Source organism: Amborella trichopoda, chromosome 11 (genome assembly GCF_054954075.1).
Source record: "Amborella trichopoda isolate Santa Cruz 75 chromosome 11, AtrichopodaSantaCruz75HAP2 v2.0, whole genome shotgun sequence".
Lineage (NCBI taxonomy): Eukaryota > Viridiplantae > Streptophyta > Magnoliopsida > Amborellales > Amborellaceae > Amborella > Amborella trichopoda.
The window spans coordinates 10,991,044-11,135,222 of NC_142346.1; the positions used below are offsets into that span (position 1 = coordinate 10,991,044).

A 144,179-nucleotide genomic window follows, 5' to 3' on the forward strand; every position below is an offset into this window, starting at 1 on the left:
TATAAAGGAAAAATATATGGTGCACAGCCTAGTGTAGATAAGCTAAATGCGCCAACGACCCAGATTGAATCTGGGTTGATCTGACAATCATAGATGCCCGAAAGTATTTGAATTTTATTTAATTTTTTAAAAATTAGAATTACCCAAAATTTGGAGAGTGTGTTCATAAAAAAATAGCGAATCTACAAAAAATATTTCAAAAATATTTTACATGAAAAATATTGACCAAAATACCCCTAGAACTTTCTGGGGGTATGTTTTTCATGTAAAGTATTTTTTAAATATTTTTCTTAGATTTACCTATTTTTTATGAACATACGCTCCAGATTTCTTGAGGTAGGTTCAAATTTGATGGTTTAGAGCCTTGGCTCTATACTAAATTTTACCAATATATATATATATATATATATATGAAAAGTCTTTCCAAATGAACAGTGATTTTGCCTACCCTCATCACCGTCCAAAGTTCATCGTACGGTCACGATTGTTTTTGTAGTATTTCATTTTTTTTATACAAATCGAGCTGACTTGAAATTTGAAGCATACATATATTTTAGTGAGGTGCACCTAATAAAAATATCAAAAAAAAATAATTTGAAAAAAAAAATTGACCAAAATACCCCCAAAATGTTTGGGGGGTATTTTGGTGAAATTTTTTCATGTAAAATAGTTTTTTGATATTTTTCGTAGATTCACCTATATTTTATAAACACACGCTCTAAATTTCAGGTCATTCCGATTTGTAGAAAAAAAATGAAAAATAAAATACTACCAGAAAATTGTGACTTTGTAATAAACTTTGGATGGTGATGAGTGTAGGCGAAATATATATATATATATATATATATATCCCTTGGCAAAATCACATTAATCTTTCTTTCATTGGTATTAGAGCTTATTGATACTTGATGCCATTAGTTGTCTTTTCTTTTTTATTGAGTCTAGATCAAGCTCCGGAATGAGATATAAGATAACTAATTACGTTTGTAGTAAAGTAATACTCCCACGGTTAAGAATTATTGGAATATTCAAACACCGAAAAAGATACTCTGTATAATGGGTATTCTGTGCGATTTTGAAGCAGCTATATGAAAAAGATAATGAGTTATTTTTCTATTGCATACTTCAGTAATATTATGAGTTTTTGAGAGTAGGATCTATTTGCAAAATTTCAGGGGGAGATACTAAAGGAATTGAAAGTTATGAACTCATCAATGAAGGGCGTCAGTTCTGACTAGTATTCGCAAAACCGGCCGATTTAATCGGTAACTGCCCGGTTAGATCAGAACTGGCCTCTAGTCAAATAATACACCCACGGTTAAGAATTATCGGAATATTCAAACATCGAAAAAGGTACTTTGCATAATGGGTATTCAATGTTATTTTGAAACAGTGATATGAAGAAGATAATGAGTTATTTATCTATTGCATACTTTAGTAATATCATGAGTTTTTTAGAGTAGGATTTATCTACCATATTTCAGTAGAATTGAGAGTTATGGACTCATTAATGAAGGGTGTTAGTTCTAATCAGTGTTCGTAAAACCAACCGATCTAACCGGTAACTGCCCGGTTAGATCGGAACCGGCCACACGAATCAAACTTGAAATAAGTCCTTTATTATTAGACCCACTAACCAATACAACTACTTAGCTGATAAAAAGAAGGGCCTATATTATATATAACTTAAGTTTTTCCTCGTTTTCTTTAAAAAAAAAGAGTTGGTCAAGTCGATTTTTTTAACATTATTTTAATATTATTTACATTATGGTAAAGAATAACATATTTTTTGGTCAATGATACTGTTATATTTTCCTATCTTTTTCAAAAAAATTTAAAAATACTCCTAGGCACAAATCGATTCGTTAAGATCCATTTTTTTTTTATTAATTTTCAACTTCATTTAAGTGTGTTTTGTTTTAATCACATTTGTTATATGTTTTTCATATTATAATATATTTGTTTTTGTATTTTTTTATTTTTTTAACACTTTTTTAATCATACGGGACTTGCCCTGATAGAGCGGTTGAATCCATTGGGATTACCGGTTAGGCCAGTTACATCGCTTCCGGGCCCATGTCCGGTTAACCATTCCTGTTCGATTTTGCGAACACGCTCCCTGGCCTTGTTGTAAACGTAGAGTTTGTTACATGTAGTATAGTGAAAAATCTAGTCCCCAGGAACTTTCAGTGAGGTAATTCCTTTCATATTTTTCCTGAGGCCCTTAGGAATCTTGCTCGTGACAAGAACACCAAGAAACGAAACTGAAATATGAGGCAAAACTGGATCTTTCTCTTATGTTTGATAATTATAGAAAGAAGTTCCCAGAATATATATTTGTTGAAAACTCTCTGTTTATGTTTAAAATGAATATTTAGTTTTCAATAAATTGCATAATAAAATAATAGAAAGGGAATCTGTAGGTATTAAAGGAAAATGGTCCTTTAGGACCTGGTGCTAGAGTAGTGCCCTAACCTGTATCAATGGATCCTTGCAAGCACGGTGGAGATGTCTGTATGTTTCTACATATGTTCTCAATTGTCTGTCATGAAGAGCTATGCATCATCTCTGGCCGTCAATTGTAGGGATCCAATGGTGTCGTATATGAAACATGTACTGTTGATGTTTTTGCAATGGGAAAATACTATAGTCTATTTGAAAATAGCTTTCAAAATCAAATCTTTATGGAAAGTTGTTTGTGTTTTATTCTAGAAAGAGACGAGCGAACTAGCATCCCACATGATGAATTGGAATAATAGGGTCAAGTACAACTAGAGGAGCATCCTACCATTTTATTTATGAATCTAAGGGGAGAGAAGATGCATTCCGAGCATGCGACGTGCACACGCACGTACATGCATGTTTATAGGGACAAGGGTGGGTTTGTTATCATTTTAAGTCTGATGACAAAATTTATATATAGAACCTATATACATGTTGATTTCATCAGTAGGGGAATCTTTGCCTTGAGAACGCATCATGGTCATCCCGGGAAACATGATGATCCTTTATTTGTATTTTAAACCAATTTTGTCACTTCAAATTGATTTTATCACCAAAATTCACCCATAAATTTTCAATATGTAACTCTTATTCCTGCAAACATGATCATTTGTTTTGATTGCAAAACAATTCGTCACTACAAATTGATTTTCGCTCACAATTTTTCATCATGTAGCAACCACTCCTACCGGGATCAGGATTCTTGCCTTGGTGGTTAGGGTGTTTAAGTTCCACTCTTCAAATCCCACTCCTAATCTAACCCACAAAAAAATAAATAAAAGAGAGGGTATTATACGACCATTTCTCTGAACTACATAAATTTGTATCTATGTACACATTTTTGTACGAATGTATGTGTATATATTAAAGATATGGTGATACTTTTTGCATGATATTTTCAAGGAAACATAATGTTTTCATAATGGTTAATTCACTTTTGGGTAGTATCTGACCTTGCTTTGAAAGAGATTACTTAGGGAACTATTTATAATTGTTCTTCGTGGTGTAAATTTGTTTGGAAGTGTTTGTTTGATGATGTGTATGAGCAATCTACAACTCGTAATCGTCTAAGCGTAATGATAGTAGTTCTCAATTCGAGTGACATCATGGAAGTTATGGGGCTTGTCCATCAACTAAAACGTCCCACTAATTTGGATGCTCTCTGTGTTAAGGTATGCTCAAGTGGGATGTGATTGTTATTTGGTGCTTCCTTGCTTCTTGCCTTCCAATTTCTTTAACATGAGCTTAATGCTTTCTGTATCTTGCTTCGCTTTCTGTTGTTTTTTATTTATTTTCTTCCTTTTCCTTTTCTTTATTAAAGCTTCGTCACACGCCTTTAATGGCACAGCAAAAAGTAAAACTGCTCCACATGGCTGGATGAAGTTAAATAACAGTTGTGATAATCGGTTGCATTGCCTAAAAAGAGGGGAGATCGGGGTATGAGAATGATGGGGCTCCTGCTCTCTGATGCCAAAGTGTTGGATGAGTTGAATGTGGAAACAGCGAATCGCGACAAGGGAATGTTGAAGCAGTTGGCCTTCTTACCATGTTAAATTCATATTCAGTCAAACTTGTGAGGAAGTTCAGCTTGGTTCTAACAAGATTCAGAATTTGGACGAAATGTTCTTTTATAAACAAGAGAGTATAGAAGGCAAAATTCCTTTATTTTCCCTTTTTGTTTTTGTTTTAAGTGGAGATTCTTGAACCTGCAAATCCCTTGTTTGAAGAGGAATAAATATGACAGTTACTGAGTTGTGTGTTCGAATGGCTTTAGTTTTAGGGACTATGTTGTATGGCATGGATTAGGAAATAAGTTGCATGTGAAGTCTGATGCTCAAGGCCCATTGACATTGATTATCCTTGATAGCGTTTATTAACTCACAACCACGATTGGCTCAGCCCTGGTTAAACTTAACTCATGTTTTCTTTGGCCAAACGATTCAACTCCAACAATGTTTAAATTGGAGCATTTGAGTGACTTGCTAGCCTTTCCCTTAACATGGCTTGCCCCTTTTACATGCAGCATGATATGGATTTCTACCTGGGGATCGTTTCATCTCAAAGAGAATATTGAAAAAAAGAACGGCCAAGTTTTAATCAGGCCCGAGAGAGAGAGATATAGATAGAGAAAGATAGAGACCTATTTCAAAAATAACATTAAGCGGGCCAAGTTTTAAATCAGGCCCGAGAGATAGAGAGAGAGAAAGATAGAGACGCATTTCCTCCTAGTTCATAGGTGAGAAGCACTTAGGACTAAAGGGTTTGGGTAAATGTGGAGAAGTGGTGCTCAGCCCATAAGGGTTCAAAAATCTAATACCTATACTTGGCCCGTGTCTTTTGATTGATTTTCAAAATCTCCATTCACATTTTTGATTTGGAATAGTTGCAAATAGTTAAAATTGGTGAGTAATTTCGTTTTTATAATATTTTTTTGATGAACACCCCTTCTTTTAACCTAGATTGGCTTGAGATGGACTTGGGCCTCTATTTTAGAGCGGCCAATTGGACTTTGATTTTATGCTAGAAACGGCCTCGTTGGCAGCCCTAGAGGTTAAATATTAACTTTTTCCAAATAAGAGCGAATCTCTCTTCTTGTGTATATCATGAATCCAAAATATCCATTAATATTGGTACATAAATAAATTGGATTGTATTTTTTTTTTTTTTTTTTGATGCAGCTTCTATAAAGTCTAGGCATAATAAAAGTAAAGTAAAGCCTCACCTGGAACTTCACCAAAGCAATCTGAGCTTTGCAAATCTCCATAATGGCTTTAAAATCAAAATCGAACATTGACTATGACATTGAAGCTCAAAAAACAGGAAATCTCCATAATAGCTCTAAAATCAAATTCTAATAGTAACTATGAAATTTGAAGCTCAAGAAATAGTATAGATTTTGAGATGTTTTGAGGTCAAAATGGACGGTCTAGATAATGTATTACAATGTACACTACTTTTAAGGCTTGAAATTCTAATTTTTCTTTCACAATCATAATGGTCGAGGCTAAATTCCAAAATTGACTATGAAATTTGAAGCTCAAAAAAGGGAATACGCTCTAAAATCATTATGAAATTTGAAGCTCAAGAAATGGCAAAGATATATAGAAATGGCAAAGATATATATGCTACTGTAACTACTTTATATGAATAATTTATATAGTCTACATGTATATGATTTTTTTTACACAATAATGTACTTTACAAATGATTTGCTATAAATAGTATTTCATTTACACAATGATTTTTCATAATAGGACTAAAATGTACATCTATTGTTTAAGTTTAAAAAAAAGGGAAAAAAAATTCATACCTTTCAATCTGCCACCACTGTGGCTTTGAAGAACATGGTGGGGATAAAAATTTATATTTTAGGTATTTTTTTGAAATAATTTTTTTTTTTCAAAAGCATGAAAGTAGCAATGGCTGCAATACACAAAGCCGGAAAAAAATATATCTTTAAAAAAAATTATAGGTAACAAAAGAAGCGATTTTTTGGCCGGATTTAAATCGTATTATGAAAAAAGCGCATTTTAAACGGTGTTATGAAAACTACGATACTTGTTGCTGACCTTTTAAAAAAATTGTCGTTTAAAACTGTTTTAATAAAAATGCCGAATGCTTGAAAAAATCACCGATTTGCTAACTATGTGTGAGAGAGAAAGATTTTTTACCTATGTATATTTATAGGAAGATACTATTGTTAGCCCAAAGGTTAACAGGCAGATATGAGCCCAACGGTCCATATTGAATCTAGGTCGATTTGACGGTCATGACCTCATTTCGTGTTTGAATTTTAATTTTTCTTTTTACAAATCCAAATCACTTGAAATTTTATGCGCGTGTTCTTCTCATCAATCCGCACCTAACAAAAATATAAACAAAATAATCTACAAAAAAATATTGACCAAAAGACCCCTAAAATTTTACAGGAATATTTTGATAATTTTTTTCATATAAAATATTTTTTTGATATTTTTCGAAGATTTACCTATTTTGATGAACACACATGTAAAATTTCAAATGATTTGGATATGTAAAACAAATATCAAAATTCAAACACTATATCAAGCATCTGTGATCGTCAAATCGATCAAGATTCAACCTGAACTATTGGGCGAATATCTCCCTTTTAGCCCTTAGGCTAACATGAAGATTTTCCATATTTATAATTCCCTATGTTTTTTTTAGAGAAGTTGAACCCCTTGCCACGCACAACCCTATCATCAATAATTAAAGGTATTTTTCCCTCGAATTTCTATTCGGACTTCTATGAAGTTTTATTATCTTTTATTTTTTACTATCATATTGAAATTTCTAATTTTAACATGTTTAGCCTTTGGATTTATTTACTTTTTTTTAGTTGACTGTTGATGTTTCACCTGTCGATGCTCTCAAAAGGCAAGCTAAAATTAAGCAAAAAGAAGAGGAAAGGAATTTTACACATTTTTTTTGCGACTTCTCGACCACACTAATATCTAAGCATGGTTAGAGAATAGATACGCAAAAAAATCAAATGGTGGCTATTGCCATCACATACAAAATGAGCTTCTTTGTTTCTCCTTCTGTAATTCTTTAGGTATTCTTCTGATTTCGTGAAGATGACCAAATACATTCATCGTTAAATATAAGGTGTTGTATGTTTCTATTATCTATTTTTAAAATTTTATTTCTTCCTATATATTGTAGACCAACATTTAGTAGTATTATAATAGAAAAGCCTTGCCATTCCAAAGGTACAAAGTTATTTTACTTAAGGAAAAAGTTTATACAATGATGCAACTTTATAATGTGCAACTACGGATGCACCTCAAAAATCCATCGAAAATGTTAGTTTTAATGTTGAAAAACTCTTTGATTGATCATCTCGACATCGAGATGCATGACCATGAAAAATAAAAAAAAATTTAAGTCTAAAAAATAGTGCATTTTACAACATATTATCTACACTGTCCATTTTTAAGATTTTCATATGTTTATAGATCTACTTGATTTTAACTATTTTTGAAATTTAAAATTTTATAATTAGATATAAAAAGAGATTTTGAGATAATCTTAAGAACATTTTCCATCAAAATTATATACCATGATAAAATTTGAAGGTGCACCTTACCTCTACAGCTACGAATGCATCTGTATGCCAATTGCACCCTTTACTTAAATTTCGTAAGGATCTGCTCAGAGTTATTGATCTATCTCATCATTACTAATGATTTTCATGATCTACACATTTATTTCTTAATTTTTTTTTTCAATTGAGAAAATTTTCATGGCTTTCAGTTGATGCTTAATAATGTTAAACACCTGTGTGAATCCTATATATTAAAAGGAATTATTAGGAACAGTATAAACAATATTATTTTGTGAATAATGGCTTTGATTTGGTTACTTATTTTATTTTACAGGTGTTTTTATTTTTATAACAATTTTTTTATTTTTAAACAACTTAGTGTTTTTATTTTTATAACAATTTTTTATTTTTAAATAACTTTCTTTATGTGTATATGCTCTCTTACATTTATAACTTTTATATTTTAATTAGGAAAAATTAAAATATTTCAATGCAGAAAATTTTTTTCCAATATTTTCAATTTTAAATTTATGGATTTTTTCTCTCTAGCACATTTTTGACTAATTTTTATTACAATTTCATAAGTACTTGAAACTTCTTAACTTTAAAAAATAGAAATATATATATATATATATATATATATATATATATATATATATATATATATATATATATATATATATATCTTCTTTTTTTTTATTTGCAAGAACTTTATAAATTAAAGGATAAAGTTTGATGCTTCAAAAAATAATGTCTTTGACGGTGTCAACTGAGTTGAGTTGGGGTGGGTTCGGTGGCGGTAGGGCGTATTGGTTTTGGAGAGAGAGACAGAGGGGGAGTGGTGTTTTTGTTTTATAGGTTTGTGAGAGAGAAAGATTTGGTTTTGTTTAGTAAGTGTTACATGTGGTTCGCGGTGCTTCTATGATAGAGATTACGATAGAGATGAGGAGAGAGAGAGATGAGCTTATATTTGCAGGGTTTGTGAAAGAGCGGCAGTTTCGTTGAATGCATGTAACAACTAGAATGTAATGCTTACATTTAATAGTATTTACATATATGTTTATAGTATTTCTATGTACTCGTTGTTGTATATTTATATAATTATTTATAGAGTTTGTCTAGAGTTAACAACCTCTCAAAATACAAAGGTTAAAGTTAGAAGGGGTTGTGCGGGTGTATTTATAAAAAAGATCGTTACTTTTTGTTTAAAAAATTATTTTAATATGTAACTTAACCATTAAACGAAGATAAATTTGAAATTTTTACAAAATTACAATGACATTTGGAAGTGAGTGTCATGAAATTTTATTTGTAAAGTGCCCTTGTCTTTTACTAGAAATTTCAATTTTACCTTTTACTTTTTATGGGGATGACAAAAGTATCCCTTGTCTTATAGTAATATTTACAAAATTACTCTTAACTTTTTCAAAAAAAACAAACTACAAAATTAGTAAATCCACCGTCTCAACTCTCCCTATTTATAACTTTTATAATTTCGACTTTCCATATCTATAACCTATTTATAACCTTTATAATTTGAAGGAGTGTGAAGTTTAGATTATCCTGTATTTATACTATTATTTATTTCATTCCTACGTGAGCCAATCAGTAATTTATTAATTCATAGGAGATATTTTCTAGAAATCCATAAACAACGCAATTATTTTAAAATGACTCTATCTTAAAAAGGCTCTATCGTGAGAACATCTTCCTCAATTAATAAGCTTCCTTACGAAAAATTAATGGAAACAAAAAGGATTTTCTATAGTAAAAAAGTAAAACATCAAGATCTTTATCTTAGGTTCCCCAAAAGATAATGCAAAAATGAACTAGATCCCAACAGATTCCTTAGCCTTACTGGCCAAAGCGGTGAACTGCAATGAAAGATTTTAGGCCCTAAAAGTACTCTTAGATAAAGTCCTTATGGACTTTTTTTATCCACATTGAAGTAGATGAGGGAAATAGAAAGATTTTAGTTTCCAATTTGTACTAAAATTCTAAAATTAAAGGCAAGACCAATATCATTTGAATTAGTTCATCCCTTCTCAAGGGTCTCATAGGGAAGGGCTCACCCTTAGAAAGAGAGGTTCTCTTTTAGTTTTTCTTGGAGGGAGGTTTCTTTTATAGAGTGGTCCTAAGTATCTAAAGAGAGTACTTATTCAAAATAAAAATTCAATGAATGTTGAATCTTTGGCTTTTTCAATGGCCAGGACTAGAATGCCATCCTTTATCTCTCTAATGACCTCCTTTATCAAATATTATCTCACTTGCCCATAAGAGAATTAGGTAGAATCTTAATTTTATGGAAGAGATTTAAAGATGTTTGGTCATCTGTTTCAATCTTGAATATGAACATAGATAAAGGCCCTGTCTCTATAAGATTCAGTTGGCCTGTCACAGTCGACCGAGCTCTTTTGTTCCATCATGGAGCCATTCAAGCTTTTCATATATCCAAACGTGCTAGTTATAGTGATCTTGATCGTTGGATACGTTTCCTTGTAAGTAGAGGGGGCCTTCAAGAATTTAGCATCAATTTCGATTAGCTTCATCGTTACAAACTTTCCCCTTGCTGGTTTTCATGCAACTCTTTAGTGTCGCTCGACTTGCAAACTTGTATCCTTGAACCCCCAAATGATTTCATCGGGTTTCAATCTCTCAAGTTCCTCTCTCTGCAAAATGTGTCACTTGATGATAACGCACTCGAGATCGTAGTTTCCCGTAGCCTGCAATTGGAGTACCTCAAATTAGAAGATTGTGATAGCCTCTACCATATCAAAATTCATTCCCCAAGTCTTTTAGTTTTGCATATTTGTTGTGGATTTAGTGACATTAATTTGGATGAAAGTTCCAACTTGAAGAAAGAAAAGATATTGTGGGCCACGAGCACGACATGCAATTGATTGGGTTCTTGCTATCCAACATCAAAGTGTCGGATGCATTCATGGTTGGATTTGAAGAATATTCTTCATGGAAGATCCTAAACCAGTTGACTTCGATCCCTAGAGGGTCTCCCCGGGCGAAGGTGGTCTTCAAGCATCAATATCCATCTCCGAGTTTGAATAGATGATTGAACTGATCCAGCAGGACTTCTAAAAACTTCTTTTTTTTTGGATGATGTTAACATCTAATGTCAATTAATCACCATAATAATTAAACTCAAAGTGTCCACTCTTCATCCCATGGCCACGGCTTGTGAATTGATGGAGTGAATCATTGTTGATATTTATCTTGAATTTTTGAATCCCTAATCTTAAGAGAGTTATTTCCTCTAATTTAGGTTTTTTATTTATTTGGATAGAGCCTATTATTTGGGATCTAATTTTATGGATAAGTCTTACTTGGATTAGGAGAGAGTCTTAGGTCCACATGGATAGGGATAAAATTATCTGTTGATAAAAATGAAAGTTGAGATTAATTTGACGTACTTGTTTTTAGGGCTTTATTCTCTATAGAAAGATGATTTTCTAGATAGAGAAAACAAGTGTCGAAAAGTAGGCCATACATAGGTGCATTGTTGGGTTGCTCCTCTCTTGTAGAGAGAGAAAGAGCATAGAGAAAAATAGAGGGAAACTTTGGAGGTTTTTGCAGAGAGAGAAAATTATAGAGAAAAAGGCTTTGGGGGAAATTGAGTCTCTGTTCTCTCAAGTAAATTACCTTGTAATTTTTTTTTATTTGATTTAATAAAAAAACATCGATCATCTTCGATTGTGGATGTAGTCACAATTGTGACGAACCACATAAATCCTGATGTTCTTTTTCTGTTATTTATTTTATGCTTTATTTTTGTTGTTTGTTACTTGTTTTTGTCAATTCTTTTTTTCGTACTTTATTTGTCAAAAATCAACCCATTGGGTTTAGAGCTTCCGCGCACAACAAGTGGTATTAGAGCAATGTTTGGGGTTGTCGATATAGCTGACAAAGTTTCTAATGCAAATCTCGAGGTAGAGAAATTTGATGGCAAAAATAATTTTGGAATTTGGCAAATCAATGTTGGGAATTTGCTAGAGCAACAAGGTCTACATAAAGCTCTGAAAGGAAAGTCGACGAAACCAGAATCTATGTCTGATGAGGACTGAGAAGACTTATATATGAGGGTTATGAGCACTATTCGATTATGCTTATCGAGTGAAGTGTTATTTAATATCGTCAATGAGAATTCAGCATCAAATCTTTGGTCGAAGCTTGAGAGTTTATATATGATGAAGTACTTCACAAATCGACTGTTTTTTAAGCAAAAATTGTACACCTTGCGGATGAATGAAGGTACAGATATCCACGAACACCTGAATTATTTTAATAAAATTATTTGTAAATTATTGAATATTGGTGTTAGTATGGACGATGAGAATAAGGCCATAATTTTGTTATCCTCACTCCCTCATTTGTATGAGCATCTAGTCACAACATTACTCTATGGAAAAGATACCATAGAGATGGAGAATGTGACTTTAAGTCTTCTCTCTAACGATTTGAGAAAGATACAGGATAATGCTCAGCTACATGCCGACGGTTTAATAGCTAGAAGGAGATCTGTTGAGAGAAGTGGAAAGAGACATAACAAACATGGTTGGTCTAGATCCAAATCCAGATCAAGAAAAAGTATTATTTATTGCTATTACTGCAAGAAAAAATGGCACGTTAAGAATGATTATTGGAAACTCAAAGAGAAAGAAAGACGAGCTTCTGAAGCAGCCAATATAGTTGATAGAAGCTCGGTAAGTGGAACAGATAATGTGTTGTCGGTCTCGACAAATTGTGACAATTTTAAAGACTCGTGGGTTCTTAATTCAGGATGTTCCTATCATATATACTTTCATCGGGATTGGTTCACCACATATAAGAGTATTGATGGTGGATAAGTTTTGATGGGGAATGATGCAGCTTGCAAGACCATTGGTGTTGGGATAATTGCTATCAAGATGTATGATGGAGTTGTTAGAACCATGACTGATGTTAGACACGTTCCTGATTTGAAAAAAAATCTTATTTCTCTAGGTACCGTAGACTCCAATGGCTGCAAATTTGTTGGAGAAGGTGGAGTTCTAAAGATTATTAAAGGTGCTCTGGTTGTGATGAAAGGCAAGAAGATAAGACCGAATTTATATGTGCTGCTTAGGAATACTATCACAGATAGAGCAGCAGTTTCCGTATCTGATGATGGTGATTTTGACTTGACTCAATTGTGGCATATGTGATTGGGCCACATGGGTGAGAGAGCTTTGACGGAAGTTCGCAAATGCCAATTGATCAATGGCGTGAAGAAGTGCAAGTTAGATTTTTGTGAGCACTGTGTTTATGGTAAGCAGTGTAGGGTGCAGTTTCGCACGTCAGAACGTACCACAAAAGGTATTCTTGACTATATTCATTCAGATGTTTGGGGCCCTGCATCAGTTGTCTCAAAAGGTGGATCTCTATACTTTGTTTCCTACATAGATGATTTCTCTACGAAGGTGTGGATTAACACAAAGAAAAAGCAGGCAGATGTATTTAACATATTCAAGCAGTGGAAAGTAATGGTCGAAAGGCAGATAGGAAAGAAGGTCACGTGCTTGAAGACTGATAATGGTGGATAGTACCCTTCAGCGGAGTTTGTGAATTTTTGCAAGAGTGAAGAAATTGTTCATCACTTCACCACTCTGAAGACGCCGCAACAGAATGGAGTTGCTGAGCGCATGAACATGACACTTTTAGAAAAGGCCCATAGTATGTTTTGTAATGCGGGTTTGTCAAATGACTTTTGGGCTGAGGCGGTCAATACGGTGTATTACCTCAACAATAGGTCACCATCTACAACAATAGATTACAAAACACCAGAAGAGGTATGGTCCGGTAAACATGCTGCTTATTCTTATTTAAGAATTTTTTGTTGTCTTGCTTATGTTCATATGAAGGATGATAAGTTAAGTACAAGGTCAAATAAGTGTATTTTCCTTGGTTATGCGAATGAGGTTAAGGGTTATAGAATGTGGTGCCCAGATCCTAAGTCGCCTAAGTTTATTGTCAATTGTAATATTAAATTCGATGAGTCTGTCATGTTTAAGCACATTCAGAAGGGTGCAGAAAAGGAAAATTGCAGCAATAGTGATGTAGTTGAGTTGGGGTTAACAAATCCAGAAAATACTCCAAGTTATGTGCCAGAAATTCCCTGTAAAAGAGTTGAGGAATATGTTGAACATGAAGAGGTCTTTGAATCTACTCCACTTGAGGAAGAGCCTCAGTTTGGAAAGGGAAAGAGAATAAAAAAGCCAATTGTGCAGTACGGTTTTGAGGACATGGTGGCATATGCATTGGCTGCCACAAGCCAAGAGTCATCCACTTTTAAAGAAGCTACACATGATAGCGACAGTAGCAGGCGGAGTGAAGTCATGGATGGAGAAATGGAATCTCTTTAGAAGAATCGTACTTGAGATCTCGTGAAATTGCCTAAAGATAAGAGAGTCATTGATTGTAAATTAGTTTATAAGAAGACAGAAGGGCCACTTGAGACTGGTGATGATCGATTTAAGGCACGTTTGATTGCAAAAGGCTATGCGCAGAAAGAAGGTGTTGACTATAATGAGATTTTCTCTCCTGTTGTGAAGCGCACTTCTGTTCGGGTTTTACTGGTCATGGTTGCATTGTTTGATTTGGAGTTAGAGCAGCTTGATTTCAAGACTTCATTCCTTCATGGAGAGTTAAAATAATATATTTATAGTTAAAGGAAATGAGGACCATGTCTGTAAGTTGAAATGAAAGATTTATATGACTCAACTTGCTAGAGAATTTGAAATGAAAGATTTAGGTTCAGCAAAGAAAATTATGGCTATCTCAGAAGGAGTAGATTGAGAAGATCCTCACTAGATTCGGGATGAAAAATTCAAAAAAATTCAAAGCCCATGGGTACTCCTTTTGCTGCATATTTTAGATTGTCGACAGCATTATCTTCAAGTTCAGATGCTGAAAAGGAATACATGTCCTGCGTTCCCTATGCGAGTGCAGTTGGAAGTCCTATGGATGCAACGGTTTTTCACTCGTCCAGATATTTCTCATGCCATTAGTATTGTTAGCAAGTATATGGCTAATTCAGGAAAGGAGCATTGGTATCCGATAAAATGGATTCTACGTTATCTAAACGATACATCAGATGGGGGTCTGATGTTTGATAGAGATGGCAAGTTTGGTGACAAGGTTGTTGGTTATATTGATGCTGACTTTGCAGGTAATTTAGACTGTAGGAGATCTACTACAGGTTATGTGTTTACACTTGCAGGAGCTCCAATTAGTTGGAGGTCGATGCTACAAATCGTTGTTGCCTTGTCTACGACTGAAGCAGAATACATGGCTGTTACTATGGCAGTAAAATATGTCATTTAGCTTAAAGGGCTTGTAAGCGATTTGGGCTTACGATAGGATGGGACTGTCATCTATTGTGACAGTCAGAGTGCAATACATTTGGTGAAGAACTAGGTATATCATGCAAAGACGAAGCATATTGATGTCAGATACCATTCTATTCGTGAGATCATTTTTGTTGCTTGTTGCTTGTTTTTGAAAATTCGTTTTTCTCGTATTTTATTTGCCAAAAATCAACCCATTGAGTTTAGAGCTTTCGCTCACAATAATCATCACCTACTCTACTGCAACTGAGTTATTACAAGCGTTGGCTTGATTTGGCATTGAATGGTTTTTAAGCCTTGGCTTGATTTGCTCTTGAATGGTTTTACAAATTCTTGTTGTATATTTGAATATTTAGATAAGATTATCTAATTTTTCTAACTTCCTGATTCATTTATCTACACTGTGTCTCAGCTCTGTGTGAGAGTGTTATGGAGTCAAACGAGTTTTTTTTGCGAAAGGTCATAGAGCTTGGTGATTAGAGCTTGGTCACAAGGAATAATTGCTACGACAAACTCAGTGTATTTAGGCTGAATTCACCCTCTAGCATTAGTGTGGTTCTAAAAATGCTAGAATATTCCTACATTCCTAACAATGTTAACAAAATTTGTCTCTCAAATGTAGCAGAAATAGTTACTGGACTATAATTAGTTAATCAACCTTTTAAAGCTTCTTGTAACAAGAGAGAGAGAGAAGAGAGAGAGATTTCAGATAAAAGATCGATGGCAAATTTACCTTTTGAATTTTGCTATTGTTTGTACTTTGTGGATTTGCATCGTGTTTAATGGTCGGCTCACTCATTGCTTCTTAGAAATAAGATATTTCATTAAATCACCAAGATTTGATGTTGGAAAATTGGTTGGGTGAAAAGGGGCAATAAACCTTACTATTTTCAAACACACATTGCGTTTTCTCGAGACAATATTTGCTCTCTTTTGATAATATGAAATGTGTAAACAAGAAAGAGCAATCGACCTCGAGATACAAAAAAAACAAAAGGTTATGTTGCGTACTTCTAAGTTCTACGCATCGGGATATAGAAAAACAAAAGGTTCTCTTGTGCACTTCTAAGTTCTATGCATTCCAACCAGAAGGCTATTTTGTACATCATGAGAGCCTTGAATTTTAGAGAGAGAAAGAGAGAAAAATGTGTAGAGATAGAGAGGGATGAGTTACATTTTCTACCAACAGTCACATACACCGCCCTTAAATTTGATGGTTGAAATCTCACCAACAAACACCTGTTTGTTAAAATACACTGCCCTTAAATTCAATTGTTACATACATCACCCTTAAATTCAATGTCTGTGATCTTTTACAAGCTGTTAAAAATCCTCAATGGCTAGTGACCATTGAAAGTATACTATCAAGCGCCCTTGTACCCTCTCACATGAGCACGTTCATATCGCATGCTTCTTATGCTCTGCACATGCACCATGACTCTCAACTTTATTCTAAGAACATAAAGCATGAGAATGCTGCACTCAAATACCACTCAGTCCATACTCTCATCTTACTCTCAACTTTGTTCTAAGAACATAAAGCATGGGAATGCCACACTTAAATACCACTCAGTCCACACTCTCATCTTCAATGCGTGACTAAGTGGTTTGCATAAAGTTGCAGCCAATTAAGGTGCACATCTAAATTTTATTATAAATGCAATTTTGATATAAAGAATTATTAGGATGGCTTGAGAATCTAGTGTCATTATTAATTATAAAATTTTGTACACTAAAAATGGTTCAAATCAAGTAGATCTACAAATACATGAAAATCTTGAAAATGCACGGCCTAGATTATGTGTTGCAAGATTATTTCACATACTCAATATCTTTATTTCTTTTCATATTCATACTGTTGGATTTGATGCTATCCAAAATCACCTACAGAAAGATATTCTCATATTTTATGAAATTGAGATATTCCCATATTTTGTGGGATTAAGATTGATATTGATAAGTTTCCTAAAAGAAGTAGAAATCCAAAAATATTAGGACTCTTGGATTTATCTCTTAGTCTTTTGAGATATATGCTATATCAATAGGAAGTTTCTTATTTTGTGTGGATTCCTAATTTTTGTGTGCCCTATTTGGGTCACCATATGGGAATGGAGGTTCCTCTAGAGAGAGATGGAGGAAGAGCCTCATGTGCATAAGATGCAATTTCTTCTTAGACAAGAGAGCTTCATTTGGACAGAAACATTGTGATGGTGCCTTTTTTGGACTCCCGAAAATTGAGAGGTTTATTTTTTTGTAAAGAAGCAGTTCTCATAGAGATTTTGGGATGTTCCCTTTTTTAGTAAGAGAGAAAGTCAGTTTCTTGTCGCTCTCGCGTCTCTATCTGATGTTATCGATATTGCCAGAAGTAAAGAGAAGGAATATAGAATTGTTTAAAAGGGTTTGCTCGACTTGCGGTTTTTGTCGAGGTTTGTTCCAAAATCTTTGATTTAACTTTCATTGGTATAGTGGATTTCTGTTTGTCGTGCCCGTAGATGTAGCCCTTTCTGGGTGAACCACGTATGTCTTTGTGTTCTTGTTGTATGTGTTTCATATTTTATTTCTCATACTTTATTTGCCAAAATATTAACCCATCGGGTTTAGAGCTTTCGTGCACTACAAGTGGTATCCGAGCACAACACTTATATTGACATCCAAATGATAAATTAAAGGGCTTTCCAACATCCAAACAACCTTTTATGATTGAATTTTGAGGTGCTCCTTTAATTCTACATTTTAAAGGTTCAACCTTATATAGTGTCCCTATTTTGAAATACATAACTATTTTACAAAACAAAAATATAACATTTGACCCATCCGTTTCATCTAGTTTCCGCCGTAAGCAGTTATTGCTATAGTTTTGAAGCGATTTCTTAATTATAAAGATGCAGTGGCTTCAAAAGAGTTGCATAATTGTGCAAAAGTTGTATGATCCTTCTCAATGAGTGCAATCCTAAACTTGCAGGTTATTTTTTGTTTCTGGACAAAAGATAATAATCAAAATACAGTAATAATGTTTAAAAGATAGCTTGTTATAACATGTTTTAAAACAGAAGAGCATATCTCAAATTGCTGGGGATATAAAAGCAACATTATAAAATGTTTTGAACCCTTATGACTAACTAATGCTGTCCCCCAATAATTCCTTCAGCTTCAAAATATAGCCGATGCACACAAATTTCAATTTGCTGAAAACATTATCAGTCAATATGATAATCATTCTTTCAAAATGTATTGATGATAGACAATAAGCATTCTTCCTCAAAACACTAACCAAATACGAGATTTTGTTTCGAAAACACTAATTGTAAGTGGTAGAGAGTCTCTCAGGAACATCTCCTCTGAACAAATGTTGTGACAAGATCAGGAAACGCAGGTACAATTATCTCTATAGAACTGATAGTGTTAAAAAAAATCTTACCAAATAAATCCATCAATATACATTAGAACAATACTGGGTGCAACTCTTACCTGCATAAAAGAATCCTGAAAGAAAAAGCATCTCTAATCCAAGGAGACCCTCAAGAAATGGAAGCAAAGGCATTATCCCTTTCGGGATGAGCTACGCTACGACAAACACCTTCAAGTTCGAACTTTTACTCAAATTTGTGGCATTAAATTTGCCTTGTACATATAAAAATGAAAGGCTGGAGACATGAATTTTGAGATGAGAAAGGCCATCACATTCAAATAGTAATTTCTCCAACCACCCACTCCCTGAAACTAGAGACTCCCGTATGGAGTCATTAAGCCTCACCCTTCATTAGAGTCAGAATCTTGAGAGATGGTAAGCCCTTGTAACCGCAGGAGGGACTGAGTAAGCAACAACTCAATTCCAAAGACACCAAAGAGCTACAAGAAAATAGAGAAGAGTGCATTCTATAACACATCAAAATAATGTCATTCACTCCTACTTTCACCTCACGAAGGAAGTTCAGTTTGAGCTTTTGCAGGCCTTTTCTTGTTAAGAAAGGTATCCATCCATCCAAATCACGTTGTGGAGAAAAAGGGCTTGCTCAGCGATAAAAGGCCAGTTGAAATCTTTGGAAAAGTTATGTTGCCGCTATCATCCGTGATGTTCAATGAGGGAGCAGAAGCCCATACATACCTCCATCTCTTAGACAAAATACAAGTCCTGCCTGCTTCTCTTATGGGCAAGAGAGAGACAATGGATTCTAGGAGGCAGTTTGGTAGAGAACTGATTCTATCAGCTTCTGGAAGACTACCCATCAGCATCAGCATCAGCATCAGCATCAGCATCAGCATGAGTAATAGAGGGGAACAGAGATCAAAATATTTTATGTTGTAAAAAACTGGAGCTCCTTCTGATGTCCCCATTTTTCTTTGACATAGGGGAAGACTACGCCTCCTGTTTTTTTCTTTTACATAGGGGAAGACTATGCCTTTTCTTCAAATCAAAGTAAAGGACACCTTCAAATAGTACTGGTTTCACTACTAAAAATCTTTGTGGTAGCCTTAAAATATATTTTCATCATTAATTATAAAATTTAAAGCTTCAAAGATGGTGTAGATTGAGGATATCTATGAAAACTTTAAAAACTTGAAAATTGACTCACCAAAAATGCATTACATGATCCACTATTTCCAAAATTTCAAATCCATTTTTTTTTTATGTATATCTTGAGGTCGAGATTAACAATTTGATGATATTTGGGTATCAAAACAACCTCTTCTAGTGAGATTTTTGAGATGCGCCCTAATTTGATTGTTTAGAACCTTACACTCATATAAATTTTTTCCTTTGTTAAATTCTTATATTTTAAAAAAAAAATCATTTTTAAATTCTTGTATTGTAAAAAGTAGGAGTGGATTCTGTCAGCCCACGGGCTGACTACTACAATGTCGCCCAGATTCATGTGTACGATCTCATTTCGTATTTGAATTTTTATTTTATTTCTACACATCGAAATCACTTGAAATTTTAGGCGTTTATTCTTCCCACTAAAGTGCATCTAATAAAAATAGAAAAAAAATAATTCACAAAATATAAATTGATCAAAATACTCCTGAATTTTTTTGGGGCTATTTTGGTCAAATTATATTTTACAAATTATATTTTTATATTTTTATTAGATCCCCTTATTTTTTTAAGAATAGACGCTCCAAATTTCAAGTGATTTGGATTTGTAAAAAAAAAAAAATTCAAAATACGAAATGAGGTCGTGACCTTTAGATTAGCCTAGCTATCAGCCCATGGGATAACAGGATCATTTCCATGTATATATATATATATATATATTGCAGATCGGAACGATCTCAAGATGAGATTCAACCAAATCCGAGCTACGAACTTATTTTTTTTAAAAAAAAGTGATAGAGAGAATCAAATTTTTATCTGATGTTAGATCTCTTCAGAAGTGAGCAGATCTACTTTTAGATCAATGGTAGAGCTAGCATTGATCCGAAATATGAAATGCTATATAAAAAGCAATGAAGCAGATTTAATTCTAATAAAACTAAATAAATACATAAAAGAAATGTAGAAAGAGTAAAAAAAATATAAGATCGAGCCAGTTGGCCAGGGACTCCCAAGGCTTTGAGGCCTCACTCGTATCAGGACCGGCTGAGTTTGCGCTATGGTTTTTCTTTGTCTCTCTTCAGGTTTTGATCAGGCTTTGGCTTGGTTGGATGGATTTCTTAACCTAAGAGCTGCATGTGGCCTAAAGCTAAGGTTTTTTTAGATCTAGATTTTTATCAGGTCTCACAATCTCTTTAGGCTATCTCTATCTCTCAAATTTCCTAGCCTACAAGTTAACAAAGTCCAACCCTAAATAGTCACAAAATGTGCTTATATAAATGATCAAATCGTACCATAATGAATATATACCAATTTCAAGCAAATTTGCTAGCCAAATTTCTATTTTGGGGGTGAAATGGAGCCCAAATCAAAAGTTGCAGATTCTAAGGTGATTTACGCGTTTTTGTGATATTGCTTACCAAAAATCAAGTGAAAATAAGTTGTTTTACTATTTTTACTTAATTTACTATAAAAACAGTGGTCCTGTAGGATTCTGGATCATATGATAGGATCATGAACTATGATGGTCTATAGTTCGGGGGTTTTCTGGAATATTATAGTCCTAAGGGTTCAAGAATATCACAGAATTTGTCAGTTTTAAAAATAGAGCGTCTACAATATATTATGTTAGGGTGCTCACACTATGGATTAATTTATAATTGTACTCAACAAATAAATAGGTCATAACAATTCTTTATTTCCATTAGATGTCAAATTGGATGGCTTGGGGTGTGTCACAAACTTTGAGAATTTTTTTTTTAAAAAAAAAATTTAAATCATTGACACACTCACAATTATCAATTTGAAACCTTGGACATCAATGATTGTGACCACCTTAGATAAAAAGTAAATAGACTCTTTGTATATTGTTCATCTAAATTGGATTTATTAGGTGAGCAATCGGGGCTTTCCCAGAATCACACATTGTCATAACTCGTCTTTTTTCCTACTTTTTATCGATTCAACCAAATTGCCGATCCGGATTGGTAAATTATTTTAGTGATCCAAACCCTGATTCTATGGTCAAAACCCCTACTTAAACTACGTGGGATTCTTTGACCATTTACCTTTAGTATAAGGTCACAAACACCTCTAGCCATCCCATATAAAATTGGAATTTTTATTATTTTTGGAATTTTGGACCTAATCAATGAATACACTTAAAACCGCTCGATTCAAAATCCGATGGATAAAAAGTGATTGTAACATGCTTTAATTGGTCTCCTTATATGAGATTTTGTGCGTTTGTGCGAAATCATTGTTATCTGAATGACTCATTGTCGTGGCTGAAAAAAGGGCATAGTTAACACGTAAAAAAAGAAAAAGAAGGAAATACTTGGCTCTTCAATAGATTACGGTAAATCTTTGGGCATACCTTTTAGGAAAATGATCATGTCAGCCCACAAGCTGACATCTATAGTGTCAGCCAATGGCCCAAATTGAATTTAGGCCCATTTGACAGTTACGACCTCATTTCGTGTTTGAATTTTCATTTTTTTATACAAATCTAAATTACTTAAAATTTAGAGCGTCCCTTTGTCAAAAATAGGATAATTTCATAAAAATATAAAAATATTAATTTGTAAAATATTAATTTATCAAAATACCTCTGAAATATTTTGGGGTATTTTGGTCAATTTATATTTTACGATTTTTTTTTTTATATTTTTATTAGGTACACCTTGATGAGAAGAATGAATGCTTAAAATTTTAAGTGATTTGGATTTATAGAAATAAAATAAATATTCAAATACGAAATGAGGTCGTAACCGTAAGATCCACTTATATATATATATATATATATGACTTTTAGACACTCAAATTTAAAGACAAAACTATAAAACCGATGGTTGAGATTAATTCTAATATCTGAATCAAATGGCCATCTAGAGCATTCAAAGCGTAACCAACAAAAGGACCCTATCAGTGGTCAATCAATTTTATTTCAGGATATATTTGTAGGAATACCTCAAATATCGTATCAGAGTACTAAAACTTCCAGGGCCTCATATGCCTTGGAAAGTTCCAAACAATCGGTCACTATGCGCCTTAACAGCTGGACCCATTCATAGGTTGTCAAAGACATCCCAAATTTGGACCAAACTATGGGCTGATACTCCCATAGCCATAATACACTTCTTCATATCATGCTGCGTAAGTTTGGATATAATTGACAAGTTTTGAGAGATTCTAACAGTTAAAAATTCCTTTAAGGGCCGAACTGATCGAAACCTCATAAATCATATCATATTGAGGTGATATTTTGCAAATAATTGGCGATTATATGCCTCCTATCCAAAAAAAACAAGTTTAGACACCATTTGATAAGCTGTCCTGATCCACCAACGGTCAAGATGGGACAGACCATTCTCGGCATTTAAAAATTGACTTGAAACTGCTGGAAAGATCCAATAACCCCTCTCCCAAGGTTTTATTCATATAGGTTCAGTCCCTATAATAGTAAGCACTCATCTGCATTGCTCCTTAAGGCACCACAGAGCAGCCAGGATGAGCTCCGACTTGATGTCTCTCAATCTTGGAGGAGGAGTTTTCTCATGAGACCATAGCTTTAGAATCCTCGACTCAAAGCTCTAATCATCCATGAGAAAACCATATCTAAAGAAGCTATCATGTGAAAGCGGTTAGCAATGTAACATGAGGTATTTACTGTGCGAGGTTAGTGCCATCAAATGCCAAAGTTCTCATCTTTCAGCGATGTATAACCTTAAAATAGTGGAGCTCAAGGATCTGAGAGAGATAAGGATCTTATAGGGATATTGCATGAGATGGAATTGATTAGGTTCTTGGTGTCAAGTGCCAAAGTTCTCAATACATTTCATTTTCATTAAAGACTCACAACTGTGGCTAGAGCTGGTGTTGCTCCTTCCTCTGAACCTCAACATAGTCATTAATCCTCACCCTTAGTTTCCATACAAAGCGTTTTGAGGTATGGTTCAATGAGTTAGCACTTCTTCCATAGAGTTTATACCTGAAAAAGAGCATAAAAATGTGCAAGTTCTTGATCCCGACATAGGATCATGGCTTCCTGTTGGTTGTTCAATATATCTCCCTATGTTTGTGTATGTAGCCCGAGAGTTATGGGCTTGAATTCTTTGTGCATTTTTTGCTTCTTTCCATGTATGTTATGTTTAAATTTTCTTTCAAGCCCTGTCCTTCATTCCATAACTTTTGGGACAAACCCTTCTCATGCAGTTCGAGTATTGCTCTCGAGTATCTGGATAAGGGAGTATCTAGATAATAGAGACAAGCTTAAAGTTTACGAGAGGAGCTGCAAAAGACAAATTAGCCGGTCTATCATTTTTATGTCTTTTTTTTGTTTTTTAAAGTTATACCTTTATTTATTTCTTGAGTCCTTTTATTCATTTAGGGGCATAAGTAGTAAGTTCTATAGTATTTTATATCTTGTTATTCACTTATATTCTTTTATAGTAAATGACCATGATTTGAGTAGAAAGATGGCCAGGATTAAGTCTAGTTTAGGGTTTTCTTATATAAAGTATGTACTAAAGCATAATGATAGATCATGTTATGGGCTTTTATATAAAATTCTAGAGCCGCAAGTGCTCCTTTTTTTATATCTAGTTTTTTAATTTTGGATCTTCGCTATCTTCTTCTTTGCTAAACCTTAGCTTCAAGCTACCAGGTCTGTGCCACCTTCAGAGAGTTATTGAGTAATTTTCTAGTATAATTTGGCATTTTTGTTTGTGAACATGTGCAATATCTTTGTTGTTTTAAGTTCTGCTTTTTCGTAGCTACTTATTGTCTCATTGTAAATTAGATTGAATGTGCTGCTTCGATTTCATTTTTCAAGAATGACTTTCGATGTGAATGGTCTAACCGGCTGATTCGGACCTGTCTGCCTATTATTTTGATGAGTCATCTGTTCCTTAACACAATAGTAATGAAACAACACAACTTAGCCCCAACTTGGTTGAACTGAGTGGTTTAGCCTTGACTTGAATTATTGCAGATCAGATTGAATATGCTGGTTTTGATTTCATTTGTAAGGAATGGCTTGGATTTGAGTTGTCTAACTGGCTGATTTGATGAACCAGTCTGGCTATCAATTTGATGAGTGATATGTTCCTTTAACACAATATTGATGAAGCACGCAAATTAATCCCAACTTAGTTGAACTGAGCTGTTTAGCTTTGAGTTGAATAGTTTTCTTTTCGATAAAATAACTCCTTGTATTATAATGCAAGCTTATTATTTTGACATGATACATCATCATTATCACCGTCAAAGCTTTTTTCTATCTAGTTAGGGTTGGATATGATATATAATAGACAAAAAGTGCAAGATGTTAGGTTCCAAAATTTATTGCAAAATTGTGTATGAATGAGGTTGTACAAAAATTGGCAACATTGGGGGGGTGATGGCTTTAGCATAACTAGGAGTGAAGTTCAACATTGGGGGTTTGGGGTGATGGCTTTAGCATAACTAAGAGTGAAGGTTAGATCACATATCTTGCCAGGTGATTGGCTGTTGAATTTGCTTCTCTTTATTTGTGCCAAAAAGATGATGGCCCTAGTGGAAAAATTGATCGAAGAGGTTTCCAAACCTTCATGGCCAAGGGGTGGATTTGTTTGTCCATGAAATGGCATTGAGTCGCCTTGATTAGGATGGAGGAGCCCCAAATTCTGTTGAAACATTGAATACCAGCGAGTGTGGCTGTTCATTTAGCAAACAAGGTGTCAGTTATATCAGTAGTGCTGGAGATCTTGCCAAGTGTGTTTTAGAAAGACCCCCTAGTCTGGCAGGCACCACATTGCCCATGGAGGAGCCATAAAAGTTTAAGTTGCCAATTTCTAGATCGGGTGGCTGTTGGGTTCATATCAAACTTTGGGGACACAGTGGGTTTGGTTGTTGATGATTGAGATGCAAAGGGATATGTTGGTGAGGATGGGTGTGGGGGCAATAAACCCAGAGGGAGTAAGTTGAAAGGGAGGATTGCGCAAGACTATAGGGATTTTAGAAAGGAGTGGAGTATTTGTTATGGATATGGAGGGAGGGGATGAGGCATTGTGTGACGAGATTTCCATGGTATATACACCTGGAACAGTTCCTGTTCCCATTTCGCTCTCCCTTCATTTTATAGCAATCCCCAAGTTATATTTGAAATGATTTAAAAACCTAAAAACAATGAAAACGTCCACAAACTTCTTGCTCTTCTTTATCCACTTTTGTACTTCATTCGTATACATTATATCTCATATGCTACATTTGTGTGACATGAAGTAGAATAAGTGTTGTGAAAATCAAAATAAGTTTGGGCTGACTAACTGAATTTGGGTAGACATGGTTTTTCTCTTGGTCCAGACTCTAGTTCTTTACTGAGTCAAAGTCTGGCTTATTGATATTGAATTTAGCAAAACGTCGTTATAGCTCATTTTCACCCTCTAGTGTGGATGTAACCCTGGGACTTTCTTGACATGTCCTGAAACATTCCTGGTTGACCTATCAGCAAAATTGCAAATATATTCTCATGAATCTTTTTGCGATATGCATTGGGTTTGGAATTTTCACATTAAATTCCATGCTTGTATTTAAAAATGCTATTCGTTTTGTCAATGCAAAGAAAACAGATGCTTTATTTCTACCAAATTAGTTTTAATTAATATAATTGGACCTCTTTTCACTGATTTGACAACCAATCCTTTTTCCTTCTTTTCTTGTAAATCAGGCTGCTATCTGTTCAGGCCTTTCCAGGCCAATTAGAGTGTTTTGAAGCCAAAGGTTGCACTTAAATCTGAACAGAATTTCAGAAGTTCTGATGCAGCTGATATGGTGAGGCCTTCTGTCAATGTAAAATGAATCTTCTAAATAGTTCAGGTTTGATACTTATAATTAAAAAAAATGCATAATCTGAAGGGATTGTACAGCATACATGCAGTATGAAATAGTAGATGACTCACGTGTTTCCTCCCATTTCCTGTGACATTTCTCCAGAAGGTGGGTGCAGACCATACACAGCCGTGCTGTATAACATGGGGATATCTACCCTCACTTGGTAGATATGAGTTGTACCCTATGAAGTCAATCTTCACCATACACCATCCGAAATGATGGTGGGTGTCCATATGGTACATATATTACTATTACCAACACCAATTTGATATTTTTTGGACGGAGCCTGGATAGGCTACTCTATTTTATTGGTCAAAGCCAACCATAGATTATTCTAATTGATAATATCTATACCCAAAACAAAAGGATTAATTGCACTTCAAGCTCCGAATTATTGGTGGTTCAATCAATCTTTTTTGGACGAAAGAGAAGGATATCTCGATCGGGAGAGAGAACGGGGGAATTCCATATGACCCAATATGTCAGACATGTCGCACTATATGCCTACCCAAGCTGCGTCTTCCTCTCCAGGACTCCAAAAAGGTACTTTTGGAACACCAATGGGCATGAAGGATAAAGGAGTTAAGTACTATAATTTCACTTTGATTCGGAAACGTAAGAGTGGGTTTATTGTCTTCATGATATTGTCGTTTATTGTATTTTATTCATAAATTAGAAGGTTCGTAGAGGAATTTGGAATGAAGAGGATTCTTAATGGATCTTAAAGATGAATCGTTCGAATGATGAACAAATATACATGCATTTGCTTCCAATGGGACCAATCTCGTATTGATACTTATCAAGTATAGAATAGATTTGGTTCTCTTTGTTCCTATGAGCAGAGTCGTTTGATGATTACCAAGGGCACGGAGTTCACTCTTGTCCGAGATAATCCATTGAAAAGTGAAAATGGTCAGGTCCATAGCATAGTTTTTTCCAATGCGATAAAGTTAACATGGGTGTCTATTTTGATGAAGAGGTATTTCCATGGGTTTGCCTTGGTATCATGTTCATACCGTTGTCTTGAATGATCCCCGTTGGTTGCTTTCTATCCATATAATGCATACAACTCTAGTTTCTGGTTGGGCAGTTCAATGGCTCTCTATGAATTAGTTGTTTTTGATCCCTCTCAGCAAAATTTAAGGGTAAATTGTTTCATGCGTCCGGAGACACAATCTACATGTGCATCCCCTTACGCATCCCACATCCATCTTAGGATGGACATGGACAAATGGTGGCCCCAACTAAACTCAAAATGAACATTGATAATAAAACATCACAACAATTTATTTTTTATTTTTTAAAATTTATTTTCCCTATTTATATCCATATTCATCATTGTTGAGATTCTCAATTCATAAATTTTCAGATCCAATATTTATCTCTAGGATGGAGTTTGGAGAGACAATTGATATGAATATATGAATTGGACTCACAAAAACCTTGTCCAAATTTAAAACATTAAAATGGAAAAGGCAAGATGGCATTGTAAATTCAAATTTATCAGAGATAAAGTCGATACTTTTTTTTTCTTCACTTTTTTTCTTCGTTTTTTTTGGCAAAAAATTGGGTATGTTTTACTTTTTTCAAAGCTTAAAGACTCTCCACGTTTAGAATAGGTTCATTTGGTAAGTGGTGCTAAATTCTTAATTAAGAATTATGGACATAATTTTCTATTTATCGAAATTTTGTCCTGAACAATTAATCTTCCGAAGACAATTGAGAATAGCCATGATATTATTGGTCTTGAATTTGTTCTAAACGAACCTGAAATGTAGTACACATTTACGCATTACTTGCATGAAAAAAATAGGAATAGTTGACAATGTGCATGGTAGTCATTCACTGCCATCTCGCTACGATGCAAGACATCGCAGGTGTAGTTAAGAACTTAAGACACCAGGACCGCATTGTAGGCACAGTTCAGAATAACTAATATGGTCAAAAGTTTATATAAGGATGCAACCTTATAATGTAGAATTATGGATGCATCTCAAAAATCTATTGGAAAAAGGAAGTTTTAATGTTGAAAAAACCCTTTGATTAATCATCTGGATATCGAGATGTATGACCATGAAAAATACAAAGATTTTAAGTCTCATAAATAGTGCATTTTACAACATATTATCTATACCGTCCACTTTCAAGACTTTCATATGTTTATAGATCTATTTGATTTTAACCATTTTTAAATTTAAAATTTTATATTTAGATATAAAAATAGATTTTAAGATAATCCTAAGAACATTTTACATCAAAATTATATACCATGATAAAATTTGAGGGTGTACCTTATCTCTACAACTACGGATGCACCTGTATGCCAACTGAACCCCTCTTTTAAATGATGCCAAATGAAGAAGAATTCATAATAAACAAATAAATAAATAAATCTTCTCTAATCCATCACATTTGTGTCTAAAAAGAGTAGAGTCCCAACCGGGTTCTTTAGCCACTAGAATGTCGAGTTTTGTAAGTATTAACGAGGTTTATTTGGAAGAACCAAAATTAACCAAAGTTATTCAAATAAAAAATTTCTCTTAGTCCTGCAAGAAGATAAGGTTAAACTTACCCATTCTGGCGTTAGGGTGAGAAATCTTGAGTACGTCAAACAGCTATAGTGGATTAAAAAACGAGAGGTTCCTTAAAAATGTATTACTAAATGGGAAAAGTTTATATAAGGTGTTAACCTCAGGCGCACCTTGAAAACGCGGTGGAAAAGGCTCTTAAAACACTACAAAACGCTCTAATTGTTCATTTCGATCTTGAGATGTATGGATATAAAAAAATAAAAAAATATTTCACATACTAAAGACAATATATCTTGTAATGTACTGAGACAATGTATCTTGTAATGTACTATTTAGACGGTCTATTTTCAAGATTTTTAAGTATTCGTAGATCTATTTGATCTACACTATTTGTAAAGCTTTACATTTCACAACTACTTATGAAAATAGATTTGTAGACCGTCATAAGAATTTTCGATACTAGAACCGCATCTTTCGGCATCAATTTCGGATGCACCTCAGTTTGATTGTTTAAGGCGCCTATATAAACCTCACCGTTACTATAATCCCCATGTGGTAAGCTTTTTACCAAGTCAAAAGATTTTATACTTTCACGAGAGTATGCTATTTATCTATCCTCTTTGGTGAAACCCAATCTAAAAGTAACTTTTGGACTCCAAACTTTGGAGATACAACTTCTTCAACCCATAGACTACTCTTAATAAAAAAAATTTTGAAATTGCACTCTTTATGTACTTGAAAAAATAATGTCTCGAAGTTGAAGAAAGACCATCCCACTCATAGAGGGTGAGAAGTTAGCGTTAGAAACAAAATTCAATTTTATTTTTAAAATAATCGTAAAGGTGGTTATTAAAATTTTTAAATCGAAAAATCCCCGAATTAGGTCTTCCCATAGTTATAAGATGGTCAGACCAATAGTCCAACCGGTCGAATTGCTAACTGCTGCTGTTGTCGGTCTGGTTTGGAGTAAAAGCCGATTTTAATAAACAAATCAAAACCGTCATTTGACCTTTGACTAGTTTTTGCCCGTCATACTAGGGGGCTTCAACTTGTTTGACTGTCTAAAGAAAAATAATAATAATAATAAAATAAAATAATATATATATATATATATATATATATATATAGGGTTTGTTTAGAGTTAACAACCCCTCAAAATACAAAGGTTGAAGTTAGAAAGGGTTGTGATGAGCGTATATATAAAAAGACGATTATTTTTTGTTTAAAAAATTATTTTAATAAGTAACTTAACTATTAAGTAGATAGTGCTTTTGTGTTTTAGTAAAAATTTCAACTTTACCTTTTATGGAAATCACAAAAGTACCCCTTATCCAGTAGTAATATTTATAAAATTGCCCTTAATGATGAAGATATCACAAAAAGTAACTTATTGTAAAAAAGTATTTTATAAAATTAATAAATTAACCTTTTACAACTCTCTCTATCTTTAACCTTTGTAATTTGAAAGGTTGTGAAGTTTAGATTATACCATATATATATATATATATATATATATATATATATATATATATATATATATATATATATATATATATATATATATATATATATATAAATGGAGAGCAATAATATAAATCAAGGTGTTTACTGCATCGCTTTCAGTATATATTATTTCTTGATTTTGTTCATTTCGTAGGAAGTACAGCTTTATTAGCAGCAAGATCAGAAGATCTGCTCTGATCTTATTGTCCAACCTTAGATACCCTACTCTCTCTCATTATAAGTGGTATAAGGATGTATTCTTTTCCATATTACTTATAAGAGAAGATTGTCAGTTAGACCATTGGAAAGAAAAATTTATTGTTGATCTACCTTACCTATTTACAGAAAAGGTCAAAGAAAGATTGAGAAAGAAACATAATGGAGTTATCATATATTCTGCATATACAGTTGGAGAATTATCAGCAGAAATATGTGCTGAAGGATTAGCTTTATGTACTGATCTTAAGCTTAAACGACAACTAGATAAACAACAAGTTACCAAGCGTAAAGAACTTGGTGACTTTTGTGAACAATTCGATTATCATTTAGATAGAAAAAATAACAAACCTGAAAATTATATAAGAAAAAGAAAAAATATAAGGATAGGCAATATAAAAAGGATAAAAGTACATAAAAAATACAAGAAATCTAAACATCAGAAATTCATCAAAAAGTTTTCTCCTAATAGTAAAAATAAAAAGAAAATACCAGTCTGTTATAAATGTAGAAAACTTGGCCACTATAAACATCAATGTAAATTAAAAAAGAAAATAGATGCTTTACAATTAGATGAGTCAGTAAAATCAAAATTATATAATATTATCAATTATGATACATGTTCCTCCACTACAGATTTGGATAAATTACTCATAGGAAATATTGTAGAGGATGATGTCATATGGACAGAGTCATCGGATTCCTCAAAATCTTCTACCGATTCAGAATCATCTCATCCAATGGAAGAATCTACTTGTACTTGTCCTATCCCCTCACACAATCTTTATACTCTAACACAAGAAGATAATTTGATTCTAGATCTCATAGAAAAAATTACAGATCCAGAAGAAACAAGATCTGTCATTACTAAATTCATAACCTTAGCTAAAACAAAAGCAAAAACACCTCCTATCAATAAAACACTTGATGAATATAATTTTGCTTCAATTATGAAAAGAGTCAGTGAACAACACCTCACTAAGCACAAAGAACCCTCTATCTCAGATCCAAAACAACAAATAAATGAAGTAAAAAAAGAAGTTCATCAGCTCAAATTCAGCTCAGAAAAAGAAGTCAGTGAATCTAATCACAATTCTGACACAGATGAAGTAGAATTCAATCATCTAATAACTACATATAGTCCTGATCCACCCGAAGATACTCCAAAAAGCTCAGAACATAAACCACTTCTGATAACAAAACACTCTTCAGTTAATCTTTTGGATAAAATTATGATTAAAAAATGGTTTATTCAAGTCACTATCATAGTTGCAGAAGACTATAGATTTCAAACAGCTGCCTTAATAGATTCAGGTGCAGATTTGAATTGTATCAATGAAGGACTAGTACCAACCAAATATTTTGATAAAACAACTCAACTCTTAAATACTCCAGATGGTAGTAGACTTTTTATCAATTATAAATTATCTAATGCTTCTGTGTGTAATAATCACCAGTGTATTCAAACACCTTTTATCATAGTTAAAGGACTTAGTCAAGAAGTTATTCTTGGAGTCCCATTCCTTACATTATTATATCCATTATCCATAGATCATACAGGAATAACATCAACATACCAAAATGTCCCAATATATTTTGAATTTATTCATAAACCAAAACTCAAAGAAATAAATAGTGTAAAAAGTCAATTACAAAACAAAGAAAAATTTTTCTGTACTTTAAAACAAGAAATTCGATATAAACATCTCGAAGAACAATTACAACATCCCTTGATACTAAAAAAGATTAAACAACTTCAACAACAAATAGAAACTTCTATCTGTAGTGAACATCCCAATGCCTTTTGGGAAAGAAAAAGACATAGTATCAGCCTCTCATATGAACCAGGATTTGATGAAAGATAAATCCCTACAAAAGCAAGACCAATTCAAATGAATACAACTCTATTAGAAATGTGCAGAAAAGAAATTGCTGAACTCCAAGAGACAAAACTTATTCGACCAAGCTCATCACCATGGAGTTGTGCAGCCTTCTATGTTAATAAAAATGCTGAAAAGGAACAAGGAGTTCCTAGACTTGTCATCAATTATAAACCATTAAACAAAGTTCTACAATTGATAAGATATCCAATTCCTAATTAGAAAGGTTTATTAGATAGAGTAGCTAATGCTTGTACATTTTCTAAATTTGATATGAAGTCCGAATACTGGCAAATCCAAATCAAAGAAGAAGATAAATATAAAACAGCATTCAATGTTCCATTTGGTCAATATGAATGGAATGTCATGCCATTTGAACTAAAAAATACTCCATCTTAATTCCAGAAAATAATTAATGATGTATTCAATGCTTATTATCAATTTATGATTGTTTATATTGATGATGTCCTTATCTTTTTTGAATCTATAGATGCCCATATAAAACATGTTAATACCTTTATTCATGCAGTACAACATGCTGGTCTAGCTGTATCTGCCAAAAAGATCAACTTATTTAAAACCACTATGAGATTTTTAGGTCACAATATTCATCAAGGCACCATTATTCCTATAGATAGATCCATACAATTTGCTGATAAATTCCCTGATCCAATCCTAGATAAAAAAGAACTTCAAAGGTTATTAGGATGTTTGAATTATGTGATTGATTTTTATCAAGATCTTGCCATAGATGCTAAACCTCTACATGATAGATTAAAAAAGAATCCTCCACCTTGGACAAATATTCATACTAGAGCAGTACAAGTCATTAAAAGGAAAGTCAAAACTCTCCCTTGCCTTTCTCTTCCTCATCCTACTGCCTTCAAAATAATTAAATGTGATGCTTCAGAGTTGGGTTTAGGAGGCATCCTAAAACAACAAGTGGATAGTCATGAACAACTCCTCAAGTATACTTCTAAAGCCTGGAATCCAACCCAACAAAATTATTCTACGGCTAAAAAGGAATTACTTGCTATTGTCCACTGTGTGGCAAAATTTCAAAGTGATATTCTCAATCAACAATTTCTTATTCGAACTGATTGTAAAGCCGCTAAAGATATTCTGCAAAAAGATGTTCAAAACCTTGTTTCCAAATAAATATTTGCTCGATGGCAAGCCATACTTTATGCTTTCGATTTTACCATTGAACACCTGCACGATTCTTCTAATTCCCTTCCTGATTTTCTCACCCGTGAATTTTTGCAAGGGGGCCACGCTGACGCCAAAGACGAAGAAACACCATTATCACTTGCACTACAACTGTTTGCAGCTAATACACATAATACTTTGTCCAATCCACCTACTTTTATGGGCACTCGTGGCAACTTTTCCCGCAATGAGAAACGCCCACTGAAAATAATACCTATTGAAGGTGAAACTCCGCCTTTTGCAACCCTTTCACCCACCATTTCACCCATCCATCAAATCACTTATCCAGAAACTAATACATCTACTCCAGCCTTTTCTCCTGCCCAATCCCGGCCGACCCAAAGGTTTAATATTCCTCGATCTTTTTTTATCAAAAGAGCATTTCTTATGGATATGACCATAGAGGATCACCATACTAATATGGATTCTGCTACCTCATAAACCATTTGAATCCTACCAATGGAGTAAAGACCCGTGAATATTATGAAGTCATTCTGATGGAAACATACTCTATCTCTATTGTTCATTATTACCAACAAAATACCAAAGTGATTGCATATTCCAAAATGCAAATCAAAAAGTTACTTTCTTATGAGGAGTGGGGTTGCAATCCCACTCAAGGCAAAAAACTCAATAATACTGAATTTTCTTATAAATATTACAAATATGACTAGTACATAGAAGCCTAGCATAAAGTATTTTCATATCAAAACCCAAATCATTTCCATAGTTGGTATATCCAATTTAGACTACCAATTTTTGAACGATTCCCAAGTTGGTTTAAAAACTGGTTTTTAATTTGGGGATCAATTACTGAAATTTTACCTCCTGCATTTCAAAAAGCACAGGAGCAGTTTGCTGTCTTTAACAATAATGATATTAATACAGACCATCTCCTTTACTTTATTGCATTATATCAAATCCCATGGATCATGAAGTGGGAATATTTGATCTCTGTGAATAATACAGTCGACCATACTTGTATTCCTAGACTTGGCAAAACCATTTCCATCAAATGGTGGGACATATTCAATATGGACCCCACAACCATAGTTCCAAAACGAATACCTCCACAAAAACCTATATATAATCCCAATCCAACAGGATATAATACTGCTAATACCTCCTTTGATTTCCCCACATACTTGCGCAATATGTTGCAAACAAACCCTAATGCTTCCAAAGAAACCCTTGAACAACAAATGAGGGAGAGTTTTGCAGAAGCAGGAAGAAAGCCAATCTCATCAGAAGAGACCGTACAATCATCACCGGCTCGTACCAATCGATATTTCCCACTTGAAGAAACTGATCCTGAAGAAGAAGAAGATGATCCGGATAAATTCAGCCAAATACCTTGACCCGTTGCTGCCAAAGCTCATGACCCGTTGTTGCCAAAATAATTGACCCGTTACTATGCTCACCGACATACGACAAAGATGCTAATGTGACCACTCACATAAGACAATAGAAGTACTGTTCTAAGATACAGTATGACGAAAGTGAAGAAAAATTGCAATCGCACATTGTAGGAATATAAGAAACGAGGAAAAGATAGAACCTGGGATTTAGGATAAACTATGAGACTTAGAGAACATGAGCTATGAGGTCAGGATAGCTGTTGCAGTAGATGGAGCTCACAGTGAAGAAGGTATAGTGGCAGAACAGAGTCGCTAGAGAGAGCAGAGTAGAGCATAGTTGTAGAGAGAGAGCAGAGTAGAGCAGAGTTAGAGAGAGAAAGCAGAGTAGAGCAAAGTTGGAGAGAGAAGAGATGCTCCTGAGCGACCTGGTTGTTTGAAGGTCGGAGGCGGTCTTTTATAAGAAACGAGAGGTGTCTTTGTATCGAAGGTAAAGTGACATAAAGCGTAAAGCAGGCGGATGAGACAGAAGGGACGTAAAGTAGGAGGATAAGACAAAAAACAAAAAGAAAAGCAGATTCTTTGTCGGAGAAAAAAAACAACAACCAAAAACAAAAAGCAAAGATGTTTTTGTCGTTGTCGGCAGAAGTGGACAAAAGAGCATTGGGGAATAGTAATTCTTTGTCTTTATGTGTCAGTGGGAATAGTAATGGCATCTTGGAACAATACTTCTTTTGTCTTATGTGAGTGGTCACATTAGCTTCTTTGTCGTATGTTGGTGAGCATAGTAACGGGTCAATTATTTTGGCAGCAACGGGTCATGAGCTTTGGCAACAACGGGTCAAGGTATTTGGCTGAATTCATCCAGATCATCATCTTCTTCTTCAGGATCAATTTCTTCAAGTGGAAGGTATCGATTGGTACGAGCTGGTGATGATTGTACGGTCTCTTCTGATGAGACTGGCTTTCTTCCTGCTTCTGTAAAAATCTCCCTCATTTGTTGTTCAAGGGTTTCTTTGGAAGCAATAAGGTTTGTTTGCAACATATTGCGCAAGTATGTGGGAAAATCAAATGAGGTATTAGCAGTATTATATCCCGTTGGATTGGGATTGTATATAGGTTTTTGTGGAGGTATTCGTTTTGCAACTATGGTTGTGGGGTCCATATTGAATATGTCCCACCATTTGATGGAAATGGTTTTACCAAGTCTAGGAATATAAGTATGGTTGGCTGTATTATTCACAGAGATCAAATATTCCCACTTCATGATCCATGGGATTTGATATAATGCAATAAAGTAAAGGTGATGGTCTGTATTAATATCATTATTGTTAAAGACAGCAAACTGCTCCTGTGCTTTTTGAAATGTAGGAGGTAAAATTTCAGTAGTTGATCCCCAAATTAAAAACCAGTTTTAAAACCAACTTGGGAATCGTTCGAAAATTGGTAGTCTAAATTGGATATACCAACTATAGGAATGATTTGGGTTTTGATATGAAAATACTTTATGCCTGGCTTCTATGTACTCGACATATTTATAATATTTATAAGAAAATTCAGTATTATTGAGTTTTTTGCCTTGAGTGGGATTGCAACCCCACTCCTCTAAGAAAGTAACTTTTTGATTTGCATTTTGGAATATGCAATCACTTTGGTATTTTGTTGGTAATAATGGACAACAGAGATAGAGCCTGTTTCCATCAGAATGGCTTCATAATATTCACGGGTCTTTACTCCATTGGTAGGATTCAAATGGTTTATGAGGTAGCAGAATCCATATTGGTATGGTGATCCTCTATGGTCATATCCATACGAAATGCTCTTTTGATAAAAGAAGATCGAGGAATATTAGGCCTTTGCATCGGCCGGATTGAGCAGGAGAAAAGGCTAGAGTAGATGTATTAGTTTCTAGATAGGTGATTTGATGGATGGGTGAAATGGAAGGTGAAAGGGTTGCTAAAGGCGGAGTTTCACCATCAATAGGTATTATTTCCAGTGGGCGTTTCTCATTGCAGGAAAAGTTGCCACGAGTGCCCATAAAAGTAGGTGGATTGGACAAAGTATTATGTGTATTAGCTGCAAACAGCTGTAGTGCAAGTGATAATGGTATTTCTTCGTCGTTGGCGTCAGTGTGGCCCCCCTGCAAAAATTCACAGGTGAGAAAATCAAGAAGGGAATTAGAAGAACCGTGCAAGTGTTCAATGGTAAAATCGAAAGCATAAAGTATGGCCTGCCATCTAGCAAATATTTGTTTGGAAACAAGGTTTTGAACATCTTTTTGCAGAATATCTTTAACGGCTTTACAATCAGTTCGAATAAGAAATTGTTAATTGAGAATATCATTTTGAAATTTTGTCACACAGTGGACAATAGCAAGTAATTCCTTTTTAACCGTAGAATAATTTTGTTGGGTTGGATTCTAGGCTTTAAAAGTATACTTGAGGAGTTGTTCATGACTATCTACTTGTTGTTTTAGGATGCCTCCTAAACCCAACTCTGAAGCAACACATTCAATTATTTTGAAGGCAGTAGGATGAGGAAGAGAAAGGCAAGGGAGAGTTTTGACTTTCCTTTTAATGACTTGTACTACCCTAGTATGAATATTTGTTCAAGGTAGAGGATGTTTTTTTAATCTATCATGTAGAGGTTTAGCATCTATGGCAAGATCTTGATAAAAATCAATCACATAATTCAAACATCTTAATAACCTTTGAAGTTCTTTTTTATCTAGGATTTGATCAGGGAATTTATCAGCAAATTGTATGGATCTATCTATAGGAATAATGGTGCCTTGATGAATATTGTGACCTAAAAATCTCATAGTGGTTTTAAATAAATTGATCTTTTTGGCAGATACAACTAGACCAGCATGTTGTACTGCATGAATAAAGGTATTAACATGTTTTATATGGCCATCTATAGATTCAAAAAAGATAAGGACATCATCAATATAGACAATCATAAATTGATAATAAGCATTGAATACATCATTAATTATTTTCTGGAATTCAGATGGAGCATTTTTTATTCCAAATGGCATGACATTCCATTCATATTGACGAAATGGAACATTGAATGCTGTTTTATATTTATCTTCTTCTTTGATTTGGATTTGCCAGTATTCTGACTTCATATCAAATTTAGAAAATATACAAGCATTGGCTCTTCTATTTAATAAATCTTTCTTATTAGGAATTGGATATCTTATTAATTGTAGAACTTTGTTTAATGGTTTATAATTGATGACAAGTCTAGGAACTCCTCATTCCTTTTTAGCATTTTTATTAACATAGAAGGCTGCACAACTCCATGGTGATGAGCTTCGTCGAATAAGTTTTTTCTCTTGGAGTTCAGCAATTTCTTTTCTGCACATTTCTAATAGAGTTGTATTCATTTGAATTGGTCTTGCTTTTGTAGGGATTTGTCTTTCATAAAATCTTAGTTCATATGGGAGGCTGGTACTATATCTTTTTCTTGCCCAAAAGGCATTGAGATGTTCACTACAGATAGAAGTTTCTATTTGTTGTTGAAGTTGTTTAATCTTTTGTAGTATTAAGGGATGTTGTAATTGTTCTTCAATATGTTTATATCGAATTTCTTGTTTTAAAGTACAAAGAAATTTTTCTTTGTTTTGTAATTGACTTTTTACACTATTTATTTCTTTGAGTTTTGGTTTATGAATAAATTAAAAAAGTATTGAGACATTTTGGTATGTTGATGTTATTCCTGTAAGATCTATGGATAATGGATATAATAATGTAAGGAATGAGACTCCACAAATAACTGCTTGACTAAGTCCTTTAACTATAATAAAAGGTGTTTGAATACACTGGTGATTATTACACACAGAAGCATTAGATAATTTATAATTGATAAAAAGTCTACTACCATCTGGAGTATTTACGATTTGAGTTGTTTAATCAAAATATTTGATTGGTACTAGTCCTTCATTGATACAACTCAAATCAGCACCTGAATCTATTAAAGCTGATGTTTGAAATCTATAGTCTTCTACAACTATGATAGTGACTTGAATAAACCATTTTTTAATCATAATTTTATCCAAAAGATTAATTGAAGAGTGTTTTGTTATTAGAAGTGGTTTATGTTCTAAGCTTTTTGGAGTATCTTCGGGTGGATCAGGACTATACGTAGTTATTAGATGATTGAATTCTATTTCATTTGTGTCAGAATGGTGATTAGATAGATTTTGTAATTCTAAAATTTTAATTCTATTTTTGAGCTGATGAACTTCTTGGTTTACTTCATTTATTTGTTGTTTTAGATCTGAGATGGAGGGTTCTTTGTACTTAGTAAGGTGTTGTTCACTGACTCTTTTCATAATTGGAGCAAAATTATATTCATCAAGTGTTTTATTGATAGGAGGTGTTTTTGCTTTTGTTTTAGCTAAGGTTATGAATTTAGTAATGACAAATCTTTTTTCTTTTGGATCTGTAATTTTTTCTATGAGATCTAGAATCAAATTATCTTCTTGTGTTAGAGTATGAAGATTGTGTGAAGGGATAAGACAAGTACAAGTAGATTCTTCCATTGGATGAGATGATTCTGAATCGGTAGAAGATTTTGGGGAATCCATTGACTCTGTTCATATGACATCATCCTCTTCAATATTTCCTATGAGTAATTTATCCGAATCTGTATTGGAGGAAAATGTATCATAATTGATAATATTATATAATTTTGATTTTAGTGACTCATCTAATTGTAAAGCATCTATTTTCTTTTTTAATTTACATTGATGTTTATAGTGGCCAAGCTTTTCACATTTATAACAGACTGGTATTTTCTTTTTATTTTTACTATTAGGAGAAAACTTTTTGATGAATTTCTGATGTTTAGATTTCTTATATTTTTTATGTACTTTTATCCTTTTTATTATGCCTATCCTTATATTTTTTCTTTTTCTTATATAATTTTTCAGGTTTATTATTTTTCTATCTAAATGATAACCGAATTGTTCACAAAAGTCACCAAGTTCTTTACACTTGGTAATTTGTTGTTTATCTAGTTGTCGTTTAAGCTTAAGATCAGTACATAAAGTTAATCCTTCTGCACATATTTCTGCTGATAATTCTCCAAGTGTATATGCAGAATATATGATAACTCCGTTATGTTTCTTTCTCAATCTTTCTTTGACCTTTTATGTAAATAGGTAAGGTAGACCAGCAATAAATTTTTCTTTCCAATGGTCTAACTGACAATCTTCTCTTATAAGTAATCTAGAAAAGAATACATCCTTATACCACTTATAATGAGAGAGAGTAGGACATCTAAGGTTGGACAGCAGATCTTCTGATCTTGCTGCTAATAAAGCTGTACTTCCTACGAAATGGAGAGTAATAGTATAAATCAAGGTCTTTACTGCATCACTTTCAGTATATATTATTTCTTGATTTTGTTCATTTTTGGCGGTCCATTGTCTCGTATTGGTGAGGATTCTATTTTTGGTTTCATCATCAACATAGAAATCCCACCATCCTCTTAACCAGCCAGTAAATCCATTTACTATTGCTTTGGCAACCTCTTGATCAGGATTACCAGCCATTTTATTTGCTGAAGCAAATATAGTCATATGCCTCATGACATCTAATATTTTTAAATGGGATAGACCATCTATTGTCCAATTCACAATTGATCTGTCGGAATCGGAAACAGCCTATTGTATAGCATCTTCTTCTAATTGTGCATCAACAGGTGTGGGTCTCTTTTAGTATGGTAAAGCTGTAATTGGTTTCCATGTTTTACCATATGCTATTCGGTTTAGATCATTTGTTGAAGTATCCATAAATGCAGTTTCTCTATTGTCTAAAGTATCATCGATTATTGGTTCTTCTTCCTAAAGCATTAGTGTTTCATGCTCAAGAATTTTCATTTTACCTTTATCTGATGATTCTGGAATAGTAGGTAGAGGAACAAAAGTACTGGGTATTGGTATAGGAGTACTTAGTTTTGGAGAAGGGATACCTTTGATATCTAATTGGGCTAGTTTAGATATTAATTGATCCATTAATGTTTTATTATCTTCTCCTATATGGAATTTAGTTTTATTAAGCTCAAGAGGAGGTTTGAATAAAACAACTTTAGGAATAGAAGGAGTTACTCCCTTAGGTTGAGAAGTGACCAATCTTTCTATTCTTTCAGCTTGTTTTCCTAAGGATTGCATGTATAGGTTGGTATAATTGTTTTGCTCAATAATATGTGGTATTAATTCATACTTTTTTGTCATATCTTTGGGTACAACCTTATAAGGTGTTGCAATAATTTCATATAGAGATTGAGGTGGTTCACCCTTTACTGGTGGGGTATTGACACCTTTGAGTATAATACTTTTGACAGAAGGATGGGTACTAGTAGTAGTTCCATCTGTACTTATATAAGTTTTCTCTTCAATTGTGTGAATAGTATTGAATTGAGGAATTTTAATGTTATATTGAGTACAAATTTCTTGTAACCATATAAAGAATCTTTTTGTTTCTCTTTCCTTTTTCAAGAATTTATTGTATTTTTTATGAAATAATTCTATTAATCTAGGTTGGAATGTTTTAAGATACCATTTTCTAATACCTTCATTTTCTGGAGCTAGATAATCTTGTTTTATATAGTCAATATCTACCTTTTTCTTCTTTTTTGCTAATTTATAAGCTAAGTATTCTTCTAAGTATTCGTCAATATTTATATCTTCTTCAACTTGTAGCGTGAGTATTTGAAAATCTGCTATGTCAGGTTCAGATGTATACGTGGGTATAACTACGTGATCAGCTGTTCGTTTTACTCCTTGTAGTTGCAAGTCTGAAGATGTTGTTGGTATTGATGGGGAAGGAAGGATGATAACATCTGAGGTTGTATGACAAGATTTTCTTGCTGGGACTAATGGTTTCTTAATCCTTTTCCTATTAATGTCTATATCATCCTGTATTTTAGATTATTAAAATTTGATTTCAATATTTCCATCTTGATGTTCTATTATTTGATTAGGTATATTATTCACAGGTACTTCTCTAGGCTGGTTTGCATTTTGAATTGTCCATGATTGAGGTAGAATAATATCTGACCAAGTAATTGTTTTGGGTATAATTGTGTTTGATTTTTCTATATTAATTTGGAATAATATGGTTTGATCCTTTTTATTTGTTTGCATGATATTAGGACAGAGAGTATTCATAACTTTGTAATAAATACGATATACTATAGCTAAATTTTGAGAACCATGTGCCATATTGAATCCATGGGTTTTAAGATTTATAGTTAATATATCTTAAATATTAGGTCGGTTAATGAAACAGAAAAATTTGGAAAACAATTAAAATAAATGGGTCCACTACAAAGGCTGGATTCAACCATACCAAGGAGTAAATCCGAAAACTTATTGTGCCTCGTATCTCTTAGGCATACGAGCACTAACGTGTTTAACCCTAAATGAGTTAAAGGTTTTATGGCTATTTATATTAATCCAATGTGTAAATACTTGTAATTATTTTCTTTATGTTTTTCGATTATTTTTCTGGACAACAGTTGGAAGTCATCTTGATTTTGCATGACAGATAGACTTTCTTCTACTGTTTTAATAGCATATCCAAGTTTGAATTTAAATGTTCCCTTTTGATAAATATCTTTTATCGGTACTTTGGGAATATTCCAGTTTTGTATATGTTTTTCAACATCATTTATAACTATTTCTTTCTTATTTTTGACTCTTAAAGTTTGAGTTTGAGTTACTGTATTACCTTTAAGATTCCTAATTAAAATTGCCATCCGTAGGTTGCAAATAACGACAATTTGGACGACTAAGGATCTAGCGTGTTGCCCTAAGCGGCTCTTCCTGGCCTTGGCGGGTACTTTGCCTAGACTTCTTTCGTCTCTTGCCTTAACTCTCGGACCAACTTTCTTAGATGTAAATTTAGTTAGGTTTCTACAGTAATACTGTGACTGTAACTATTGTACTGTTTTCACTATATATATATATATATATATATATATATATATATATATATATATATATATATATATATATATATATATATATATATATATATATATATATATATATATATATATATATATATATATATATATATATATAGTAATAGTACTATGAGAACCTCCCACACCTATGTGAGTAAGACTCCAAAAAGATTACCATTAAATTTTGACAAAGAACTCTAGAAAAGTTATCAATAAACCCATTTGCCCAAGTCTCATACTCATGTCATAACTTTTATAGAAATTTGTGTCAAAATTTAATGGTGATCCTTTGGGATTCTATTCACATGGGTGTGGGACGGTGTGATGGTGTCATTACCCATATATATATATATATATATATATATATATATGGAAAAGTCTTCCCAACGCCTATAGGCGAAAATGAATAGTGATTTCACCTTACCCTCTTTATATGGAAAAGTCTTCCCAACGCCTATAGGTAAAAATGAATACTAATTTCACCCTACCCTCATCACCATCCAGATTTCATCGCGCCGTCACGATTGTCCGGTAGTATTTTATTTTTCATTTTTTTCTACAAATCAAAATGACTTGAAATTTGGAGGGTATGTACATCCTACTGATGTGCAACTAATAAAAATATAAAACAAAATATCCGTGAAAAAATAATGATCAAAATACCCCCAAAACTTTTTGGGTGTATTTTGGTCAATGTTTTTCATGTAAAATATTTTTTTTATATTTTTTAAACATTCCCTTATTTTTTATAAATACACGCTCCAAATTTCGGGTCACTCTGATTTATAGAAAAAAAAAAAAAATGAAACACTACCAGACCTTCGTAACCGCGCGATGAACTTTGGACGATGATGGAGATAGGCGAAATCACTGTTCATTTTCGCCTATAGGGGTTACGTAGTGTTTTCCTATATATATATATATATATATATATATATATAGATGGTTGAGCAAATAAAGAGGAGCAAGTTTTATGGGCTCAGTATTGATATATTTCTCATCGATAGTAATATCCATGAGATAGGCTCTTTCAAGGTAGGCAGATCTGGGTATATTGGATGGAGTAGCAGATTTGCTTTGTGCTGGAGAATATGTAGGTTTTGAAGCTGTTGCTTCAGGATAGGTAATTTGGTGGATAGGAGATTGAGAAGGCGAACGAATTGCCAAAGGCGGTTGTTCCCCTTTGTATGGTATTATTTTACTGGTGATAACTTTTTTAGCGATATGTGCCAAATTTAATGGTGATCCTTTGGGGTCCTACTCAAATGGATGTCATATATATATATATATATATATATATATATATATATAAACACTACGCAACGCTTATAGGTGAAATGGACGGTGATGAGGGTAGGCGAAATCACTATTTATTTTCGCCTAAAGGCGTTGGGAAGACTTTTCTATATATATATCTATATATATATATAGACTTTTCTATATATATATATATATATATATATATAGAAAAGTCTTCCCAACGCCTTTAGGCGAAAATAAATAGTGATTTTTCCTATGTTCATCACTGTCCAAAGTTCATCGCACAGTCACGATTGTCTGGTAGTGTTTCAATTTTCATTCTTTTTTCTATAAATCATAATGATATAAAATTTGGAGCGTGTGTATTAGTGAAGCGCACCTAATAAAAATATGCAAAAAATATTTCATAAAATATAAATTGACCAAAATACCCCAATAAATTTTCAGGGTTATTTTCGTTAAAATTATTTTTTTATATTTTTATTAGATTCTCCTATTTTTATGAACAAGTTATCCAAATTTCATATCATTCCAATTTTTAGAAAAAAAATGAAAATTAAAACACTACTGGATAACTATGACCGTGCGATGAACTTTGGATGGTGATGAGCATAGGCCAAATTACTGTTCAGCTTCGCCTATAGGCTTTGCATAGTGTTTTCCTATATATATATATATATATATATATATATATATATATAAAAGTCCCACCTCAAAACTTTTACTATAAGAGGTTGTTTTGATGCCCAAATATCCTCAACTTGATCATCTCAACATCTAGATATATAGACATGAGAACAAAATGGATTTCAAGGTTTGAAAATAGAGCATCTTGTATCGTACTTTTTGACTGTCAATTTTCAAGATTTTCATGTTTTTATAGATCTACTTGGTCTACACTATTTTTTAAGCTTTAAATTTTATAATTAAAGATAAATATATATTTTAAAGCTATCACAAAAATTTCCAATATTGAAATCATATTTCTCATATCATCAATTTAGAAAGAAATCCTCCAAAATAAGATTTTCATGCTGAGTTGCTGCAGATGGATAATGGGTAATGGAGCTAAGATATCATTCTGGAATAGTAAGTGGGTGGGAAATTGTAGTTTAAAAACAACGTACCCGTTGGTTTTTGAGGCGACATATCAGCAATCAATATTGGCATCCCAGGCCTATGATGTGGAAGGAAGCGCATAGACTATTAATTGTAGGTATAATAGAGTACCGGATTCGTTGATAAAGTAATATACTGGGCTGCTTAGAGATATAAATGAAGTGAAACCTTATCAGGATAGGAAAGACGAGTCTATGTGGAAAGTAGAAAAGGAAGGAATTTTCTCGGTAAAATCAGCATATACCCTTCTCTTTCATGATAGGGTTTGTTGGAGCAAATCTCTATGCCGGAGAATTTGGTATTGGAAGGTTCCTTATAAAATCCAAATTTTCTTGTGGATTTTGTTTCAAGGGAAGACACTAACTACTGGTAAAGTTATAAAGAGAAGAAAGGCTATTACGAATGTTTCTATTCTTTGCAAGGAGAGTGATGAGATAGGAGATCATCCTTTTTTACATTATTCTTATTAATTTCATATTTGAGCTTCGATATACTGCGAACGGTGGGTTTTTCAATGGTAATGCCAAACAACCATATGAATATCTTAGATTGCTTAAGTATGGATTGTCTCCCAAAGTTGGGGAAAGTTTTGTGGGAGATTATTCGAGCTACGGTTTTATGGGAGGTGTGGCTAGAGCGAAATCGTAGGACTTTTGAAAATACAACATTGGATATGGATATGGTAAAAAGTAAGATCATGCAATCGATTTGGAGTTGGTTTTTGATAACCAAGGAAAGTTTTGGAGTATGAAAAGTGGACGTTGACATTAATCTGAATAATTTGGTGCTTCAAAACTTTGTAAAAGTGAGAACAAAAGGTAGGTGGCCTTCACCAGTGGAGGGGAGCGTGAAACTAAACTTTGATGTAAGCTCCAACGGTAATTCAGGTCCGGTTGGCTATAGAGGGATTCTGCGTAATGCAATAGGAGAAGTAATGCTTTGTAATGCTAGATCATGTGGAGAAACTATGGCAAATGAGGCTGAAATGGAAGCGCTAGAGAACATAATACAATTAGTGGTGCAAAGGAATTTTGATATGCTTTGTATCATTGAAGGTGATTCAATGAATGTGATTAATTGGTGTAATAAGACAGCTAGACCGCCATGGAATCTAAGGAGAAAGTGGATGAAGATAATGGAGCTTTGTGAGGGAATTGAAGTCTCAGTTTCAGATGGATTGGCAAAACGAGGGGTGACTTTGCATAACGTAGTTGTTTGTGATTCTTTGTTATCTTGAGAGATTGTAATTATGTTTGATTAATAAAGTTAAAGTAATCTTGTTGAAAAAAAAATACCAAGAAATCTTTGTGATAGCCTTAAAATATATTTTTATCTTTATTTATAAAGTTTAAAGTTAAAAAATAGTGTATATCGGCAGATCTATGAAAACTTGAAAATATTGAAAATTGATGGTTCAAAAATACGTTACAAAATACACTATTTTCAAAACTTGAAATCTATTTTTTTTCTCATGTCCATACATCTTGATATCGAGATGATCAATTTGAGGATATTTGGGCATCAAAACAGTTTCTTCTAGTAAAATTTTTGAGGTAGACTCTAATTTGATTGTTTAGAGCCTCAGCTATATATAATATTTTCCCTATATATTTTAGAGTTTATTTTTTCTTTTTTTTTCATATTTATGATCAACTTGGCTTAGATGATGAATCCCTAAAATTTAAAATAAAAAAAATCTACTTTTAAAGTGAATTCTAGAATGAGGCCGCACATGTACATATGAGTCTGGTGTCTCATAGAAACTCCATCCCTAAAATAAAGCATGACTCTTTAGTAAACTTTGATCTATGCCTGCCCTTTGGAGTAACTTTAGGACTCCAAATTTGGAGAATATAAACTCTTTAACGTATAGTATATCCTCAGTAAAATACTTTTGACAAATTGTGCTTCCATGCATTTTAAAAAAATAATGTCTCAAGATTGAACAAAGACCATCTAATTTATAAAAGGGAGATCTAAGAGTTAAAAAACTTTAAAAAAAAAAAAAAAATTTAAAATAATTATTTAGGTGGTTACCAAAATTTGAGATTGAGAAAAATCCTACCAATTAGATCTTCTTCTAGTTATCTATACCAGACTGAATAGATGGTCCAATTGGTTTCACCGGTACTTTGACGGGCTTGGTCTGGAGTAAAAATTGGGTTTGGTAAAAATCAGTCAAGACAAATATTTCACTCGGCTAGTTCACATCAGGTTTCGACCATCCGAACAAAGTGGGCACCTTGTTTTAATATATTAGGTATTTAAAACTATTCTTCATATTTTTATTAATATTTTTAAGATCCGCCAAATTAGACTAATGGTTGGACTGGTTTTTACTAGAGCAGATCTCCCGACCAATGAAGTAAGTGCACACCATGCTCCTGCAGGAGCATAATTTACTAAGTAAAATCCGTAAAAATGCGAACTCACCGGGTTCAAGTAGAACGGTCCCGAGGAATAATGAAATTTGTTAGCAAGCTACTTATTTTTGCCAAAATAGTTTTTACTCCTGCAGGAGTATACTATCAATCTACAACTTTGGCCAAAACTTATAAGGGGGATATCTTTTAGATCCTAAACTTAGGGATGTTATCTCTAGAACCCTCACAAATTTCTATTAAAATAATAATTTAGATGGATCCCAAAATTAAAAAAAAAAAAAAAAAAATCATCCCAAAATTTCAAATAAAAAAATGTCATCCCAAAATTTGAAAAAAAATTAAATAAATCAAATTAGTGCTTTTCCCAATGGGGAATAGATGTCCAGTATACTCTCGAGAGGGAGCGCTCCTTACTCACTTCTCGTCTTCCAGATTAATAAACGGGCAAGGAATAATGAGCGGTCAACTTTATTATGCGTTTGGAATCTGGGGGCTCTTCCTCTGGCGTGCTGCTTCCTCTGCGGTAATGGCGCTTGAAATTGATAGAATCAGCTCCCTCTCTAACGATATCCTCCATCATATTCTCTCTCATTTGCCGATCAGAGAAGTTGGAAGAACTTCAATTTTGTCGAAGCGATGGAGAGATGATTGGGCTTTTACTCTTTACTTCAATGTTGTCAAGGATCGTACCCCTGGATTTCTAGCTAATAAGTATGAATGGTTCACTCGAATCGATTGGGCCCTTCTTTTCCACACTGAAAACATTCATGGGTTTCTGGTGGATGTAACCCAGAATCCTGATCATATCGATTGCTGGGTGAATTATCTCTCTAGAAAAGACGTACAAGAACTTACAATGGAATTTGTTACAGACGAATATGTGGATTACGCTTTCCACCGCTCTTTTTTCTTCTGTACTTGCTCTCTGAGTCCTCCATCTGGCTTTAATCCCCCATCTGGCTTTAAGGGTTCCAGTCTCTGAAGTTTCTCTCTCTAAAACGGATAGAACTCGATGATGCCATACTTGAGTCGCATCTGGAGCACTTAGAAGTTGAGAATTTTAAAGGTCTCTCGCGAATCAAATTTGATGCTCCTAATCTTGTCCTTCTAAGTGGTTGTGGAAATTTCTGGGACATTAACTTGAAGAAGTGTCCCAACATCTTACATTAGGACCTTCTTTTAACTCTGGTGATTCAGGTCGCGAGTGGCTACGCTGTCTTTGTCCAATTGGAGTCAATTAGCTTGTATATCATAAGTCTACGGGTACGAGGTTTTTCCCTATTTCTGCTTACTTTTTCTGGATAACACTCTTGTTAATTATTTTAGAGTATTCATTAAGGAAGAAGTAGTTGATTCTTTTACTCCTCAGCACTTGTTTAGTAAAGATAAAGATGTACCAGAGGAATTACCTGCCACTTCGACTTGTCTGAGAGCATTTGATGTGCATGTGAACCTATATGAAGAAAGGGAGGTCAAAGGTTTTGTTTGTCTGTTAAAAAGCTTCCCTTGCTTAGAAGTTCTTCCCATTGAGATAACGTTTGAATCTGATTGTCATATAGCTCTCTTTGTGTGTTACCTACACTTAGTTTTTCATTTTTATATGTCATTCTGTGCATTTAGTTTTTCCTTTACGCACCGCGAACACGTTATTCCTTGTATTTTTGAAGTCTCAATGTGATAATTTCGATAGCGAAACTGATAAAGGTTACTGGAAAATGCTGTGCCATTCCGAGGCTTGGTTGGGTTGCATCAAGAGAACAGAGATCAAGAACATTACAGGATTTGAGCAAGAAATAGAAATGATTGCGTTCTTTCTAGCAAACACCAAAACACTGGAGAAGCTTATTGTCAAGATAGGAAATGGATTGGAAAGCCAGGAAGGGTTCGAGTTAGCGAAGCAGTTGAACTTCTTCCCTAGAGCCTCTAATCATGCTAAGGTGCAAATCATTTAGCCTCGCAAAAACTTTCTGATATTTTCAGAGAACTTGGAGGTGTCCCTAGTTTGGGTCCCATCTTTTTTGCCTCTTGTTAAAATTGCTAAAGAGTATTTTCTGAAAACTATATTAGTTTTTATGTTATTTTATCATGAGTGATGTAATAAGGTTGCACTTGTAAGTTTGTGCCGTAAGAAGTTGTAAAACTACTAGGTGGTTAGCAGTTATTGTTGCAAGTGAGTAGGAAATATGCTCTTAAAAATCTCTATTTAAAGAGAAGTGTATTGTGGGAAAAATTGCGTCATATGTGTTGAGGTTAATCTTGGGTGTCAAGATTGTTCTTCCTTTAGGTACCCCATTTTTCATCTTTGAATGGAAGATTAGTTTTTCTTCCACCTCATTTTGGTTCTCTTCTTCTTTTTATTTGGTTGTGAGTCTTGGGCTAGTGTGACATTGTTACACTAGTTGAGAAGCGGATTGTTCCACTGTTGTGGCATCCGTCTATCTCTACACTTACATAATGTGAATCTAATTCTCTATGTTTCAGAGGATAAGTATTTTGAAAATGATGAGTAATGAAACTTTCTTGTAACCATTTGTTTCTTCTTTCTAGTGAATGATTTAACTGGCATTATGTTAAAGAGATAATCTGTCCCCATTTTTTTCCTTGGAGCCGTCCTTCCATAGTCTCTCTTAATATTCATGGAACAAATTTCCAAGGGTAGAATTTCCTCGACATGATAACTAGCATGCTAGGATGATAGAAAAGCACCAATACAGCATTTCTGTTCACATTTTTGGATAATCAAAATTGCATCAAACAGACGATTGTGATCTTCCTTGAAAACTACCATGAGTTCCTAAATTTGTGCACTTAGTCACAGGTTTTTACCTGTGACTACTATATGAAGATAAACACCCTGTCACAAGTTTATCTTGTCCAAAATTTTTGTTGTATGTGCTTCATCAAGGACGAGGATGTGCTTGTCAAGCTTGGGACCGAAAAGCAGTTTTCTTTATTTTTCTTTCCTTTTTTTCCCCCACCCCTCCCCCACCCCTCAAAGTTTTCATGGATTTCTTCATTAGGGTTAAGAGAATGTATCTCACAAGTTTGGAACGAAGCAGACTCCTCTAAAGCCCCCAAAAATGGGGCAGGCGAACAAATCTCTCCATCCCTCAGTAAAACTTAGATACCTTGAAATACCTTCAAATCCTAATGCTTAACAGCATACAGAAAAGGGATTTTCCTCTCAATATAGGGGGCATGGAAAGTCAATGACATGGAACTTTTTGTGAATTTCATGGGGGCCTAGGATTAATATACATTCATTGTAAATTGTGTGAGTTAATAGTTTTATCTTTTCTCCTTAAATTTGCACTTAATTTCAGGTGCATGTAGCAAAGATGGAGTATTGAGTATAACAGAGACAATATCTATTGTGGACTTTAGATCTTCAGTTCCGATGCTTGATTCTCTTAGATCTTATTCCCAATTTGTCACAATTTGGAAGAGTATAACAATTTAATAAGCGTCATAGGTATTCAATCGTATCGAACTAAATTGTTATGGGTATTCAATCATATCGAAAGTTGGTGAACCATGAATATCATAGGAAAGGCATTTGATTTACCTCTAGATTTATAATTTGTCCATTTTTTAGTGGCTATTGTATGTGTGGCTTGTTTGAGAGTTTTAAGTGGTCAAAGGAGGTGTTACAAATATTCAAATTGAGGTATTCTTGGCTTCATAAGCTAATAATGCAAGCTTAATGTCGGAGGGGTTGAATGTGTTGTGACTTCCATGTACAAAAGAGAAATGGTCTCTTTTTTATAGACAATCCCATTTTACGTTGTGCATTTAGTTTACATTTTCACATTACTAACCTTGTGATTCCTTCCCGGTTGTTTTGACGGTGCAATATGTCCCATGGGACAGTGAAAAAGATGAAGGATAGTGCAAAATGCTTTGCCATTCTGTCAGTTGGTTCGGTTGGCTCAAAAGAATAGAGATCGATAACATTAGAGGAACTGAAAATGAACTAGAAATCGCTAGAGAAGTTTAATATCGAGATTTAGATAGAAAACTTTGGTGATGAGACATAAAACGAATTGGAGATCCAGATAGGGTTTGAGATAGCCAAGTGATTGAATTGGTTTCCTAGAGCCTCTAATCGGGCAAGGTGTGCATAATTTAGACTCACTAGAAAAGTCATATATTTTCAGAGAAGTTGGGGATATTCATTGTTTGATTCTTAACTGCCTTATTTTATATGACTCTTACATAATTTGAATTGTCATTCGCTATGCTTTTTTTTTTTTATTATTGGTTGTGTCATTCTCTCAGCTTTTGAGGATAATTGTTATCAAAATGATAAAATCCTTTCAAGTAAATAAATTATTTCCATGGTTGAAAGTTAAAGAGATAAGCTCTCCACATTGTTTTATCCTTTGGGACATCCTCCCATACTCTCTTTTAATGTTCTCAAAATGAGAATCCAAGGTTGGGATTTTTTGTGCAGGATAGTGCATGCAAAAAACTTCTCTCTCCCCTCTCCCCCCTTATCTCCATTACAAGTCTTTCTCATCCCTTTCTCTCTCTACGTATCTCCATTATAAGTGTTTATAGAAGATAACTCGTTCTTGCAATATGTAACATTGTGAATCTCACCAACTCTCATCTTTCATGAGAGAGTGTGAGTGATCTTAAGGGGTCTTTAACTCTTTTATCAGTATTGAGTCACAAGCAAGCAGATATCTATGAGTTGGTTAGTGACAAGATTGAATATCGAGAACCCGAACCGCAACCTAGAAGAAGCAACTGAGTTAGTAGACCACCTCAATACCTTGAACACTCTACCACTGGGGATGAACTAGATTATGAGCTTTCAACTTACTAAGAAGCCATAACCTGTTATGAAAAGAATGGGTAGATGCCATGAAAGATAAATACAATTTCATGAATCAAAACCATATTTGGGAACTAGTGCTTCTACCTCGAAACCATAACCATGTTTAGGAACTAGTACTTCTACCTCGAAATCGTAAAGCAATAGGATGCCAGTGGATTTTAAAAAAAAACTGAATTCAAATGAGAAATTAGAAAAATACAAAGCTAAGCGTCAAATTCTATGATTCAGTCAAGTGTTTGAATCCTATCATTTGAAAAAGTTTTTTTTCACTCTAAACCTTATATAATTGGGCCAAGTTGCACTCTAAACCATGTGCAACAGGCTTCTATAACCGGGCCTAAACCTTGAATAAATGGGTGAGGTCGTATTTTCACTCTAATCCTTGGATAATCTCGCTAAGATGGACTTTAAATCATCCATCACTCTTCCACCGTTGCTACGCCTGGGAGCCATAGTCTAAGGTAGCACTACGTGGTCTACTTTCAATATGGAACCTTTGGATTCTTCCAAGGAGGAATTAGGAACTACCTGAATTCCCTTGTCTAAGGTCCCTGGTTAAACTAATGGACAGCCGATTTCAGACCATCACATGGCCATGGCTATTACTAGGACTGTTAACGGCAAATTTGTTGGCCAAGGCTCAACAACAATGTAGGCCAGGTCCGGCCCAACATGACATGCATGGAATTTCTGAATAGGGCCTCCAACTCGAAATAACTATAATGCCCAGAACTATGAGAGTAAGAACCAATTCATCATCAGGCCTGAGCTTCAGGGTGTGGGTTAGCACCCCAATTGCCAATTTGACCAGAAGCTTTGGTGGGATCGACACATGGTGTGCGGTGTGCCCGGATCTGGATTTGCTACTTTATGAGATTGAATCGGGTTGGGGTCGGAACATGAGCTTTAGGTTGGAGCAATAATTGGGATGCCGACTCCCATCTTGGTCCTAAGTCCATTTTGGGACACCAATGCCAACTGAACTTGAGCTCAAGTCATGCCAGCACTTGGACTGTCGACCTAGGGCCAGTTTGGAGAAAAATGAAAAGAACTATAGAAAGGGATTTCTACAAAGAGACCATCTATGTTTTATATAATGAGGTCACAACCATTCCCACTCATTAGATGTCAAATTGGATGGCTTGCGGTGAGTCAAGAAATTTAATAATATTTCTTTTCGAACTTTGTGTCTAATCAATAACACTCTTACAACTACCTAATTTTCAATGGTCTCTTTGTAGACAATCCTAGGAGAAAAAGGAACAAGGGTTTAAAATGTAAAAATTGAGAGAAATATTTTAATTACATAAAAGTGATAATTACAGAAATTTCCCTAATAATTAATACGGCTAATATTTATTCAGTCCAAGATAATATATTGTTTTTTTTTGGATAATTAAGGTAATATATTGTTAAACTCGCTAAGTTTCAATATAGATCAAGTCTCGCAGAACGAATAAAATGGCAAAAATCTGAGTCATCTCCTTGACCAATTCAAGAATTGCAAAATGGACATTCGCCATTGCACTTATAAGTTATAAACTTGTAAAATGGAGGAGCCATAAATATATAGTTAAAAACATCGAGATTTTGGTTAAACACCATAATTCAAGATTGAGCGATAGAATGAAAGTGATAAAATAGAACAAGTTGTATAAAATCAGAAGATGAAGTATTAAAATGCTAAACCGGAGAAGTAAATAATACCATGAGGCTAATCAATTCTTTTGAGGATTTTGATAGGGTTGTAACACTAGCAGAATAAGAAAGCGTCAGCTTAAAACTCACCGATAATTGCAGTCCTAGCATTGGAAAACCTTCAAATTGATCACCTCTGTTTGACAATTGTGGTGGTGAAAAAAAAGTTGAAATTTCAAGCCTTAGAAATAGTGTATATTGTGACGGCCATCAAGCTTTGCATCAAGTTGGATGTCAAGTTAGTGGGAGCAAAGTAAAACCTCCCTAGAAACCCTCTTCCTTGGGAAGAATGGTCGCCTAGCGAAACCCTCTTCCATGGGTGTAGAGCAGTAGCAGCAAGCAGGGGATAGTAGCAGAGCAAACCCTTTTCCTTCTGGTCCGTAGGAGCTTCAGGTTGTATTTGACAAGGATTCTATTCAGCAGTTGCAGGTTCCTTCGAAGCTCTTTGTCATAGGCACTTTTTCCCCTCCCCCCAAGGATTCTTTGGCCTTAGTGAGTGGGGTAGGCGAGCATGGGGGGGGCTGTCTTACTCTCATGATGTTAAGGTTATAGGTTGCAATAAGATTGTATTCAAGCTGCAATCGTGTGAAGATGTTTCTCGTGCCTTACTGGTTTGTTTCTGTTGCATTCCTGGTTCGCTTCTGTCTCTAGATCGATGGAAACTTTCGGACCATAGTTCCCTTGTTCCTTCGAATCTGGTTTGGATTCAGTTGTGGAGAATCCCTTTTCATATCTGGAAACTTGAATTCATTAAAAAGATTGCCTCTGTCTGTAGCTCCTATCGTGTTTTGGATTGGAGTTCCTTTGTGCAGGATTGCACCTTTGTTTGTGTTAAGATATCCACTCCCTCTGTTTCTGTTCTTCGTAACCATGTTAACATCTCAGTTGATAATTTTTCTTTCTCTATCAAGGTCTCTGTGGAGCTTGGAGATACTTCTTGTGCAGTGAACGTTAGTCCTAAATAGGTCCCTTCCAATGTGCCAAATGTTGTAGGTTTTGTGAATACTGCTTCTCGTCCGCCAGAAATTATTGTTGTGTCTACTCCGGCGGCCACTCTCCGGTAGCCTCATACTCAAACACGAAAGCACAGACAAGCCTGGAGTAATGCCCATCCGAGTATTCCGCATCCTCCCATATTTTCAAGTTTGAAAATTTCTAAACGGTGCGTTTCTAGTAGGTGTTTTTCGGCTTGGACGGAAGGATTCTAGGAGGATGTTTTTTCCATTCCAGCTGATTTTCCTCCTAAGGCAGTGCGTCCTATCTCGCAGGACCACTTGATCTTTTTGGCCGGCGCCCATTTAAACGATGTCTACCTGTTGAGTCCCGAGGCTGGCTCAATAGGTGTGCCTGCCACAATGGTTTGCTATTCAGGGATCTTCAGGGATCTTCTGCCTTCGCCGCCTGTGCTTTTCTGTTCTCTCCTGAAACCTGTCTCCCTTCCTTCTACGCTAATCAAGGTACTTTGAAGATTTCCCTTTTGTTGAAGGCTGCAATCAGAGCCTAGTTCCTTCTCTTGTGTCTGTGGTAGACCATGTACCCTTTACCTTAACGTGCTGCTGCGGCCCAAGCCAAAACCAACCTTTCCAAGGCAAAGGAGCGTTTTGATCCTCTATGCATTGATCCCCTGGCCATGGTGATGATTGTGCCTGATGAAGACGAACCGGTGTCTGTTGAAGCTCTGGACCAGGCTCTCAAGCTGCAGGTTGGTAGCCAATTCTTTGACACTTCTATGGCTCGGGTTATGGCGAACGGATTAGATCCTCCTATGGTAGTTTTTGAAACTGAAAACTTATATCCTTTGGGGGTCTCCTCTGCCTGATGAGGATGTTATTCCCTCTGGGTTCGAGAGCGAGAAAGCTAAAGTGGTTCTTGAGGAGGCAGAGGTCGCTTCGATGGTAAGAGACATGGGCATGTATTTCAACATCCCCATTGGTCTGTTCTTTGAGGAGGTAAAGAGACTAAAGGCGGCGAGAGTTTCTCAGGCGGTTTCAAGCGTTATGCAGGCCAAGGGAAAGGCTATTAAGGAGCCACATAGTGCTGCTGGGAATAAAATGAAGAAGCATGTTAAGAAGATTTTTGAGTTTGGGTACAGATCTTCGGCCCGCCTGGAGACCAGAGGCATTATAAAGAAGACTTCCAAAACCCCTCAAGGCACGGGGAAGGCAACGCTCTTTGTCAATCTTTTGGACCTCTCTGATGACTCTCCTGATTCCTCAGATTCTCCAGGTTCAGTGGCCAGTGCTTAAGGGAAATTGCTTGAGGACCTTTACTTTGGAGCTGGCCTTGAAGGCCCAGGTTCTACTTCTTCTTTCTTTTAAAATGTTTATTCTCTCTTGGAATGTTAAGGGGTTGGGCAACCCCACTCGTAAAAGGGATGTTTTGTTTTTAGTGTCTAAATTTAAACCTTGGGCTCTACTTTTGCAAGAGAGAAAACTTCCTTGGCCTAATGTTGCTGGGGCGAGGGAAGTTTGGGGCTCGGGTGCTCTTTTTTTCTCTGGAATTGCTGCCATAGGTGCCTCTAGTGGGTTGTGGGTTCTGTGGGACCCACTGGTTTTGCATAATTTTGTGACAATTTTTAAGGAAAGGTTTATGCTGGTGGTTTTCATGGACTGGTTCCTGGATTTTCATGGGGCTTGTTGAATGTTTATGGTCCAATGTATTTTGCTTATATGGAAGCTTTTATTAATGAATTGGACGATGTTATTTGTAATTTCGGTTTTCCTGTGTGTATATGGGGATTTCAATCTCATAAGATGGTCTGATGAATGTCTTGCACAATCGGTCATTAATTCTTCGATGATATTCTTTAACAGATTTATTGAGTCTCTTTTGGATCTTCCAATTGTGGGGATTAAATTTACTTGGTCCAACAATAGTGTTTCCTCTCTTGCTATGTCTAAATTGGATAGATTTTTAGTCTCTTCTAATTGGGTCGATGTTTTTCCTTTAGCTGTTAACCGTGCTCTACCATGGCTGTCCTCTGATCATACCCCCATTCTTTTGAGTACTTGCATGGATAGTGGTGGGCCGAAACCTTTTAGGTTCGAACTTGGATGGCTTGAGAATCATGAAGTCCTGGATCTCATTCATTCTACTTGGCATAACTCCATCTCTTTTGGCTGTTTAGATTTTCAACTTCATAAAAAACTGTTCAATATCAAACATAAGCTCATCACTTGGAAGAAAGAACATTATGTTAATATTAAGTTGAAAACCGATGAGCCTTTAGGGGAAGTTGATGCCTTGGACCAGCAGGTCCAATCTGAAGGAGCTTTGATGTTTGAGTTGCTGGCAACTAGGAAATCTAAGCTGAAGGATCTCCTTGATCTCTGTAGGGTTGAGGAGTTATATTGGAAGCAGAGATCAAGGGTTAAGTGGCTGAAGGAGGGAGACTTGAATACTAAATTCTTTCACTCCATTGCTAGCGTTAGAAGAAGACAAAATTATATCTCTGGTCTCACAATCCCGGATGTAGACTTTGAAGAGTGGGTCAAGGCTATAATGTATCATTTTCAAGAAGCCTTTTCTTTAGAGGTCAAATTCACTCCTCTTTTGTCCAGATTGCCTTTCAAAACTCTCTTTGTCGAGATGCGCAATTCCTTGGACTGTGTAGTTTCCATGGAAGAGCTAAGAGGGCGGTCTTTGCCTTACCTGGCGACAAGGCTCCGGGTCCTAACGGTTTCCCTATTACGTTCTCCCATAAATTTTGGAATCTGGTCAAGTCCTAACTACTGAAAATGGTCAGAGAATTTATGGTCCGAGGCTTTATCTTCAAATGTATTAATGCCACCTACATAGCTCTTTTCCCCAAAACGTTTATGATAATAGATTTATCTGATATTTGGCCCATTAGTCTTCTTTCTAGCCTTTACAAGATTGTGGGTAAGGTTTTGATTGAGAGACTTAAAGTTGTTCTCCTCGACATTATTTCCCATAATCAGTCTGCTTTCATTCAAAACCATCAGATCATTGATAATATTTTGGTGGATCAAGAGAGTATCCATTATAGACTGCGTGGTCAGCTTCCTGGAGTAGTTTTGAAGTTAGATTTGGAAAAGGCTTATGACCAAGTGGAATGGGGTGTCTTGCTAGAGATTCTTAAAAATATAGGCTTTGGAGAAAAGTGGAGAAGTTGGATTTTCGGTTGCCTATCCTCAGCCCATTTCTTGGTTTTGATTAAGGGCAGCCCCCTCTGGATTCTTTAGAGCCACTAGGGGGCTTCGCCAAGGGGACCCTCTGTCACCCTTTCTTTTCTCTATTTATGCTGAATGTTTAACCCTTATGATTCAGAATGTGGAAGCTTTTGGTAGATTTTCTGGCTATCAGGTGGCTAATTTGGGTCCGAGGGTCTCTCATCTTCAGTATGTTGATGACACCCTTATATTTTGTGATGCTTCTTCGATTCAATTGTCCAATATTGCTTGCTTTCTTGATTGTTGTGAGGCTGCTCTAGGGCTCAAAGTGAACTTTCAAAAGACTGCTTTAATTGGAATTAACTGTCAACCTTATTTGTGTCATTCCCTTGTTGTTCAGTTCGGTTGTTCGGTTGGCTCCTACCCCTCTACCTATTTGGGCATTCCTATTTCTGACTCCAGGCCACCTATTTCTATTGGGATAATGTTCTACAATGTGTGCAGGTCAAATTGGATTTATGGAAGCCCAAATTTCTTTCTTTGGGTGGAAGGGTAACTTTATTACGATCTTATTTAGCCAATTTACCGGTCTATCTTATGTCGTTCTACTCATGCCGACCTCAATTATCAAATAAATCGAGAGGATGATGTGTAATTTCTTGTGGGGCGCTTTTGGCGTTGAGAGGAAATATCATTTACTTAGATGGGATCGGGTTTGTACCCCAAGGTGTGAAGGGGGTTTGGGTATCCGTAAGCTGAAATTCATGTGCGAAGCTTTACTCTCCAAATGGTGGTGGCGTAGTTTCCACTACACTGATCAGCTCTGGTGTCAGGTTTTATTTTCAAATTATGGGAGGGATAGGCATCGATTAGGGTTACGTGCTGATCACTCTAGTGACTTCTACTTTTTGTGGAAGCCCATTTCTAGATGTCGTCTGATGATAGTGGCACATTTCTGGTGGTTGGTGGGGAATGGTGCTTCCATTTCTTTTTGGCATCATAAATGGCTTGGCGATACCCCACTAAAGCATACTTTTGCTTAGCTCTTTGCTAAGGTTCTTCTCCCTGACGCTAAGATTGTGGATTTGGTGGAATTCCATGGTTCTCGTCCTGTTTAGAATATCGCTTTTCCTTATAATAGAATTTCTGGTGTTACTCTTAGTGGTTAGAATTGTTGGGACTCTTGGATTCGATTTATATTTCCTCGAGGTCGTCGAATGAACTTATTTGGGAATTTGAACATGATGGTATCTTCTCGGTAAAGTCTTGTTACATACTCTTCTTCCACGACAGAAGGAGATAGTCATTTGCTTTAGTGGCTAAAATCTGGAAATGACCTGTTCCCCATAAGGTCTTAAGGTTTTCTTTGGTTAGCAGCCCTTAATAGGACATTAACTATTGATAACCTATCTAAGAGGGGTAAAGTGCTATCTAATATCTGCTTGATGTGTAAAGACGATGAGGAAACTGGGAACCACCTCTTCATTCACTGTAAGGTTGCTTCTTATATTTGGTATTGATTTTTTTATCTTCTTGGGGTTTAGTCTCCTCTTCCTTTATCGGTGGCAGATTTAGTGTCTCAGCTTTCTTTTGCTCATTTACATGACTGGGGTATCTTACTTTGGCAAATTGTAAGAGGAACTGTGCTTTGGGAATTGTGGAAGGAAAGGAATAGGCGTACTTTTGAGGGAATGTGCATTTCAGTGGACAGTTTGATTGACAATATTAAGCTCTCCATTTGGCATCGGTTTTCCATCACTAAGGATGGCTGGGGATTCTCTCAACCAGATGTTTTACTCAACTTACGAAACTTATTCCTTTTGGGGAAAGTTAAGGTGCGACCTATATGCTTCTGGACTCCTTCAGAACTTGGCCGCTTCAAATTGAATTTTGATGGTAGTTCCTTAGGCAATCCTGGTCGGGCTGGTATTGGAGGTGTGTTGCCTTTTCTTATGCTTGTCCGGTTGGCTCAGTTACGGCCAATCATGCGGAATTAGTCTCTTTATTGCAATGACTTAACTTCTTTATTTCCGAAGCCATTGGCAATAGTTTAATCATTGAAGGTGACTCGTTAAATGCTATTGGCTGGAATAAGAAGGAATTACATGTTCCTTGGAAGCTTAGGTCAATCTGGTTGGAGATTATGGATCTTACAACTCCCCTTGCTATCTCTTCCTCTCATATTTACAGCGAGTCTAATGCTTTAGCTGATTCCCTAGCCAAAGGTGGGGTTTCCCTGCCTTCTCTTTTGTTTTTTACAGATGTAATCTCTTTTTTGTAGTTCACATTAATAAAATTTGGAACCTTCGTCAAAAAAGAAAAGAAATAGTGTATATTATATTTAGCCAATGTCACCCTAAAAATAAGTGTTCATGGATCCACAAGATCTGTACTATTTGTTAATCATCAAATTTCAAGCCAATGTTAGAACAATTGAGATTTCTGATGCCCAAAGCGCTTTCTTGATGAGGATTCGAAGTGAGGTTTCACTATTGGATTTCGTGCTATCCAAAATCATCCACATAAGGAAATCCCATATTTTGTGGGATTGATTGAGATTGATCCATATTATTTGGGATTGAGATATTCCCATATTATGTGGGATTGATATATTCTTATATTATATTAGATTGAAATTGATATTGATATTGATAACTTTCCTAAGCGAAATAGAAATCCAAAAAGGATTAGGACTATTGGATATATCTCTTGCTCTTTTTTAAGATATATGTAAGATCTATAGGAAGTTTTCTATTTAGTATAGATTCCTAACCTTATATATATGAGATGAAAGTGCAGAGAATTTTTTTGCTCTATTTGGGTCACCATATGAGAATATTAGTTTTTCGAGAGAGAGAGAGAGAGAGAGGAGCTAGAGCCTCCTGTGCATAAGATGCAAGGTTTCCTCTTGTCTTATGTATGGTTTTCTCTTGATGGTCTTATGCAGAGTGAGATGTTGGTTTCTTGTATAGAAGCGGTTCCCATGGAGATTTTGACTTGTTTCCTCTTTTAGTAAGACAAAGTTTTGTGTGCTCTCAAGGTTCTCTTCCTAGACAGTGGGTATAGTTATGGAATAGAGATGAGAGATCGGTAGTGGTGTCGTTTGGGAGACGACTTGGGTGTTTGTCGAGGTTTAGAGACTCTATATTCGAAAATCTTTGATGTAGCTTTCATTGGTATTGTGGATTTCAGTTTGCTGTTTCCGTGGATGTAGCCCCTCTGGGGTGAACCACAAAAATCTTTGTGTTTTTGTAGTATGTGTTTGATGTTTTATTTCTCATACTTTATTTGCCAAATATTAACCCATCGGGTTTAAAACTTTCGTACATAACAAGTTGTATCAGAGCACTACATTTACTTTGTTTTCATAAAAGCCTAGGCCTTGTAGAAACTCCATCCAACAATTAGTTTTAATTTTTTCCTTTTTATAATTGCGGATGTATATCTCTAGAGATGTGTTACACATAATATTATCTCTTCCCTTCCATTTGGCGAGTTTCCAATCGGCCATTTGTTCTTTCGGCTCCCTACTTATTTGCAAATGATTTTGGAAATGAAAGTCCATGTAAATCTTCTACCCCATATTCTTTATCGCGACCTTATGTTTATCTATTATATATTAAGTGAGAGCAACACACATATTTTTTCATTCAATTCTTAGCCCTCTCTCCATGCTACATTTCTACACACTATCTCTCTCTTTTATTTCTCTTAATTTACTCTTACTTTCCATCTCTCAGATGTTTCTCCATTCTCTCTATCTCCATCCTACATGCATGCAAATACATAAAAATAGTTCACTCCTTTAGCTTTGTGATGACACCTCATCTTCTCTCCATCTCTACCACGTTTCTATATTAATTCTTTCTATCTCTCTCCCAACTAAAGCAAACTTAATTTACTCATCTTTTCCTCTCTCTCACGTTTCTATATTCTCATTCTCATTCATTCTCTCTCTCTCTCTCTCTCTCTCTCTCTCTCTACATGCATGCAAAGACATAAAAATAAGTAACTCATTTTTTTAGTATGATGACACATCTTCTTCTAGGTAACTTATTTTTTTAATGAGGTGAGGCTTTATCTTCTCTATTTCCTCAATTTAAGAAAATTCATTTCTCTCTCCAATTTAAATAAATTCATCTCTTTCTATCTATGATTTACTCTTACTCCTTCCTACATTTATCTCTCCTATATTTCTCTTCACGTCCTACATACCTCTCTCCCACATGTCTCTCTCCCATCTTTCTCCTTCCTACTTTTTCTCTCTCCCCCTCACAATTCTCCTACCCACATTACCCTCTCACACACACATGCATGCCACGACTCTATCTCTTATGTCCCGCTCTTATGCATGCCACACCTCTCTATCTCTCTCAACTTTTAACATGTGCTTCACACACAATTGTGCTTCACACACAACACGTGACTATGCTAATACTCTCCAAGGCAAACATATTTTTTTCTTCTACATAGGGATGTTGATTTCTATTTTCTTTTGATATTGTATATTATCCGGATTTCTATTTTTTTTTTTTTTGGTTCTTCGTTTCCGGGAACCCATTGATGAAGCCCATCTACACACCATGGAAGAAAAAAGAAAAATGAATATAGCAGCCTTGGCTACTTTAAGAGAACCTAGATGAGTCTTCATTTGGCTGCTCATTGGATATTAGAGTTCTTCGGTATTATTTTTTCTTAGAAGCATGTGTAGTGTTTAATATAAGAACTAAATAGTTTTAATTGTTTATAGGTTGTACTTCTATATGTTGTTGTTGTTTTTTTTTTTTTTTGTTTTGTTTTGTTTTTTTTTTGTATTTTCTAGAAACTCATAGATGAAGCCCTTCTACATGCCATAGAAGAAGCAAAAAACATATATATAGCCGCCTTGGCTACTTTGAGAGAGAACCTAGAGGAGCCTTCATTTGCCCGTTCATTGGATATTGTATTTATTTGGTATTACTTTTGCTTAGAAGTGTGTGTAGTGTTTAATGTGAGAACTAAATAATTTTAATTGGTTATCGATTGTACTTCTATATGTGCAATGAAGTTATGCTCATAGATGATAAAATACACCGTAATAAAATGTATTGGTTGTCATGCTTAGACCCATGCAATATTTCATGAAGATGAGTGAATGTTATGTCATCATCTTTGAATTAAGCGAATTTTCATTTTTATGTGATACTCATTGTTTAATTGCATCAATTTTTTTTAAACTATATGAATCATACAAGTATAATGTATTCTTAAGAAAATAATAATCTGCTGGTAATAAATATATTTAATACTACAAATGTAACTATTTAGTTATAAATATTAATAGTAACAAAAAAATTTATTTTAATTATAATTTTTAATAATAATTATCGAATTATTATAAAATATATATTAATATGATACTACTATTGTCTCACATTTTTTTCTCTAGTCTCTCTTCACCAATATTCTTATGTACTTACTTTCTCTCTCTCTCTCTCTCTCTCTCTCTCCTAATAAATCAACTTTCTTAAAATTTCTGTCCTATTTTATCTCTTCTAATAAATCTCATTTCCCTACTATTTTCTTTCTTTTCTCTCTCCTCACCAATATTCTCACATACCTCCACTCTCTCTCTTTCCTAATAAATCAACTTTCCTAAAATTTCTCTACCTCTCTTCCCCACATTTCAAAACTTCTGTCATATCTTCATATGTTGTACTCCAATTTCTTTCATATTTCAATAAAAAAAGAATTCTATTTAGTGAGCGGTTTAGTGTATGATATAAAATGTTGCTTTCTATCTCATGTAAATTTCTTTCATAGAAATCATTAATGTTATTTGTTTTCAATTTTAAATAAATTTTTTTTATATTTTGTGTAAAAATTATTTAATTTATATTAATGAATGATGTAATTGTAAATACAAAAAATAGGAAAAAAGCATAATTATAATCAATCATAAGTACAAATTAGAGAAGGACTATCATAATTGAAATTATTTTGTAGAAATAAGTACCTCAAAGTTAAGTCACATTAGTAAATAAAAGATTTAAAAATCATAGTATCACTATGATTAGTAATTGCAAAAAAGAAAAAGAAAAAAAAAAAAAATCTTCCGATTTGCTTTATTCATTTATGTTTTTCTTCTTCTATTTCTTTTATTTTTTATCTGTAATTTTTTTTTTTATAATTTTCAATATTCAAAATAAAATTTAAAAAAGAAGAAAATTTTTACTATCATAAAAGGAGGAAAATAAATAATACCACCACTATGATTAGTTTTGATTGCAACATATACCTTTTTATTATAATTTTATTATATGTATCATGTGACATATTTTTGTATTTTCTTATTCTCTAATGTTTTAATAATTTTTACTTATAAGTGAATAATATATGTACTTTTGTAGTTAAAAATAAAATTAATTATATTAAAAATAATATAACCGAAAATATAAAAACTGAAAAATAATTAATAAAAATACAAATTATATAAGCTAATGATATAGTAAAAACTTATATTGCTAAATGAAAAAAATAAAAAGATAATTTCTTTATTGTTTTTCTTTTGTGTGTCTTTAGTTTTGTTAAATAATCAAAATAATACTAACTTATAAATAATTAATATATATTAACATAAGTAAAACTAATTTAGTGAATAATATAATTAAAAAGAAAAAAACATAATTACAAAGTTTTTGGGCTTTGATTTGACCCATAAATATGCATAATGCATCAAATTAGAATAAGAGAAAAATATTCATATTTTTGTATTTACTGTATTGTTTCTCAATCTTTTTATCTAAGACCGGCAAAGTAGGTGTATCTTCTCTCTGTATAATTATGTGAAGATGGATGAAGCTTATAATTATGTGAAGATGGATCTATATGAAGCTCCTTCTCTTTCTCTCTCATCAAAAGTCATTTTAAAATATTATTTCAAGATAAAAAAATTATTTTTATAATTAATAATTATTAGTTTTTTTTAGTTTTACAAGAAATCAAAATGCACGTCTGATAATTAATAATTAATTTAACGTGCAACGCACGTACATATCACTAGGTTTTTCTTAATAGGTGCCGTAAAACTTTGTCTTTGGAAAGTCCTCAAACCTTAAACTCTCTCTGCAATTAAGACTCTTTTCTAGTTTAATGTCATGTTTCTAGTCTAACTTAAGCGTGATTTAATATACGTTTGGTAGATATATTTGGTAACTTCTTTTTTGCTTGTTCCTTTTCCATGACCACGCACTTTCTTTCTTTCAGTTTTTTAAGTTGCTCTCTAGGTTCAAGATAGGGGTGACAATGTGTCAGGTCGCTACCGGACCTGGACCCAGACCCAAAATAATATTATGGGACCCGGATCCGAAGTTTCCAGACCAAAAAGTATAGAGTGGGACTTGTGTTCAAGGTCCGGTGACTTTGGGCCTAGGTAGAGGGAGAGCTGGTAGAAAGAGAAGGTAGAGTGAGAAGGCAGGGAGAGAGAGATTTTATGGGTAGGGTAAAGGAGGGGAAGGGTACTAAATCTGACTTTTTGAGTGGGGATAAAGCAAAAAAAAAACATTAATTAGATCATAGGACTGATACGAAAGGTGTTGGGAGTAGAATGTGTACAAAGTTATGATATCTTTTTTTAAGTTGCTCACTGGGTTTAAGATAGGGGTGACAATGTGTCAAGTCGCTACCGGACCCGGACCTAGACCTAGACCAAAAGAAAATATTATGGGAACCAGATCCGATGTCTCCAGACTTGAAAGTATAACGTGGGACTTGTTTTCAAGGTCTGGTGACTTCAAGTTCGAGTAGAGAGAAAGCCGATAGAGAGAGGAGGTAGAGTGAGAAGGCAGGGAGAGAGTAATTTTATGGGTAGGGTAAAAGAGGGGAAGGGTAGTTAGTCTGACTTTTTGAGTGGGGATAAAGTAAAAAAAACATTAATTGGATCATGGGAGTGATACTAAAGGTGTTGGGAGTAGAATGTGTACAAAGTTTTGGGGTATCATAATTTTTCCAAAATATAATGTGGGACCTACACCAATAACACCCGAATAATGTCCAGGTCCAAGATATGAACTGGGATCCGACGCGTCCGGTCCAATTTTTGGACCCATACCCAGACCACCCAGGTTAGATCTACCCCATCCAGTCGCAAGTCGAGTCTGTTTCCAATACCATCCCTAGTTCAAGACATTACATTTCTTAACATTATATCTCCAAATCTGCCCAGAGTAGTAAACGAATAATATATTCTCCAGTAAAAGATCACATAGGTCTTTCTTTCACTCCCAAGGGAGTATATTATTCGTTTACTACTCTGGTTGAGATTGAAGGTTGATCTTTTACCCCTTTTCACCCCACACCGAGTCACCACCATCCGATGGCGCGAGATCAATGATCAACCTTCAATCTCAACCAGGAAAGCAAGTTTAGGTCAAGCCACACCATTAGAACATGAACCCCTTTGATTACAAACTCAAACCCTAGGTGAATTTCCTTAGCATCCTAGTTTGAAAGAGTTGAATTCTTTTTTTGCTATACCCTAAAACCCTCAGTCACAAATCTATAGTTGAGAGATGGGAGAGAGAAAAACCCCATAGCTTAAACCCTTAGCCCTTTTTTACAATGTAGGAGAGAGAGAGATCTCAATGATGAGAGAGTGGGACATGCCCCTTTTTTCTTGGCTTTCGTGAGAGAGAAAAACTTTTCTTAAGAGAGAGAAATTCTAAGTGGGGTGTGCCCCTTTGTGGGATATGAAAGAAAAAGATGAGAATTAGGTACAAGAGATAAGGTGTAGAGATTTTTTTGGGTAAAGACAATCCCTTTTTATAGACTTTGAACAAGATTAGAGTTTCATAGGGTTTTCTTTGACTTGTCTCTTCTTGTGAGATTGAATATGAATCATTGACCTTGAGTGACTTGTGGGGTGAGCGATTTGAGTCATCCATTCCATAGATGGGTCATCAATATTATGGAAGGTGCATGAACCATTATCCCCCTTTCCTAAACTATTTTCCCATCAATAGAAATTAAATAAATTAAATCTAATCAAAATATTGTGCATATCATAAAATAACACAAGTCTACTCAATTTTTCCACAAAATCTTTCAAAGATATATCAAGTCAATATCTTCCAAACATATGGCCATATACCATATCACTAAAAAATAGAAAAGAGAATAAAAGGTGGGACATGCCCCACCCAAGGGAGGCACTCATGGGCCCCACCTTTTAGAAATATGGTGGGACCATGTGCACAATGGGCCCCCATGATATTTTTATATATTTAAAATTAATAAAAATATTTTAGAGTATTATTTGAATATCTAAACTATTGTAAAATCAATATCTTTAAATTTATAAATCCAAAATTATAAATAAAATATTCAATGGTTCATAAATATTCAAATAATAATTTTAAAATAATTTCTATCATAAAACAAACACAATTAAATTAATTTGATGGGAAAATGATCCATATGATTTAGGAATTGAATCAACAATCATGTGGCACTTCACCTTTAACTATGGACTACAGGCTACACTTGCTTATCTGACCGACCCAGTGTTTTCCATGACCCACAGTCCAAGCAGGGGCTCATTAGTGGGTCACCAAAGTCTGGCCAATGAGCCAAGGGATCACAATTCCAGTCTGTGGATTACAGGTCCTCCCTTAGAGACGAGTCAAGGTCACTTAGACTTGATGCGACCATAGCTCTATGACGCATAGAGGTATCTCTCACACATGCATACGTTTCACCCTGAAAGATGACTTACTTGCTTTCCCGAACGATCTATCAATATGCATGCTGTGTGATGGCACATGGATGAGGCTTTAGCCCCCCGTCTTTGTAGACCACCATTACACACAAGGGTGACACAGTCCCTCGGCTCACTCATCCAGGCATATGCTCCGACCTTATCAAGGGATGACCCATTATAACCCTCTTCAGTTTGTTCTCTATGCCCATGTAACATGGGTTTTTCCCAATCGATTGGTCTAAATCGTTAAGCACAGTCCGGTATCTGCAAACATCGTTTGCATAGTATAGTCCACGAGGGACCACACTCCCACTGAGTTCATGTTCCACTATATTATTTCATTTTACAAGCACTCATAAGGCCTTTAAAGGCCACATAAACCCAACATCTCCCACTTGGCTTTTGAAGGCCTTACATTATCTCTTTCTCACTTTTTCTCATCCCTATCTCTCTTTCCCATTTACAATATCTCTCAAGCATTTTTATTTATTCTTTCTCAATACATTAATCATGGCTTTCGCCATCAATTCTTTCACAACAGGACTTATAGAGGCAACGCCTTTTTCTCTCTTTGCTGCTTGGATCTCGTCCCAAAGGTGGTCGTAGCCCATCTTTCATATCACATCGTGAATCACAGAGTTGTTGTCGCAGAAGACCATCATGTACCCTTATTGTATGGGGTCGTATGTACCCTTATAGTGTTCTATCTGGCATGTCAAATACTAGCAGGTGCTCCTACTGGAATATTTAGTTTATCTAGATATCTATCTTTTTCAATGTCATAGAAACATGATTTTATATGTTTGGAGTTTTTATGGAATTGTGGCTCTTTTGACACTTCATATCGCCATCGTGTTGTCACATAAAATCCTTATCTGCCTCAATGGTGGACAATTTTGCTACATCCTGTTTATTTGATTTCCAAAACACTGCACCCCCTCTAAGCATGAATATATATCTAGATGTAGACTTCACATCATCTGGATCCGTGAGATAGCTTGCACCTGTATATCTGAATTCCAAGCAGCTAAAAAAAAAGTGGGACTATAGCAGCTCCCTCTCAATTATTTCATATACAACATATACATTTTTAGCATTATTATGCAATAAGTAATTCGATATCCGTTAGTTTCACAATATGCATAACCTTCATGAACCACAAAGGTTCAACCACACTAGGCATCTTGGTAATAAATCCATACAAACCAAGTTATCTAATCAACACAACATGTGTCAAGGAAGCCTAGCAAGATGACATTCCTTCAACATTCCCTATGGTTCAAGGTCTTAGGTAATCGAAGATTTTAAATGACTAGAAACATAGGTCAAGGTATATGGGTATTTAAAAAAAATACATGATAGTTTTTTTCTCACTTTTATAAATACCTTTAAGTCACAATGTTTTCTTCTTTAATAAAAAAATATTGACTATATATATATATATATATATATATATATGGGAAAAGATGAGATACGCAAATTCGCGTATTTGGTTGTGGTGCGCCAACGGCGTAGATTAACGTATTTAAAATCAAGGGTCCTCATTTAAAAAGGGAAACGCTAGCTTGCAGAAGGGAAGCTCCATTTGAAATGGAGACAGCTTAGGCTTGCAAACTCTCGCTTACATTCCTACCTATTGTGCAGAGATGGCAGGCCTACCTGCCTCAAGCCCTTCTCATACTCCATCTTTCTCTCTGTACCGCTGCATACACTCCCTCTCTCTTTCTAAGCCACACGAAATAAAAAATCCCTTTCTCTCTCTAAAACCAGAGGAGCCCTATCTCTCCCTCGCGCCCAGTTTCCTCTCTATCTTTCACAAACTACAGGAGCCCTAATACACCCTCGCGAACTCTCTCTCTCTAAACCAGAAATACAGGGGAAGCCCTACCAAACTTACGTCTCCCTCTCTCTGCGCCTCTCATACGAGAACAAAAGTGAAAGCCCTATCTTAATCATAGTCACAAATGTACAAATAGTTATGGGTTATTGCTTTGAAACCCTGTGATGGGTTATAGTTATTGGTTATTGGTTTGAAAAACCCCGTGATGGGTTTGCACTTGGGGTATTCATTACTGATCTGCGTTTTTTGCTATGAAAAATAGGATGTTTTTTCTAATGCTGTAAATCTGGTTTTTTTTTGCTAGTTTGCATTTAAAGATTATCTCTTTCTCTCTCTCTGATATATATTGTGTTCACTTGACCTGAGTGTTGTGAAGATTGGCTTGGCTTCATCACTTCTTTGACCATATAGAATGAAACTCTACATATAGATTGAAACTCTACATCACTACTATTTGAAACAACCGCTCTGATCAATCTAGGCAATGGTTTCTATTGAGATGTTTCAATATCTCGTTTGAGATGGGGTAGAAGAATTACCTGTGTTTTTGGAGTTGTAAATGCTTGTCTTATCTTGTGTTCATATTTTGTTAATCCTTATACATAGACTTAACTATCCTATTTTTTTTTAAAAAAAAATTATTTTGTGAATTTTGGTGGCGGGGCTTTGGTTTGGATGTGGCCTCACACTCGGAGGTCCTGTGTTTCCAGTAAATAATCTGTTGGTTTGTGCCCAATTAACAAGTCAAAGGAGGACAGAAGTCAAGCTGTTTAGTTTTGTGCAGAAATTTATGCATATGAAGATGGACATTTTCAGGTTATAATGTCTGGCTGCTGGATCAAAGTCCGTGAAATTTGTGAAGTTCATGTTTTTGAAATCTTAAAAGTTGATGGTTTTCTCTTTTTATGCATTCATGGCTGCGGAAGGATTTGAAGAAAGCATATTAGTACTAAGGTGCACAACAATTTGATTTCAGTGATGTGGAATAAAGCTTCTAATCCTCTTCATTATCATTGTTCTTTGTGGTTTCCGATCAATATATTTAATACCATTGACTAAAACAACAACTTGAAGTGTTTTAGGGCAAATAGAAATCTATTTTCATGGACCATGGAACAATGATAAACTGGGTGTGTTTAGGGTTTCCATTGAGATATTGCTTGATTGACGAAGTTTGTTACGATAGAACTATCCACAATTAGAAACTGAGCATTTTGTGGATTACATTCGGGGTCTTCCTCAGTTACAGTGGCCAATTTATAAATCCAGGGTATTTGGAAGGAGTGTGAGGGGATCCATTATCATCGACTTGGGAATGTTGATTAGTGATTGCCTGGTTTTTGTCCTGTGTTTCCAGTAAACAATCTATTGGTTTGTGCCCAACTAACAAGTCAAAGGAGGAGAGAAGTCACGCTGTTTAGTTTTGTGCAGAAATTTATGCATATTAAGATGGACATTTTTGAGGTTTCAATGTCTGGCGGCTGGATCAGAGTCTGAAGTTCATGGTTTTGAAATCTTCAATTGGAGGCCTATGACCAAATGCCCAAAATATAAATGAAAAAGAAATACATGTTTCAATTCAATTGGCGGGCTATTTCTTTTTCAATTGGCAATTTTTTTTTAATACATGAGCTGTCCCATTATCATTGTTATTTCAATGGAAAGGTTACTGATGATGTTCCCATTATCTTTGATATTTCAATGAAAAAGTCTACTGATGGGCTTGATTTTGATTCATATGTGCTCATCCTATTTTTCTTTCATCGCCAATTTTTAGGGCTACTTTTTCAATGGCAATTTTTTTATATACATTAGCTGTCCCATTGTCATTGTTATTTTAATAGAAATGGTTACTGTTGAAGTTCACATTATCCTTGATATTTCAATGGAAAAGTATACTGATGGGCCTGAATTTGATTCATATGTGCTCATCCTATTTAACTTTCATCACCATTTTTTAGGGGTATTTCTTTTTCAATGGCATTTTTTTTTAATTCATTAGTTGTCCCATCATCATTGTTATTTCAATGGAAACGGTTACTGATGAAGTTCCTATTATCCTTGATATTTCAATGGAAAAGTTTACTGATGGGCTTGAATTTGATTCATATGTGAAGACTTTTGAGTGTGTTGTGTACTTTATGCACAATGTGTGATGTGATGGGCTGATGAACTTGTGAATTTTGGGTTATCTTAATGCCTGGTTATATAAGTTAACATCCAAAATTACTTGGTTTGGTCACATATCCTTAATCTTTTTGTCCCACTTAAGATTACAGAAAACTAATATAACATATATGTAGGCATGATCAACTTGTTGAGACATTTTTTCAAATAGATACATGAGTTCTGTGTCTTGACACTATTAATGTCATATGTGAACTACAAAAGCACAGGATGTCTAATTTAGTGTTTAACGCTCATACACATTACTTTAAGAGTTAAGTTCAAAGTAATAAGAGTGCACCCATGTTGTTTGCAATTGTTTGAATATGGTTGATCCTATAATGGAAGTAAGATTACTTGAATAGTTAATTAGGAGTGTTGTTATGTTTATATAAAGGTTTGAATACATAATTTATGTAGTTTGTTTTTCTATGTAGGGTCAGTTGAAAAACTTAGATGGATCACACCGCTTCAGACTGTATCACCCACTTGTGCAATTGGAGATAACATGGGTGACAACAATGAGCCTACGAAGCATGTTCCTTATCTTGCAACCCCTCTTAGAAAATTTATAGAAATACAAGAGGGAGAACCTAACTCCTCAACTAAAGGCCTAGAAACAAATGTACCCCGTGTAGGAATGAAGTTTTCTTCAGAGGAAGATGCAATTGACTATTATAAGGCTTATGCATTGGCTAAAGGCTTTGGTATTCGGTTGAGCACTACCCATAATAATAGGAAAGCCTTATAATAGTCAATTGCATAAGAATAGGAAAGAAAATAAAGGGTAGGGTGTGCCACCCAAGGGAGGCACTCATGGGCCCCACTTTCTAGAAATATAGTGGGCATATGCGCACAATGGGCCCGCATGATATTTTTATATATTTAAAATTAATAAAAAGATTTTAAAATATTATTTGAATATTTAAACTATTGTAAAATCAATATCTTTAATTATATAAATCCAAAAATTATAAATAAAATATCCAGTGGTTCATAAAAATTCAACTAATAATTCTAAAATAATTTCTATCATAAAACAAACACAATTAAATTAGTTAGATGGGAAAGAGATCCATACGGTTTAGGAATTGAATCAACAATCATGGGGCACTCCACCTTCAATTGTGGACCATAGACCACACTTGCTTTATCAGATCGACTAAGTGTCTCCCATGACCCACAGTCCAAGCAGGGGCTCATTAGCAGGTCACCAAGGTTTGGCCGATGAGCTAAGGGATCGCAATCCTAGTCTATAGAGTACAGGTCCCTTAGATACTAGTCAAGGTCAACTACTTGATGCGGCCACAGTTCTATGGCGCATAGGGGTATTTCTCGCACATGAATATGTTTCACCTTAAAAGGTGGCTTACTTGCTTTCCCGAACCATCTATCAATATGCATGCTGTGTGATGGCACATGGATGGGGCTTTGGCCCCCGTCTCTGTAGCCCACCATAACACACAAGGGTCACATCTCGACTCACTCATTCGACCATATGCTCCGATCTCATCAAGGGATGACCCATTGGAACCCTTCTCGGTTTGTTCTCTATGCTCAGGTGACATGGATTTTTTCCAACCGATTGGCTTAGAACGTCAAGCATAGTCCGGTATTTATAAACATCGTTTGAATAGTATGGTCCACGAGGGACCACACTCCCACTGAGTTCATGTTTCACTATATTTTTTCATTTTACAAGCACTCATAAGGCCTTTAAAGGCCACATACCAACACAGAAGAATGGTGAGACTGCAAGGAGGCGACTGCTCATGAAAATCATAGTCCCCTCGTCTTCCAATTAACAACCGTGGGGAATCCCATGGAATAACTTTTTGTTATAAGTCCGTATGAACAGCCATGACATCTACAATAGATATGGCAACTGGATATTGAGATCTGTCAATGTCTAATTGTATATTATACTTACATAGAAACTGTATCCTATAGTTTTAGCAAGTATTGGTTGGACCATCTCTATAAATCCACAATTGTATTGTAATCTTAGATTAATTGATTGGATACAAAGAAAGATTGTTTCTCACATGGTATCAGAGCCAGTTCTCTGGAATATGTAAAAAAATCGTTCTGTTTGGTCCTCTACGATTTGCTTGGATTTCTCTGATATCTTGTTGGGTTTCTTACGGTACTTCTCTTGCCCTTTTTTTGTTTCTCTGATTTTTGATTGGATTTTTCTTGATCTTTGTTTTCTCTCTCCATCGATTTTCTTATAGTCTCCCGCGATCTGTTTAAACTCTCTTAGATTTGAGATCTCCACTCTCGATCTCTTTCTAAATCTCCCATATCCCTTTCTCTAAATCTCCCATATCTCTCAGATCTCATATCTCTACTCTCGGTCTCTTTTTCTAAATCTCCCATATCTCAGATCTCTCTTATTTCTTTCTATTTTCTCTCAGATCTCTATCTCTTTCTTTTATCTCTTTTTAGTATAAATCCGCTTGTTAAAAAAAAAAAAAACCGCGATCTTTTATCTCCCTATTTTCTCTCTCTCTGATATCTGATCTATCTCTATCTCTCTAATATCTTTTTAATTTTCTATATCCCACTCTCATTGGAACACACCTGATCTCATCGGAAAACAACCTTGCCCTGCTGGAAAAACCCTTGAAATCACTAGGGAAAACCCATTCTTTTTTTCGGCCTTGCCCCTCCTCTGTTATGTTTTTTTTTTTTTTGTTGGGTTTCTCTCTTTCTCTGTCTCTCGTTCTTCCCTATTTCTCTCTCTCTCTCGTTCTTATCTATTTCTCTCTCTTCTATTGTTGCCTTCGTTGGCATTTGTTTGCTTTAACTTTTTATTTACCTTTAAAAGGTGGCCCATTGTGCATCCTTAGGGATCCATAGTATTTAGTTGATCTTGCATAGGGGTTGTTGATCCCTCTTTCTCTTACTTTCTCTGTGTAAAAAAACTTTTGTCTACTAGATAATAGGGCATTAAGCTTTGCTCTATCCACAGTTTCTCCAAAAATACAGAATCGTATGGAGAAATACGAGTCTTTCCAGCTTGTACCCATTAAAGTCAATGACACCAACTACACTTTTTGGGCTTCATTTATGTGGAATATCATTCATGGAAAAGGCCTTCTCGAATACATAGATGGGACCTAGAAGAAACTTGATGAGTCAGGAAAAATAGAAGATTGGGGCATAAATAATGCTCAAATTATAGCATGGTTGATGAGCTCATCTGAAAGTAATATAGAGATCAATCTAAGCACTTTCAAAATTGCTCGAGAAGCATGGAAATTTCTTGAGGAAATTTATAATCAAATTAGCTAGGTACAAAAGTACCAGTTAGTATAGTAACTTAGCTCCCTCAGACAGGGAGAACAGTCAATCCAAGATTTTTACTCTTCCATGAAGACACATTGGGAAGCTCTAGCACTTATGGAATCTACGATTGAAGATGGTCCTAACGCAGAAATAATTGCCAAATCTCGAGAGAATTTTCAAGTTATTGAATTTTTACTGGCACTCCATCCAGATTTTGAGTGTCAGAAATGACCTGGTCCACAAAAGCTCTCTCTCTACTCTGAATCAAGCTCTTTCTGAGCTAATTGCAGAAGAAATCAAGATCAAATCTCTTAACTCAAAGTTTAAAGGAGACAGTTTTTGCTACGACTCAACCTCAGAGATCTAATGTGCTTAAACAGAATCAACGCAATTCGTACTATGTCCCTCCCAAGAACATGGCATCTGTCAGATGTAACTATTGTAAAGAACTGGGACACTTCAAGTGCACCTGCCCAAACAAGACGAAACCCATGTTCGCTGTTGTTGCTGATATAAGTCGACCATTAATCAAGTATTCACCAACTCAATTGGATGTAACAGTCCTACTCCTGCTTCACCAACTATTACATTTACACTAGAACAAGTGCAGTCTATGCTTACTTAGTCACACTTGGCCTCTGAACCCACTCCCTCTTTTTCAGGTACTCTGTTTCTACCTCTTGGCTGATTGACTCAGGAGCTTCTCATTATATGACCTCCAATGAGTCAATCCTAGTTGATTGTAAGTTTTTTTCTGATACTATCTATACTGCTGATGGAGCTACTATGAAAGTGTAAAACATGGGCTCCATATCTCTTACCTCTGACCCTTCTAGTAAATTAAGGGTTTCTAATGTTTATCATGTTCTTTCCCTTGCCAGGAATTTATTGTCTATTGGTCAGATTACCCGTTCACACTGTAATGTTGTTTTTTCTTCATCTTCTTGTTGCATACAGGATAGGCAGTCAGGGCAATTGATTGGAACTGGGCGTAAAGTTGGAAATTTGTACTACCTAGACTACTGCATATGCTAGCCTCTTATGTCTATGTTGTTTCTACTGTTGATGACACATCTTTATGGCATCAACGTTTTGGTCACATTTTTGTTTCTTGTTTACAGCTTTATTTTCCCACAATGTTCTTGGTACTATTAGAAATAAAATTTTTACTGATGTCCAACATTGTGCAACTTGCAATTTCGCTAAATCTCATGCTTTACCTTTTTCTCGAAGTACTTCTATTTCACCTTTTATGCTCGATCTTGTTCATACTGATGTGTGGGGTCTTGCACATATTCCATCTAATGCAGGGTCATGCTATTTAGTAACCTTTTTTGATGATCATACTTGTTATACATGGGTTTTCTTTATGAATAATCATACTTAATTTTTTAAAATCTTTACTCAGTTTTATTCGTATGTAGAAACCCAATTTTCCACTAAAATCAAAGCCCTACGCTCAGATTCTGGAGTGGAATATATCAGTGGGTTGCTCCAACAATTTTTGGTTAATCATAACATTCAATACCACAAAATCTGTCCTTATGCACCAGAACAAAATGGTGTTGCCGAACGTAAAAATCGTCATATCTTGGAAACCACAAGATCTCTTCTTTTTTCCACATCTGTCCCAAAAGAATTTTGGGCAGAAGTTGTTCTTACATCAATCTTTCTCATCAACATCATACCATCCCCCATTTTATCTGGCGAAACACCTTTCCAAAAATTGTTTACAGGATCACTTGATTATTCCCTTCTATATGTATTGGCTGCACTTGTTTTGTATTGTTACCCCCAACTGAGAGAGATAAGTTATCTCCGAAGACGATCAAATGTTGCTTCATCGGATTCCATGATCATAAAAAAGGATATAGGTGTTATGACCTTGTGACTAAAACGCATCGAGTATCCCGACATGTGGTGTTTTCTGAGCACATTCCATTCTTTGACAATAAAAATAATCCCTCACCCTCTCACCTTTCTTTCTCTGATTCTGTTCCTAATTCCTCTGGTCATTCCACCCGTGTCCCTCCTTCTGAAGTCCAGGAAGGAACTCCACCACCTCATGCTGACAATCCTGATCAGAACCCTGCACTTGCTGATCCTCTACCTCTCCTGCTCTTAGACGGAGCAGCCGGGTATCTATTCCACCTCCCCGACTTGCTGATTTTAAAACCTTCTTACCTTAGCACTAAGCATTCCTTGCCTCTGTTCATTCTTTTTTTGAACCTCAGACTTACAAAAAGGCTGCAAGTCAACCTGAGTGGCAACAAGGAATAATTGGTGAGTTGAATGCTCTCGTGCGTATGCATGCTTGGGACCTGACACCTCTCCCGAAAGGAAAAAACTGTTGTTAACGCAGATGGCAGTCTAGAACGATAGAAAGCCCACTTGGTGGCAAAGTGTTACAATCAACAGTATGGCATCGACTTTGCAGAAACTTTTGCGCCTATCGCTCATATGACTACAGTTCGTACACTAATCTCAGTAGCTTCTGTTCAACAATGACTTCTCTATCAATTAGATGTCAAAAATAATTTTCTCAATGGTGATCTTGATACAGAAGTATATATGAAGTTACCTCTTAGCGTTGTGGATTCTAAAAAACGCGTGTGTAAACTTCGACAGACCTTCTATAGACTCAAACAAGCACCTCGTGCTTGGTTTGAGAAATTTTGTAATGTAAGTTCTTTCGGATGGATTTCGACAAAGTCATCATGACCTAGCGCTGTGTGTCTGAAACTTCTGAAGGATGAGTTCTCTTGTTACTATACATGGACGACATGATTGTCTCTGGTATTGATATGGGCACAATTCATAAAATCAAACAGAAGCTCAGTAGCACATTTGAAATGAAAGATTTGGGTTTCTTGCGGTATTTCCTTGGACTAGAAGTTGCCTATTTTCCTCGTGGCTATTTGTTATCATAGATAAAATATGCTTCAGAGATTGTTTCTCAAGCTCGACTCTAGAATGATACAAAGAAAGTTGATACCTCTTTTGAGGTTAATGCCAAATTTTGGGCTACAGATGGAGAAGCTCTTCCTGACCCAACCTTTTATAGGCAGTTGGTTGGGAAACTGATATATCTGACAATTTTACGCTCCGATATTGCTTATAAAGTCAGTTTTTGAGTGTACATCTCGCTGTCGTTTTGCGCATCATTCGTTATATCAGGGATACCCGTCACTAAGCCTTATTCTTCTCCTCTTCTACCTCACTTGCACTCCGGGCCTATACAAATTCTGACTTTGCAGGAAATCCGAGTGATCACAAATCTACCACAAGATTTTGTATTTTTCTCGATGATTCTCTTATCTCTTGGAAAAGCAAGAAATAGAAACGAATTGGTCATTCAACTACAGAAGCTGAATACTGGACTATGGCACAAACCACCACCAAGATTGTTTGGCTACGTTGGCTGCTCTAAGACATGGGTGTCACTATCTCAATTCCTACTCCACTTTATTGTGACAACAAGAGTGCCATTTATATTTCTAAAAATTTGGAATTCTATGAGTGCACGAAATATATTGAAGTCGATTGCCACTATGTTCGACAATAATATCTCGCAGGCACAATTTCCTTACCATATGTGCCCACCGCAGCACAACTTGACGATTTCTTCACTAAGTCTCACCCCTCGCATTTTTTTTCACAGTATGTTTCCAAACTCTCCATGATTCCTTTCAAATCATCTCGAGTTTGGGGGGAGTGTGAACAAACATGGCAACTACAACAAATATGGCAATTGGATATTGAGATTTGTTAGTGTCTAATTGTATGCTATACCTATATAGAAATTGTATCCTACAGTTGTAGCAAGTATTGGTTGTACCTTCTCCATAAATCCACGATTATATTGTAATATTTGATTGATTCATTGAATACAAAGAAAGATTGTTTCTCACAGTGTGGATACTTTTCCTTGTACTCAATTATTTCTTTGCAGTTCTTCAAGACCATGGGTCTAAAGTTGATAGGCAGAGCTCTCTCTCACGAAATTCTCCGTCACATTCTCTCCCTCTTGCCTATACGAGAAACAAGAAGAACTTCAATTCTATTCAAGCGATGGAGCGACCTTTGGGCTTCTACTCTTTTCTTCAATGTTGAGAATGACATAGACCCTTCTTCAATGTTGAGAATGATGCAGACCCCATTCAACAGAATGAGCTCGATTGGGTCACTATAATTGATTGGGCCCTTATTCTCCAAATAGGAGCCATTCTTGGGTTTTGCCTTCGTGAAGGCATTGAATCTGTTGATATCGATAGATGGCTATATTCACTCTGTTGAAAAGGATTGCAAGAACTCACGATCACAACATTGCAAGAACTCGTGATCAAGTTCTATCCTGACAAAGAGGAAGATGAAGAGGGGGCAAGGAAGATGAAGAGGAGAAAGAGGAAGATGATGAGGCGTGATACAAAATCCAAGCGCTTGCTTTTTGCGTGTAGCTCGTTGGTCTCTCTCAATTTGACAGCTTCGTGCTGAGACCACCGTCTTGTTTCAAGGGTTTTTAGCCTCTAAAGTTCCTCTCTCTTGAAAAGGTATCTCTCCATGATGGCATACTCGAGTCCCTAATTTCAGTAGTCCGCAATTGGTGCACCTAAAACTCGAGGAATGCAGCGGCCTCTCGCATATCAAGTTCTTGCTCGAAATCTTGTATTTTTACATATTTATGGTGATTTTAGAAACATTAATTTGAATAAGTGTTCCAACATTAATAAGTTAAGTGTTCATATGTTAAACGAAAATGACAATTGGGGTGGCAGGCTAAGCGAGTATCTAAAGGGTTTGCTTCGATTAGAGTGGCTTGTCTTGTATGAGTGGAGCTTGTGGGTAAGAGTTCTTTCCAAATTTCTCTGTATTTATCAATCTTCTCTATTGATAGTGTTCCTTCACTGTAATTCCTTGATTCATGTGAATGTTGACTGTTCACTCTAATTCCTTGATTCATGTCAGTACCTGTTCAAGGAAAATGTACCATAGAGACTCCCTGTAGGTAATAGGAATGTAGGATAATGTACCATAGAGACTTCCTGTGAGTAATAGGAATGTGAGGATGTTGGAAGTACCCATTGATTTGATGGAAGAAAAGGCTGTCTTGACATTTCTTTCTCCTAAAAAGCTTCCCTTGCTTAGAGGTTCTTGTGCATTGAAGTGCAGTACAAATTTGATTTTCAAATAGCTCTATTATTATTTTACTAGATTGAATTTTTTTAAAATTAACAAAATCACATATATTACCCAATGCATTTAATGTTTTAGTTGACAAGCCTAAACTTCATTACTTTCGCATTTTGAAGATCGATACCTACCCAAGTAATTTCAGCAAAGTTGTTGTTGGAGATTACTGGAAAATGCTGGACCGTACTGAGTCTTGGTTGGGTTGCCTCAAAATTGTAAAGATGATAAAATTGCAGGAACTGAGCGTGAAATAGAAATGATTGGGTTCTTCCTAGCAAATGTGAAATGCTTGAGAAGATTCGTCTGCGGATCGAAGAAGGAATCGAACTATGAACTCAAAAACAAGTTCGAGATAACAGCACAGTTGCTCTTGCTTCCTAGAGCCTTTTCTCAAGCCAAGGCGTACATCAGATAAGACTCACAAAATTGTGTACATCAGATAGACTCACAAAATTCAGATAATTTAAAGGGTATTCTAGGTTTTGAAATATGTATTTTGATTTGGTGTATTTCATGATCAGGAATATCTATTTTGGAAATTCAGATAATTTCCAATACATAGTTGAACTGTCATGCACTTTGTTTTTGAGAGAACAAGTATTTTGGAAATTATATAAACCAGATCTTGCATGCAAAAATTTATTTTCTTTCTGTATGTTTGTTTCTTACTATTGGATATATGATTTTCGATAGGTACAAAGTTCAAGAGATTGAACTCAAGTTGAGTTCAGTATCTTGTTGAGGCATGCATAATCACCAAAAAGGCAATAAGACGCATGTGATTATGGCTGGGGATACATAATGGATGCAACAAATCGGTACATAGTACTTGGCCTCGCCCATAGGCCAAGGTTGATTAACTCAGCCGAGTCTGAATCTCCTTGGCCTAGTCCAAAAACAATGAAATCAGCCTTCTGTTTGTTGGTGCCTTCCCTTCCATCCTTGCTTTTTGTTGGATTTGGTGCTATCCAAAATCACCCACTTAAAGAATTCTCATTTTATGAGGGATTAAGATATTCCCATATTATACGGTATTAAGATATTTATTTGTTATGTGGATTGAGATTAATATTTGACAAGTTTCTTAAGGGAAATAGAAATCTAAAAAGATTAGGACTCTTAGATGGATATATCTCTTGGTCTTTTGAAATATATATAATATCAATAAAAAAATTTCTATTTAGTAATCTTTTGGTCTTTTGAGATCTATATAATATCAATGAAAGTTTTTTATTTAGTATGGACTCCTAATCTTATATATATATGGGATGAAAGTTCAGAAAATTTTGGTGTGTCCTATTTGGGTCACTATATGAGAATGATGGTTCCTCTAGAGAGAGAGAGGGAGATAGGGTCACCATATGAGAGTGGTGGTTCCTTTAGAGAGAGGGAGATAAAGTTTCCTGTGCATAATGCAATTTTCCCTTTGAGAGAAAATAGCTTCTTATGAAAAGTCTTGTAGAGAAGCGGTTCTCTTTTGAGATTTTGGGTTGTTTACTCTTTTAGTGAAATAAAGTTTTATTTGCTCTCAAAGTTGTTATCTTTCTAGACAGTGGTCTACTTATGGAATAGCGATGAGAGATTGTCACGGTGCTGTTTGGGAGAGCAGGTTTACAAGGGTTTCTCGATTTGGGCTTTTGTCGAGGTTTGCTCGAAAATTTTTGATATAACTTTCATTGGTTTAGTGAATTTCAATTTGCCGTGCCTGGGGATATAGTCACATCTGTGACGAACCGTGTAAACCATTGTATTATATTTCATGCTTTATTTCTTCATATTTTATTTGTCAAATATTAACCCATTGGGTTTAAAGCTTCTGCGCACACAACAAGTGGTATAAGAGCTCAACACTTTTCACGTTCATAGAGAGACTCCAAGGTTGGGATTTTTCTTGTATAAGATGACCAGCACACAAGGAACAAAAGGTTGCAGAGATGACTCCCACCTTATGAATGAGAATTTTATGAGTCTTATTGAGCCCGTTTGGATAGAAGAAAATTAGGAATCTTAGATATTTGAAATCCAAATAAATCTATGGATTTTCAATATCAAAGATTTTTGTCATGGATTCCTCAAATCTCTTGTTTAGATAAACCATACTAAATTCATGGATTCCTTACAATCATTTCCATGTCCATTGTATCTATTTCCTCTTTCTAAAATTTTAATATACTTTATCTCTCTAAAACTCAAAATTTGGGATAGTGTGTCTATAAATTTTTTGAGATAATTTTTCTCTCTAAAATTTAATATACTTTCTATCCAAAACTTAAAATTTAAAATTGTTTCTCTAAAAATATTAAGATAATTTTTCTCTCTAAAAGTTTTTGGTACTTCTTTCTCTAAAATTTAATGTAGTTTTCACTTTATTCAATTTTAAGACTCACACTCTCTCTAAAACTTAAAACTTGAGATTGCTCCCCTCTTCAATAATTTTGAGATGGTTTCTTTCTCTAAACATTTTTAAGTAGTTTCTCTTTCTAAAATATGACATAGTTTTTCTCTCAAATTTTAAGATACTTTCTCTATCTAAAAGTTAAAATTTGATATAATTTCACTTTATAAATTTTGCTATAGTTTTTCTTTCTAAAATTTTATGTACTTTCTCTCTCTAAAATTTGATATAGTTACTCTTATATTTTAAGATACTTTCTCTATCTAAAACTTCAATTCTGAGATAGTTTCTCTATCTAAAATTTTGAGATTGTTTCTTTCTTTAAATTTTGATATAGTATCTCTCTAAAATTTAATATACTTTCTCTCTCTCTACAGTTTAAAATTGAAGATATTTTTTCTTTCCAAAACTTAAATTTTGAGAGTTTCTCTCCAAAATATTTTGACATAGTTTCTCTTGTTAAAAATTTCATGTATTGTATCTATCTAAAATTTGATCTAGTTTATATCTCTAAAATTTTAAGATACTTTCTCTTTCTAAAACATAAATTTTGCTATAGTTCCTCTCTCTAAAAATTTTGAGAAGGTTTTTATTCTCTCTCTAAAATTTTTGAGAAGGTTTCTATCGCTAAAATTTTTAAGTAGTTTATTTATCTAAAATTTGATATAATTTTTATCTTTAAAATTTTAGTATATTTTCATTATCTAAAACTCAAAATTCGATATAGTTTCTCTCTAAAACTGAAAATTCGAGATAATTTCTCCCTCTAAAAAACTTGAGATATTTCTCTCGAATTTTTTTGGCAGTCTCTCTTTCTAAAATTTATAATAATTTCTCTCTAAAAGTTTAAAAATACTTTCTCTCTCTATAATTTTAAGAATACCATGTCTCTCTAAAACTTAAGATTTGATATAATTTCTCTCTCTAAAGTTTTTGATATAGTTTCTCTTTAAAATTTTTGAGATAGTTTTTATCTCTAAAACTTTTTAGGTACTCTCTCTAAAATTTGATATAGTTTCTCTCTCTACAAATTAAAATTTGATATTGTTTCTCTTTCTAAAATTTTTGAAATAGTTTCTCTCTAAAATTTGAGATAATTTCTCTCTAAAATATGGTAGTTTCTATCTAAAAATTAAAATTTGAGATAGTTTCCCTCTCTAAAATTTTGAGATAGTTTATTTCTCTAAAACATTTTGGTACTTTCTCCATCTGAAATTTTAGTACACTCTCTCTCTCAAATTTTAACATACTTCTCTCCCTAAAAGTTAATATTTGAGATAGTTTCTCTCTTCAAAAAATTTAGGTTATTTCTCTCTTTAAAATTTTCATACCTATCAAATGGTCCCCAATCTTCGGGTTGAGGGAGCCAATGAGTAAAATTCATGGACCTTGGAAATTAAAAAAAAACAGGTTTTGGTGTGGAAATGAAATCTTGGAAAAGTAGGCCATATTTTCATGATTTTCTTGATTTCGACTATCTTAGTCATTAAGCAATCCAAAAGGTGGATTTTGGCAACATCCAATATATTTCCATGTACTTGAGCAGGCCTAAGATTGATTGAAAATCACCACTGCGCAGCGTAAGTAAAAAAAAAAAAAATTGGCCTGCTCTGGTGAATAAAATGATTTTATGTAAAATTTCATAGCCTAGGTATGTTACAAAGTTCGAGAATTTTTTTTTTAAATTTAAGCTTGGTCAATAAAATAAATACAACCATTCTAATTTCACATGTAATGATCAAAATTAATTACAACCATTTTGTACCTAAGGTAAATAATCTTATTTTATACTTTTCCTTGAAAAAGTATACAAATAGTTGAATATCTAAAGGAAAATTGTTTGGTGCATCTGCCCACACCTGTTACTATGCAGGCCAGAGATCTACACTGTCCATCAAATCCGGGTCTTGTAAATAATAGTCCTCCAATGAAAAATAATATCAATGATTCAAACATTTTCTCCAAAATATATCATTTTGAGTTTTTATAATTTATTTATGTTTACAGATTAATAATCTCCATGTTAAAGATTATATATTTGCTAAAAATTAAGTTCAAATTTGGTTTAAAAAATAAATGATTAAGCGGTCTGCATTTCTACATGTGAGTCCGTGGACCCACAGAAACCGTGTGCATATCTGAATAAGTAAATCTGGTCCTTCTTGAAAGCACAGCGTAGAAGAGCGAGAAGTAAGAAGTCATACCAGGGTTTTAACTCCCTACTTTTCTCTCTTGGCGAATAAATTATGGCTGCAACCCCTCTGTCTTTCTCCCATCTTCACTTGCAACCTTATCTGATTCATGATTCAATTAAGGCGCTCTTCTAAATTTTATCATAACATATAATTTTTGTGTAAAAAGTTTTTAAAGTTGTTTAAAAATCTTTTTTTATATCTAATTATAAAATTTTAAACTTCAAAAATACTTAAAATCAAGTAGATTATGAATATTTAAAAATCTTGAAAATAGACGGTCTAGATAATGTGTTGCAAGATACACTATTTATGGGACTCCAAGATGATCATTAGAGGGTTTTTCAACATTAAAATAACCATTTTCAGTATATTTTTGAGATGCATCTTTAATTCCACATTTTAAAGAGAATGTATGCAACGCAATTTACATGTGAAAATATTTTTTGTAAAATATTTATGCAGGACAAAAATCCCCTAATATTTACAAGTCTTATCAAGATTGGACCAGTGCTGCAGGACTGGTTCAATCAAAACCGGTGCAACCGACATTCAGACCAATTAACTATTTTTTAAATACAAAAAATTAGAAAATTAATTGATAATTGAAAAATAAAAAAGGAGAAAAATTCGAGCATTATGAGTCAATTTCTCACGCGTCTCACGGTTCTATATTCTACATTAACATCATACAAAATCATATAAATGTTTTAAGCCCCTAAGAACCTGCAAAAATAAGCAAAGGTATGGCATATTTGACAGTAGAATCAAGGAAAGAAAATACATTTGATTTAAAAATATATTTGCTGTCAAGCCTGTATTTCTACAATATGCGAGCTAGCCACATGCTAACCGCGCCCTTTAGAAAGACTACATTTCTACAATATGCGATCCAGAGGTGTAGAGCATCCATCTTAAAGATGAATGTAAAGAGTGTTGTGCGCGGAAGCTCTAAACTCGATGGGTTGTTTTTTGGCAAATAAAGCACGAGAAAATGAATCGACAAAAAAACAAGCAACAAACAACAAACAACAAAAATAAAGCAGGAAATAAATAACAGACAAAAAACACCAATATTTACGCGGTTTATCACAATTGTGACTACATCTACAGGCGAAGACGATCGATACTTTTCACTAAATTAAAGAAATAAAATTACAAGACAAAAAAATTGCAAGGCAACTAACTTGATAGAACCAGATACTCAATCTCCTACAAAGCCTTCTTCTTTACAATTTTCTCTCTCTCCAAAACCTCAAATGTTTCTCTTTATTTTTCTCTATGCACTTTCTCTCTCTACAATATATCTCAATAAGAAAGGATAAACCCAAAAATGCACCCATTTATGGCCTCCTTTTTCCACACATGGTTTCTCTCTCTAGAAAAACATCTTTATGTAGAGAGAATAAAACACCAAAGACAAGTACGCATCAAACCAATCTCAAATTTTCTAACTTTATAAAAAATGAACTTTATCCCTATCCATGTGGACTCAAAGCTTCATCCGAATCTAAGTAAAACTTATCTATAAACTTAGATAATAAACAATAGGCTCTACCCAAATAAATAGGAAACCTAGAGAGATCAGGTAAGGGCAAAATCTTTATGCCCCTATCTCTTGCCAATTTAGAGACATCCAAAAAATATTTGTTTCCTAAAATTTAGGATTCACATCCCAATAAAATATGGAAATCTAACCGAGACTTATCTTGGAATACACGACAAATCAACAAATTTCCACCTTAGCTTGAATTTCAAAAGATATTCCCATCGACTATTTTCTCCACACGCACTTCCACAGGCACTCACTTGGGCAACACATTAGTCAAGTCCATGTTGGGTTCATATGGCCTTTAAAGCCCTTATGAGTGCTTATAAAATGAAATGATAGAGTGGAATATGAACTCAGTGGGAGTGTGGTCCCTCGTGGGTTATACTAAGCAAACGATATTTGCAGATACCTGACTGTGCTTGAAGATCTAGGCCAGTTGGTTGGGAAAAACCCATATTATATGCGCATAAAGAATAAACCGAGAAGGGTTCTAATGGGTTAGCCCTTGATGAGGTCAGAAAATATGCCCGGATGAGTGAGGCGAGGGACTATGTAACCCTTGTGTGTGATGGTGGCCTACAGAGACGGGGGACCAAAGCCTCATCCATGTGCCATCACAAGACACGCATATCGATAGATCATTCAAGAAAGCCAGAAATCCACCTTTTAGGGTAAAACTTATACATGTGGGAGAGATACCCCTATGCACCATAGGAGCTATGGTCGCATCAGGTTTAGGTGACCCTGACTTTTCTCTATGGGAGGACTTGAAATCCACTGACTAGGATTGCGATCCCTTGGCTCATTGGCCGGACTTTGGTGACCCGTTAATGAGCCCTTGCTTGGATTGTGGGTCATGGGAGATACATGGTTGGTTTGATAAAGTAAGTGTGGTATGTAGTCCATAGTTGAAAGTGGAGTGCTCCATGATTGTTGATTCTTAAACCATATGGATCTTTTTCCCATCAAATTAATTTAATTGTATTTTTTTTATGATGAAAATTATTTAAGATTATTATTTGAATTTTTATGAACCCTGGATATTTTATTTATAATTTTTGGATTTATAAAATTAAAGATATTGATTTTACGATTGTTTAAATATTCAAATAATATTTTAAAATCCTTTTATTAATTTTAAATATATAAAAATATCATGGGGGTCCATTGTGCACATGGGGCCGACATATTTTTAGAAGGTAGGGCCCATGAGTGCCTCCGTTGAGTGGCACGCCCCACCCTTATTATCTTTCCTATTTTTTTGGTGATATGACATGTGGCCATATGATTGGAAGATATTGACTAAATATTGACTTGATATATCTTTGAAAGATTTTGTGGAAAGATTGAGTACACTTGTGCTATTTTATGGTATGCACAATATTTTGATTAGATTTAATTTATTTAATTTCTATTGATGAGATAATGGTTTAGGAAAGGGGGATAATGGTTCTGCACCTTCCATAATGTTGATAGCCCATCTATGAAATGGATGGCTTAGATCTCTCACCCTACAAGTCACCCTTGATCGACGGTCTATGTTCATGCTCACAAGAAGAGGCAAGCCTAAGCAACCCTATTCTTATTCAAACCCGAATCTCTACCAAAAAATCTTTACACCTTATCTTTTTATTTCTCTCTCTTAAGAAAGTTTATCTCTCTCATGTTTGATCTCTCTCTCCCAAATTGTGAAAGAACCTAAGGGTTTAGGTTATAGAGTTGTTCTCTCCTATCTCTCAAATATGGATTTATGGCTAAGGGTTTTAGGGTTTAGCAAATAGAGAATTCATCTTTCTCAAACTAGGTTGCTAAGATAATTCACTCAGGGTTTGAGTTTGTGATCAAAGGGGTTCATGTTCCATTGGTGTGGCTTGGCCGAAATTGCTTTCCCGATTTGAGATTGAAGTTAGACCGTTGATCCTATGCCATCGGATGGTTGTGACTCGGTATGGGGTGTAATAAGCTCGATTGAGGTAATCTCCGACTCTCTTCCTTTTGTTTCTTGCAATATTATCTTTTATTCTCAAGCATAATCCATAGTTGTTTCAATGGCATCAAGTTGTTAAGATCTTGGTTTTATTGTTATGTTGATTTTATTTTGATATTTATCTTATTATAATAAAAACCACATGTATGTGATCTTTTTCCAAAAGAAATGGGTGAAGAAAAAAAAAAAGAAAAAAATGTATTCCTCGGTAAAAAATCATATAGATCTTTCTTTCATTGGTATCAGAGCTATTGATACTTGATGACATTAGTTATCTTTATTGAGTTTAGATCAAGCTTGGGAATGAGATATAAGAAAGCTAATGACCTTTGTGGTCAAGAAATACACCCATGGTTAAGAATTATTGAAATATTTCAACACCGAAAAAGCACTATGCATAATGAGTATTCTGGGCTATTTTAGAGTAGTGATATGAAGAATATAATGAGGTATTTTTCTATTACATACTTGTGTATTTAAGAGTAGGATCTACCTAAAATATTTTAGTGTGAGATCCTAAGGGAATTGAGAGTTATGAGATCATCAATGAAGGGTATCAATTCTGACCCTGCAAAATCTAGGAACTGTCCATTGAGTTTCATAATTTTTCCCACCAATCATATGATTTTATTTTTTTCTGAAATTTTACTGTGACTTACAAAATTGAGTCTACTTTCAAGAAAAAAATTTTCATCAAGAAATTCATTATGGTTTGAAAGATATGATTAGTTTATTGAAGGGTGCGTAAGTGCTATTTTCTGCAACGAAAACTATTTTCATGACTTGGACGTCAAGATTTTATTTCTATACTTAACAAAATGTTTTATGGTCCACACTAAATTTTTAGACTTCCATTATGAGTCTATTTTCTAATAAAATTTATTTAAAATAGAAATATCTATAGGAAGAGAGGAATAAAAAATTTTGGATTGAAGAGAGGTCATCTTAAATTTTCTGTAATTTGGTATGTTATTCATTGAGATATGAATATATTTATCAAGCCTACTTAACAAAATCATATGAGGCTCGTGGAAATGTATGTATTATCATTAGGTGTCTAATTTCAAACAAAGTTGGTTTGAAGTGGAAACTCCATGAGAGTAGAGAGAAAAGACAATTTTACTAGATAGTGTTCATCTTGGAAATCTGCAGTATGATTTGTAACATGAATGTCACTTATTTTTTTCTCTGAAGAAAAGAATTATTTGGAATTCAAACTATGATGTCGTAATTTTATTTTGAGTCTAGTTTTCAACACTACAGATTTTAAGAAGAAATTCTTTGAGAATTGAGAGAAACAATTTTTTATTGAGAGGTGCTCAATCTGATTTTCTGTTGAGAAATATGCATTTGTGATCTAAATGTCATTGAAACGAAGATTATATGGTATGATTGAGGAATGGAACTGAGCATTATTTTATGTTTTTGAGTCTATTTGAATGCTCAAAAGGATTCAAAGATAAACTTTTTATGAGTTGATAGATATCATATTTTTATCATGAGATGCTCATGTTCTATGCTGTAGTAAATTAAAAGATGTGGCATATTAAAGCACATCCTTGAATTCCCAATTATGGAGACCTTTAAGACTCATTTTAAAAAGCTTTATTGTATGTCATGAGTATGGTTTATTATAGTACAACTTCAGAGAGATGTAATGCAGCAAGTTAAGAAACTCTATGTGAGAGTATACGATCTAGAAATAACAGAAAGAAAAAGAAATACAATACCTATAAAGCATATTGGTTTATTCGAAATGAAGGGATATAAGAGAAACTTGGTGGTAGCATAGAAACACTAAAGATCAGCGGGAGAATCGAAATTATGATATTTGAAATAATGTGATGAAGAAGATATTTTCTTCATGGTGTAAGACAGGAGAATCCAAGTGCTGAAGAGATGGACACTTCGTGACATGTGAAACCAATGACCACTATATTCTCCATCAATTGTGTGCACTTCCAAGATCACAAAAGCTTATCAAACAAGTAAAAACGATGAATCAAGAAATAAAAGCGATGAATCAAGAAAGCCCAAGTACCACACTACATGGTTTTGAGGTATAAAATATATCCCACATTATATAGTAAGGTCATATAGGGAAAGAGGATTCAATAACTTTGTTTAATGTGCTTTGGTTATACTGTAGCTAATTGTTTTATGAATATGTATGAAGTGTATGGACATTAAGTGATAAGTGCTAACAAATTTGAAAGTGTCGGTTTTGAATACCTTGTGTTTTTGTGCCTCCTTGTGCTTGAGTAGGAACTACTTAAGGGAATGCTACACATGGAGATGTGATTTGATCAAGCTTTGAGCTTAAGGATGAAACACGAGAGATGGGTGTGGCTCATTCAAATATGTTAGCAGAAAGGGAGTGTTATGATGGAACTTGGTCTTGGTGACCATCATCTCAATAATGTCTATAATATGATGTGTTGCATGTGATGATGATCTCTTGATAAATTATCCATAATTGCCAAAAAAAAAGTATTTTGTCAAGGCTTTAATAAACATTATTTAGCCGTGCGTTATTTTGGATAAAATTAGAGGATGGTACATATGATTTGTTTTTATGGCCATGAACTTGACTTGGTAGGAAATTAAAGGTGAATGAAGTAAAATAATTTATGAAGGCTTAACATATATTTTATGATTAAATTAGATGATTTGATAAAAGCTTAGGTCTATGAATATGATTTTGAGAAAATCATATAGTCTTGTAAGGTCCATTAAGTTTTTTCGAAAATCATTTTAAATTGTCATACTATTATATAACTATTGCTTGTGAATGCATATATATATACCATGTCGAATTTTTTATTTTTTATTTATTAAAAAGAAAAACATTCTGTCTTGAAAGTATTTATAAAAGTGGAAGAAAAACTATCATGCTTTTTTTTTAAATACCTATATTTCTTGACCCATGTTTCTAGTTATTTAGAATCCTTGATTTCCTAAGACTTTAAAACATAGGGAATATTGTAGGAATGCCATCATGCTGGGCTTCCCTGACACATATTGTGTTGATTAGATAACTTAATTTGTATGAATTTACTATCAAGATGTTTAGTGTGGTTAAACCTTTATAGTTTATGAAGGTTTTTGCATATTGTGAAACCAACGGGTATTGAATTACATATTGCATGAGACTTGATATACTACCTCATGATATATGCATAAGAATGTTGAGAATGTATATGTTGTATGTGCAATAATTGAGTGGGAGCTGCTACAGTCTCACGTTTTTTTAGCTTATTGGATATTCAGATATACAGGTGCAAGCTATCTCACAAATCCAGATGATGCGAAGTCTACATCTGGATATGTGTTCATGCTTGGAGGGGTGCAGTTTCTTGGAACTCAAAGAAACAGAATGTGACAAAATTGTCCACCATGAAGGCAGCGTATGTGGAGTGCTGTTTGGTGATCGAGGAGGCTGTATGGATTAAAAAATGTATTAATTGACATGACTTTCACCTCATGCATTGTGAGGCAGTAAGAATTTTTTGGGACGGCACGGTGACGATATGCAAATCAAAGGAGCCACGATTCCATAAGAACTCGAAGCATATAAAAAGATGTTTTTATCACCTGAGGAATGAGGTGAGATTGAGAAAGATTGAGATCTAGATAAACTAAATATTCTAGTGGGAGCACCTGCTAGTATTTGACATGTCAAATGGAACAACTGACTATAATGTTGTTCACCCATAGAAACCAAATGTTTGGTGCTGGTTGTATGGCTACAAAAGGGAGCTTCTTATTTGAAGAACTCTTTTGAGCCCATGAACATATGACCCCATGCGATGAGGGTACGTGATGTTACTTAGGCATAAAGAGCAAATCGAGAAGGGTTCTAATGGGTTAGCCCTTGATGAGGTCGGAGACTATGCTCAGATGAGTAAGACAAGGGACTGTGTAACCCTTGTGTGTATGGTGGCCTACAGAGACGAGGGCCAAAACCTCCTCCATGTGCCATCACACGACATGCATATCGATAGATCGTTCGGGAAAGCCAAAAATCCATATTTTAGGGTGAAGCATATGCATGTACGAGAGATACCCCTATGCACCATAGGAGCTATGGTCGCATCAAGTCTAAGTGACCTTGACTCGTCTCTAGGGGAGGACCTGAAATCCACAGACTAGGATTGTGATCCCTTGGTTCATCGTCTGGACTTTAGTGACCCGCTAATGAGCCATTGCTTAGACTGTGGGTCATGGGAAACACTGGATCGGTCTGATAAAGCAAGTGTGGTTTATAGTCCACAGTTGAAGGTGGAGTGCCCCATGATTGTTGATTCCTAAACCATATGGATCTTTTTCCCATCAAATTAATTTAATTGTGTTTGTTTTATGATGGAAATTATTTTAAGATTACTATTTGAGTTTTTATGAACCCTTGAATATTTTAGTTATAATTTTTGGATTTATAAAATTAAAGATATTGATTTTACAATTGTTTAAATATTCAAATAATATTCTAAAATCTTTTTATTAATTTTAAATATATAAAAATATCATGGGGGCTCATTGTGCACATGGGCCCATCATAGTTTTAGAAGGTGGGGCCCATGAGTACCTCCCTTGAGTGGCAAGCCCTACCCTTATTCTCTTTCCTATTTTTTGGTGAAATGGCATGTGGCCATATGATTGGAAGATATTGACTAAATATTGACTTGACATATCTTTGAAAGATTTTATGGAAAGATTGAATAGGCTTGTGCTATTTTATGGTATGCACAATATTTTGATTAGATTTAATTTATTTAATTTCTATTGATGAGAAAATGGTTTAGGAAAAGGGGATAATGGTTCATGCACCTTCCGTAATGTTGATGACCCATCTATAGAATGGATGACTCCGATCTCTCACCCTACAAGTCACCTTTGATCGACGGTCTATGTTCAATCTCACAAGAAGAGGCAAGCCAAAAAAACCCCTAAGAAACCTTAATCTTATTCAAAGCCTATAAAAATGGATTGCCTCTACCAAAAATGTCTACACCTTATCTTTCTATCTCTCTTTCTTAAGAAAGTTTATCTCTCTCATGTTTGATCTCTCTCTCCCATATTGTGAAAGAACTTTGGGGTTTAGGTTATGGAGTTCTTCTCTCATATCTCTCAAATATGGATTTATGATTAAAGGTTTTAGGGTTTAGGAAAAAGAGAATCCATCTCTCTCTAACTAGGTTGCTAAGAGAATTCACCTAGGATTTGAGTTTGTGATCAAAGGGGTTCATGTTCCATTGGTGTGGCTGGCCGAAATTTGCTTTCTCGGTTCGAGATTGAAGCTAGATCGTTGATCCCGCACCATCGGATGGTGGTGACTCGGTGTGGAGTGTAATAAGCCCGATTGAGGTAATCTTTGACACTCTTCCTTTTGTTTTTTGCAATCTTATCTTTTATTCTCAAACATAGAGCATAATTGTTTCAATGACATCAAGTTGTTAAGATCTTGGTTTTATTATTATGCTGATTTTATTTTGATATTTTTCTTATTATAATAAAGACCGCATGTAAGTGATCTTTTGCCAAAAGAAAGGGGCGAAGAAAAAAAATAAAATAAATGTATTCCCCTGTAAATGATCACATAGGTCTTTCTTTCAGCCCAAGCATAGCTTGAACTTCTGTAATGGAACTGACTTTGTCAACATATTTACATCATTCTTCTCAGTGTCAATCTTCAGTAACAAGATATCACCTTCAGCTATGATTTCACAAATAAAATTGTATCTGACATCAATATGCTTCGTCCTTGCATGATATACCTGGTCCTTCACCAAATGTATTGCACTCTGATTGTCATAATAAATAACAGTCCCATCCTGTTATAAGCCCAAATCGCTTACATGCGCTCTACGCTAAATAACTTCTTTCACTACCTCGGGAACAACTATGTATTCTGCTTCAGTTGTAGACAAGGCAACAATGGTTTGCAGCATCGACCTCCAACTGATTGGAGCTCCTGCGAGTGTAAACACATAACTTGTAGTAGATATCTTACAGTCTAAATCACCTGCAAAGTCAGCATCAATAAACCAACAACCTTGTCACCAAATTTTTCTATCAAACATCAGACCCACATCTAATGTACCCATTAGGTAGTGCATAATCCATTTTACCGCATGTCAATGGGCCTTTCCTAAATTAGCTATATATTTGCTAACAACACTAACAACATGAGAAATATTTGATCGAGTGCAAACCATTGCATACATGACGAGGCTTCCAATTTCACTCGCATAGGGAACATGCGACATGTAATCTTTTTCAGCATCTGAACTTGGAGATAGTGCTGCCAACAATATGAAATGTATAGCAAGATGAGTACCCACGAGCTTTGAATTTTTCATCCTGAATCTAACGATGATCTTCTCAATACACTCCTTCTGAGATAGCCACAACTTACCCAACTTTCGATCTCTACGAATCTCCAAATCTAAAATTTTCTTTGTTGAACCTAAATCTTTCATTTCAAACTCTTTGGCAAGCTGAGTCTTCAATTTACTGATTTATAAAGAATTATTTGCAACAATACACATATCATCTACATAAACCAATAAATAGATGGACGAACCATCAATACATTTATTAAAATAGACACAATTGTCGTACTTACTTCTAACATACATGTGTGCAATCATCAATGTATTAAAACGTTTGTACCACTGTCTAGGAGACTGCTTTAGGTCGTATAATGACTTCTTCAGCTTACAGACATAGTCCTCATTTCCTTTAACAACAAACCCTTCTGGCTGAGTCATAAAAATATTTTCTTCTAACTCTCCATGAAGGAATGAAGTCTTGACATCAAGCTGCTCTAACTCCAAATCAAACAATGCAACCATGGCTAGTAAAACTCGAATAGAAGTTTGTTTCACAATAGAAGAGAAAATCACATTATAGTCAATACTTTCTTTCTGCGCATAGCCTTTTACAACCAAACATTCCTTAAACCAATCACCATCAGTCTCAGGTTGTAACAATCCTAAAACTTTCAAAAAAAAAATAAAAATAAATAAATAAATAAATAATTCTTTATAGTGTGATGGTCCATATAAGTATTATGGTCCTTGGGGACCATCACCACTTTTGTTAACTTTTTCCTTTCCTTTACCACGTCCTTTAGTTGACGTGGGCCTTAAAGGTTTCACGTTTAATAGGATTGTCACACCTCATGTATGAGGTGGAGCTTAATAAGATAATATAATAATGTGTCTTACGGATTTAAATAGGAGAGGTGAGGACTGCCACCCAAGAAAAACTTTTGAGATCTTTCTCTCTCTAGTCGAAACGTAGTGAGCTCTTTCTCTCTCCAGCCGAATTTTTATCGGAAGCTCCCTCTCAAATATTTTAGGTAAGTGACTTCAATATCTTGAAAAATAATCTGTTCTTTTTAAAAATAAAATGAAATAATTACTTCTGCTTATTATCATGAATTTTAGGGGCAATAAATTTTATGCGCAAGCGACCTCATTATTTTGAAAAATATTATTTTTTAATAAAATCATGATATTTTATCTATGTTAGAAATTTTAAATGCTATAAATTCTTAGAAATAAATTTGTTTATTTTTTTTGTCTATTGTTAGAGAATTTTAGATACTGTAAAATTATTAGAAATAAATGTGATATTTCTGCTTTTAGTAAAATTGTGGGATTTCTTTCTACTGTTTTTGAATATTTAGACATTGTAAAATTCATGTACAAATGACTGCCTTATTATTTGAAAACTGATATTTTTACATTTGATTATAGCATTGTCTGTGAAATGTTTATTTACAAATTGACATCCCATAAATTGTGATAATTCTGTATTCTTGGATTTCTATAAGAGTTTTCTATACATATTAGATTGGCAATTATGCGAACTGCTACCTTTCTAAATTTGAGCCCAAAATATTTGACTGGTTATTTTTGAAATGTTATTGAAAGAGACTGTTATTAATGGTTTCAGTGAAATTCATATTAATAATTTTAGTGATATGTTGAGCACATGATATTGTTGCTTGCGAATGTTTAAAGAGATTTAGAAATACTTTAAGTATGCAAGTGGACTCATCTGGTTCACCGGTGAAGTATAAGTGGACCTATCCGGTACGCCGGTGAGGTATAAGTGGACCTGCAGGGATTAAGTGGACCTATCTGGGATGCCGATAGGGATTAAGTGGACTCATCAGGACGCTGATGGGGTATATAGGTGACTTACTTTGGACGCCAGTAGGGTAATTTATGAAATCCTTTGAATTATGCATTGTCATTAAAATGTTATATGCATTTCAATTATTCGGATTATACTTAATTTTACATTTTTGAAAGTGAAACGGTTAATGCATTTCTTTTAATAGTTCTCCTTTTTGAAAATATTGATATGTTTCAACCATGATTATTTTTATGATTATGATGATCACTTACTGAGTAGCCAAACTCATCAAATTAAGGTAAACATTTTTTTTCAAGATAACTGCGGTTTCATTTTGAGTGCTCGTCAGGATCAACTCTGGAAGATATTGTAGTTGTGCTTAAACTTTCTTTTATTACTTTGTAAGATTTCGCCATTGTAAATTTTTCTTAAAAAGAGATGTATATATGTTTTGACTGTCACATCTCAGGAATATCAATATTGTAAATTCTTGGGGTGTGACACAGGTGACCCATCTTTCTTCTTATAAACTCATTTACAACCAATGGCTCTCTTGCTTTAAGACAATTGCACGAGATCCCAAGTACGATTCTTCTAAAGAGATTTCATTTCTTCATCTATGGCTTAACTCCACCTGGTACTGTTACTATCCTGTGTAGCTTCCTTAAAAGTCGATGGCTCTTAGCTTGTAGCAGCTAATGCATAAGCCACTATGTCCTCAAAACAGTACCACACAACTGACTTTTTTATTATCTTTACTTTTTCAAACTGAGGCTCTTCCTTAAGTGGAGAAGATTCAAGGAGCTCCTCATGATCAACATCTTCCTCTACTTTTTCACAGAGAATTTTTTCGCACATAATTTGGAGTATTTTTTGGAGTTGTCAACTCCACCTCAACTGCATCACTACTGCTGCAATTTTCCTTTTTTGCACTATTCTGAATATACTTTAACATGACAGATTCTTCAAACTTAACATCACAACTGACAATAAACTTAGGTGACTTACAATCTGAGCACCACATTCTATAACCCTTAACCACATGCGTATAACCGAGGAAAATACAATTCTTTGACCTTGGACTCAACTTATCATCCTTCACATGAACATAACAGGACAACCAAAAATTCTTAAATCAGAAGAAGCGACAGGTTTTCCGGACCATACCTCTTCTGGTGCTTTGTAATTTATTGTTGTAGATGATGACCTGTTGATGAGGTAACACGCCATATTGACGCCTCAGCCCAAAAGTCGGTTGACAAACCAGTCATACTCAATATGTTACAGTCCTTCTCTAGAAGTGTCATGTTCATGCACTCAACAACTCTATTCTGTTGCGGTATCTTCAGAATGGTGAAGTACCGAACAATTCTTTCGTTCTTGCAAAAGTTCACAAACTCCGCTGAAGTGTACTCTCCACTATTATCAGTCCTTAAGCATTTGACCTTCTTTCCAGTCTGCCTTTCGACCATTACTTTCCACTGCTTGAATGTGTTAAATACATCAGTCTTTTTCTTCAATGTGTAAATCTGATGATTTTTAGAGAATCAGATATGAAGGAAACATAATATAGAGATCCACTTTTTGAGACAACCGACGCAGGGCCCCAAACATTTAAATGAATATAGTCAAGAATACCTTTTGTGGTATGTTCTGACGTGCGAAACTGCACCCTACACTGCTTACTATAACCATAGTGTTCACAGAAGTCCAACTTGCACTTCTTCACGCCATTGATCAATTTGCGTTTGCTAAGTTCTGCCAAACCTTTCTCACCCATGTTACCCAATCGCATATCACAACTGAGTCAAGTCAGAATCCTCGTCATCAGATGCGGAAATTGCTACTCTATCTGTGATAGTATTTTCAAGTAGCACGTATAAATTCGGTCTGATCTTCTTGCCTTTCATCACAACCAGAGCACCTTTAAGAATCTTCAGAACTCCACCTTCTCCAACAAATTTGCAGTTATTGGAGTCTAAGGTACCTAGAGAAATAGGATTTTTCTTCAAATCTGAAATGTATCTAACATCAGTTAAGGTTCGGACAACTCCATCATACATCTTGATAACAATTGTCCCAACACCAATGGTTTTGCAAGCTGCATCATTCCCCATCAAAACTGATCCACCATCAGCACTCTTATATGTGGTGAACCAATCCCGATGATGGAACATATGATAGGACCATCTTGAATCAAGAACCCACGAGTCTTTAGAGTTGTTACAATTTATCGAGACCGACAACACATTATCTGTTCCACTTATCGAGCTTCCATCTACTATATTGGTTACTTTAGAAGTTTGTCTTTCTTTCTCTTTGAATTTCCAACAATCATTCTTAATATGCTATTTTTCCTTACAGTAATTGCAATAAATATTACTTTTTTTTTATTTGGATTTGGATCTAGACCAGCCATGTTTTTCATGTCTCTTTCCACTTCTCTCAACAAATCTCCCTCTAGCCATTAAAACATCTCCACATGGCTGAGCATTATCATGTCTCTTCCTCAAATCGTTAGAGAGAAGAGTCGAAGTCATGTCCTCCATCTCTAAGGTATCTTTTCCATAAAGCAATGTTGTGACTAGATGCTCATACGAATGGAGTGAAGATAGCAAAATTATAGCCTTATCCTCATCATCCATTTTAACATCAATATTCAATAAATCGCAAATAATTTATTAAAATAATTCAGGTGTTTATGGATATCTGTACCTTCATTCATCCGTAGGGTGTACATTTTTTGCTTAAAAAACAATCGATTTGTGAGGGATTTCGTTATATACAAACTCTCAAGTTTCGACCAAAGATTTGATGCCTAATCTTCATTGAAGATATTAAATAACACTTCACTTGATAAACACAATCGTATAATGGGCATAGCCCTCATGTCTAAATCTTCTCAGTCCTCATCAAACATGGATTTTGGTTTCTTCGACTTTCCTTTTAGAGCTTTATGTAAACCTTGTTGTACTAACAAATCCCGAACATTGATTTGCCAAATTCCAAAATTATTTTTTTCATCAAATTTCTCTATCTCGAATTTTGCATTCAAAACTTTTACCACCATACCGATAACCCCAAACTAGGGCTCTGATACCACTTGTTGTGTGCAGAAGCTCTAAACCCGATTGGTTGATTTTTGGCAAATAAAGTACGAGAAAAAGAATCGACAAAAAAACAGCAACAAGCAACAAAAATAAAACAGGAAATAAATAACAGAAAAAGAACATCAGGATTTATGTGGTTTGTCACAATTGTGACTACATCTATGGGCGAAGATGATCAATGTTTTTCACTAAATTAAAGAAAGAAAATTATAAGGCAACTTACTTGATAGAACTGGAGACTCATTCTCCTACAAAGCCTTGTTCTTTACAATTTTATCTCTCTCCAAAACCCCCAAAAGTTTCCCTCTATTTTTTTCTATGCACTTTCTCTCTCTACAATATATTTCAATAAGAGAGGACAAATCCAAATCTGCACACATGTATGGCCTACTTTTTCCACACATGCTTTCATGCTTTCTCTCTCTAGAAAATCATCTTTATATAGAGAGAATAAAGCCCCATAGACAAATATGTCAAATCAATCTCAACTTTCCTAACTTTATCAAAAAAGAAACTTTATCTCTATCCATGTGGACTCAAAGCCTCATCCTAATCTAATTAAGATTTATCTATAAATTTAGATAATAAACAATAGGCTCTACCCAACTAAATAGGAAATCTAGAGAGATCACTTAAAGGCAAAATCTTTATGCCCCTATCTCTTGTCAATTTAGAGATATCCAAAAAATATTTGTTTTTTAACATTTAGGATTCACATCCCAACAAAATATGAAAATCTAACCTAAAAACATTTGTAACTAACGGTCCAAATGTTTTCTTCATATAACTACTATTTATAAGTTTCAAATTTTTTTTTTTTGGCATATTCATGATCTCCATGTTAAAGATTATATACACTTTAAAAATTAAGATCAAATAATATTTAAAAAATATATTTGTTGCCAAGTCTGCATTTCTACAATATGCGAGATGGGCGCATGCTGTGTCTTTTAGAAAGAACTATTGTTTCATGTAGGTTGGACCACATTTCTACAATACGCGGTCCAGAGGTATAAAGCATATATCTTAAATATGGGAAAAGTTTGTATAGAGCCGAGGCTCTAAACACTTGAATTTGAGCCTACCTCAAAATTTTCACTAGAAGATATTGTTTTGATACTCAAATATCCTCAAATTAATCATCTCGATATCAAGATGCTTGGACATGAGAAAAAAATGGATTTCAAGTTTGGGAAATAGTGTATTTTCTAACACATTTTTGGCCCGTCAATTTTCAAGTTTTTCAAGTTTTCATAGATTTATCGATCTACACTATTTTTGAAGCTTTAAAATTTATAAATAAATATGAAAATATATTTTAAGGCTGTCAAAATTATTTCCAGTATTGAAACCGCATTTCTCGATGCTATTTGAAGGTAGGCTCTAATTTTATTGTATAGAGCCTAGGCTCTAGACAAACCGTACCCTTTAGAGATAGATGCAAATAGGTGGTCCATCTAAAAACTATAACTAACGGTCCAAATGTCTTTTTAATATAATTGTTATTTTTAGTTTTCAATTTTTTTCTTTTTTTATACTCATGATCTCCATGTTAAAGATTATATATTCTTCAGAAATTAAGATCAAATTTTATTTAAAAAGTATATGTATTGCCAAGCACGCATTCCGACAAAATGCGAGCTGGCCGCATGCTAACAACATCCTTTATATATGCAAGAATAAAGGAAGGACGAAAAACACATTGGCAAATTTTGAATTAATTAATTTTGAATTAATTACAAGTTTTCTGACAATGGAAACTCACTTAGATTGCAAATGGTACCCTGAGCCGCAACTTTAATGGAAACTAAACCTGACCATTCCATTGATGCTCGCCCCACTGAAGCTCAATCATAAGCAACTCATCCTCTCCTCCTCTCCCCAAGTTTCTTGCCCTCATCGCCCCCATTGCTGCAAGCTTGGAGTTAAAAAAAAACTACAGTGAGTCTTTTTTTCATATTTTTATATATTTTAGAGAGTGTTGATTTGTCTTGTATTCTAAGATAACTCACGGTGAAGCTTTCATATTTTGTTGGGATTGGAATCCCAAATTCTAAGAAAACAAATAATTTTTTGGATATCTCTAAATTTGCAAGAGATAGAGGCATGAAGATTTTGATCTAAGTTTATAGATAAGTACTACTTATATTATGACGAGACTTTGAATCTATATGGATAGGGATAAAGTTCTTTTTTGATAATCTTAGGAAAAGTTGAGATTGGTTTGTGTACTTATCTTTAGAGCTTTATTCTCTTTATATAACGTAGAAAAATAGAAAAATAAAGAGAGAAAATACAAAAATAGAGGGAAACTTTTGGGAAAGAAGGCTTTGTGGGAGATTGACTATCTGGATATCTAAAGTAAGTTGCCTTGTAATTATCATACTTCGTAATTTTCATAGTTTCATACTTTTTAGAGCTCAAAGAAGATACCCAGATCTTTAAGACAATTTATTTTTTATTTAGGTTTTTTTTAATTTTTTTTTATCTTTAAGAGAATTTATTTCTGATTTAGCTTTTTTTTAAAATCTTTTTTGATCAAGCTCAAACATGATTAATCCCAAATCTACGTAGAACATTTTAAATTGATTTTTTTTTTTTTTTTAGAAAACCCTCATATTTACAGAGTGTATTTTTTTATTTAGGCTCTATGTTTCTGGTTAAGCTCAACGAAAGAACAACCCAAATATACAGTAAGTTTTCCTGTTTCTATTTTTTTTTTCTCTTTAATCTCACTTAAGAAGAGAAGCCAGGTATACCATTTTTGCTGGTTTCTTGCTGGTTTTACAATTTTTTCTATTGTTGCGTCATTGCTGGTTATGCGATGTGATCTCAAAGAAGAGAAGCTTGTTAAATAGTTTATTTCGTATTTTTTTGCTGGTTATTTTTGTTTTTAGCTGGTTATATGAGTTTATTTATTTATTGTTGGTTATACAAGTTTATTTTTATACCACCAAGAAATTTGATCATCTCGTACTTGGCCGAGCTGCTGGACGAGGCCTTCCCAATTGTGTGCAATGTCTATGTTTTTATCTCTTATCTCCCTCTCTGTCATCACTTTGTTCCAATTTTAGTCCACTTACTAATAAATGAGTCAAATGCTTGTTTCTCAGGTTCATGTTTTTGTATTTTCGACATTGTTGCATCCATCATCTCTCTTTTGCATACTTATTATTCAATCTTTAAATTTTCAGGTTAATTAGTCCAGTTTTCTCGCTAGTTTTTATGCTGAGTAGATGAATCAATTCTCAATATGCCATTATTCATGTAAAAATACTAATATACTTCAGTAAAATAGACTCATTTCAGATCATCTACTCTGTCCTTTTATTCCTTGTTACGTTTTAGTAACTTGTTTCTTTGTGGAATTCCAGCTTATACTTCTTATTTTACCATTACATGATTTGCCTGGTGTTTTCTTTGTTTTTATATGGAAATGATTACTATTGGGACTAGGATAGTCTCATTGTTTTGATATGCAATAAATCAGGGCCAAGGTTCTTAACTTGCTATGCTATTTATGTTGTTCATTTTCCGAATGGGTTTCAGCAAGGTTTGATTGAAGCCTGACATAGATGGTCACTCCTCTCTATCTACTATTTACTTCATTAACTTTGTTGTTCCTACCTCTATTATAATTATGAGCTTTGGTCTTCGGCCATAGGTTATGGATCTCTTTATGAACCCTAGATATAGATTCTCCATATCTCCCAAAACAATTGTTAGATGCAGCAACTTATTTGTTGGATAGTTTTTCGGTAAGTAAAAAAAGGTAGGGGATTTGGACCCCTACCCTTTGATGAGAATAGAGTCAGAGACCTCATCATGGACTTAATAATACTACCGCCAAGCACGAACACCTAATATCAAAGAATATTCTCTCTAACCCCAAAGTTCACTATAGATCCCTAGGTCCATTTCACAATGTCGTGTCCATTGCTCACAAGTACCATAGGGTCCACAAATGAGCAAAAAACATATGGTAATGGGCTTTGCATATAAAAAAGTAGTAGAGTATTGTTCACACCTTGAAGATTGACTTGAACTCTGACGAGCTTGAGAGTGATAAAAGAGCTTATATTTCCAATGTGCGTAACTACGATGTTGCATTAAGAAAACAATGCACTGAATGACATGCAAATAAAAAAGAAAATGCTATACTATATTGTGCAATCTAACACATAATATTTATGCAGTTTAAGAATGAAAATTAAGCTGTAATGTGAGTACATTAAATCCTGAAATTCAGTCCCTTAATACGATGGAAACCACTAGACTATGCTTATGGATAGTTTATGTTTTTCCATGGTTTTTAATTGGATATATACTTACCTTTTTTGGTGTACTGGTGTGATTGCAATTTCAATTATTGTTGGGTGTCTTCTACTCTTTAAGTTACATAGATACAAAATCATATAAATGTTTTAAGTCACTAAGAACGTGCAAAAATAAACAAATGTATGCTGTATTTGATGCCAGTATCAGGGAAAGAAAAATACAATGAATGAAAAGAAAGATTGAAGAACAACAAAACATTGGCAAATTTTGAATTAATTAGAGGTTTTGTAAAAATGGAAACTAAGATAGGGTTCCGTTTAGATAGTTAAAGGTCATGATTTGTTGGTATGAATATTTTTTGTACGAATTTTTGCAAGAAAATGTTCAATCCAATTAAAATGAAAAATCATCTAAATAAGGAGAAAATGATGTAAAAAATTGGCAAGATCATTACGGTCACGATTTGGGTATGAATGTTGACAATCTTTTGGGACATATTTGGCAAAAAAAGATATATTCCAATTGAAACAAAAGAAAAATAGAAAAGAAAGAAAAAATTTAGGTAATGGCAAAACAAACACTAAATATAAACTCCCCAAAACTAGGTAGTCCAAGAGAACCGACAAAACTGGCTTATCGGACCAGTTTATCAGTCAGATACCCGATTTGATGGGTTCTTTGTCCATCCTGTTTCATGGCCTTTGTTTGATCCAATAATGTTCAATTCCTTATGATTTGGATACTCTTCCTTGTACTTGTCAGTTCCCGGATTTGATGGAATAAGTTTTGATGCTCTTCCTTTTACTTTTCGGTCTTGCAAGACCATGGGGTCTGAAGTTGATAGGCTGAGCTCTCTCTCTGATGATATCCTCCATCACATTCTCTCCCTCTTGCCTATGCGAGAAGCAGGCAGAACATCAATTTTCTTTCATCACATTCTCTCCCTCTTACCTATACAAGAAGCAGGTAAAACTTCAATTTTATCCAAGCGATGGAGTGATGTTTGGACTTCTACGCCTTTTTTCAATGTTGAGAATGACACAGACCCAGCTTGATTGGGTCACTATAATCAATTGGCCCTTATTCTCCACACACAAGGCATTTGTGGGTTTCGCCTTTGCAAAGCCATGGAACCCATTAATATTGATAGATGGGTACATTCACTCTGTCAAAAAGGATTGCAAGAACTCAATTAATTCTATCCTAAAGAGGAAGATGAAGAGGCTCGATACAAAATCCGCCACTCCCTTTTTGCGTGTAGTTGGTGTTGGGTTTATGTGGCCATTATTAAGGGCCTTACCAGTGATTGTAATAAAAACATTTGATATAATCGAACATAAACTAAGTGGGACTGTGGCCCCTCGAGGACCATACTATGCAAACAGTGTTTGCAGATACCGATATGTGCTTGACGGCCTACGTCAATGGGCTGGAAAAAACCCATATTACCTGGGTATATAGTATAAACTGATAAGGGTTTTAATGGGTCATCCATTGATGAGATCGGAGTATGCCCAAATAAGTAAGCAGAGAGACTATGTGACCCTTGTGTGTGATGGTGGCCTGTAGAGACGGAGTCAAAGCCTCATCCTTGTACCATCATACGGCGTATATTGATAGACCGTTTCGAGAAAGCAAACCACCTCTCAAGATGAAGCGTATACATGTACGAGAGATACCCCTATGTATCATAGGAGTTGTAGTTGCATTAGGTCTAGGTGACCTTGACTTGTTTCTAAGGGATGACCTGAAATACACAGACTGGGATTGCGACATCTTGGCTCATCAGTCAGACTTTGGTGACTCACTAACGAGTCCCTGCAAAGGCTGTGGGCCATGAGAAACACTGAAACACTAGGTCGGTCTGATAAACCAAGTGTGGTCTATAGTCCACAGTTGAAGGCGGAGTGCTACATGATTGTTGATTCAATTCCTAAACTATATGGATCATTTTTCCATAAAATTAATTTAATTGTGTTTGTTTTATAATGGAAATTATTTTAGAAATATTATTTGATTATTTATGAACCCTTGTATATTTTATTTATAATTTTTTGAATTTATAAAATTAAAGATATTGATTTTACACTGGTTTAAATATTCAAATAATATTCTAAAATATTTTTATTAATTTTAAATATATAAAAATATCATGAGGGCCCATTGTGCATATAGGCCAACCGTATTTCTATAAGGTGGGACCCATGAGTGCCTCATTTGGGTCGCACGCTCCACCCTTTATTCTCTTTCCTATTTTTTAGTGATATGATATACGGCCATATGGTTGGAAGATATTGACTAAATATTGACTTGATATATCTTTGAAAGATTTTGTGGAATGATTGAGTAGACTTGTGCTATTTTATGGTATGCACAATTTTTTGATTAGATTTAATTTATTTAATTTCTATTGATGGGAAAATAGTTTATGAAAGAGGGATAAGGGTTCATGCACCTTCCATGATGTTGATGGTCCATCTATGGAATAGATGACTCAGATTTCTCACCCCACAAGTCACCCTTGATTGATGGTCCATGTTTGATCTAACTTAAACGGCAAACTATGAGAAACCCTAAGCTTAAAATTGTTCTATAAATAGTAGACCTCCCCTCTTCTATTCTCTACATCAAAAAGCCTATCTTTTCTCTCTCTCCAAGGTCTCTCTCTCTAAGGGGTACGCCCAACTCTTTCTCCTCTATCTAGGCTTCTCTCTCCTAGCCCATAGTGGGGGCACATCCCAACCTTAGGTTTTCTCCCACGCTCTCTCATCTCATTAACCCTAAAGGTTGGGTAGTAGGGGATAGGCTAAACTAGGTCTTGGGGGTTAGGACCTAGGATCTAAGCTTGATGATAGAAATGGAGTTTTAAAAGGTTTTATAAAAAAATAGTTTGGCCTAAATTTGCTTTTCCGGTTGAGATTGAAGCTAGATCGTCGATTCCCTGCCATCGAATGGTGGTTACTCGATGTGAGGTGTAATGAGCCCGGTTGAGATAATCTCCAGCACTCTTCACTTTTATTTCTTGCAATCTTATCTTTATATTCTCAAGCACATTGCATAGTTATTTCAATGGCATCAAGTTTTAAGATATTGGTTTTATTGTTATGTTGATTTTATTTTAAAGCATGTGTTATTGTAATAATCCCACTTGTAAGTGAACTTCCCCTAAAACAAAAGGGGTGAATATATATATATATATATTACTCCCCGATAAAAGATCATATAGGTCTTTCTTTCATTGGTATTAGAGCATAGTTACTTGATTGCCATTAGAAAGTTTTTTCTAATTTTTCTTGAGAATAAAAGATATGGTTGCTCGTGTCTTCATTTCTGAGATCCTGAAAAACGAAAAGTTCGATGGGACAAATTTTATCCCTTAGTGAAGAAAGATATGATGTGCTCTTTATGAGGAAACCTTGCATGAGATGCTCTATGAACATCGTCCTCATCGTCCAAGTGACGATTCATCTCAAGCAATCAAATATGAGTTTTGCCACTTGGAAGAGGAGGAACTTGAGATGTAAGAACATTCTCTTGTGCACCATGACTAACTCGTATGCTTCTGAATATGAGTTAATTTATACTTCATGAGAAATATTTGATAGACTTGAGAGAGAGTATGATGATCACTCTCTCATAAAGCAAGCCATGGCTATAAAAAAGTATAATGAATTAAAGATGGCAGAGGGTACTAAGTTCGCAGATCATATGCACATCTTTCGTGCACTAGTCAGAGAGATGGAAGACACTGGCATGAAACCAACTGAACCTATGTAAGTGATTCATCTCATGAATTCACTTCCTAACTCATGAGAGACTTTTGTATCCTAACTTTCGTCCAGAAGGAAAGAACCAAAGCTGAATGACCTTATCGCATCAATCAGAATAGAAGAAGAAAGGAGGAACTCAAGGTAAGCATTGATAGCAACTGCAAGGGAGGCCGTACACATGGTAAAATCTCTACCCTCTTTTAAACCTAAGAAAGGAAAGGGTAGAAATAATTTTGGAAAGAGATGAGACTTCAAAAAAAGAGATTTTAGTAATAAAGGAGGAAAGAGAGAGACCAGAATTTGCTTGTGTGCAAGAAGGTGGGCCACATAGCTAAGAATTGTCGGTCCAACAAATTTGAAGGGGCCAACATGGAAGTGACTTATGTGGTCTTTGAGACATTGCTGGCCGACCCTAAAGGTGCTTCTTGGTGTCTTGACTCGAGAGCTACGACTCATCACCAAAGAAGGTTTTCGTTCTTTTACTCCATGGGGCCAGAACAACAACATATCTATATAGGAGGTAATCAGAAAACTGATATACTTGGAGTTGGAGGTTTCGAGCTAAAGCTAGTCTTTCCCTAGACTTTTAGGGAAAAACCATGTTGACGGTATTTTATATTCTTAATTGGACTCCCACAAAAGTTGGCCCACATACTCCTCGAAATATTCACAGGTCGTGCACCCTCTTTTGATCACCTAAAAGTTTTGGGGTTGCTCTGCTCATGTCCTTATCCCGCACCAAAATAGACCAAACTTCAACTCAAAACTGTTAAAATCATTTTCATTGGCGATCCAAACCATCGTAAGGGGTATCAATTCTACAGCCTTGAAACAGGGGCGGCCATTGAGAGCCGCGATGCTCACTTCTTCGAGGAAGAATTCCTTGAAGAAAGAATGAGACAAAAACAAGCTGACTTCTTTGAGGAGGCAAGAGACAAGGTTGTACTTCGAGAACCCGTACCTGAAACTTTCAATAGACATGAGCTGGTACCCGAACCCTCTAACAAAATGGACCTGAACCCGAACTAAGACGAAGTAACCGAATCAGTAGACCTTCTCTTTACTTAGAACATTTTGTTTACCTAGGGGAACACTTTGATAGCGTTGGAGAAGATCCAGATTTTGAATCTAAAACTTACCATGAAACCTTGTCTTGTCCTAAAAACGAATACTGGGTAGAAGTCATGAAAGATGAGTATGCTTCCATTAACCAAAACCACGTATGGGAATTAATACATCTACATTAGAAACGTAAGGACATTGACTATAAATGGATTTTTAAATTCAGAAGGGAAAATAGAAAAATATAAAGCTAGGCTGGTTGCAAAGGGTTTTACTAAAAAAGAATGGATAGATTATGAAGAGAACTTTTCCCCTGTTGCCAAATTTTTATTCCTTCGAATCCTTATAGCCATAGCAGCTCATTTTGATTTTGAGGGTCATCAAATGGATGTCAAAACAAACTTTCGAAATGGTGATTTAAAAGAAGAAATATATACATGACCTAGCCCGAGGGATTTCAGGAAAAAGTGAAGGAGAACCTAGTGTGTAAACTTAATAAATCCTTCTATAGTCTAAAACAAGCATCGCGTCAGTGATACATAAAATTTCAAGAGACTCTTGCTCTTGCAGGGTTCTCTACAAATAATGAAAACTACTCTATTTATCAAAAGATCAATGGGAGTGATATGGTCTTTATTTCCTTATATGTAGATGATATGCTAATTGTTAGTAGCTCAATTGCCTTAGTACTAGAGGCGAAAACTTTTTTTGCACAACACTTCAATATAAAGGATCTTGGAGAAGCTTCATATGTGTTGGGCATCAAGATAATAAGAAACAAAAGAGAGAAAACTATCTAACTTTCCCAGGCAACCTACTACAAGAGGATACTGGAAAAGTTTGATATGAGTATATGTAAGCCCAGGTCTACCCCAATAGACAAAAGACGAAGCTAAATAATAAAATGTGTTCTATCGAAGATATGGATATAAGAGCCATGGAGATAGTGCCTTATAGGAGTGCAGTTGGGTCCCTTATGTATGCCATGACAAGAACATAGCCAGACTTGTCCTTCGTCATGAGCTTGGTCAGCTGATTTCAAAGAAATCTTGGAGAGGGGCATTGAAAAGCGGTCAAGAGAATTCTCATATATTTAAAAGGGACCATGAATTATGTGCTTACATATAAATGGGGAACTAAAATAGCAATAGAATGATATTCAGATGCAAGTTATCTCGTGAATCCAGATGATTCGAAGTTTATATTTGGATATGTGTTTATGCTTGGAGGGAGTGCAGTTTCTTGGAAGTCAAAGAAATAGGATATAGTGGCGTTATTCGAAATTGAATATGTGGCATGCTATCCAGCGGCCAAGGAGGCCATATGGGTTAAGAAGTTTTTTATTCAGCTTAGCTTTCATCCCATACATTGCGAGGCAGTGCAGATTTTCTGCAACAACACAGTGGCTATTTGTGTTTCTAAGGAGCCTCGTTTTCACAAGAACTCTAAGCATATTAAATCATACTTCTATCATCTGAGGAATGATGTGAGATTGAGAGAGATCGAGATTAGCTACATATCCACAGATCTGATAATTGCATATCCTCGGACTAAGGGGGTTGCCCTAATATTTTTATAAGACATGTGATAGAGAAGATGATGAGAGAAAGTAAGGAAGAGAGAATGTAAGGCTTTCAAAGGCCAAGTGGGAGATGTTGGGTTTATGTGGACATTAAAGGCCTTATAAGTGATTGTAATAAAAACATTTGATATAGTGGAATATAAACTCAGTGGGAGTGTGGTCCCTCGAGGACCATACTATGCAAACAGTGTTTGTAGAAACCGAGATATGTTTGAGGGTCTAGGCCAGTCAGTTGGAAAATACCATGTTACTTAGGTATAGAGTATAAACCGATAACGGTTCTAATGGGTCATCCATTGATGAGGTTGGAGTTTGCCCGGATGAGTGAGCCAAGGGACTGTGTGACCCTTGTGTGTGATGGTGGCCTATAGAGACAGGGGTCAAAGCTTCATCCTTGTACCATCACATAACATACATATTGATAGACCGTTTCGAGAAAGCAAACCTCCTTTCAGAGTGAAGCGTATGCATGTGCGAGAGGTACCCCTATGCACCATAAGAGTTGTGGTCGTATCAGGACTAGGTGACCTTAACTCGTCTCTGGGGGAGAGCCTGAAATACACAGACTGAGATTGCGGCCCTTTGGCACATCGGCCAGACTTTGGTGACCCATTAATGAGCCCCTGCTTGGACTGTGGGTCATGGGAAACACTGGATCGGTCTGATAAAGCAAGTGTGGTATATAGTCCGCAGTTGAAGGTGGAGTGCCCCATGATTGTTGATTCAATTCCTAAACCATATCTATCATTCACCCATCAAATTAATTTAATTACGTTTGTTTTATGATAGAAATTATTTTAAAATTATTGTTTAAATTTTTATGAACCCCTGGATATTTTATTTATAATTTATTGGATTTATAAAATTAAATATATTGATTTTACAATGGCTTAAATATTCAAATAGTATTCTTAGATCCTTTTATTAATTTTAAATATATAAAAATATCATGGGGGTCCATTGTGTACATGAGTCTACCACATTTCAAGAAGGTGGGGCCCATGAGTGCCTCCCTTGGGTGGCACGCCCCACCCTTTATTCTCTTTCCTATTTTTTAATGATATGTCATGTGGCCATATGGTTGATAGATATTGACTAAATATTGACTTGATATATCTTTAAAAGATTTTGTAAAAAGATTGAGTAGACTTGTTTTATTTAATTTCTTTTGAGGACAAAATGGTTTAGGAAAGGGGGGATAAGGGTTCATGCACTTTCCATAATATTGATGACTCATTTATAGAATGAATGGCTCAGATCTCTCACCCCACAAGTCACTCTTGATTGACGGTCCATGTTTAATCTCACTTAAGAGGCAAACTATGAGAAACCCTAAATCTAAAATTGTTATATAAATTGAGGACCTCCCCTCCTCTATTCTCTACACCAAAAAGCCTTTGTTCTCTCTTTCTCTCTTCAAAGTCTCTCTCTAAGGGGCATGCCTCACTCTCTCTCCTCTCTCTAAGCTTCTCTCTCTTAGCCTATAGAGGGGGCATGCCCCAACCTTAGGTTTTCTCCCACTCTCTCTCATCTCATTAAGCCTAAATGTTGGGTAGTAGGGGATATGTTAAGTTAGGTCTCGGCGGTTAGGACCTAGGATCTAAACTTGATGATAGAAAGGGAGTTCTAAAAGGTTCCATAAAAAATAGTTTGACCTAAATTTGCTTTCCCTGTTGATATTAAAGCTAGATCGTCATTCCCACGCCATCGGATAGTGGTGACTCGGTGTGGGGTTTAATAAGCCTGGTTGAGGTAATCTCCAACACTCTTCACTTTTATTTCTTGCAATCTTATTTTTATATTCTCAAGCACAGTGCATAGTTATTCCAATGGCATCAAGTTTTAAGATCTTGGTTTTATTGTTATGTTGATTTTATTTTAAAGCATGTGCTATTGTAATAAGACCACTTGTAAGTGATCTTCTGCTAAAACAAAAGGGGTGAAAAAATAAAAAATAAAAAATTATATTATTCTTAGGTAAAAGATCATATAGGTCTTTCTTTCAGCTTGTTGGTCTTTCTCGATTTGACATCTCGAGTGTTGAGACCACCAACTGGTTTCAAGGGTTTTCAGTCTCTAAAGTTCCTCTCTCTTGAAAAGGTATCCCTCCATGATGGCATACTCGAGTCCCTAGTTTCAAGGAGCCCGTATCTAGATCACCTAAAACTTGAGGAATGTAGTGGCCTCTCGCAAATTGTTAATGGTTACTGGAAAGACCATACTGAGACTTGGCTGGGTTGCCTCAAGATTGTGGAGATAAAGACCTATTTATACAAGAGCGTATGGATATCTTGATCCATTAGAAATTGGACAGGTGAAGAAATATTTCGTTCAGTTATGTACTTATTTAAGAACAAATCATCCTCATTCCAAGAAATCATATCTTCTACCCAGACATTCATCGAGGAAGCAGAAGCCATTCTGAAAGAAGCTATTCAGGAACAGATAGAACTGTTTCTATTTCAGGAATATGGTTACTGAATGAAATTGAAATGATTGGGTTCTTTCTAGCAAATGCCAGAATGCTTGAGAAGATTTGTATTCAGATTAAGAAGGAATCGACCTCCAAAAAAAGTTCTAGATAACAACACAATTGCTCTTGCTTCCTAGATCCTCGTCTCATGCCAAGCTGCACATCAGATAGACCCACAAAATTCAGATGACCTTCATACCTTTGCGCAAGGTGCACATCAGATAGACCCACAGAATTAAGATAACGTTAGGCCAAGGTGCACATCAGATAGACCCACAAAATTACGATAACCTTTGGCCAAGGTGCACATCAGATAGACCCACAAAATTCAGATAATCTACAGATGTTTGACCAAGGTGCACATCAGATAGACCCACAAAATTCAGATAATCTGCAGATGTTTGGGTATTCTCGGTTTGGACATAAGTGTTTTTGTTTCGGTATTTCATGATTTGGGAAGTATACTCCGGATATTCAGATAGTTTTTCAGTACATAGTTGATTCGTTAAGCACGATGTTTTTTAGAAATCAGTATTTTGGAAACTTATAAACCAGATCATGCATTGCAATCGTTTATTTTCTTTCTATATGTTTCTTTCGTGCTAGTAGATAAATGATTTTTGATTGGTAGAAAGTTCAAGAGACTGCTCTTAACATTCTTTTTCCCCGGAGCCCTCCCTCCTATTCTCTCCCGTAACCTTCACAGAAAGAAAGTCCACTCCTAGGATTTCTTGTAAACAATGGCCAGCATACAAGGAACAAAATATTGCAGAGATGACTCCTAGAATTTTATGAGATTTAAGATTTATTGAAAATCGCCATTGCGAAGTGTAAGCAAATAAGAAACATTTTTGGACAATGGTTTGGTGAATAGGTCACCTGAAAGAGTTGCTTCCTAAATTTATACATATTTGCTCGCAAGGCTGATTGCAACCATTGCTAAAATACGCTTCATATGCAAACACACACATAAAGTGTGTTTCCTATTGATAAAATCTGAATAAGTAAATTTGGTCCTTCTTGAAAGCACAACGTAGAAGAGTCCGAAGTAATATCAGGGTTTTAAATATTGGAATCACAACTGCCAAGGGACTACTACTTAGTCGACAGATGTGGCTTGGGTGATTCTTGAATCAAATTACAATAAAGATACCATAGATGATAGAAAGTTTAAAAAATAGGACAATAGGGTGATTCCGAGATTCTTCAAACCGGAATTGCCCACCCACAAATGCTGAGCCGATATTGGCGATTCCAAGACCCTGGACAATATATTTACAAGAAGTATATTGCCAGGAAAATGGGCATCTGAGTTCTTCTGGTTTGGGAGAGCTGTAAGCCACTCGAGTTGAGATTCTTTTCTTAGTTCTTTGTTTGATCACTCATAGAACTTTAAGGTGCTGATAAAACGAGAGAGAAAGCTGGAAAAACACCACTATTGGAAAAATGTGGTCACTAGACGCATTAGTCCATTCTAAATTTCTCGGGATTTTGAAAATGAAGATGCATAACATCTCTTTGGAAAATACAATGTCGAAGTAAGAATATATACATAATTAATGTTTACCACATTGTTTATAAAACCCGCTAGTTAGATCGGAACCGTCATGGTTCCGACTCCGGTTGGGCCCGGTTTAGGGGTACTAGTAGCCTAGAGTACGTCCCCAAAATTTTTCCGGCCCAAAACCGGCCAGTTAGAGGTCGAACCGGCTAGGTTTTAGTAAAACCGGCCGGTTTTTTGCTAACCGGACCGATTAGACGATGTAACAACCGTTTTTTACGAAATCACGGCAATGTACCCGTTACGGCCATTATTTTGAAATCGGAGCTGTAATTTGTTGTGGGCATTCTTGAATCCAAATTTTCACTTTTTTATACTTGTTTTCGTGCCTTTTTTTTGTCTTTTTCTTTTTTGTGATTTATTGTCGTAAATCACTATCTAGAATCTATAAAACAAGAAATTTGGATTGAAACATAAATAATAATAATAATAATAATAATAATAATAATAATAATAATAATAATAATAATAATAATAATAATAATAATAATAATAATAATAATAATAATATAAAAAAACGTTTCTTGGATCGAAATGGTGGATTTTTATGTTTTTGAAAATTTTCTTTATTCTTTCAATAATTTCGTCAATACATAATGGTTATTGAAGAAATTTGGTGGGTTTGATAGCCAATCAAATTATTTATCAGATTCATGTTTGAATTTGTTAAGAAAACCAAATATTATGGGTTGATTTTTGGCTCGAAATGTATTTGCTAAACGAACGTGTGTTCGATCTAAAAACACAAATTTTTTATCAATTTATTGGTCGGTTTTTATCAAATTGAGTTGTGGATTTTAATAATCAGTACTTAATATCTCAAATAAAATAGGTATGTGTATTTATGATTGATTAAATGTTTTTATATGAACTTTTTTGTTGCACCATATCATGAAAATTTCATAGATTTGAAATTTCCGCTATTTTTCAATTAAATTAAAAATACTGAATTTTTTTTACGAGATTTAGTACGTTTGAAAGATGATTGAAGCCTTTACAATGCATATATGTTTATTTGTTCGATTTTCAAAACATTATGAGTTGTTTTTTGCTCGAAATATTACTCGATTTTAGGGGTTTTTGAAAATTTGATTTTTTTTTAAAAAATATTTTGTTTAGTAAAATTATGTTTTTTGATGAATATGGGAAGTGTATTTCTATTTTGCTTAATAAAATTATTTTTAATAGAATTTTAATTTTTTAATAAAATTATGATTTTTGATGAATATGGAAAGTGTTTTTCTATTTTGCTTAATAAAATTATTCTTTTTGATAAAATTATTTTTTTGATGAAATTGATTCTTCTTTTTGATAAGTGCATGATAATGTCGCTTGAAATTTTTCTCTTTTTTTTTTAATTATGTTTTTGTAGGTGCATGATATAGTTATATTTGTAATGATGGAAATGGGACATTTTGTTTTTTTAAATGCATGCAAAAATTTTGGTTGCTTTATGTTCAATGAAACACTACACCATCGTCTTTTATGTACTTGGTTCTTCTCTTTTTCCTTTTTTTTTAATTTTTATTTTCTATCAAGGTTTTTGGAATGTTATGGAAATAGTCTTTAAAAGATCAACCAATTTTTAAAAAATCAGCCGACTAACTCGTTATCGGTCACTGGCTGATTCCGATCTGGCCCGATTCCACGGAGGGAGAGAGAGAGAGAGAGAGAGAGAGAGAGAGAGAGAGAGAGAGAGAGAGAGAGAGTTTTACAAAGGTGATCTTAATTTCAAATCATCCCTCACATTTTGAGAAATTGATTTTTCTAAAAAACAATTTCATTTTTCTTAATAAAATTATGCTTTTTATCAATATGGGAAGTTGTTTTCTATATTGCTTAATAAAATTATCTTTCTAATAAAATTATGTTTTTAATAAAAAAATTGTTTTTTAATAAAAAATATACTTTTTAATAAAAAATTATGTTTTTTGATGAATATGAGAAGTGTTTTTCCATTTTTCTTACCAAAATTATTTTTTTGATAAAATTATGGTTTTTTAATAAAATTAAGTTTTATAATAAATGTGGGAAGTGGTTTTCCATTTTGCTTAGCGAAATTATTTTTTGATCAAATTATTTGTTCTATTGTTCTTTCTTTTTTGTACCAATATTCTTACTTTTTATTGATGAGTACAAAAAGGAAATTACATCATCAAAAATAGTAAATGAGGTTAAAGAAGCACTACCCTTAGCTAAAGCATCAACTACACAATTTGCTTCACAATAGACATAGGAAAAAGACATAGATAACGACACCACAACATCCATAATCTGTAACCATAAAGAACGGAGTTCCCAAGACACCTCTGCTTCTTATTGCACCATATAATCACATCCAAAGAATCCCCTTCAATCATGCAACTATTACTCAAATTTTTTTTCAATGAAAATCTTCAGTCCCCTAAACAAGGCACTAAGCTTGGTAAAATTAGCAGTTGCAATACCTATCGGACCTGCATAGGTAAATACAATATTTCCAAAACTATCACGTATAACTCTACCAATCCCAGCTTGGCCAGGGTTACCGAATGAACTTCCATCAAAATTAAGCTTTAGACAGCCCAAAGTTCGTGTCTATCCACACATGAGAAGCGTCATTCCCTCTTCCTCCTCCAAGCCAAAGTTCGTGTCTATCCATTCCATATTTCGGTAATAGGACTTGATACCGGAGGTGATATTTCAAATGGAGACTATGCCACCACCATTTACATATTAACGCTTGGTTAAATCTTCTAACGTTACAAATACCTAAACCACCTTCTCTCTTAGGAGTACAGACTCTATCCAATCTTAACAAATGGAATTTCCTAGCCGCTCCACAAGAAGCCCAAAGAAAGTCTCTCATCATCTTCTCAATTTTTTTTCCTATCGAAGTAGGAATATGGACCAAGGACATCTGATAAACCGAAAGATTAGCCAAACAAGATCTCAACAAAGTCACCCTTCCTCCCAATGACAAGTATTTATACTTCCACAGGTCAAGTTTGACTTACACTCTCTCAAGCACTCTATCCCAGACAACAATAGACAACTATGAGTCTGAAATATGTAAACCAAGGTAGGTGACACGGAAAGACCCTACCTTGCACCCATATCATTTGCCTGATTTCAACCAAAAGGTCTGACCAATTAATACCAATCATAGAGGACTTATGAAAATTAATTTTCAGACTCAAGGTAACCTCACAAACTTCCAAAAATCTGGCAATGTTCTCCACTTGGACCGACTCAGCATCACAAAAGACCCAACACTCTCCGCTCTGCTCAACATCACACTAAAACATTCAGCATAGATGGTAAACAAAAAGGGAGAAAGAAGATCTCCTTAACCAAGTCTTCTTGTAGCATTAAAAAATCCAATTAAGCTGCCCTTGAATAATACCGAGAAATGGGCAGAAGAAATACAACCAAAAATCCAACTTCTCCACCTATCGCCAAACCCCATTCTTTTTAAAATTTCTAGCAAAATACCCCACTCCACCCTGTCATACGCCTTTTCCATGTCTAGTTTCAATAGTAATCCAGGCTTCTTGCTCAAAACACGAGAATGAATACATTCTTGTGCAACCAGCACACTATCAGTAATTTAGCGATCCTGAATAAATGTTGACTATGAGGTCGATATAAGGAAAGGGATGACAACTTTACGGTGTTCAGCTAGCACTTTGGCAATAATTGTATAAAGACTCGTGAGTAGACTAATAGGCTTGATATCTAAGACTTCCGAAATCACCGATTCTTAGGGATCAACGCCAAAAAGATAGAGTTAACCCCCTTAAAATTTTGTCCTCTTATCATAAACTCGCTGACTAACACCAACAAGTCACTTGTAACCAAATTCCAGAACTTATGAAAAAAAGCTAAAGGGAATCCTTCAGGACCCGGCATCTTATCACCTGGCATTGCAAATACGGCCTTTTGCAATTCCTCAATGGTGATATCTTTCTCCAGTTGACATTTTAGGTACAAATTCAACACCCTAAAAGGTACTCTATCTAACTTGGGGGTAAATCTGACTTCCTTAGAAAAAGCCCTCTTGAAGTGGCTGATAACCCCAAGTTCTATGGCAGTGTTATCCTTTGAATCAATCCCTGGAGTGGACTAACTAGAGATATCTTTTTTCCTTCTCCTAGTACTAGGAATCGCATGAAAGACCTTGGTATTAAAATCTCCTTCCTTCAACCATTTGTTTCTAGATCTTTGTTTCCAGTAAAGTTAATCTGATCTTTGCAAATCCTCCAACTCTTTAAGTTTGAAACTTCGATCTATCACCGATTGCTCTGTTAACATACCAGCCACTTGGGTGTTAAGATCTAACAATTCAATCTCAGCTAAAACATTATCAATCTTAGCTTTTAAAACGAAATTGTTATCTTTGTTCCACGCAATCAATTTATGTTTAACATTCAATAACTTCTTTTGTAATTGAAAATCCATAGTACCCTCAACCACAGTATTTTCTCAAGTCCTTTTAATGAGGTCAACAACCTCGTTTTCTTCCAACCAACTCACCTCTAATCTGAAAGGTTTCGGCCCACCCCTTAACAACCCCATATTCAGAAGAATAGGGAGATGGTTCGAAGACAGTCTAACCAAGGAATTAACAGAGACTCAAGGGAAAACATCCACCCAATAGATAGAGATCAATAACCTATCCAACTTGAACATAGAGAGATTAACTACAATATTATTGGACTAGGTAAACTTAGAGCCAATAATAGGAGGGTCCATAAAAGCATTGAAAAGCATTGTCTTCAATGAATCTATTAAACATCCTCATCGATGTATTAATAGGATTTCCTGTTAAGCATTTATCTGGCCACCGAATAAGGTTAAAATCCCCCCCAACCACCACAGGATAATAAACAAACCAAATAACAGAGTTCATATCATTAATAAAACCTTCTTTAAGAGCAGAAACAGAAGGCCCATAAAACATGCATAAAACCCCAAGAGAAACCCAAATTAGGACCATTAAGACCCAGAAGCAAAAAGCTCTCTTTAATAATGACCTCAAAGTTTTGAATAAATAAAGGATCTCAAAGTACCCATAACCCACAAGAAGTACCAACTGCATCAATCCCATAAAAACCAACAGCACTTGAACCCCAAACTTCTCGAGCCCTAGAAACATTAAGACTGGGAGGTTTGGTCTCCTGTAAAGTTAAAATCACTTGTTTGTACTTAGACACCAACAAAAGAACATCCATTTTCCTTCTGGGTCGCCAAGGTCCCTAACATTCCAAGATAAGAAATTCATTAAAAATAAGAAGGGGGAGGGGAGGGGGGGGGGGGGGATGTTGGGGGGGTTAAAGGAAGAACCTGGAACAGAAGGACCACCACCAAAGTACAACTCTTCCAACAACACAGCCTCGTTGAGCTCATCGTCACTAGAAGAAGAAGTCGACAAACAAGTCCACGTCCACCATCAATGTGTCACGGAAAGTAATTGCAGCAATAGATGAACCACCTTTAGGGATACCATGGGCCTCCAATCTAGCAGACGACTGAACACCTCTATGAAACACCTTTTGAGGAATCATCGCGAGGCCCCAAAATGGGTAAAGGAGGATCCTCTGAATGATGAATAGCACTCAGAGGTAGTGCAATAGAGGATTCCGCCAAAGCTAAATCTATTGAAAAACCATCAGTCCTGTGAATAACAACCTCATTCTCTAAGAGCAACGGCCTCACTGAAGTTTCCTCTGGTTCAACCACCGCAATGGCCATCGGGTCAATCAGCAGAGGATCGAAGTAAGACAGGCTTTTCTTCGTCCAGCAAGAGCCTTGTCTAGGGGCTTTCTTGGTAGCCAGAAGACACACAAGAGTGGTTAGGGCCAAAAAAGAAGCCAGAACCTTCCTTTTCTCCTCCACCTCTTTCCTAGTGAAGGACGAAGAAAACTGGGGAGGATTTACAAAAGGTTAAAAGGATGCCGCATGTACGAAGCTTTCTTCCCTACACAGATCCCTCTCTCTGTCAAAGATCTTCTCCCCACACAGATGTGTCTTGGGGCTCACCACCGCTGCCAAATCATCCCCATTTGAACTGACTCCAGGCGAAAGAGATGGTGAACCCTAGTGACCACCACAAAGTTTAGAGTTGCACAAAGGTGGACCATTCAAAGGTTTTCGAAAAAGAAACCCCGAAGTCCTCGCATCCTTATTCTCCTCAACGTTTCTGTTACATCCCTTATTTGCCGTATGCTTGGTGCTAAATAAATCCGAAAAACCAGCAGAAGATTCTCAAAACCTGCCAACTGGAATCCACCGTTTAGAGATCTTAGGGGGTTACAAATTTTTGAAATTCAAATTTCCAATAATTCCTCCTTGAATTTATCTTGGGCCTGAAACTCCTAGGGAGAAAGCTTCTGGCATTCGACTTCATCTTCTCCGGCTTCTCAAACTTTCCACAATTCTTAATCCCCAAGCCAATGTCCTTCACTGTATCTTTCACCAAACTAGACATTGAGTAGGAACCTGCCACAATTGAAACCATTATCTCGAAAAGATCTTCCCCAATACCCAAACAAATTTTCTCCGGGATATGAAGACCTTGAACTTTCCAAATCTTCACACGTGCAGCTTTACAGATAGGACTCAGAAAGGAATCGCAATCCATATCACAGTAAACTCGAAAACTACTAACAATCTTTTTAATAATGGCCAAAGTCCAAGCATTCAAAGGATTACCACAAAGATTAATCCAAACAACCTCCTTCTGTAAATAGGAATCATGATCAGATGGCTTTCATTGATCTAACGATAGCAAACTTCCTCAGATTCTACAAAATCGATTAAGAAGAGCTCTCCGAGCCTCCTCCTTGGAGCGTAGTTTGAAAATAACTTTATTTAGTCCAATGATCTTAACATCAGGATGGAAAGATAAATTCCATCCCCTCTTCGCCCAGTCCGAAAGGCCAAACCAATCAGAAATAGGGGGTGAGAAAGAGCCTGATAAAAAAACTCTGATTTGATATTAAGTTGTTCCCAGACTGTTCTATCCACCCACACAATAGGAAGGGAAGAGGCTTCCAACCCTTCACCCGACACACCTAACCTACCTGCATCACTACCACTCCGCATCATCCTACCTGCAGATATGGGTTAGAGAACTTGTTTTTAATTTTCATTTCAGTTAGTTACTTCTTTTTCTACTATTCTTATTTTTTGATAAAATCAATGCACAATTCATTGATATGGATATGGTATATACATATAAGAACAATAGAACATATAAGTGTACTATGCATTGATTTTTCGTTTTGTTGCATATCATGATATGTACTTTTCATGAAGTATGCGTTATTTAACTTCATTGGAAAAGCATTGCATGAATTATGCTTTATCTAACTATATGGAAGACGTCCTTTCTGTTTCATGTCTTATATTTGGCATTTTTATTTGATTTAATAGCATCAAGCTACTTTTGTTACTTGTAAAAAAAGTGCATAAACTTTCATTTCTAATGTGAGTGATTTTTGTACGAAAGAAACTAGAAAGTTTTTCAGGTAAGGTTTGGGTTGCATATGTTAATTCTTGGAAGAAGATGTTACATAACAAAATATCTTAAAAAAATATCCTAATTTAGGAAACAAAAAGATTTATGTGACCTTCTTGGGATCAGGACCATAGCATTCAAATATTAATTTATAAAAAGTTATTTCAAATTTTGTTTGTAAGATAAATGTATGTAATAAGATATTATACAGTTAATCTAAGTTTTTCAATTTTTCTTTTTATTTTTTCAGGGGATTTGTCCCATTTTTTTTAAAAAAAATCTACTTGACTAGTTAGTCCGGTTCAGATTCAAACCGCTCCCAACCCCATGTCCGGTTAACCGTTCCTGTTCGATTTTACAAACACTAGTTCTGACCCTACAAAATCCAGGAACTATCCATTGAGATTCGTGATTTTTCCTATCAACTATATTATTTTATTTCAAGCTAAACTTTGATTGAAACTCATCAAATTGAGTCTAATTTCAAACAAAAATAGTTTCATCAAGAAATTTCTTATGGTTTGAAAGATATGGTCAATTTATTGAATGGTATACAAGTGTTGTTTTCTATAACGAAAACTATTTGAATAACTTGGAAATCATGATTTTATTTTCATTCTTAATAGTTTTATGGCCCCCACTAAGATTTTAGACTTCCATTCTGAGTCTAGCTTCTAATAAAATTTATGTGAGAAATAAATATCTATGGGAAGAGAGGAATACAAAATGTTGACTGAAGATAGGTCATTCTAAATTCTTTGCAATTTGGTGTGTTCATCATTGAAATATGAATAGCTATATTAATCAAAGCCTACTTAACGGAGTGATATGATGCTTGTGAAAATATATGTGTTACCATTCTATGTCTACTTTCAAACAAAATTGCTTTGAAAGGAAAACTCCATTAGAATAGAAAGAAAATAAAATTTATTAGATAGTATTCATCCTGGAATTCTTTAGTACAACTTATTTCATGAGTGAATGTCACTTATTTATTTCTCTGAAGAAAAATATTATTTGGGATTCACACTATGATGTTATGATTTAATTTTGAGTTTAGTTTTCAATACAAAAGATTTCAAGAATAAATTCTTTGAGGATTAAAGAAAACAAATTTTTATTGAGAGGTGCTCAACCTGATTTTCTGCTAAAAAAATTGCATTGAGATGTAAATGTCACTAAAACGATGACTCACTAAATAATACGATTTAGGGATGGAACTGAGCACTATTTATATTTATATTCTTGAGTCTATTTCAATACTCAAAAGGATTAAGAGATAAACTCTTTATGAGTTGACATATATCATATTTTATCATGGGATGCTCATGTTTTATTGTGCAGTAAATTAAAAAATATGGCATGTTAAGGCACATCTTTGGATTCTTAATTATGGAGACCTTTTTAAGGCTCATTTAAAAAGGTTTTATAGTGTGTCATGAGTATGGTTTATTATAGTAAAAATTTATAGAGAGGTAATACAGAGTTGGCGAGATATGACACTGGAATAGTAGAAAGAAGAAGAAACAAAAGACCTATAAAAGCATATTGGTTTCTTCAAAATGAAAGAATACAAAGAGAGACTTGGTGGTTGCAAAAAAACTCTAAAACTCAGTGGGGTAATCAAATTTGTGATATTTGAAATGATGGGATGAAAATAAGTATTTCTTCACGGTATAAGAAAGGGAGAATCCAAATATCAAAGAGATGGACACTTCGTGACATGTGAAACCGATGACCATAATATTATCCATTAGTTGTGTGCTCTTTCAAGGTCACAAAAGCTTATCAAGCAAGAAAAAACAATGAATCAAAAAAGCCCAGGCACCACACTATATGGTTTTGAGGTATGAAATCTATCCCATATTACATGGTGAGGTCATATAGGGAAAGAAGTTTCAATAAATTTTTTTATTTTATGTTTAATATGCTTTGGTTATATTTTGTCTAATTTTTTTATGAATATGTATGAAATATATGAACATTAAATGATAGGTGCTAACAAATTTGAAAGAGCCGGTTTATGAATACCCTTTGTTTTAACTACTTAAGGTAGTGATACACATGGAGATGTGATTTGATCAACGGTTTTTTAGCCCTAAGTATGAAACACGAGAGATAGGTGTGGCTCATTCAAATATGTAAACACAAAGGGAGTATTCTGATGGAACTTGGTCTTAGTGACCATCCTGCCAATAATGTCCAATAATATGATGTGTTGTTTGTGATGATGATCTCATGATAAAGTCTCTATATTTGCCAAAATTAAGTATTTTGTCAATATTTTGATAACAATTCTTTAGTTAAGCTTTATTTTGGACAAAATTATAAGAAGGTCTTTATAATTTGTTTTTGTAGCCATGGACTTCACTTGGTAGGAAATTAAAAGTGAATGAGGTAAATTGATTTATAAAGGCTAATCATGTATTTTAAAATTAAATCGGATGATTTGATAAAAACTTAAGTCTATAAATATGGTTTGGAGAAAAACCCATAGTTTTGCAAGGACCACTAAGTCTTTATGAAAAGTCATTCTAAATTGCCATACTATTATTTAACTATTGCTTGTGAATGTATATATACCTGGTCAATAGCTTTTTGATTAAAGAGAAAAACATTGTGTCTTGAGAGTATTTATAAAATTGGGAGAAAAACTATCATGTACTGGTTTTTAAATACGCATATGCTTTGACCCATGTTTCTAGTTATTTAGAATCATTGATTGCCTAAGACCTTGAACTATAGGAAATATTGTAGGAAGACCATCGTGTTAGGCTTCCTTGATACATGTTGTATTGATTAAATAACTTAGTTTGTATGGATTTACTATCAAGATGACTAATATGGTTGAACCTTTGTGGTTCAAGAAGGTTTTGTATATTGTGAAACCAACGAGTATTGAATTATTTATTGCATAAGACTGCTAAGTATGTATATGTTGTGTGTGCAATAATTGAGTGGGAGCTACTACAATTCCACTTTTTTTAGCTGTTAGAATATTCAGATATAAAAATGCAAGCTATCTCATGGATCCATATGATGCGAAGTCCACATTTAGATATGTGTTTATGTTTGGAGGGGGTACAATTTCTTGAAAATCAAATAAACAGGATGTGGTGGCATTATCCACCATGAGGCAGAGTATGTGACGTGCTGTTTGGCAGCCAAGGAGATCGTATGAATTAAGAAATTTATTAATCGACTTGACTTTCACCCCATGTGTTGTTAAGCAGTGAGGATTTTATGTGGCGACACGGCAGCGATATGCTGACAAAAAGAGTCACAATTCCATAAGAACTCCAAGCATATAAAACCATGTTTCTGTCACCTGAAGAATGAGGTGAGATTGAGAGAGATCGAGATTAGTTATATATCCACAGATTTGATGATTACAGATCCTCTGAGAAAGGCATTGCCCATAATGTTTTTGTAAGACATGTAAGAGAGATGGGGATGCGAGAAAGTGAGAAAAAGAGAATGTAAGGCCTTCAAATGCCAAGTGGGAGATGTTAAGTGAGTGTGACCATTAAAGGCCTTATGGGTGCATGTAATAAATATTTTGATATAATGGAACTTGAATTCAGTGTGGGTGTGGTCCCTCGTGGACCATACTAAGCAAACAAGTTTGTTGGTACCGGATTGAGCTTGACGAGTTAGGTCAGTTGGTTGAAAAAAACTTATGTTACTTGGGAATAGAAAATTATCTGATAAGGGTTCTAATAGGTCATCCCTTTATGAGGTTAGAGTATGCCCGGATGAATGAGCCGATGGACTGTGTGACCCATGTGTGTGATGGTAGCCTTCAAAGATAAAGGTCAAAGCCTTATCCATATATCATCACACGACATGCATAATGATAGTCTTTTTGGGAAAGCAAACTACCTTTTAGGGTGAAGCTTATTCATGTGCGAGACATACCCCTATGCGCCATAAGAGTTGTGGTCGCATCAAGTTTAGGTGACTTTGGTATGTTTCTAAGAGAGAACCTGAAATTCACAAACTAGGATTACGACCCCTTGGCTCATCGGTCGAAATTTGGTGACCTACTAATGAGGCCCTGCATGGATTGTGGGATAGGAAACACTAGGTCGATTTGATAAAGTAAGTGTGGACCGTATTCCACAGTTGAAGGTAGAGTGTTCATGTGTTTAATTATTTAATTCCTAGACCATAGGGATCATTTTCCCATCTAATGAATTTAATTATGTTTGTTTTAATGATATATGATTGTTAGAATTATTATTTGAATTTTTTTAGATCTCTGGATATTTTATTTATCAAATTTGGATTTATAAAAACGGAGATGTTGATTTTAAATTGATTTAAATATTCAAATTAGTTCTAAAATCTTTCATTAATTTTTAGAAAATAGTTAAAAAAGCATTGGGGGCCTATTGTACACATGGGCCCACCATGCCCTAAGTTAGTGGGGCTCACATAGCAACATTTTGGGTGGCACGCCCCACTTTTAGGAGTCTTTCCTATTTTATAGGGGTTGAAGTTGATAAGAGTAATAATAACTTTGGCTTGAAGGCCTAGTTATCATGAGATTTGAAAAGGTGATTTATCTTGAGAAAGATTTGAATGAATTTTTTAAAAAGCATGATAAGGCTTGTGCATATTTTTGGATAAAGCACAACATTATGACTATTATTATTTTATTTGATTTATATTGATGGAATAATGGTCAAACGAAAGAGGGGGATAAAAGTTCTAACATCTTCCATAATGTTGATGGTCAATCTATGGAATTGATGGCTCAAATCTTTCACCCCACAAATATGTTGGTGGCCCATCTATGGAATGGAGGGGTTAAATCTTTCACTCCACAAGTCACCTAAGATCAATGGTTTATATTTATTCTCACAAGAAGAGGCACGCTAAGGAAAACCCTGAAAAACCCTAATCTTGTTCAAGCACTATAAAAAGGAGATTAATTTCTACCCAAATCTCTATATCTTATCTCCTACACCTAATTCTCATCTCTATCTCTCACATCCCACAAAGGGGGTACACACCACTTAGAATATATATATCTCTCTCTCTTAAGAAAGTTTCTCTATCTCACTCAAGAGACCTAAAGGGGCACGCCACACTCTCTCATCTTTGATATCTCTCTCATGGCAGTTCTCTCTCATGAAAGCCCAAAGGGGGCACACCCCACTCTCTTATCTTTGAGATCTCTCTCTCTCCCACATTGTGAAAGAACCTAAAGGATTTAGGGTATTGAGAGTTGTCATCTCTCTCTCATGGTGTCTCTCTCATGATCTCTTATATCTCTTTGGCATTTTAGACTATAGGGTTGTGGTAGAAAAGAGAAACATCTCTCTCAAACTAGGTTGCTAAGGGAATTCACCTAGAGTTTGAGTTTTGTGATTGAAGGGTTTCATGTTATACTGGTGTGGCTTCGCCTAAATTTTCTTTCTCGATTGAGATTGAAGGTTGATCGTTGATCCCGCACCAACGGATGGTGGTGACTCGGTGTGGGGTGCAATAAGCTTGGTTGGGGTAATCCTTGACACTCTCTTTTTATTTCTTGTCATATTTAATTATATTGTCTCTATATTTCCAAGCATAAGAATTGTGGATATTTTCTTTATTTAAAGAAAATTGGTTTAGTGGCATAAAGGTTTTTAGGATCTTGGATTTGTTAGTTTTATTTTCTTTGAAGCAAGAGTTATTGTAATAAGACTATTTGTAAGTGATCTTTGCCAAAAGAAAAGAAAATAGGTGAAAAGAAGAAAAATAAAATAAAATAATATATATATATATATATATATATATATATATTAACAACCCCTCAAAATACAAAGGTTCAAGTTAGAAGGGGTTGTGATTGGTGTATTTATCAAAACAATCATTACTTTTTTTATTAAAAAATTACTTAAATAGATAAGTTTACTATCAAGCAAAAGTAAATTTGAAATTTTCACAAAAGAATAATGGCATTTTGGAAGTTAGTGTGCTGAAACTTTATTTGTAGAGTACCCTAGTCCTTTAGTTAAAATTTCTACTTTACCCCTTATGTAGATGACAAAATTATCCTTTGTCATGTAATAATATTTACAAAATTTCCCCGCAAAAGTAATTTTTTTTAAAAATAGACTACAAAATTAATAAATCCATCATTCACAACTCTCTCGATCTTGAACCTTCGTAATTAGAAGGGTTGTGAAGTTTAGATTATCCTATATATATATACCTTGGCAATATCACATTAGTCTTTCTTTCAATGATATCAAAAGAAGTGTGAGGTTGAGATGGCCGATATCTTCAAGATGAATTAAGGGGAAGAGCATGGGCTTAATGGGTACAAGTATAGTCACTGTAGTAGGGAGGAGGTTTGGAAAAGAGTGGGTGAGGCCCACCCAATTGTTGATATCGAACGCACCAGGTATGTTCTCAGTGACATTGTGGAGGAACCAAAACACCTATTATCGTTTCGATTATGTCAGGCAATTGAGAGCCAACAACTGTGGGATTTGATTTCTGGAACTCAGGGAAGAGTAAAGGGACCAAGCTGGTGTGATTTGGGGAGAGTTGAGGGGCCGAGGTTGTGAGATTTGATAAGAATTGAGGGGCCAAGATGGTGGGAAGGACGATTTGACAGGAAGGTAAAGGTCTCGGGGAGAATTGAGGGGGAGGTAAAGGGGTAGAGCTGGTAGGATTTGGGGAGAGGACGTAAAGAAATAGGAGAAGGGGCATGGCCATTTCTTGAAAAGAATTTGGAAGATAAAGAAAATCTTGGTGGGTTAAAGAAGAGAGTGTCGGGAAGAGATAAGATACAATAGTGAAATTGGCGCACGTGCATATATATATAGGGACCGACTTCTATTTAAAACTTAACTGAACAAAGCTTATCCAACTTAGATTTGTTTAAAGGCTAATTACATGATCTAAGGATTCCTATTTCTAGTGGAACGTGGACTCCTATGTTGGATTTGGTGATAGCTATATCACCATATCCATATTTTTTTTTAAAGATTAGGGTATTATGGGAAATAGAAAACTGACTTTCTTGGGAAGCAAGAAAGTGATATCTTTATAAGAGAGTGAAGGAGGACATAATACACATCTTTTGAGGGTCACCCCATTGAGGGTTATGGGAATGGATCTCCAATATGGAGATGTGTCTCCAAGAGAGCGAGACATAGCCTCTGAGAGGGGCGGTATTGTCATGAGTTTTGGGTTGGCTAACCCCCACTTCTAGAGAGAGAAAATTTCTATGTTGCTCTCGAGGTTATCTTTCCAGTAGTGGTATTGCGGTGGAAAAAAAGATGTTGATCGATGCTATTGTTCGATCGGGAGAGCGGTTTAGAAGGGAAAATCGATGATGGTCTTTTACTGATGTTTAGAGATAGGTATTATCTCTTGTAACCCAAACTCTAATCTTCATTGTGATAGTGGATTTCTAGTTGCCGAGGCCATGGATGTAGCCCAACGGGATGAACCACGTAAATCGTGTGTTATTGTGGTATGCTTCTTATGTTTGCTTTATTTATCGCATTCGATTATAATTCTATTCATCTACTTCGCATTTAATCAATTATGTACACGATCTTGGGTGGGATCCCGGTGTTTGGGATTCTTAGTTCCGTAGGCTAGGGGTTCTCCAAATCCCTACATCCAATTTCTAATGAATAATGTTAAGTTATCTAAGGATTCCTATTTCTAGTGGAACGTGGACTCCTATTTGTAATGAACTTTGATCAGTTGCACGTTTTTCCTTTGTTGTTTCTTTACCAATATTCCAATAAGTCTTTAAAGTTACATTATATATGCATCCATGTATACAAATTATGTTCCCTTAGAACAAATTATACATTTGGTCTCACAAGATTAAATTCTCTATGGACCTAATATATTTCATGAGATAAGTTTTACTATGACTTTGACGCATGGCACGTTCTCAAAGGACCATGTAATACCAGAAAAGAAATTCAATAGCCCTTGTTAGGTATCAAGTAGGATGATAATATGAGGGGAGGAATGACGGTCCTCAAATCTTGTTGATGACATGGACAGTTTGAAGAGTGTTCGAAAGACCTGATCTCTATCAGAGTCGCTTGATTTGAATTTAAAATTGGTGGGAACTGGCCTGATTTCAATCGGAATCGGAAATAGGGCCAGTTACATAACCAGCCGGTCCCACTATGGTACTACTTTCATCCGGTTTTGTCAGGGTATCGACAATCCGTATTGGTTGGATCACCTATTCCCACATTTTTTTTCATTTTTTTTTATATTGATCGATTCTCACCTTGGAGGATTGGTCGGATGGTCAATTTGAACTGGTTTCCCGGATGGCCGGTTCACCCAACAGTGCTAGTTTTCAAAAGATTATTATGAAAGAAATTGTTTGTTAGCATCCTACTTGAAACTAAACAATTGCTCAAATATAAAACTGCATGAACTTTATAACCTTTAGTCTTGAGCTTGCTCTCTACGGGAGGAGGAAAGGTTGTGCCGAGGAAGGATCGCGTAGGGTATCTGTATAGACACCTTACGCTGACTCGTTTTTGGGAACAAATATCTGGCAGGGTTTCCGTAATCCCCTGAGAGATTCAATGACAGGGGCTGACATTCCAGTTTCGTATTTTAATTGCCCCAGTTTGCTTAGGGACTGAGGAGGTGGTAGCCACTGCATGGGCTCCAACCGTAAGACAAGGAAAATTTATTGTTTATGGGCTCCTCATTGGTGGGAATTCAGCAATAGCCCCTGGGTTTGGAAGGAGTTTGGTCAATGAAAAAAAAAAGGGATAAGGTGAGCAAGGGGAATATTCCTATTAATTGTAATTTACTTAACGACAATTGAATGAAAAATGGATTCAATATTCAATTTCAATATAGATAGACTAACAAAATAGGTAGACTAAATACAGACTAAATAAATATAGACATAGAATCTAAATACAAATAAAAATATACTAAAATAAGAGCTATTGATACAGAGGATAAGAAAAAAAGAGAAAAAAGATGTAAGAAGAGACTCTTCCACGCGCCGTATATTTGATCGCTTCTATGGGGCGTAGGCCTCCCAAAAGGTAATGGAGGCATGCAAAGGTTTCTTCGAGCCGGATGGAGATTGGCCCGCGAGTGCAAAGGCAGAAGGGAGTTTGACTGCAATACCCACATGTCGAGCAAGGACGAAAGTCGGCCTTAGTGTCAACCCACCCCCTCGTCGAAGTCCACCCCCTCCTCCTCTGGGATTGAACATCCATCCCTTGCCGACAACACTGCAAGAGAGGAAAGAAAGAGTTATTTGGGTGAGCAGTGGGGAAAAGAGGATGAATCTCATGCTCAAGCCCTTGAATCCCTCCAAAGATACAGCCAGGGTTTCAAGGAGGCTTAAAGTTGCATTGGAATTGAGAGAGGATGCAACCTACTCCTCTTCGGTCTCGTGCATCAATTTTAACTTAGAGAGGGTGGGAGATTGCTTCGACCACCCTTGCCCATCTTTCCTGAGACCAGTGCCTAGGCAGTAACCTTGAGTTAGTAGCATGTGTTATACCGCATACGAGCTGAAGTCGTATCGGTCATGGTAATCTTTTAACTGATGAGACAATTTGAAATCATCAATTGTCCTAGTAGGTGATTTTTTTTGCGTCACATGGACCATGGTGCAGTCAATTTCCTGAGTTTTAAGGTTTTCAAATAGCTATTATTTTGTTGCTCTGGTAGAATTAGAATGTACCCTAGCATTGATATAAAGTGGATGCCATGGCAAGGTTCTCGTGCAACCACAACCTTCCTATGAGCATATTGAATAATGGTTCGATGTCAAGAACATAGAACCTAACAATTTGGACCACAAGTCTGATTTTGAGGGTACGGCGTTGATTCTAAGGCATGTCTTTGAGTTCCATCATATGTTGCAATTGAGAAATTAAAAGTCTCAAAGTTGGCTTGGGACAATCCGGCTTTTAAAATAGTTTTGTGGGGACAAATATTAATAGATCCCTCGTTGCCAACCAGGACTCCTTATTTCATAACCACTGATAAAGACTGCTATATAGAGTGGAAGATTGTGCAAATGGTGAAATCCCATAGGTATATCATCGTCAATGAATGCAATGGGGGTTAGCACAGTTAAGAGATTTTTCATACTGCTCAACTCCTCAGGCTTGGTGTCAGTAGTACATGAGTCCTTCCTAACACCACCTCGATTTGGGCCCTATGGATGAGCATGTTTTTCAAGAGGTCTATGATGGAGATGGACGTAGGGATCTTGATCAAATGGGCCGGTAGATTGTATTGGCTGATAGGTCATGTTGTGCCCTTGTCTTGTTCGTTCTTAACTTTGGTGGTTTTAGTAGACATGACAAAGGGTTGGTCAGCTTTGGAAGGATTACAAAGCCTCTCATCCAAAGTGTATGCCGCCAAGCTTGCGGGTTTAAAGTGGATTCCTCTTCTTGTGACGTGGTCAACTTCCTGGGAATCACTATCTTTACTAGCTATAGTGATGATGCCCCCTACAAAATTATATGAGTTTTTCTTGCTCATGGGGACTTTGTTGTGAAGCATATTTCCAATTTATGGGATCATGTCCATTGGCATCTCAGTATCATTTTCTTTTTTCTCATTAAGGAAAAGGTCTCTAGGGGAAACTGGTAGGTTCCCTTGCGTACCTTAGGGCTCAAGAATTGAGTTCTCAGGATTTTTCTTTAAGTGGCTTGCCTTCGAGCATCATCATAATTACTGAGCTCAGGGCGACCTCCTTAGGCAGTTCCTCCTCGGGTTTCTTGTCTCCATTCGGAAGTGGATTAGTAAAGATACCTTTCTTTTGATTCAAGGCCTCCATCAACGCATTGGTGGGGGTGTGATTTAAGCCACCTTTATCTCCCTGATAAGGAACTTTAAATGGAAGTATTCCTTTGTATTGTGGGTATAGTTGTGGTGCCAGTTATACCATTTTGACTTGTTCTTCACCTCACATTTGGGCTCGACAAGTTTGTGAGGAAGGCGAGCCCTGAGCTAGGAAGCATTAGAACCAAAAGACACATAGGGCCAAAATAGGGGGGAACAAGGGGCTGTCGAAAATATTTTCAGTTGTTCATACAACGCGAGCCGGAGAGGCTCGTGCTACATGAGTCGAATCGGCTTGTGCTGAGTCTTGTGTGAGTTTATTCAACTTGCACTAGATAGTGGACCTTATATGAATTTCCAAGACCTTTTTTCGGTGGTTTTGGGTTATATATTTTATTTTTTTACTATAAAATATTATAGGAAAATGGAAAATGGCTTTTAACTGACCAAATAACTAGAGCCCAAGGTCCGGGGAAAGTTCGAATTATTTTGAGCTAGTTCGGATGGGCCCGGCTCAGAAATACGATATGAAATGGTGCTGCTCGGAAATGCCCGGCCCGACTCGAAAAAGCCTAGTAGTCCGATGCTGAAATTTTTTTTGATCTGCTTCTATAACACCCTGCCATTGGGGCTCTCTTTTCCTCTCTTTTTTTTTTTTGATAGAAACCATTAAAGATCCATTCAATTTGAAGACCCAACAATGAATTTATACATATAGAAAGAGAGGAAAGAAGTCTGCATCATAGTTACTGGAAGCGCCACCCTAGGGTGGCGCTCCAGCTCCAGCTTTCTGAAGCCGGGATCTCGCCCGAAACCCATTCCCATTTTTGGGATTTCATGCCAATTTTTAGGATTCTTGATCCCATTCATAGCGGAGCTCGCTCCCGATACTTTAGGGATCTCGCTTCCTCTACTTCAGAGATCTCGCTCCCATTCATAATAGATCTCGCTCTTGCTAAAGCACGGATCTCGATCCCATACACAACGGATTTTGCTCCCTCTACTTCACGGATCTCGCTCGCATTGTGTCATAACCCCACCCCTGATCCTTATTCCATGCTCGACGGAGGGTGACCGAGTGCGGGTTCGTGATCCCAAGTGTAGCATATGTCACTCAAGTCGGAGTGGACTCAACGCTTTAGTATCGGTGATCAAAGCAAACCATAAAAATAACTAAAACGGTAATTCTAAGTACATAAGAATATTTAAAATTTGAAGAAACCATACATCATTGAAAATGTACTACATGAAATTTGTTCCAAAAATATTATACTAAGTCTAGGGCATCAGGGAGCAATATTACATATTTTCCAATTTAAAAAAAATTCAGGGTTAAACTGCCCAATTACATACAAGGTCTGAGTTTCTTCTCAAGTGAAAAAGACTTCAACTCCCAACTGCAAAACACGAGCTTCTGGCCCTCGACCTGGTGTTATCGATCTACAAGAGGGGAGATATAGGGGGACGAGCTATCAAGCCCAGTAAGTAGATCTAGGTGCTATTATTATTAGTGAGTCTATTCATGCATCATAAGTAATTTTTTGAATTATAAGAAGTCATAATGCAGTTGTCATGTAAATCAGAAATCAGATCAATGCATCAATTACAGATATCATATTCAAATGTCATTTATCATTCAATCATCAGCATTCATATTCACTATTCAAATATTACTCACTCACTCCTTAGTTCACCTACTCCCGAAATAGAGGCCCTATCCATCAATCTAAGTCAATCCCATTGCTTAGGACCACTACTGTACCTCAGGATGGAGGGCAATGGTAAGTGGGTAAATCCACTTCGTAATGCCCTCAGACTCATGCACACAGTCCCCACAGCGTATTAGGGGTTTTTTATAGGCACTTACCTTGCAAGGCATCACTCACTAGTCTCATCATATAAATTTTGAGGGGGGGTGCGACCCTCCCATTCCATTTTCACTTAACCCCATCCTATCATTCAGCGAGTTAAGGAACATTGCCGACATCACTTTCCTCAGTGTAACAACATCCATTATCAATGAGTGCCCCATCGCGTAGTAGCCAGTATCATAGTACGATAACGGAACAGTACCCACTACCAAAGGATGTCTCATTGCGTAGTGGTCATTATCATGGCATTATATCATGCTCAAGCATTTAATTCATTCATGCTAAATTAGTGCCTTATGACAGATAATTCAAATTTTCATTATGCAAAGTTTGAGTCTTACTCTGAACTATCTAGCAGTCACATAACATTATGACACCTAGCATGAAACACCCATGATATGAGAGCTATCACATTGTATTTACACTTAGCAATCGGCATTAGCATTATGGCACTTGCCATGTAACATTCATCATAGAGCTATCATAGTAGCATGACATTTATCAATTTTCACATAACTCATAGCTGCATAGCACCGTCCACATAACACTATGGCATTTAGTATTCATCATATGAAAATTATCACATATCACTCACGCTTATCGCTTATCAAGATAACAATGCGCCTCTTGAGTTGCTTAGTGAGTATTCTGGTAAAAGGTAACACAATACGAGCATAAGACTAAAATTTATGTTATGTGTAACGGCGATGTACCCTTCTTCTCGGAGGCATAACTCCCAATCTAGGGAGAATTTAAAATGGTTCAAACATATAACTTTAAGATCATTTATAGATATTTCGAATGGTAGCTATTTGGAAGTAATTGGACATCGTTTGTTAGGTCAAAATTTTAACGCAAAATAGGTGACAGTGGCTGGAAATTCTAGCAACTGTCGGTAGTGACATACGCGAACTTTTTGAAGCATATCTATTGATTTATGCAAAATTTCAATATAATATAAAGATTAAAATTGTAGTAGACAAGCATATCTTTCATTCAAGACCAACTTGATTCTATTTAGACATCGTTTGGTCACTAAAAAGTTCGGTGCAAAAAGCCTCACAGTTCTTGAAAATTTAATTTTTGCAAGTTTGACATGCTTCAATTAAATTACAATATTTCATAAGCCAAGATAAACTTTGATGAAAAACCCCATTCACATTAAACTAAACTTGCAAGAGAGCTACTAAATAAACTTAACAAGTTCATTTGCAATTACTCAATCCATTATTCAACCTCATTTTAATTCAACTACATCCTTACCCTTTATCCTACCATTTTCCTCATATTTATTCATTAAAATCTATTACTGCCAAATTAATTGGTGCATAGGCCCTAAATCTACTTACCTGATGCTCACAGTGTCTTCGAACCTCTCACTCATGGGCCTTCCCAAGCTCCAAGCAAGGGCTTCTCTAAGGGCAACAGTTCACTCTCACATGTTTCTTAGAGAGGGGGAGAGTATGAGGCAAGTGAGGGAAATGACGTTGAAAGGGGAGGGGAGAAGGCTTTAGTACCCACGGTAGGTGGGATTCACTGTTGCTGACTAGGTAGGTGAAGGTCATTGTAGCTGACATGTACTATACTGACAGATGCAGCGTTGGAAACATTCACATCTTCCCTTTTCCCTCATGGGACTAGAAACGTACGACGTTGCCTCTCCTTTTCGAGCGGCGTTACCTCTTTCTGGCCTTCACACGTGGCGTTACCTCTTCCTGGCCTTCACGTGCTATGATACTCCTTACATGCGTGGCGATACCTCTTTACACCCGCGACGATACCTCTTTACACGCATGACATTACTCATTACATGCACGACGATGCCCGATTTCACGCCCGGCGTTACTTTTATTCACGCACGGTGATGGTCCTTTACACGCACAGTGTTGCTCTTCCTCCTCGCTCTTCTACACACACGGCGCTAGGCCTCTTCTACTATACTATTGTCGTGCGTGTCTCCTGACTAGGTAAATTTGTGGTCCTTACATCATCCCCCCCTTGAAAAGGATTTTGTCCTCAAAATTATATTGATGTTAATAAAAAAGATGGGGATACTTCCCACGAATTTCGTCCTCTCGTTCCCATGTTGATTCTTCTTCTGAATGAGATTGTCATTGTACCCAGACTAAGGGAATTTCTTTATTGTATAAGACCTACACTCTCTTGTCCAATATCTCAATCGGTTGTTCAACAAAGGTCAGGTCTTCTCTGATCGGGATTGGCTCGCACTTCAAGACATGGGTCTGGGCAAGCTGATATTTTCTTAGCAGCGATACCTGAAAACATTGTGAATGTTGGCCAATTCAAGTGGCAGGGAAAGCCGATATGCCATGCTTCCAACTCTTTCCAAGATCTCAAAAGGCCTAATAAATCGCGGGCTCAGCTTTCCCTTTCTATCGAACCTCATAATGCCTTTAGCTGGTGATACTTTCAAGAAGACCCGATCACCCACTTCAAATTCGAGGTGTCTCCGACGATTAGCGGCGTAACTCTTTTACCGACTTTGGGCTGTCCCGAGCCATTCTCGAATTAAGGCAATCTTTTTCATAGGGTATTTGAACAATTTCGGGCCCCAATAGTTTTCTTTCGCCCACCTCATCCCAATAGAAGGGCGACCTACACTTTCTTTCATACAGGGCCTCAAAAGACGTCATTTGAATACTGGCTTGGAAGATGTTGTTATAGGCAAATTCTATTAGAGGCAAATGGTCTTCCCAGCTTCCCTTAAAATCAGTAACACAAGCCCTTAACATGTCTTCCAAAGTCTTAATTGTTCTCTCTGATTGCCTTCTGTCTGGGGGTGAAAAGCGGTGCTAAAGGTAAGCCTGGTCCCCAAAGCTGACTGCAGACTTGCCTAAAACCTAGAGGTGAATCTAGTGTCCCTGTCAGACATGATGCTGATAGATATTCTATGTAACCTTACAATTTCTCTAATGTATAACTGGGCCAGCTTATCCTAGGTATAGGTTGTGCGGATCGGTAAGAAATGAGCAGCATTAGTTAATTGGTCTACCACGACCCAAATACTATCGTGCCCCGCACTCGACCTTGGCAATCCAGAAACAATGTCCATCGTGATGTGTTCCCATTTCCACTTCGGTATGGGCAATGGTTATAACAGTCTGTCGGGTCTCTGATGTTTTACCTTCACTTGCTGACACATCAAGCACTTAGCAACAAATTGTGCCACCTCCCTCGTCATGTTGTTCTACCAGAAGATCTTTTTCAAATCCTGGTACATCTTTGTACGCCCTGGGTGTATTGTGCAGCTGGAGTGGGGTGCTTCTTCTAGAACAACCCTTTTTACACTTTGGTCATTAGGGACACATACTCGACCTTTAAACCTTAACAATTCATCATTTCTCATAGTGAAATCCTCTTTTTCTTACGCTTTTATTTCTTCAAGGATTTTCAAAAGTTGAGGATCTTCTTTTTGTGCTATTCGGATCTGTTGAAAGAGCTGGGGCTCTACTCTCATACACGAAAGCATTCCGACCCCTTCATTGAGGGGTAGAGTTGGGTGTCATTCCACTGCATCCTCTAGCAATCCCATCTCTTGAACCATCAGGTGTGCCATTGAGACTATAGCTTTCCGGCTTAGGGCGTCGGCTACCACATTAGTGTGGATGGTAATCAATTGTACAGTTGTAATAATTTAGTAAGTCAATCCATATTCTTTGCCTTATATTCAACTCCTTTTGGGAGAATAGGTACTTGAGGCTCTTGTGATCTATGAACACCTTAAATTTGGCTCCATAGAGCTAGTGTGTCCATATCTTCAACGTAAACACTAGGCCGCAAGTTCAAAGTCATGAGTTGGATAGCTTTGCTCATATGACTTCAACTATCTTGAGGCATAAGCAATGACCTTACCTCTCTGCATGAGCACACAACTGAGCCCTTTATGGGATGCATCGGCATAAACCACAAAGTCCTCATTTCCTTCAAGCAAGGTCAGTATCGGGGCTGTGGTTAGTCTCTTCTTAAGTTCCTGAAAGCTTCTCTCACAGTCCTCTGACCACATAAATCTCACATTCTTCTGGGTCAGCCGAGTAAGGGGAAGCGCTATCGTCAGCCGAGTAAGGGGAAGCGCTATCTTTGAGAATCTCTCTACAAAGCGCCAGTAGTATCCAGCTAACCCCAGAAAACTACGAACTTCAGTCACATTTGTTGGTCTCTCCCACTTAAGTACTGCTACAATCTTAGAGGGGTCGATCGTGATCCCGTCTTTAGAAATGACGTGCTCAAGGAAAGCTTTACTGGGGAGCCAGAACTCACTTTTTCTTAATTTAACATAAAATATTTCTGACTTCAAAGTTTGCAAGACAATTCTCAGATGTTGTTCATGCAACTCCCTACTCTTCAAATATACCAAGATATCATCAATAAAAATCACTATAAAATCATCTAGAAAAGGTTTGAACACCTTATTCATCAAATCCATGAACACAGCGGGGGCATTGGTTAACCTGAACGGCATTACAAGGAACTCAGAGTGACCGTACTGAATCCTGAAATCGGTCTTTGGGATGTCTCCCTCCTTGACTTGCAGTTGTTGATACCCCGATCGAAAGTCGATCTTTGATGGGCCCCATGGAGCTGATAAAAAAGGTCATCAATCCTAGGCAAGGGATACTTATTCTTCACTGTTACTTGGTTCAACTGCCTATAATCAATACACAGCCTCAGGGACCCATCCTTCTTCTTCACAAACAGGACCGGTGCACCCTAGGTTAGCATGCTAGGTTGGATGAGTCCCTTATCCAATAATTCTTGCAACTGTTCTTTCAACTCCTTCAACTCTGCTGGAGTCATTCTATACAGGGCTTTAGAGATGGGAACTGTGTCAGGTATCACGTCTATCTTAAATTCAATCTCCCTCATTGGAGGTAGGGGTGGAAACTCTTTTGGGAAGACCTCAGGGTACTCTCTTACTACTGGTATCCCTTCAAGCTGAGATTAAACATCCTGATTCTCTACTACATAGACTAGATACCCATCACACTTCTTAGCGAGGAGGCGAGAGGCCCGGAGAGCAGAGATAAAGTGCAGAGGGCAAGTATCCGTGGTGCCCTTAAAGTGTAGCTCAGTTTGGTTAGGGTGCCTAAAGGTCACCGTCTTTTCATAGCAGTTGACGGTGGCATGATGTGTGTACAACTAATCCATGCCGAGAATAACATCCAATTCTTGAATATCTAGGAGTTTCTGATCTATAGGCAGGTCACATCCATCAATTGAAATTCCACACTGTCTATAAATCCTGTCAGTTTCAATAGAATCCCCCACATGCGTCCATACTACTAGTGTAAAATCAAGACATGCAGGCTCAACATTTAGATATCAAACAAAATGGGGTGCAATAAAAGAGTGAGAGGAACCAGGGTTAATCAAAGCCTTAGCTTTAGCACCGCAAATAGAAAGCATACCTTTGATCACCGAGGTAGACACTCTAGCTTCTTGCTCGATGAGGGCAAATACTCGTCCCTGCGTCTTTAGTTGGTCCTCTGTCTTCGTCATAGGGAAATCCTTAACCTAGTGGCCAAGCTTGCTACACCTGAGGCACACATTCTACATTCGATGGCAGAGTAATTGTCCTTCCCGCAATGAGGGTAGACCGGGCATCGATCATTCTCTATGTTGCCCAGGAAGTTCTTCTGGGCCCTCTGGTTATGCTGGTAAGGCTCTCCTCTAACATCCCTCCTTGGAAATTGTCGGGGCTTCTTCCCAAAGTTTCTCGATGGCACGGGCTTCATCTTTCCTTCCTTCCTTGACCAATGATCCTCGTAGTCCCTCTCAATCTTCAGGGCGAGGTCTACAAATGGGGCATATGACTTCAGGTTGGCCGAAAGTACTCTTCCTTTGATGTCTGGCCGAAGGCCCCTCTCAAATTTAGTCACCTTCCGCGCCTTGGTGTTAATAATGTGCGGCGCGTACCTAGAAAGCTCCGTAAATTTAGTGACATACTGTTCCACTGTCATGTCCCTTTGCTGAAGCTAAATGAACTCCACTTCCTTCCTTTCCCTGACAGAGTTTGGGAAGTACTTCTCGTCGAATGCCGTCAGGAAGTTATCCCAAGTGGTCTCGGTTCCCGACTCTCACCAAGATTGCTTTACCGAGTTCCACCAATATTCAGCTTCTCCCTCCAGCATGAAGGTTCCCAACCTGACTTTCTACTCATCCAAGCAGTGTAACACTTCTAGGGTCTTCTATATCTGCCTCTTCCACCTCTCAGCTTTTTCTACTCCTCCTTGCCCTAAAAAGGTTGGAGGTGCCAACCTTCTAAATCCTTCTATCATGTTATTGTCATTTTGCTCTGTGGTAGGGGCAGACTGGGCTAGCATCGATTCTTTCATCATTTAGGTCATGGCTCCCAGAGGCCTTTAAACTCACCGCGCGTTTCGTTGTACTCATTGCTGGAACTCGCATTGTTCAACCTAGCACAGGAGCACCCAGTCACTAATCTATCTTAAAACTATTCTAAGAACTCTTCTAAAACCCCCTAGGCCAAGAATCACATCCTGGCTGCTCTTATACCATAACTGTCACGACCCCGCTCCTGACCCCTATTCCGTACTCGATAGATGGTGACCGAGTGCGGGTTCATGATCCCAAGTGTAGCGTATGTCACTCAAGTCGGAGTGCACTCAATGCTTTAGTATCGGTGAACAAAGCAAACCATGAAGAGAACTAAAACGGTAATTCTAAGTACAGAAGGATATTTAAAATTTAAAGAATCTATCCATCATTAAAAACGTACTACATTCTTCCTAAAATATTACCCTGAGTCTGGGGCATCAGGGCCCAATGTTACATATTTTCCAATTTAAACATAATTCAGGGTTAAACTCCCCAATTACGTACAAGGTCTGAGTTTCTTCTCAAGTGAATAAGACTTCAACTCCCAACTGCAACACACGAGCTTCTAACCCTCGACCTGGCGTTATCGATCTATAAGAGGGGAGATATATGGGGATGAGCTATAAAGCTCAGTAAGTAGATCTAGGTGCTATTATCATTAGTGAGTCTATTCATGCATCATAAGCAGTTCTTCCAATTATAATAAGTCATAATGTGGTAGTCTGTAAATCAGAAATCAGATCAATGCATCAATTACATGCATCATATTCAAATATCAGTTATCATTCAATCATTACAATCATCAGCATTCACATTCACTATTCAAATATTACCCACTCACTCCTTAGTTCACCTACTCCCGAAATAGAGTCCCTATCCATCTGGTTAAGTCAATTCCATTGCTTAGGATCTCTATCATACCTCAGGAGGGAGGACAATGACAAGTGGGTAAATTCACTTCGTAATGCCCTCATGCTCACGTACACGGTCCTCAGCAAGTATTGAGATTTTCGATAGGTGCTTACCTTGTAAGGCATCACTCACTAGTCTCATCATATAAATTTGGAGGGGTAGGGGGGGGGGAACCCTTCCATTCCATTTTCACTTAACCTCGTCTTATCATTCAGCAAGTTAGGGAACATTGCCAGCATCACTTTTCTCAGTGTAACAGTATCCACTACCGATGGTTACCCCATCATACAGTTGCCAGTATCACAATACTATAACAAAACAGTACCCACTACCAATGGGTGTCCCATTGCATAGTGGTCATTATCACGACATTATATTATGCTCAAGTATTTAATTCATTCATGCTAAATTAGTGCCTTATGACAAATAATTCAAATTTTCATCATGCAAGTTGGAGTCTTATTCAAACTTATCCAGCAATCACATAACATTATGACACCTAGCATGAAACACTCATGATATGAGAGCTATCACATTGCATTTACGCTTAGCAACCGACATTAGCATTAGGGCACTTGTCATGTAACATTCGTCATGGAACTATTACAGTAGCATGGCATTTATCAATTTTCGCATAACTCATAGTTGCATATCACCGTCCACATAACACTATGGCATTTAGTATTCATCATATGAAAATTATCACATAGCACTCATGCTTATTGCTAATCAAAATAACACTACGCCTCTTGAGTTGCTTAGTGAGTATTCTAGAGAAAGGTAACACAATACGAACATAGGACTAAAATTTTTTTGATGTGCAATAGTGACGTACACCTCTTCTCAGAGGCGTAACTCCCTAGGGGGAATTTCAAAATGTTTCAAATATGTAACTTTAAGTTCATTCATAGATCTTCGAATGGTGCCTATTTGGGAGCAATTGGACATCGTTTGATAGGCCAAATCTAGATGCAAAATAGGTGACAGTGGTTGTAAAAGGTCGGGTAGTAACATACCCGGCCTTTTTGGGGCATATCTCTTGATTTATGTGAAATTTCAACATGATGCAAGGAAAAATTATAGTAAACAAGTATATATTTCATTCAAGACTTATTTGAGCCTATTTGGACATCGTTTGGTTACTGAAACGTTCGGTGGAAAAACCCTCATTATTCTTAGAAATTTACTTTTTGCAAGTTTGGCATGCTTCAATTAAAATACAACATTTCATAAGCCAAGATAAACTTTAAAACCCCATTCATGTTAAAACTAAACTCACAAGAGAGCTACTTCATAAACTCAACAAGTTCATTTGCAATTACTCAATCCATCATTCAACTTCATTTTAAGTAAAATACATTCATACCCTTTATCCTACCATTTTCCTCATATTTATTCACTAAAATCTATTACTGCCAAATTAATGGATGCATGAGCCTTAAATCTACTTACCTAATGCTCACGGTATCTTTGAACCTCTCACTCGTAGGCTTTCCCAAGCTCTACGCAAGGGCTTCTCTAAGGGCAATAGTTCACTCTCACTTGCTTCTTAGAGAGAGAGAGAGTATGAGGCAAGTGAGGGAAATGGCGTTGAAAGGGGGGGTGAGAAGGCTTAAGTACCCACGGTAGGTGAGATCCACTGTTGCGGACTGGGTAGGTGAAGGTCACTGTAGCTGACATGTACGACACTTACAGATGCGGCGCTGGCAACATTCACATCTTCCCTTTTTCACTCACAGGGCTACACATGCACGGCGCTGCTTTCCCTTCTCGTGCGGCGTTACCTCTTCCTAGCCTTCTCGTGCGGCGTTACCTCTTCCTGGCCTTCACGTGCAGCGTTACCTCTTCTTGGCCTTCACGCGGGGCGATACTCCTTACACGTGTGGTGATACCTCTTTATACGCACGGCTTACTCATTACACGCACGACGAT

The 144,179-nt window shown here is 35.5% G+C and overlaps 2 protein-coding genes and 1 long non-coding RNA gene across 14 annotated transcripts; all 3 read left to right on the top strand.

Moving 5' to 3' along the window:
• The first annotated feature begins 14,503 nt into the window (after positions 1–14,503).
• LOC148779744 (secreted RxLR effector protein 161-like) lies at positions 14,504–14,923 on the top strand. The gene is made up of 2 exons (XM_088850583.1): positions 14,504–14,768; positions 14,820–14,923. The coding sequence occupies exons 1-2, from the start codon at positions 14,504–14,506 to the stop codon at positions 14,921–14,923; spliced, it is 369 nt and encodes a 122-aa protein (XP_088706709.1).
• Positions 14,924–22,970: 8,047 nt separating this feature from the next.
• On the top strand, positions 22,971–27,126 carry LOC148779745 (uncharacterized). Its single transcript, XR_016043615.1, has 3 exons — positions 22,971–23,429; positions 26,190–26,293; positions 26,456–27,126. It is a non-coding gene; the product is annotated as an uncharacterized LOC148779745 (long non-coding RNA).
• Positions 27,127–48,192: 21,066 nt separating this feature from the next.
• LOC110008133 (uncharacterized) lies at positions 48,193–81,328 on the top strand. Of its 12 annotated transcripts, none has more exons than XR_016044638.1 (3): positions 48,204–49,730; positions 68,745–68,932; positions 79,453–80,424. XR_016044638.1 is itself a non-coding variant. In XM_088852134.1 (2 exons), exon 2 carries the CDS (start codon positions 56,975–56,977, stop codon positions 58,067–58,069), a length of 1,095 nt encoding a protein of 364 aa, XP_088708260.1. In that variant the 5' UTR covers positions 48,204–49,056; positions 49,461–56,974; the 3' UTR covers positions 58,070–60,793. The 12 variants fall into 12 exon arrangements, 1 of the variants encoding a protein (XP_088708260.1); XR_016044639.1 differs by lacking the exons at positions 68,745–68,932; positions 79,453–80,424 and adding exons at positions 72,647–76,162; positions 76,458–76,537 and having other exon boundaries at positions 48,204–49,056; XR_002282677.2 differs by lacking the exon at positions 68,745–68,932 and having other exon boundaries at positions 48,193–49,056; positions 79,453–81,328.
• The last annotated feature ends 62,851 nt before the right edge of the window (positions 81,329–144,179 follow it).

Excerpts from the sequence above, each read along its gene's own strand:
- LOC148779744 (XM_088850583.1), top strand. The coding sequence starts at position 14,504 with ATGCTGAAAAGGAATACATGTCCTGCGTTCCCTATGCGAGTGCAGTTG. Across the intron at positions 14,769-14,819 it reads TATTGATGCTGACTTTGCAG|GAGCTCCAATTAGTTGGAGG; the intron begins GTAATTTAGACT and ends TTACACTTGCAG.
- LOC110008133 (XM_088852134.1), top strand. The coding sequence starts at position 56,975 with ATGTTTATGGTCCAATGTATTTTGCTTATATGGAAGCTTTTATTAATG.